Source organism: Melopsittacus undulatus, chromosome 12, assembly GCF_012275295.1.
Source record: "Melopsittacus undulatus isolate bMelUnd1 chromosome 12, bMelUnd1.mat.Z, whole genome shotgun sequence".
Lineage (NCBI taxonomy): Eukaryota > Metazoa > Chordata > Aves > Psittaciformes > Psittaculidae > Melopsittacus > Melopsittacus undulatus.
In genome coordinates, this window is record NC_047538.1 from 4543855 (window position 1) to 4667483 (window position 123629).

At 43.3% G+C, this 123629-nt stretch overlaps 5 protein-coding genes across 6 annotated transcripts; 3 read left to right on the forward strand and 2 right to left on the reverse strand.

The window, feature by feature from the left end:
• Positions 1 to 23801: 23801 nt before the first annotated feature.
• UBIAD1 (UbiA prenyltransferase domain containing 1) lies at positions 23802 to 29463 on the reverse strand. The gene is made up of 3 exons (XM_005143666.4): positions 29281 to 29463; positions 28523 to 29071; positions 23802 to 27634 (listed from the first exon to the last, which is right to left on the reverse strand). Exons 2-3 carry the CDS (start codon positions 29043 to 29045, stop codon positions 27147 to 27149), a joined length of 1011 nt encoding a protein of 336 aa, XP_005143723.1. The 5' UTR covers positions 29046 to 29071; positions 29281 to 29463; the 3' UTR covers positions 23802 to 27146.
• A 381-nt stretch (positions 29464 to 29844) lies between these two features.
• Positions 29845 to 93724, forward strand: MTOR (mechanistic target of rapamycin kinase). Its single transcript, XM_005143665.4, has 58 exons — positions 29845 to 29867; positions 31033 to 31196; positions 31570 to 31678; positions 32945 to 33177; positions 33540 to 33740; positions 34492 to 34626; positions 35070 to 35345; positions 35671 to 35779; positions 36599 to 36785; positions 37006 to 37134; positions 37926 to 38170; positions 38342 to 38557; positions 39077 to 39282; positions 39802 to 39924; positions 40284 to 40373; positions 40466 to 40558; positions 41077 to 41211; positions 41546 to 41675; positions 41876 to 42126; positions 44074 to 44160; positions 44719 to 44886; positions 45118 to 45230; positions 45618 to 45780; positions 46040 to 46132; positions 46831 to 46977; positions 47786 to 47928; positions 48154 to 48316; positions 48458 to 48603; positions 64032 to 64107; positions 66025 to 66164; positions 68529 to 68629; positions 69480 to 69595; positions 70951 to 71028; positions 71297 to 71404; positions 73475 to 73600; positions 74224 to 74355; positions 77853 to 77968; positions 79261 to 79378; positions 80121 to 80327; positions 80947 to 81047; positions 81307 to 81403; positions 81866 to 81964; positions 82282 to 82404; positions 82995 to 83177; positions 83842 to 83976; positions 84275 to 84449; positions 84659 to 84794; positions 85486 to 85633; positions 86516 to 86638; positions 87110 to 87192; positions 88683 to 88755; positions 89272 to 89346; positions 89848 to 89983; positions 90378 to 90443; positions 91145 to 91225; positions 91513 to 91593; positions 92143 to 92248; positions 92737 to 93724. The coding sequence occupies exons 2-58, from the start codon at positions 31077 to 31079 to the stop codon at positions 92750 to 92752; spliced, it is 7566 nt and encodes a 2521-aa protein (XP_005143722.1). The 5' UTR covers positions 29845 to 29867; positions 31033 to 31076; the 3' UTR covers positions 92753 to 93724.
• On the reverse strand, positions 49529 to 55566 carry ANGPTL7 (angiopoietin like 7). 2 transcript variants are annotated; one of them, XM_005143664.3, is made up of 5 exons: positions 55188 to 55566; positions 53411 to 53511; positions 52886 to 53080; positions 51834 to 52032; positions 49529 to 50846 (listed from the first exon to the last, which is right to left on the reverse strand). In XM_005143664.3, exons 1-5 carry the CDS (start codon positions 55564 to 55566, stop codon positions 50677 to 50679), a joined length of 1044 nt encoding a protein of 347 aa, XP_005143721.1. In that variant the 3' UTR covers positions 49529 to 50676. The 2 variants fall into 2 exon arrangements, with proteins under 2 accessions (XP_005143721.1, XP_030900114.1); XM_031044254.2 differs by having other exon boundaries at positions 53411 to 53514.
• A 653-nt stretch (positions 93725 to 94377) lies between the features above and the next one.
• Positions 94378 to 109132, forward strand: EXOSC10 (exosome component 10). Its single transcript, XM_031044271.2, has 25 exons — positions 94378 to 94587; positions 95269 to 95405; positions 95863 to 95986; positions 96555 to 96659; positions 96976 to 97141; positions 97874 to 97985; positions 98241 to 98316; positions 98449 to 98559; positions 98849 to 98992; positions 99327 to 99517; positions 100232 to 100388; positions 101028 to 101176; positions 101468 to 101518; positions 102166 to 102277; positions 102933 to 102974; positions 103501 to 103579; positions 103753 to 103874; positions 104179 to 104271; positions 104839 to 104913; positions 105383 to 105470; positions 105700 to 105773; positions 106310 to 106484; positions 106947 to 107008; positions 108171 to 108244; positions 108815 to 109132. The coding sequence occupies exons 1-25, from the start codon at positions 94405 to 94407 to the stop codon at positions 108843 to 108845; spliced, it is 2733 nt and encodes a 910-aa protein (XP_030900131.1). The 5' UTR covers positions 94378 to 94404; the 3' UTR covers positions 108846 to 109132.
• Positions 109133 to 111249: 2117 nt separating this feature from the next.
• On the forward strand, positions 111250 to 117628 carry SRM (spermidine synthase). The gene is made up of 8 exons (XM_034068586.1): positions 111250 to 111503; positions 111665 to 111785; positions 112092 to 112184; positions 113349 to 113502; positions 114333 to 114416; positions 114741 to 114886; positions 115790 to 115912; positions 116476 to 117628. The coding sequence occupies exons 1-8, from the start codon at positions 111328 to 111330 to the stop codon at positions 116491 to 116493; spliced, it is 915 nt and encodes a 304-aa protein (XP_033924477.1). The 5' UTR covers positions 111250 to 111327; the 3' UTR covers positions 116494 to 117628.
• The last annotated feature ends 6001 nt before the right edge of the window (positions 117629 to 123629 follow it).

Here is a 123629-nt window from a genome sequence, read left to right on the forward strand (position 1 = left end):
TTTGATCATTAACCTGCATAACACAGACTCTTACCTAGTACAAGCTAGAAACAGATGACCTCATTTCTGCGACAAGCTACCTAGGATATATACTTTATGGAATGATCCCCAGCCTGATTCAAAGCCATCTACTAACAAAACATCCACCCTAACCAAGCTGTTCCAATTCCTGGTTATTGTATTGTTTAAGTTTGATTTCCAGCCTGAGTCATACAAGACACACTTCCAGCTATTCAGCTTCCAGTCACTGGATCTCACTGTGGGAACTGTCTGCTAGATTAATGAGCCTTCTATTATCAGAAATCTTTTCCTTGTACTTGAAGACTGTGATCAAGTCACCTCTTTAGCTTCTGTTGCGTACACTACATGTAACTTCTTGGCACTGTCACATTTCAGAGTTGTATGAGGATAAATGTACACAAGCTGTGATTTTGCCATGATGGAAACCAGGATTTCCAGAAGCACGGTCATTATTCAGAGCTCTTCACTGACTTTATCTGCACTGGACATAAAATTCTGTCAAAAATCCACTGGCTTGAGCAGCTCTTCCTTTGCTGGTGGCTGCGGAAGGCAGATAGGACAGTTTCAACTGAAGAGCACAGAAGTGTGTAAATGTTCGTGTTGGTTCCTCCGAGTGCTTGTGTAGCTTCAAATGACTTCAAAAGCCTCTGAACCAGCGAAATGCACCTGCTTAAACACTTGGGAAAAGAAGTATGGAGGGCAAACTAAAAGCCAGGTTTCCCCCAACGTTCTTCTGCTTCTGACAGGAGGGGCACCATGATTTTAGCAGCACACACAAATAGATTTGGTGCCCACAATTGGCTTCATGCTCTCAGCAGAGCTCAGCACCCAGGTTAATGGATGCAGCTCTTTGGAAAATCACTGCATTAGTAAGTTAGCTGAAATCATGCAGTTTAATCATAGTGCAGCCTGCTCTTCCAGTCTCATTCCAGCTCTTCAGCTGGTGCCATAGCTTGCATTTTATTACTCTTATTATATTTAGAATCATAGAACAGTTAGGGTTGGAAAGGACCTTAAGATCAACCAGTTCCAAACCCCCTGCTATGGGCAGGGACACCTCACACTAAACTATGGCACCCAAGGCTTCATCCAACCTGGCCTTGAACACTGCCAGGGATGGAGCATTCACAACCTCCCTGGGCAACCCATTCCAGTGCCTCAGCACCCTCACAGTAAAGAATTTCTTCCTTAGATCCAATTTCCCCCCTTGACATCCTTTAGGAATGTGGTGACTTATTTCTCTTCTCCCTCCACCTCATGAAAGCCCATAAAACAGTATGACTGGGAAAAGAGCTGAAATACATTAACAAACATAGCGATGAAAGAACCAGAATTAACTCAGTTTGGCTCTTGCTTGGCCAGTCCTTGGCTTTCTTATTCTCTCCACAGACACACTTCCCTCAGCTTGAAATTAGCATTCCTTTTAAACGTTTCCACACTTGAAAACTGTTCCTAAATGTGCATATTAGGTGGTGAAACAAGTTGGTTAATCTACCCAAGCTAACATTCATCTCAGCAAAGCCTATTACACTTAATATGCCTTCACTCCTCAGGATCATAAAACTCAGAAGCACTAATGAAACCAGCTCACCGACTACCTGGAACTAGGGAGATCAGGATGCCACAGACAGGAATAAAGCACACATTTATTATTTAACTGCAGAAGCACATTAATGCAAGTTTAGCCAGACCTCTATGTCCATGCTTTTCTCAACAGTTCAAACAGCACTATAACATTTCCCGAGGGAAAGGGGGACAGATGCTGCTTCCATACCCCTTTCCACACTGAACAGTCCTTGGAGGGAGAACTGTAGAAACAGTATTTGCTTGATCTGAAAAAGCAAATTGAAAAAAATGGTATTTGGGGATAAGTTTTGGGGATAAATGCAGCCAAAATGGGCAAGTCTGTCAAGCTGGGCCCCACCTGAGGACCAGTCTGAAGACTTAAACAGACCTCGTTGTCAGTCAGGGTCTGCAGGACACTTCTGATGGTGACAGCACTCCAGCCTTTACCAAGGCACTTGGAGGGTACAATGCTTGCTCTGACCATTGGAAAGGACTCAGTGCTGCTACAGCTGAACCACCTGCAAAAGCAGCTCAGCCTGCACTGGAAGATCATGGGATCTCTGCAGAGCTCTGTCCATGCAGGCTTTTTCACACCTCTTGCTGGTATGGCTACCTGGTAAAACATTACCTTTAGATCTGGGGCAGACAGATTACAGTGACTTTCAACTGCAGATCTGTCAAAGACACAACTATAAAAAGCAGGAGTTTGAAAGCACTCAACTGCAAAATGGGAAGAGAGGTGATTTTAGGGATTAGTTTAATCCATATCTGAGCCAGAATTGGGTCAGACTCCTGGGAAGATAACAGATAGCACTGGACAGAGAAGAGGAAGCTGGTAGCCCTTGTCTTGCCCACTTACCAACAGTGAAAGGGCTTTGCTCAAGCTGTAAGTGTAACATCCCATCAGGAAATGTCTGGCAGGTTTAAATGTGTTCTTGCATTGTTCCTGTAACTGCTAAGCAAGGATTAAAGAGATTTTGGCAAATTAAATTTGGGCAGAGAAGGAAGAAGGCAGATTTCAAATGGGTTTGAACAGCAAAAATGTAGGTAGGCATGCTTGGGACACTTTTGGGATGGTAGGGATTGGGCTGGGGGTATGTTTCAAGCTGGACATACACATGCTGAGGGCTGGGAACTGCTGATGGGCTGCTGCCTCTGTGGTGGCAATGAAACAGTGTGAATAGTGGAGAAGCCCAGCTGGAAGCCTCCATCATCAAGAGGAGCACAGGATGCTCCCTGGGGGACATAACAGCACTAGAACCATGATGCGTGTATTCTACTCAGATCGCTGCTGCTATTCCACAGGAGACATGACTTTGGGGGAGAGCTGCAATCCATGCCCCTGCATCACAGGGAGCAAGCAGAGCCTCAGCCCTCCACAGAAGAGGAAGGGATGAATGTCTCATCCCAGCATGCTCCCACCCCTCTTCCCCAAAAATCACAGCTCAGAGATCCAGCCTCGCTGGCAAGTCTCCCCCTCCTCTCCTCTTTCTACCTACATGTTTGTCAGGGATAGCATAACGGGGGCACAGAATAAATCAGGTGCTATATCAGAGTATTCTATCCCTGACTGTGTAAAGAGCAGCTTTTGTGACTTCCTGATGTGATTTACCATACAATGACAACCTAAAGTAGATTATAACACCAGTGTTATAATCTACTTTATCTTAATACAATCTTCCCCTGCTGAACCCTCCAGAATCTTAACAGTTATTTTCAACTGAGGGGTTTTATTATTATTATTATTACCTGATCCTGTGATTCCTGTCGTTCTCCTCTTTGTGGAAAGGGAAATTAATAAGTTTTTTCTTAAGCACTTGGCACCATAGCTGAATACCAATCAGCCCAAAGCTGGGTTCCTGGACCTGCTAGATTCAATTATGAACCTTTGCTCTGACTTTCCAAGACACTGAAGCTTTCAGATCAACAGCATGTCAGCACACAAGGCCCTGTTCCACTTCCACAGGCTCCAAGTGGGGGAATATGCAGCTTTTCCTCTATTCTCCTTTGCCTGCCCCATTCATAGTTATCTCCACAGACATGTCCCTGGATCAGGGCATTCGGGTTCATCATTCCTTGGAGAGGAAAGTACTGCCATTGATATGAATTATCTTGCTCCTTTGCCATCCTTCCTCAGTCCCCCCCAGATCTCACCTTCCTTTCTCATCAGCAAATCACTGCACAAGGCTATACCACATCTCACTGCCCAGATAGTGCTGACACTGCACTCTCCCCCAGTGCCTGACTCATTCTATTTGATGAGGGTCAGGCCATGCAATCAAAAGATTCCACTAGTTGTAAAATACTACAGGAAGAGATCGCAGCACAATCTGGTCACTGTGCCTAGGCTCTTTGGGGATGACACTATAGCATTGTCTGTCCCTCTCCTGTTCTTTAAGGACTATTGAGCCCTCATCATGTCCCAGCTGGCTGATCACTAAGGCAGCAGAACAAGCACTGGCTGCAGGAGCATGCAGGCTCAGGGCCCAGGCTGCAGAGTGCCACTACTGATCAGGAAAACTGGAATGAAGTAACTAAACTTTCTGTAATTACCCTGATGGATGCCAGTAGGTTTGTTTGCTGCCTTTGCAGATGCCAATAGCCTAATGGAGCAAACATAGCCATCATGTAATAAAACCATACAGGTGGCTAAACCACTCCTGGCAGGACTATAAACAAGAACGTTATCTGTTAACTGTTTCAGTGGAGCAAGAGGGAACAGAGACTGAAAATTCTTCTTCATTTGAGGGGAGACAGATTTTAATGCAGCTCTCAATACCTTCTCCATCCAGGCTGTGTTTGTGCTTGGGACTGCCCTGACCCATGTGCAGGACATTGCACTTGGCCTTGTTGAATTTCATGAGGTTTGCACAGACTCACCTCTCAAGCCTGTCAAGATCCCTCTGGATGGGAATCTAAATAGAGGCTTCAGTGAGGCTTGGGTTTGGCTGGAAATATCACAGACTTCTGACAACTCATTGCTAAATATTGTAAATAACTCAGATTTTGTTCCTCCTGTGTACCTGAAAAATACCATCTTTCTAGCAAGGATCACGAGCAAGCAACTGTGACCTTCACGTGCATCAATATGAAAGGGCAACTACTCTGGCCAGCAGCTTAAGAGGAGATTTTTGATGAAAGGTTGCACACTTATGCCATGCCCAGCACAGATCAGACAAGATTAAAGTTCGAAAGCAGCATTCAATGACTAAAGGGGTATAGCTACATCTTGCTGTTTCCATCTGTCAAAATAAGTTGGGAGGCCTCGGGTGACCTTTTTCTGCCTCAGTTCCCTCTCCATCACAGAGCAATTAATTTCTTAATGCTCATGCAGCATTAAGGCCTAGCAGACAGTGCTATGAGCATGTCAGCTATTCCTTTGCCAGACACAGACCCTGATGCAAAGTTCTGACATGAGCATAGATCACAACAGAATGTGAGACTGGATAACTAACGGGATGAGGCAGAGATACACAGATTAAAGCTGTGTCAGTTGGGTGACTCCCTAGAATCCATAGTAGTCATGAAGGCTTAAGCACAATTTATAGCTGCTGTGAGCAGTTCCTGGATCTCTGGATGACAGCTGAGAGAGGAAATGTGGATTTAAGTTATTTTACCTCTGGAGAATGTTTCTTGCTCACAGGAAGAGATGATTAAATCAACTTAATTGTTGATTTAGATTTGTTGATTGTTAAATTGTTGATTTAACCACAGAGATCCCCAAAGCACAGACAATGGTGTCTTGTATCTGACCTCTTCTGCCTTGCTCACAGAGGACAGAGCTGATCTTGCGGATCTAAGAAACTTAACTGTCTGGTGATGGAAGTCATAGCCAGACAAACCTGGGGAGTGGGAAGAAATCAAGGCAGCAGCCAGGCTGTCCTGGAGAAAGGCGGCGTGTGCGGGAACTGTGCCTGCTTTGAATCAGCTCAGCTGGGGCCCATCATCTTGGGAGGCTTGGACATTACATAAAAATGCAGTGAGTTTTTCAAAGTGCACATGGACAGAAAGCATCAAACTACCTTGATGTAAGCAAATACCTTCCAGTTCTGCTCCTCCACACTTAGAAAACAGACAGCCCTGCAATAGGTAGTAGCCTAAGAGCTAGAAAACAGCACCACAGTGCACCACTGGGCCTCTCCAGCCAGCAGCCTCAAATGAAATAATACTGTCCCTATTCTTTACCACCAAGAGCTCTCTCTCATCTACAGAAAGCCTGAGACTCCTTTACCTCCACACAACAGGTAAAAAATATTTATTATTGTTTATAAAAACAACATTCAAGGAAATTGTAAGCCTGGGAAAGTAAGAATTTAAAGGCAGAATTCCTTCTAATAACATTTTTCTGTGGCAAAGCAGCTTCATCAGTGGATAGGAGAATTCCCAAGGCAGTTGTATTCTAAACCATGTGGGAAATAACATCTCTCAGTGACTTTTCTCCAACACAAAAGGGTTTGTAACAACAGTGCTGACAGGATCTGAAGCTGGAACTCCAGATATTCAGCTTTGACAATGGAATTATTCCACACTATTATTTCTAAGTAAATTAAACCCATTAATCATCACAATTAGTAAGAGTCTGTGTCAGTGATATGGTAACAGAGCTACTCACTGTTTTGAGCTGTTAAGAAACTACAGAACGACACTACAGTCACTACATGCTGCTGCTGTCACTGACTGGCTACAGAGGAGTATTTTAATGCCCAAGGCTTAAGAAGGACTCCAGCTTCCAAGAGATATGAGGCAGCAAGAGATGCTGTATTTCCCATGTTGGCTCTAAAGCCCCAGGGATGCTGAGAGATCGCAGAAAAGAACAAATCCATCCTCAGTGTGATTCTGCTTGAGCCAGCTCAAGCATGGCAGAAACCATTTTGGCCCTTGAGGTTTCCCTCTTGATTTATACATAGAAAAGCCAGTAACATTAAAGTGTGAAGACAACCCCAAGCATGTATTCCCAGGGATGTACTGGCTTGCATGCAGAGTCCATCAGGATGCTGAGCTTTGCCACAATTGCCCTAGTGCTGCTCTTTCATCACCATGTATATCACAACTGCATTAGTAATGTGGTTACTAAACATTAAAGATATCCATTAATAAATGACTAGCAGATTTTGATAAATATGCAAGTGCCTTATACTAACCCTAACATGTAATAGTCAGATGCTAGACACATCTTGAGCCTTTACAACCTATTTATGAAGTACCTTCATCTAGTTGTAGTCTACTACTTGTTTGAATTTAGTTATATGCATAGGCCACAAGTGGTAGGTAACCCATGTGCTAGGTGGAATATAACCACAGTAAAAAAGATCCCTGATGATTCCTGCCCCAAAGAACCTACCAGGTAAACCACAACATGTTCTTCTTCCTTCTTTTGCAAAATGTCTCTGGAAAGAGGGAAGTTTCTTTCACCTAACGGATTTGTCACTTGAAATGAGTTACCAAAATGTTTCCCTAATCTCATTTTCTCTACTGCTCACTACTCAAGGCTGGGTTGCTTAGTTACAATTGTCATTTGGAATTATTTTTGCTCCATGACTCAACAAACGATGAGTTTCTTGATTGATTCTGATGCTGACAGAAATGGAATTCAAGATTCCCTTCTCTCCTGCCTTGTATGATTGGATGCTATGAATGTTATAAATTGAGCACAAAGGAACCAACGTGCACATCTCCCTTTACAGAAAGTATGTTCCTCCCAGTGATGTCAACTTGCCCGGGGTGTGAGAAAGGCTGAAATGAATTGATGCAACAGATGATTATTTGTCCTTTTATCCTGTGCTGTGCATCTGCCCATAGAAACAATGTGCCCACATATACCTGTAATTGGTAAGATGCCATCATCCTGTAGTAATTGTCCTTCAGAATCATATTTCTGCAATATGCTCTTAGGGCAGGTGTCCAAACTATGCACAACTATGGGATAGAGCAGATCCTCAAAGAAAACCACTGAATTACAGCTTAACTCTTCACCCCAAAGCAACAGCTCTCAACTGCATGACTCCTCATCCCCAGTTCCCTAGTATCCCCCTTCTTCTAACACATGTTCCACTCCGTTCTCTTCATATTACATCTTTCTCCCACATTACTTTGCCACCCCTCCCACAGCAGTTTCTTCTGAAACAGCCCGCACAGTCAGTAACAGCATTTAGCTCTTCTAAGTCAAGTATTTCTTACGTTGTGAGCTCCATCTAGTGATGTAACCGAACCCTTATCCCAACGGGTCTTGACACTGCATGCAAGGTATTCGTGCTGGACACAAAGGGACGTGGGATTGAACAGAAGCAGAATAAAAGCCTTTCTGCTTGTCGGAAATTCTCTGAAATTCCAACATTACAGCAGTAACCACAGCATATCAACATCTAAATGCTCTTATGCAGCATATACAGTGCAGTCAGCTGGGGAGCTAGTAGAAAGCTAGAGGAAAATGGGATGAAACAGCCCAAAGCAGCTTCAAAGAGGATTGATTGCCTTTATATCCACCACAGACAGGCCCTGGCAGTTCTCTGCAATGAGATACATCTCCCACCCCAGGTTTCTACTACAGCCATCAGCTGCTAATCCATTCTGAGCAGTGCTTTTTCAGCAGCCAGCTCAATGAGCTGGACTCCTGGTGTTCCTGAATGGTGCTTGTGGATTTGGTCGAACCACACTGATTGCACAGCCTGAGGAAAACAAATGTTACTTCTAACCATCTTCTGTAGCTCCAGAGCATCTGGGCTTGATTTGATGATTCCAATGCTGCCAGCACAAAACCTTCCAGCACCACTTGTTAAAATTGAGCAGAGGCAAATAAAAAGATGTCCAGGAAGAATAAAGTAGATTCCCCCCTGCATATCCAGCTATCTTCATAGCAGAGTGTAACAACGATGTGCAAAACACAACTTCATGGATGAGAGGACACTTATAGAGAGACTAGGATTTGGTGGAAGGCCTCAAACTGTTCTGGGTGCCATTCCATTTCTTTGCGGGGTCAATGCAGCATCTAGCCACATGCCTGCACAGCCACAGAGAAAGCCACTCAAAGGTAGGTTTCTCACTTGAAGATTAGTTTGTTCAGCTGAGGGTTCTATCAAGAATAGTTCAAAGTATCCATTCTAACCAGATGTGCCAAAAATTTCACAGTAGAAGGATGCTGAGTGTTTTCTTAGCTTCCAGAGCTCTTACAGTGCAGTCTCATAGCACTCTGTAGAGCAATTGAAGAACCTGAGGCTCCAAACAGAGAGAAAAACATTGCCTACAGAAGAAATGGATGTAAGATCTTACTATGTGGACTTTCAAATACCCACACCAACAACTAAACTTCATTGTAGTTCAGAGATAATGAAGATGGATGGGTCTTGAGGTACTATTTATGGAGGGAGCAGACACAAAAATTGCATAGAGACTAGGGAAGGGAATGAGGATCCTTTATATGGATCCTCATATCTTTCCAATTCCAGGCACAGCATCTCTGGACACAAGGTCAAGGAAGTCCCTAGCCTATTTCCCTCTCAATCTCTGTTCCAAACCCACTGGCCGCCATATCGTCATGTCACTGACTTCTGAACTCGTGTCGTTCCCACCCTCCCACTACTAACAAGCTGGCCATGAGCCTGACACACTTTTGGAATCCCAGGCAAAGCACTGCAGATCAAGAAGGATTAGATTCCCAACAAGGGATGAATACAGCTACTTGGAATAAGACAGAACCTTCCTGTAAGCCTGCAAATCCCCAGATTGCCTCCTTTCCTCCATAGCCCTTCTCTACTAAACACTCAGCCTGCAGTTTCCATCGAGTAATCCTGTACTGCTTGGTTGCCACTCCTCTCTTTTTGAACCTTCTGGAGGGAAAAATGGGCTGGATCTCCTGCCTAATCCCCTGTTAGCACCACAGAGCAGAAACCATGCAACATGAAATAAGCCGTGCCATGTCCCAGCTTCCCTGGGCACAGTGTGGCTGCCTAAGGCTGTTACCAGGTCCCAGCCCATGAGGACTCAGTTCTGACACAGACTTCACTGATATCTAGCTCTGACCCCTTTACAATGACAATTGTAATATAAATTGCAGATATGAAGAGAAATGAACACACATTACACATCCTCCAGCTGCTCTCCCAAAGTCTCTCTCTGTTTGGCAGACTGGCATATTTGGTTTTCTGGAAACACTTTCCTGGGCCATCAGCAGGGAATAAGAGGCACAAATCAGATTATTTACTGCAAACTGGAATTGCAGAGGTTCCACGATCAATTGGGCTTCAATCTCCTTTACCAGCTTTATCCCATTCCTGCTATGGAGTCACAATTTCACAGCTGAATCTGTTGTTTCACATTTCAAATGTTCTCCCTCCCCATTCCCTCTACTGAGAAATAGAATAGGAAGAAAAATAATAGAAACTCAAATCAGATCGTTCCTTAATTTCAAAAGAGAATAATTTCAAACAATAGATCTATGTCTCACTCTATCTACAGTGTTTAGGTTTTCATCCCTCATTCTTGTAAAATTCATGAAAGATTTATGAGTTATTCAGCTCATGAGTTCCTGGGATATTGTTAATAAACCTTCTCCTTATTTCCATTGTTACATCTCATCAGCCCCTCAGCCAGTTCAGGCTTTTGAAGCATGCAGAGATTCGTTTTTTGTTTTTAATATCAACTTCCCTAAGATGAACATCAAGTTTTGCTACTCCATCAAATATATAATTCTCCAATCTCCCATCATAACTTACAAGCCAGGGAGATGCCACATTAATCCCTTGTTAAGACAGGAGTGGAGTTTGATGTGAGGAACCTTTGAAACCAGACACTGAATCCCTACAATTGCTCTAGCCCCTGAAGAATTAAGCAGAGGTAGCTTGTCTGAAAGTAAATTCAAGCCTCTTACTGCTGCAAAGGATGTCCTGATACACTGCCAGCATTCAGGTCTGCCACATGAAACATTTCCAACACCTTTGAGGACCAGTGCAAGTATAAATCTGGTGCAGCAAAAACAATGCTGAGATTTTTATTTTGTTAATTATTACCCAACAGTTCTCTTGCCAGACCTATCTCCATTGCCTCCTTTGCCCCTGCCACCAGTCCTTCCCAATTCCTAAGCAATTCCTACCATTAATTTCAAGGCGATCTCTCAATGACTGTGGATAAGCCACCAACTCTATATTTGGCAGACCAGAGGTTTCCCTCTTCTGCAGATCTCAGAGCTGAGGTAATGTTTGGTTTATGTCACACTCACTCCTCAAAGGTGAGCTGGCATGAGGAGGCTGTACCTGCCTGCATTCAGCCACAGGACAGGCTCATGACCACAGTGTTTAAGATGTTTTCAAAATAAACCAAACAGCAAATCAGAGAAAATCTTATTGTGGTTTGCTCAGGAAAGAAAACAGCATTAACCCCATCACATACTGTATTACCCAAGGCCTAGATGTTCCAGTTTAAGCTTCCAGCTCTGCCTCTCTTCAAGGTCCCCTCCAAGCTATGGTCTGAAGAAACAGATGCCCAAGTGTCTGATGATACCAAGGCACAGGAACACACTGCTCTGCCTTAATAGAGACACAGAGACATTCTCCTTGTCATAACAAATATAGAGATATACACGGCTTCTCTAAGAGGCTTCAGTTTGAGCAGATTCTCCAGAGCACATAGTGGATAAGCCCTTTAGATTTTAATCCTTTTGCTTTTTAATCATTTTTTTCTTCTTCTTCACAGTCATATCACACACTGCAGAGTTTCCAGTGGTTAAACCCACAACAGAAAGAGGTAAAATTCCCCTGTAGACAACAGGAGAAAAAAGAAAGCAAGTCCTGATTCAGCCCCTTGTCAGTAAGCCCTTCTCCAGACCCAGGCCTGGGTAGATCACCTACAAAAACATCTAAACTTCAATCTCAGTTATTGATGAAGCTTTCATCTCAACAGTATCGGTGTATCTCAGAGTCTTAATAGATGTGTCATGACAATGTTCTGGCAAGATGAGAACAATTATCCCTGTTTTAAGATGAGGAACTGAGAAGAGGAAAGGGAAGCAGCTGATCCACTATCCATTGAGCAAAGAATTGAACATAGGCCTGCAAGCTGCAGAGTAATGCCTGAACCACTAGCTGCTTCAATGATTTACCTCCTAAACACAAAACACAGTTTGAAGCAAGCCTTTTTCTCCCTCAGTAACACTTAGACCCTCTCCCCAGGACAGATCACTGCAGTGAGAGCATAGACTTGAACTGAGTTTCACTGCTTGGAGCTCTCAGTGCTGAGAATCCCCTCCCATAACATACCCAGTGTCCTTTTTACTGGTGATAACAGCATTCAGAGCATCAGCCAAGCAGACCATGCATCATTACTGATTGACCCCACAGCCTCATAATTCCCGTCTTCTCCACAGCCAAGTCTGGGGCCGCCAAACGTGTATTTATGCACTGTGAGACAGCACACCTGTATGTCAGCATACATAGACACAGCATACTCACTGATTGTCCTCTCTGGTGTTTGTGTGACACAGGTATAGCAGGAGAACTCCAAGCAGAACACACCCTGGGGATTAAGAAGCTTTCCCATATTTGTCAGATCATAAGCATTAAGAACACTTGGGATTTCACCTTCTTTTTACCCAGAGAGCATTCTGTTCTTAATTACAGCTGGCAGTCACAGTGACCACCTCATTTGGCTTTATCAGGGTTGAATTCAACTACATTCGAAAGAGGAAAAAATACATCTTCCTGAAATCCAAATCACCCTGGACACGTCCAAAGCATCTTTGGACAACTGCTTCCTTTGTGAGGAGTTCCAAGTAATGGAAACAAACCCCTTTGGGCTTAGAGGTTTCTTGCCTTTTGGCAAAGACTGATCCTTTATTGCTTTCCTTACATCTAGGACCATCTTCCCTCCTTCATGAAATGAACAGGGAACAAACACCGTAAGAGACCAGCAAATAGGTTCACTTCCTGGCTCTTATATCTGCCACACAACCTACACAGCAGACTCCAGTACTGCTCCTAAGTTTCCCCAGTGGCAGATGGAGATGTGCAGCAAAGCTGAGTGGCTGCAGGCAACCTGTTATCCTCTACTGGAGGAGATCAGAACCAGACAACCCATGTATTACAGATGCACATTTATGTTGGCATTTAAAATTCTCCTGGATGTTTTAAGAGCTGGAAGGACTGAATTTGACATCTCCTGCCAGATATAACAGAGTCACACCCTGAGAATAACACAGCCTAGACGAGTTAACCAGGATTTGCCCTGTAGGAATGCTCCTAAAAATATTTGGATTTGCAAATTGGGATCTCTGTGCTATAGAGACAACTATATAGAGGTTATCTAGGCAGCTCAAGAACCAGCAGAGTTCAGCTCTGGGGGCATCTGAGGTCTGGCCTATTCCTGGGGGTCTCATCCCTGCAGTTGTCTGTCTGTCTGTCAGAAAGGGGAACTTTCAACCATTCCCTTCCGAAGTCTTCCAACACAACTAAAACCTTGATACCTTGAGATGGAAAGAAAAGAACCTGTACTACATGTCCAGAGAGAAAACATGAAACAAATTTAGTGTCACTCTCTATGCCGTATCTCCCTTTATTCCCATTTGACAGATCCTGAAAGCTGCTGGGATTTTAAGCACTCAGCATAAGGTAGATTGGAGGATGGGAGGGCATATGAAGTACAATAGAAGGAGAGGGAGATTGACAAGAAAAGCAAGAGGGTTGCAGGTGTTCTGAGTACACAGGGTGTTTGGATGACTTATGCATTAATACACCATCACTTACACTGATGCTGTCTCAGCTGGATTAATTCATGGTGGACACGAGGCAGTTGGGGAGATGGATTTGATTTTCTGTCATAGAAACATAGAATGGTTTGGATTGGAAAGAACCGTAAGATCACCCAGTTCCAACCCCCTGCGATGGGCAGGGACACCTCAACCTAGACCATGCGGCCCAAGGCTGTCTAACCCAGCCTTGAAAACTGCCAGGGATAGAGCACTTACCACTTCTCTGGGGAGTTATGATCAAGAGCAGGGTAAGGGATCCCCACTCCTCCAGCAGATACACACGTGCTTGGTTCTGCAGAGGAGTTACTAACAGCTTCACAAACTTCTGCAATTCAATGGCCATCTCCTGCTTTTCTACCTGACTTTTTTGGCAGGTCAGTGTAGGTAAACTAACATCACTGCTTCACCTTCATATAATACTGCTGCTGGTCTGGCACAAACTCTCCATGCTCAGTAGGCATAACTGCAAACTACTCCCTACATCAGAAGGAGATGGGGGCACAAGTCTTTCCAGCGTTTTAAACTCCTACCTAGAAAGCACTGTACCGTGAGATGAGCAGCCTCCCTGCTATCTACAGAGTGCTTTCAGATCCCTGGAGGCAAGGATTCCAACAGGGCATAGTGTTTATCACAAGCACAGCACCACACGCAATATGAATCATCACACACCAATGTCTAAGCCCCTACAATAAGTTCCTAAGCATGCAGTACAAGAAGGGAGAAACTATGCCTGCCTGTTTTCTCTTCAGCCTTCCTTGTTGGTCCATGTCATCACTTGTTTGCTGTTTGTGAAGGGAGTTTTTGTTCTTGTGGATTTCTGTTCCTATCTGGATCTACAATAATCCTATAATTGTGATGCCAAGCAGTGCCTGCAGACAGTTTTATCACAGTCTGTATAATGTGTAAATAGCATTAAGTTAGACGGATTTTCTCATTAATTCTCTGTCCCAGTGACAAGCCAGGAATTAACACAATTGATTTTCCAGTCCCTGCTCATTATCAATCATCCTAGAACTTAGTCCCATCTCACCTATTCCACCTGGGTCCCAGCATTTATTTGTAGACTTCAATATATATTAAACTAAAACAACGGCCACAATAACCTCTGTGCTCAGGACTCAGGTAAGAGCAAACAGTGGATGTTCCTAACTCCTTTGGTGGGAAACCTCCCACTATCCTACAGAAAACAAGGAGTGGGCATGTTAAGGAACAAGCAATTCATAGGGGTTGCATTTGAAATAAATAAAAACTGCATAGTGTTCACAAGGCACCTCCACAATTGAACCCAAATTCTCTCCATTACCACCCTGAAATGCTTCTGAATTTACCACTTGTCTGCACTGACTGCAGTGGGAGTGCTGCAGTCCCTCAGCAAGGTGAAAGACATGCATTATCCGACTTAACAGGTTAAGAGAAGAAAGTGAAAGCCTGGGAACAAAGGTGTAAGGCCAAAATGAAGAGGAATCACAAGCACTAGTGCTGAAGGTAATAATCTCAGAGTCTCAGCTTTGTTCTGTGGTTCCTACCAAGCCTGTCCTGCTGTCAGAACAGGCAGAAGGAAGCATCCTCATGGGATGCTGGAATTTTGCACTCTGGCTTTCCTGATCTCCTTCATGGAGCAGGAGTGGAAGTATGGCTCATATAGACTTCTCTGCAGAAATCTACAGGTAAGGTAGATGCTTAAATAGCAGCCTGGCAAATGCAAGCTCCCTGCTGTGAAACAGTTATGCCTTCAGTGCACACAATCCTCATTGAGCCTCTGTATAAAACAGAGACTCTTTTGGATCACATCTTATACTCTTGTTCCTATACCTGTATCCTCAGCCTCCAAGTATTCCTTTGATTGTTCCATATCATACCTCTCCACTGGATTATGTACTGTGGAAATTTACCCATCCATCTGTGGCTCACCCAAGAAACAGGAAACCCAGAGAGCCACACAAGAGAAACAAGTAGAGCGCTATAGACAATAAGTAGTTCTGAATCCCCCTTCCTGAGGGCATCTCTTCTGGCATATGCAGTCAGAAGGAGATTCATAGACCAAAATCATTTCTCATCTGCTGCACAAAGTGTTCACTCTGGATATTACAGGCTTGTTATGAGTGATGAATGCCTTTGTTATGCTAAACTGTGGAGGCAACAATAATTTAAACTTTGCAACTGTTTATTCACATGTTCACTAATATCAATATAAGGAAGCAGCTGCCTTTTATCTGTATCTGCGACACCATCTGCAGTTTTGTTCTTGCAGATAGCTCTCAGTCCTGTCAAGCACTGGTGAGTTCCACAAGTGAAACATGAAACAGTGGGAAGTAAAGAGGAAAGTCTCCTTGGCATGTGAAGTGCACAGTTAGTACCTCAAGCTCTCCACTTCACCCTGGAGGGCTTGTGAGCAACTGTAGTCTTTTAAAGGCATCAGCTCTCTTTGGCTCATCTGGATCCCAAGTACCCAAGACAGGCTCAGAGATGGAATTATCACTAGATAATAATAATCCTTATGAAAGCTTTTTAAGGATAATTCTAATATTTTTTCATTTGGTGACTTGTGAAACTTCCAGTGCAGAGAGATGGCACAGGTTTAGAATACTAAGCAATAAGAGGTTAGAAGGGATAATTCAATCTGGTGGCTGTTTCTCCAGGTAATTGGATTCCTAATCCCTGAAAGGTTGTGATCCCAGTTTACTCTGCTGGGACAGAAGGTGCCCAATTAGTTTTTAGGCACATGATCCAGTGCAGGCTTTGGCATTGCCTGCAAGAGACAGGTAACAATTCGCAAGTCATCACAGCAGGGAAAAGGCTGTTGCAGACAGAAGTAAGTCAGGCTCTTGATAGATCAGCTTATCTTTTGTTTCTCACTAGAACAGAGAATGGGATATGCCTTTCTCCCAGCTGCTGCAAAACAACAGCTCTCAACATCCACAAACAAAAGGATGATGAAGTGCATTCTCTAAGGGATGCTGGTGTCTCTGTATGCAAGAGTCTGATCCTGTCTAAACAGAGCTGGATAAATACCTCTCCAGCCCAGATCTGGCAGCCCACGTGAAGTACTCAGAAGATAAGTTGTCTAGGTAGTATTGCTGCTATGTTGTCAGCTTTCTTCAAGGTTATGGCACTGAAAGGCAACATTATGGGGGATGGGGAAGTGTTTTATTCTTTATAGAGAACCCATATTAAATCATCATATAATCTCTCAAGGACTGGGAAGTGTTTGGCTGCAGCACAGAGTAGCTTGTAAATACAGTGAAATCAAGCTAGCTCTTGTAAAACATCTTCTCAAATGTGGAACAAAACACTACAGCAAGTCAACCACACTATCCCCATCTCATCAGAAGATCAACATTGATGGGCTTAAATCTAGTCCTAAATTAGATTAAGAGCCACAATTGACAAAGGTGTGTAAGGATCACTTCACAGAAGCTCATGTAGTTCATAGACCAGATTTTATCTGGTGTCTTCTTGGTAGTATTACTGCTATCAACCAGCACTGAACATTCCATGCAAGGACTTCACCAATAAATAAGGAGAAAGAACATGTTTCTGGAAAACATCCTCAAGGAATTGCTCATTTCTGAATGAGACACTAAACAAAGACTGGTGCCAAAAGAAGAATAAAGATCATAGACATCAGACAAAATGTCACCTTCCAGGTACCTAAAGTGGTTTGGCAGAACAGATTGGAACTAATTCTCAGTAAGTGTGCTAACAGCCTGCATGAGAAAAATATGGACACCTTTTAAGATTAAGCTGAAAATAGAACAAACAAAAATGTCTGTCAGAAACCAAGACTTTCTCCTTCATCAATGGGTGAGCTCATTTCCCCCTGCAGCCTGGTGAATACATTTATGTGTAACTAGTCTTATGACAGATTTCAGACTGGAACAGATTTTTATAGGCCAACCTTGAACTCTAGTGAGCACAAAATCCCCACTGGTGAGGCAAGAAAATAAGCTGCAGAATCAGATACAGAGCCCCACTCAGGGACAAAGCACAGGGACTAACATGAGGTGATGCACAGGGCACAGCGGATTGCTGCTAGCCAGCTCCTTGTGTCATCCCTGACACATCCCAGCATGAGCTAGACAGCTCTGCCAGATCCTCTCAGCCCTATTCTATTTCTAGTCTTGGTTCCCCATACACAGCTCCTCCGGCTCACTTTAGTCCTGCCTTGCAACCACGTATCCATGCTATTCTGTCCATCTAGGATGTGAGCAGTGAGCACTGATTGAAATTAAATTCATAGGCTAGGCAGCAAGCCAGGGGACTCTCTTTACTGTCACTCACTTGGCAGTGACTTTCGGAACAATTTATAACAAATTGAAGTGTAAGAACTTGATAATGAAACTATTTCATTTCCATCTGATTCAGCTGCCACCTCTAAAACTGCAGCCAGGAATGAACTCTGGAAACATCTTACAAAACCATCAGACATGCACCAGGCACTGCCTTCATCTTTATGCCTTTAGTTCCATGCCCACCCACATCAGCTTTGTTATTGTAAACAGCTGCTCCTCTAGCTGATCTGTGAATCAGTTCAGGGACCCCACACTGATTTATTGCCATAAGGACACAGAATACATCCAACTGCATCTTTTATAGACAGGTATCACATGGAGTACTCAAAGCTCTCAGCAGTCAAATGTCCTCTCCTTTTTAAGTGGACTGTCACGCCAGAATAGAAGCAGTGCCTCCTGGAACACCACCGGCTTTTTTGGCCACTCATTTCATATCATGGACAAAAACTGGAGTGCAGGGTGTGTTTGGCCATGACATTTCACAAATGCCTGTACTAGTATTGTGAACAGCCCTCCTGTCAAATGAGTCAGTTTCTGACATTCACACCTGGATTGGCACCATTTGATGGTGGCCCTTTCCATTAAGGGCAGCCCCATCTCCAAGGTGCTTTGTGCTGCTATTTCAGACAAACTGTTCAAAGCTGCACAAGTTCCATACTCAACATTTCTATGTGGACCACCAAAGCCTGACAATTTGTGTCAATTTCACTATTAAAACTCTTATTTGGCAGATGAGAACTGAATTTCCATTCCTCACAGAATTTCCATTTCCCCCTCCCCGACTGTTAGCGGGAGAGTGGCAAGTAGGATGGACAGGTTTTGAGTGTAAAAGAAAGTATCTACATCAAATTCAGTTTTCCCTAGAATAGTACAAAGCCTTGCTAAGTAAACACTGAAAACATTTCTTCCCTTCAACGTTTCCTTCATAAGATGCTTTTCATACAACTTGGAATGCAACACATCCTCTCCCACACAGCAGAAGCATACAGATCCTTTGAAAACAACAATTTTTTTTCCTCCTGTGGCTTAGCTTGCTAGAGAGATTGATATTATTCTTTTTATATCTGAATCCTCAGGAGACATGAATTACTTAGATGCATATTTTCACCATCTGGAGAGGAGTTAATTCTCAATGGGAACGTGCATCACCTTCATATACGTACATGCAATCAGCCCTTCCTGACCCACAGAAAGCAGTACCATATTGGTGGTGCTGCCTTCAGCCCTGTACTCTTCTGTCAATGTATACATGTGTTATCTACTCATCAGAGTCTGCAGAAAGGGACAGAGGAATTTAGGACTTGGCTGTTTCAGGCCATGAACTGGGTACTCCTCTACACACACATACACTGGGAACAGACCAATTTCCTACTTTGGGGTTTCCCAGGACACAGTTCTGCAGAAGACAAGGAGCAGGCCAGTAAACAAATGTGTACTTGTAATCTCAGAAGGCACATATCACGTTCACACGCTGGGCCAAGTCACCTTCCTTCTCCAAACCCCACACTCTTCAGTCATAAGTGAAAATGGTGAGTATCTCTAGATGAAGCAGGACTATAGAAAAATGCTAAAATTCCATACATAAGATGTTTTTTTTCCTTTAGAACACCAGAATTTCAGTGTATCCACATCTTACACAGGGATACTGGCAGAACTGCTACAAAACCTGGAGCAGTTTTGGTTTAGCTTCCTCAGTTCATCCTCTCTTTTGTATTTAAACAAATTAAAATCCTTGAAAACTAAGTAATTTGGGATATGGATTTTAGAAATCAGGCTATCACAGCTGAAAGGAGGACAGAGGCAAGGCAGCTCTGCATGCCACGCTGTCCCACTATTGCTCACAGAGCAGCATGGGATTCCTGCCCTGTATGCTAGTGGAGATAGGGGAGGAAGAAAAATATTCTGGCACAAAGAGACAGGATTTCATCTTCTGAAGGTCATTAATATATAACTGTCCTTTCCAACCAACTCCCTCTTGATCTTTCCCTTTAATCTTGCTCTCCCCATCATGTGCAACTGTTCCACCTTTTTCTGGAAACATGGATGTTGCAGGGGATTCATGCAGAAAGGAACTTTATAGAAAGCCTGCAGTGTAAGCAGCACATTGCTGGGGTGGAAGCTTTGTGTTCCTGAGTGGCTAACTAACTTCTACTTAAGGACTAATCTAAGAAAGAAGAAAGACCAGATGAAAAATGGCAAGGCACAGAACCAAGTATTCTTTTAAGGCTTTATGGAGCTCTAGAAACACACAAAAGTAAAAGTACATGAATTTCAAGCATGTTATTCCCAACCTTTCCTTTATTTATGTTGACCAGAGCTAAGGTTTCTACAGCATTAGACCTATCCCCCACAGGTTAAAATATGACTCAACTGTGGCATTATGCTACATAACAGTAATTTATAATCTATCTGAAGTCATTTAATCAACCCTTGGGACAATGGCTAACAAGACTGAGAGGATGGTTTATTGGACCCTCTTTCCGCTAGGTCAAAGTCTGAGAAACAGCCTATTTCCCACAGTGTGATGATATTTCACAGCCTTATTTGGAAACACTGCATGAGATGTAAATTGCCTGAATTTGTCCCTTATATGCAACAGGTAGTTTATTCCCTTATCACTAGTAAGGCAACTGATTCATGGAACAGGCTTGTTTTTTGTTTAATGGGACACTAAAAACATGTATCATCTTTATATTTGTGCTAAATCAGTGATAAGGCACTGTTTCCCACACAAATCAGACCACTGCCTGAAAGAACTTCCCATTCTGCCCTAGAAGAGGAGGAGGAAAGAAGAGTCTATTAAAATTGCCTTTATTAAAATTGCTGGACTATTCAGCATTTCCAGTTCCTAAAGAACAGATGCTGGGATCTCCCACCGCAATGAACACCTAAACTAGCTTAGGACAAGACATCTGAAAGCTGAAGGTGCCAAATACAGAAAGAGACAGACCCAAAACTCTTCTCCTGTTGCTAAGCTCTCCACACTTTCAAGCTCTTGGAGCAGTTTTAACAAGGTTCTCACTGCTTTTCTTGCTCCCTGATAATGTGATACATCTATCACCCAGCATGTTCATCTTGATCCATTATTGATAGACCCATCTGATTAATGACCAGATTCTTCTCCTTGTTTTCATGAGAAAGTGATACAATAGTGCCACAGATTTTTAATTCTTCAAGGTACTCTGTCCCTGGCAGCCTGATGAGAAGTCAGCAGAGGACAGGCAGTGTTATTTCTGTTTGAGTTTGTTCTGGCTTTAAGAACTATTTGGGTCTTCATGTGCAGAGGTTGTGAACTCCAGTGTGTGAACTTCTCTCTCACGACAGTGCAAGCACAAATTCTGGGACAGATGGCCCAAACATAGGTTTCCTTCCAAGGGAATAGATAAACTCAGTCAGCAACCCACTGTGCATGCAGATCAGTGAGAGCTGGATGTTGAAACAAGTTGACCTCACAGGAATGCTGAACTATGTCCTTCAAGTATTTCTTATTCAGACAAACCCATGTGGCCACTGAAACATCCGTGTTAGAACAAGGGCTTTCCTGTAATCTAGCTATACAGAGAGGCAACTATACAGAAAGAATAAGCACTAAAGATTAACATTAGAAGGTATAAAAGAAAACCTAACAAACACATTCATTTTAGATCTTACTCTGAGTTACACAGAAGAGCAAAAACCTTATTTTAGGCAGTAAAGCATAGGCATTACTCTGTCCAGTGCGGGGCCTGTTTCCTTTAGACATACAGCTGCAATAAGCTGCTGTGCTGGGTTTTATTGAAGCTTCAGAATTTTTTAGCAGCTCTGGGAGCTATAGATTTTAGATCTTTGTTAGATATTTAGCTCCACCTGCAACTGAAAAATAACTTTAAAAAACCAGAGCAGCATTTCATTTCTTAAATATGTAATTGAGCAGGCACAAAACTCCAGTATAAAGCAATCAAAGGTGATTTAAATAATATCTACCACTGACCTAAAAGACAAACAGGTATGTGAAGGGAAAAGCCTAGTTATTAAGGTACCAGACTGGAAAGGAGAACTTTTATGTACTCTTACTTGATTAAGCACCAGTGACTCAATCTACTCACCCAAGAAATGGGAAGGATGTAGTCCAAGCTCCTAAAACCACTATAAAGGTATTAAGATTTTCCACCAGTGATTCAAGATGTGTTAAAAGCAATTGACTGAACAGAAGTACATCTCAGGGTGTGCAGACACTGCATTTTTTTCCCCACGTAAGTGTACTACCCATTATGCACAGCTCTTTTGAAAGCTCAGCCCTCAGCATCTGACCAGAATAAGCCTACTAAGCCATCAGCAAAGGCTTTAAAAGGGTGGGATACAGCCAGCTGGCTTTCTTCAAATGCCTACTCCTGCCATTACCTGTCTGGACCAGAAGCATCTGTCCAGACATAATCTACACATTAGAAATTCACCTGCAGCCATTTACCTTCCAAGTTTTCTTACACCAGAGACCAAATAAGGCACAACCAGACAGGCACTAGAAAATCTTGCAAATACAGCTAACATGAATTCCTGTAAAGACAAAAAATGAGGCAGTTTTAAGTACATATTTGGAAAGTCTCCTTCTCCATTACCCTGAAATTTTTTGATCCAATGGCTGTAGAGGCAAAAATACCCTCAAAAATTCATACTCACCATGGCTGTAAAAAAACATCCTCCCATATAAGACAGATGTTCTGAACAATGCAGTGACCTGAGCCTGGGCACCCCCTAAAACCATAGTGCAAGCAAAGACACCCTTCCTCCCTCATTCAATAACAATAGTCTGCTACATAAAAGTATTCTGCCACTCAAAAAGTGAAAGGATTGTGGATCAGCCTCATAGAACAGCGGAGGTGCAGCAAGACCAGAATCTTACAGTGAATCAGGTTTTTTAGCCTGTGGGCAGCTCTGGGGCTCTGCAGTGGCCCTGGTCTGCCTGGCAGAGGATGTCTCAGTTTAGGGCACAGGTACCAGGGTGCTGCAGCAGTGAAGAGCTATGCTGCCACCTGCAGACAACCAGAATTACAGCCTTCACCTACACAGGCACTGCATGTAAAGGTGTTCAATGGTGCATGAATTGCAAATCTCTACACATTTTCTATTAGAGGTTCAGGTTCTTTAAAATGAATTTAAGGTGACTACTAATAGACTCTGCCTCTAACAAGACAAAGCATTAGAATTCATTTTAAGAGCAAGTGCAGAACAATTACAGTCATAACAAAACACCTCACCTGCTGTCTTGCTAAAAAGGATACTCTGCAGGCTGGTTTCTGCAGATTTAGAAGTTTCTTTGGGATGACCCTCAAGCACAACCCATGTGTATCTAGATGCCACAGTATTATATATTTTACCCTCTAAAATTATCTCCAAATGCTATGACCTCAGGACCTGTTCTGCGTCTCAGAAAGGCAGACAAATACTTCCCAGGCCTAGCTGTTTCATAACCACAGAAAGTCCTGCAAACCCAAATAGGAAATCACCTCAAAGCAGAAATGACAGCAAGATAGCATTGCAAATGAAAGCATTAGCTCCACAATGTATAGTCAACTAAACTTTACTGCAGGAACTTCTTTCATTCTCTTCTACTCAGATGGATTTTAAACTAGAAGCAAAACCTGAAATCAAACTCATCAAATTAATTTGTACCTTTTCAGCTACGTGCAACACAGACAATAGAGGTGGCACAGCCAAGACATCTCTCTGGACTGTTCAAACCACTTTAACCCCATATGAAAAACAACATGAGATAAAGCATGCAAGTCTCTAGACGCCTGAAGCTAACTGTACATGCTTTTGTATAGTAAGCACCACCAGTAACCAAGAGAGGAAAATTTCAAAACATGCTTTAGGCTAATTTATGACACACATGGGAAGGCATTATACTGTCACAGTCCTGTGCAATAAGATCGTTGCAAATCAGGAGCAGAGATCATTGCAAATCAGGAGCAGAGATCATGGCACTGGAAGCACAGCAGCACCCATAGGTGAGGAAGAAAGTCCATCTTTATTAAAAAAGATTTAAAGTTTAGCTGAAACCTCCTTACAAATGCTGAACACCATTTCTGTTCTCAAAATTCTCCTCATTGATGAAAACATTGAAACCACTCTGAAATCTGCCATTAGTATGAGATGATCACTGCTACTGAACATTTTACCCAATGATATGGAAGGACAGGACCATGCAATTCAAAACAGGACTTAACACAAAAAGTTTATTATCTTCCACGCACTTAAACACACAGCACACAAAGACCCTCCCCTCCTTCCAGGAAGATGCTTTAATATATGTGCAAAAACACAACTGGAGTGATATAAAATAATTAACACAGCATAATTAACAGAATAACATTTGGAGACTTTATTGAAGAAGAAAGGCCAGGAGGTGCTCTAGGATGCATTAACAGAAAGGCTACAGATCTGTTCATCTACCAGTGTAGACTCATCACAATGCAATACAGCTCATCAAGAGAGACCTGGAAGAAGAACCTTATAGTGAGGAAAACTAGCATGGGACAGGGAGAAGAGGGGCAGAGAAAGAGACCCAGCCTCCTCATCACAAAACAAACCTATAAAGGAACCTCTCTTGCCATTCAATGTCTATGAGGAGATCATTTTGGTGTACTTACACTGGTTAAGTCACCGTTAGGTTAGTTTACACCTAACAGGTTTTCTAGTACTAAACATGCTTTTTGAAAAGCACACACAGAGATAAAGCACTTTGTACTTTCAAAGCTCTCTATGATGTCAGCTCAGCATCCCTGTGAGGTAGGCAAAAATTAGCTTTTTTCTGAGACAGAAAAGTTAAATGACTTCATCAAAGCCATGGTGAAGAATGCGCTATTAATATCCTTAAAAACCTGGAATGATACTGTTTTGCAATTGGAGACAACCAGCATCTGAAAGTAAGGAATTACTGAATTTTCACCTTGTTCTTACTATTAGAATGCTTTGAATCCCCACCTTGACAAGTGTTCCACAAACACATACAGGTACTAGTGAGCTCTTCCTTTATCTCTAACAAAAAGCACTGGTCCTCTCCAGCAGTAAGAAGACATCCTAAGCAGGGGGCTACTCCCTGCTAGTAAAGGGTAGCCTGGATGCAATTAAAGTTAATACATTACTCCACCAAAGATTATATCCTAGATCTTTCCACTGTTACAATTATTGTTATCAAAGACATGAGCCAAATATTAGCTCCTTTAAGGAATTTAGCTTGAGTACTCTAGTTTATGTAAAAGGAGTAGAAAAAAAAGTAACTATTCAGTCTTTCAGCTATAAAAACAAAGCTATCATGAAATAAAGCACACAGCTGCTACGAAGGGTAGCAACAAAGCCATGCTGGGATTAACCTAGTACATCCACGTATCTGCAATTGCAAGATTAGCAGAACCACCAGTCCAGTCCATATCCCTAGAAAAGCTTTTGCTTTAGAGCAAAATGAAGTGTGTCTCCGAGCTAGGCTCTTCTTTACTCCATAGGCTCACAAAGTAGTAGCATCAGATACTGTGTCATCTATAATTGATTTGACAAGTTTCCAAACCCACTTGGAAAGATTTTCTCCATACAGCTGTGCTGAACTTCTCCTCTAAACAAATATTTTGCTGTAGAAAGCAGCACACAGTTGCTGAAATCAGATTCTCCAGTCAGACCAGAGAGAGCATTTGCCCAGTTTTAATAAAAGATGAGGCTGTGGTTCAAAATACACCTGGAAAGAATCCTTCCCCTTGACCACAGCACAGCTGCAAAACAGACCAACAGCTGGGTGACACTGGATAACACAAAGCCATGAAAAAACAGTTACTTCAATAGCTGTACTATCAACTCAGCTCTACTACTGTCAGTACAGTCCACTAATGCAACACTCAGATGAACACACAAGGGTATAACTTATGTCAGATGCAGGACAACCCTATGCTAGCTTATTGCTCACATTTAAATGCCCTTCATATAGCGGTTAGCAGAGTCCCACTTGGTTCAAAAGCAAGTTTGTAATCCAGGCACCAGCAGCTTTAGTTCAACACCCAATTACTCTAAAGCTTCCCACAACTCATGCAAACAAGCTTTTCACCAAAACCCTGTATACAGGAAACAAACACTTTTTCAACACAGCAGAGAATTCAGTTGACACTGAGCAATGTGGCATAGATCTAATTCATCTTAGCACTGCAAGTCATACTTCTTTCCCAGTGTGTTTGGCATGTTTTTCACACTACTACATAATTGCTGAAACAATCAGTTCTCCAAATAGCCACATGAACATCAAGTGGCAACATCTGCAGGAGAAAACAGAACACCATCATAAGGTATATAGGGGAAAAAACCCCAACAGGTGGGGAACTTCAGAGCTAGCTTAACACTGAAATGTGTTTCAGTCACAAAAACTCTGGACTCTATCAGGAAAAATCTTGTTAACAAACATTCTTTATTCCTGTTTCCAGTCCCAGTTTTTAGGCAAAACCAATGCAACAATCCCGATTTCTTTTTTCTAACCTTGCATCTTTCTCCTTTGCTCAAGGGGGCTTCTTACAGCAAGATTGTTTCACCAGGCCTCTAAACAAACAGGGAATAACAATTGAAAAAATATTATTTTGTTAAAACTAAGAATTTGTTCTTAGGGTTAGGGTATCCATTAACCCATATCCAGAGAAATCTACTGCTCTGTCAACTCTTCCTTAACTCCAAGACTGTCATTTCAGAGAGTAAATTCTAAGCAAATGCAAAAAGGGAAAACACTTGTTTTTCTATGCATTGAGGGCTTTTCAGGTGCCTGATTTACAGTTACAGCTTTAGCTTTTGTAGCAGAATATAAATTTACTGGGTTTGGCTTGAAGTATGTGCAGTGGGCTATTTGTGCTCCATTTTAGCACCAACATCCCACAGAGATACGCAACTTTGAAATGTCTAGACTGTAAGGACCAAGCAGAAGCAAGAGTTAATGAATCAGTGTCTACTGCATTTCAGAGGATTGGAAGCAAAAGCTCCAAATTTGGCTAGGAGAAAAAAAAAAGAAACAAAAATTAAACTATACAACAGATGAAGATAAACTGCTTAGAAGGGAGTGAAGTAATAGCACCTACATTGTTGTGATGCTAAGCATTTGGCAGTGTTTTCTGTTTACCACACAGGAGCCACTGGGCTCCTTGACCTTGGTAAGAAAAGGAGTCATATAAGCAATCACTGTGCTTGTGAAGGGAACAGAGCTTACATTGGAGGCTCAATCTTATTTTCATTGAGTCAACAATAAAAGAACTCAGTGGCAGAAGGATGAGGTTCTCTAAAAGTTTCCTTGTCTTCACATCACCTTGCTCCCCTGGAAGCTGCACAGTTCACTCTTGAAGAGCTGATAAGCTGCCCTTTTAAAATCTGTTGTACAAGCTATCCAAGACCAGCAATTATAGAATTCACAGACAATCAACAGCTCAAGACAGTCTCTCCATTCTTCCCACTGTCCATAACAGGTCAGCTACCCACATCAACCACCATTAATGAGCATTAATACTGAATTTTGAGGGCTGACTCTGCAGCTCCCGTTACAGTTTAGGCAGAGCACCAGCTGGTGCTAGTGTAATACCAAAAACATAGAAAAGCCCCAGAAGGAGATTGAGTTTGGCTGTCCGCTGAGGGATTTTGTTGAAGTTCTGACTCCGAAACTGCCTTTCCAGTGAAAATGCCATCGGGATGGTAAGGAGTGGCAATGCCATGCTGATGGTATAGCGTGTGGCCAGCACACAGAAAATCAGGTAGGGCAAGAAGAGCAGCACGGTGTAGAGAATATAGGAGAAGGCAGGACCGATGAGGATAGCCAGGGTGACAATACCCGCCTGCTGGTCAGACTCCATGTCCCGTGTGTTGTTGCTGTGCAGGATGGCCTCAGTACTGAGTGCTAGTGGGATAGCGTAGAGCAGTGGTGAGACAGACAGATAACCAACTTGCACAGCATGGGCAAACATGACAGCCAAGGGCCCAAAGGTGATCAGGATCACCACGTCTCCAAGTGCAACATATTTAAATCCAATCCCTGTGGCAAGACACAAGAATAAAATGAAGCATCATCAAACAACCGAAATGACAGAAGAGAATGGACAATACAACAGATCAGCCCTTTCCACAGGAGCATTGTAAAACAATCAACACACATGTAGCTACATTTAAGAAGTATGTTATCTCTTTTTTCCAAAGATAATCAAGGAAACACAGCTTCTCAATTTCTCCATTCAAACAATATAACATAAACTAAGAGCCAGGCTCTAACACCTGTCTTTGCATCTAGAAGTACCTATTTCTGCAGAAAACTATAGAAATAAGGTATTCTTTAATGTGACCATACTAAAACCTGACCCAGAATAAACATATAAACTGCTCAGAACAAAATGCAAGTAGATTCTTTCAAGGAAACTAACACAACTGTTTGAAAGTTTGACTCAGTTTGAAACCCGAGATTTCCTTTTCCTACCCAGCACAGTAAGTCACTAAAAACATCCTTATCTTACTGAGAACAAACACTAATTGCTTGACATTCACAATGAGGCTCAATCTAGAGAGCAACAAAACATTCGAAAACAAAGTAACAGATTCCACCAATGGAAAACGTGCGGTGGCTGTACTGCTGGAGAGAATGAGATACACAACATGAAAAGTTGCAACAGAGTTCTGATGAGCATAGAGAGTCACGTGTGTAAATAACAATGCCTTAGCATCACTTTCCAATTAAAGAACTTAGTGTGTATCTTCCCACAGCAACCAATAGCAAAGAAGTTCATGTACGAGGGCCCCAGGAAACACCACCAAATATTTCCAGGGCAGTTAACTAGATACATCACTTGTGCCTTCTAGAAACCCTTTGAGAAATCAACTCATTCTATCACATTTAAACTCAGATTTACAGCAAATGGGATATAGTGCTTACCTCCAGTGTAAAGGAAGGAGCTGGAAAGTCCTCCGAAGTAAATCAGGGCCAGGTGCTCCAGTTTAAGAGTTGAGACAGCATAGAGCCCAGCAGCACAGATACAGCCCACAGTATAAAGGAACACTCCAAACCGGACTACGTCCTGAGGCTCCAAAATCTGGTCCACCAAAGTCCTATCGTCACTCTTCTTGTGATCGATACCTTTGGAGAAGTCGTAGTAGGTATTCACCAGGTTGCCGGCTCCGTGCACAGCCAAGACGGTCACGGCGCTGCCCACCAACAACCCAGGGTCTAGCGCTCCCTCAGCCCGGTACGCCAGAGCGCTGCCGAGAGCCACAGGGGTGAGGGAGGCACTGAAGCTCCACGGTCTGAGAGCTAGCACGTAGGCCGCACACTTCTGTCTCCAGCTGCCGGGGGGTGCCCTCTCAGCGCCCGCCAGCACAGAGCCGGAATCGTTCCTCTCGTTGCCGCGGGGGCTCTCAGGGCTAACACTGATCTTCTGCGCCAGGTCTGCCGGCCCCATGCTCTCCCGGCTCTCAGCAGCAACACCTGGAAGAAGAAGGGCCGCGCGTTAGCCCGGCGGCCGCGGGGCCCAGAGGGGAGAACGCAGCGGCGCTACCACCGCCATGGCCGCACCTGAGGTAACGACGCACACCGCCCTTTCCCGCCTGCGTCTAAAGACCATTCCCACCCCCCTCACCTCAGCTCCCCCTCGCCCCCACGGCCACGCACAGGAGGTTCCGCGGAGGATCCCGTACCAGAGCAACACCCAGAATGAGCATTGACGGTTCCAAGCCGCCACCACAGCTGCGGGAGGCGGGTGTCACTCTGAAGCACACATCAGCACTGCTAACCGCGCCTTCAGGGTACCGGGGGGCCTACGGCCGAGCAGCGGCTCCGCGGAGCCCACCCCGGATCCTGATGTGTGCAGCCGGACACATTTCAGCGGCGCACACGGAGCGCGGCACCAAGCTGCATCTACGCACGCGCACAAACGGGCAGTAATTAAGAAAGGGCGGAAGCCAGGCTGTGCCTGAGAGGTGGACCTATAGCAGACTTTGCACCAATCAAACACATCCAGCCTTCTCATTGGTCAACTGTACTGCCACTCACTCCCGGCTGGCTTGATGATTGGACGGTCTCACCTTGCGGTTCCTTGGGAGAAGGGGCGGAGCTGTGAGCGCTCCTTCCCTTTATCTGTTTTTCTATTGGTCAGAGGCGGTGTCTATCAAAGCCGCTCTGGGTCGCTATTGGCCAGCAGCGGCTCGCCGGCCCGGCAGGCGCGGGTGGAGGGCAGGGCGCGGGGCCCAGAGCGGGGCAGCCGGCGGCGGTCGGGGCTGAGGTGGTGAGTGCGGCTCCGGAGCCTCCCCTTGGCAGCGCCGTCCCCTCCCTTCCGTCACGGCCTCCCCCCGGTGCTTTCCCGTCTCAGTGCCGACCTCGCTGCCACCCTGTGCGCTGTCAGCGGCACCGGCGCTCCCGTGGGCTCTCGGCCCCGTACCGCGGTCCTACCAGGAGCCGCCTGCCTGAGGCCCCGCGCCCGCCCGCCCTCACCTCACTCTTCCCTCAGCCCCGGCCTGTGGAGCGGCGGCGGCGCCGGGATCCCCCGCGGGCTCAGGCCTGGCGGCCCCCGCCCGCCGGCTCTCACGTCCTTCCGCCGGTGCGGCTGTGAGGGAGCCCCGCGCAGGGACACCTCGGCCGGCGGCGGTAGGGCAGCAGTTCACGGGCTGCTGTTAGCCTGAGGGAGCTCCTCCTGGCTCCCAGCTGTGGGGCAGCCCTGGAGCCACCTCACGCTTTCATCCTGTGTCGCCGCGCGGGGATATTTAGGGAAGGACTTGAAGTTTCCGTGCCGTGTGTCGCTGTGGGCCCTTTCTGTCAAGTGCTGGCTTTGGGTTTATGTAATCTGGAAATGGAGGGGAGGGGGTTCTGGTCTCCCACATATTTTCCACATAAAGGCTCACGATAAAGTTGGGTTATGTGGTGCAATAGTAAACATCCTGCTGCAATGATTAGTGTTGCTATAAGTAGACTTCCCATCTCTAAATATCTACTGAGAATGTAATACTTGCCAGGCCCCAAGTGCTGAGTCTTCCTTGTGCTGGCATAATGCTGGAATTTCTGTGGAGAAACTTGGTTGGAAGTTTTCAAGGAATAATCAGATATGATACCTATAATCATGGGAATGATTGTGTTGTTTGTTAGAGTGCAAATGTAAACCCTACTCTCATCCTGCTGTTTTTCAGCTTGTTTAGGATTGGATCACCATGAGTTTGGGCACCTGGAGCATATTTTGGTATATGATGAGCTAGGGAGCAATTAGACTTGGGGTTAAGGTATTCTGCTTTACCACAGCATTGTAAGGCCTGAGGAATACAGTTGCTATTTGTAATTTTATGCTTTAGTAGCACAGTATCCTTGCAATATGGCAGCAATAGGACCCATGTTTTGGAAACAGGCAGCATTAAGAAAGAAGCTGAGGTATTTCAATAGCTGAAAGAAGTGTTTTTCTGAAGCACTTACAGGATTTGATGCCCCCGAGCCCCAGGCCAGCACCATCATGTCGGGTACTGTGTCCATCCTGCAACAATTTGCCAATGGCTTGAAGAGTCGCAGTGAAGAGACGAGGGCGAAAGCTGCCAAGGACTTGCAGCATTATGTCACCATGGAGCTCCGCGAAGTGAGTGCTGCAAATGAGAGAATTTATCCTTGTTCTATCATAGGAGTGTAGGATGTGGGCTGGGTACTTTCGGGATGGAGATTTTTGGAATATGGAAGCTGGAATATGGAAGATGAGGTGGGGCATAGCACAGAGCTTGCCTTTGCCTCAGCATGTAGGAGAGTGAGTTGGTGACACAGATGGGTGGTTGAGCACCAGAATAAATAACTTGACACGTCTAGGACACAAAAAAGAGATGATGTTTCGTCTTTGCAATGTATGGTTGATTTCAATTCTTTTTAAGTGACTTAACAGGCATTGTCTTTGTGGAGGTTTTGGGAAAGGAAGGAGGGAAAGAATGCTGAAAGCCAATTTGAACATTTTGTTTTTACAGATGAGTCAGGAAGAATCTACCAGGTTTTATGATCAGTTGAACCATCACATATTTGAACTAGTCTCTAGCTCTGATGCAAATGAAAGGAAGGGTGGCATTCTGGCTATAGGTGAGTGAAAGTGCTTAATGACTCTGGTGAGTTTTCTCTTCATGCATCTGTCTTTAGGAACAGAGTTTCAAAAGGAATGAGCTTTTATGATTGGGGTGTTATGTCTGACTGCTCAGTATGCTGGGTGTGTGCTAGTTGCTGGGCTCTGAAAATCCATCTGTAAGCACCAGCATGGGAGCTGCTGAGCACTGAGAGTGGCTGAAAACCTGGTGCTTAATGGACCCTGAGCTCTTCTGGGTGTCGAGCATCAAATGTGAGTGCTGAGCACATGAAATTTCTGTTCTCGAGCTTAGCACAGGTTGTGCTGTCTGTCTACATGTATCAGGATGGGCTGACTTTCTCAACTCTTCTCCATCTGAGGAGATTGATTCTTGGTATTTAAATTTACCTTACTCAGTAACAGCAGCTTCTATCCTGGGAGGGGCTCACATAGCTTCTGCTTTGATTCTGATCAGCTGCTCTGGTTATGCTTTTGCTGTGACATGGCTTAGCTGCCTTTATCTTGACTCTTAAGGAAATCAGCCTGCAGAAATACTTTGCCTTCTAAATGAGTAGCCTCTTTTGTAGCAATTACTTTAATAACTAAATAGGAGGTGCTTACGGTTTAAGCTCACAGACATAATCATCCAGTCCCAGCATGTCTGAAGACAATGAAAGTCCCATAGCTAGAGAAATCTTTGTTGGCAACATCTGATATTAAGCTGACAGTATCACTTTAAAATTGTTTCTGTGAATTTAGTGCTGTTAAAAGGTGCCAGCCCTGGAAACTGATGGCCTCTTTATCTACAGAGCATGTACAAGTCAGGCACCAGCAGTGAAAGCTGCTGCCTGCACTGACACTTGCCAGTGTGCCTTCCTCTGGCCAGGAGAGACCACCTTTAGGGCTGAGGGGGAGAAAAGTTTCCTTGGTCCATTCAACCTTTGACTTCTCTCCTGCAGTGGATCAGCTGTAATAGTTGTGTGTGGGTGGATGCCTTTCTATTGGGAATGGATCTGTTATGCCATGAATCTTTTTTTTTTTCTCATTTAAACTAAAAAGCTACTGGATGCATATTCCTGCCCACTTAACAAGTTTAGGCTCAAGAATGGTGGCCCTTTCCTCGATTATTTGATTTATTTTTTTTCCTGTGGATTTGCAGTTTAGGAAGAGTTAATGGGAATCTTTAAGGAATGGATAGGGAATACGAACTTTTCTCCAGGGATTACTGACTGTCTGCCTCACTGACTCTTAGGAAGAACCTACAGCATTGCTTCCTTTCCCTACAGCAAGCCTTATTGGTGTTGAAGGAGGTAATGCCACCCGTATTGGCAGGTTTGCCAACTACCTGAGGAACCTCTTGCCATCCAATGACCCTGTTGTAATGGAGATGGCCTCCAAGGCCATTGGGCGGCTTGCGATGGCAGGCGACACCTTCACAGCTGAGTATGTGGAGTTTGAGGTGAAACGAGCTCTGGAATGGTTGGGAGCTGACAGAAATGAAGGTCGAAGACATGCAGCTGTGAGTAATCTCTTTTTGTTTTTTTTGGAATGGGGAGGATTAGTTAATAGTAGTAGGAGATGTGCATAGAAAGCTGAAGAAAAGCTCTTGTCAGGATCTAAATGGCTGCCAGGCTGTGTCTGATAATCTCTGTTGCTCTCATGGCAGATACAGCATTTGCTTCATTGCTTCTGTGTTAGCCCAGTGATTAAAGAAGACTGAAACACTACTGTCCTAGGAACTGTCAAAGTACAGAGCTGGAAACACCTCAGTTTCACAGACACTGATAGTTTAAATAAATGATATTACGTTCTAGAAGTTACCAGGTTTGTTTATGGGTGCTCATCCTCACAGATTGTTCCTGTTTCTCTCCCCACCTCCAGGTTCTTGTCCTGCGTGAGCTGGCAATCAGCGTGCCTACCTTCTTCTTCCAACAAGTGCAGCCATTCTTTGACAATATATTTGTGGCTGTGTGGGATCCCAAACAGGCCATCCGAGAGGGAGCTGTTTCTGCCTTAAGAGCCTGCCTTATCCTCACCACTCAACGGGAGCCAAAAGAGATGCAGAAGCCCCAGTGGTACAGAGTAAGAAAATAACTTTGTTTTTAAGTAGCTCTCATAATGCAGTGCATTCACGAAGGGAGTTCTTAGAAAAACTGTCTAAGCTAAGAACCTGTGTCACTTTTGTCTGTAGATCTGTCAGTAGAAAACTGTCTCCCCTTGAAAGGATTGAAACTATAATGGCTTACAAAATGAGTAGTTCCTTTGGCCCACTGTAAAAATAATTGAGAGACTTAACTCCATCAAGAATCCATTACTCTATCTGCAGCTCATTTTCAGCTGTTGGGCCTGACCTAGTTTTACAGCCATGCAATCATCTATCTATTGTCATCTCTTACTAGCAGATGGTTTTATTAGTGTAGATAAAACATGAGTGGAAAAGGTAAGGGTTCTTTTACCTGAAGCTTAGCTTTGCTGCCATTGTCACATGAATTCAAGCTTCATAATATCAAATAAGGTTCGCACAGTACAGTCAAAATGTTGTGAACTTCATTCATTCCTCATAGTCAAATATGCAATGCAGATATTGATGAAGTTTATACCATGGCATGGTTGACTGCCTGTTTTTATTAGTGCTGTTGAAAATGCTTTGCAGAGAGTCTACAGCTTCTGGATGAATCTGAATTTGTGGTGTTGTACTCTGTTATTACACAGTTGAGACTTGTGGCTACTCTTGGAAAATTATAGGCCATCAGTAACTCTTGACTGGCAGTACTGCTTTATTTCCACAGGCTTTGTTTTTGCATGATCACTGAGATTTTTTCTTTCCCCAAAGCACACATATGAAGAGGCTGAGAAGGGCTTTGATGAGACTTTGGCCAAAGAGAAAGGAATGAACCGTGATGACCGAATCCATGGTGCCTTACTGATCCTCAATGAGCTAGTGAGAATCAGCAGTATGGAGGGAGAGGTGAGCAGATGAACGAGATGGGGACTATAGCTTGATTGACAATGCGTAGCAACTCAGCAATCTGTGAACATACTCCATTGTGTTTGAAATGGGGTTGTTGGGCTTAAAAGTTGTCTGAATAAGGAGTTGGAGCATTACAAATTGACGTGTGTCAGAGAAATAGCAGTGACTGGTTTGGGTTGAGTAGGTATTAAACTCTGATGGAGAGTGCTATCAACTGGGTTAATTACAATGAAAAAGAATTTTATATGGAATAAGGACTCTTGTGTGTTAGATACCCAAATATTTTTGCTGGATTTTGCATACTTAAAGCTGTACAGCCAATTGGATATCAATTATGCAGGATGCTGCTCAAGAGATTTAGGTAGCACAGAGTTGGGGATCTCTTATTCAGCTCTGTTTTGGGGATTTTATTGTAAAACATGCTTTTCTACTTTATCCAGCGCCTTAGAGAGGAGATGGAAGAGATCACTCAGCAGCAGCTTGTGCATGACAAGTACTGCAAAGACCTGATGGGCTTCAGTACCAAACCTCGTCACATCACTCCCTTCACTAGCTTCCAGTCTCTTCAGCCCTCTCAGTCAAATGCTTTGGCTGGTCTTCTGGGGTACAGTGCTCACCAAGGAATTATGGGTTTTGCAACCTCACCTGTCCCAGCAAAGTCTACATTGGTAGAAAGTCGATGCTGCAGAGATCTAATGGAAGAGAAGTTTGATCAAGTGAGTGTCCTTTCTTCAACTTGTCTACCAGCATTCACAACACTGGTTGTTCCAGAGTGATTGTCCTCCGTGTCCTTACTTAGCAGGCAATACTGCCTAGTTTTGAATTGAGGTGTGAAAACGCATTAATTATGTGTATCCTGGCTTTGTCACTGTCTCTCCAGGAGCAAGTGATTTACTTTTTTGGAAGCTATCTCAATTATCCATCTTTCTGATGGACTCTGAAGCCAAATGTCAGTAGAATGCCTTAAAGCACCCAGGTAGTAAATGATTGTGAGCTATTGCCAATGACCATCCTTCCAAGCCCAAATCTATCTCCTTTCAGGTATGCCAGTGGGTTCTCAAGTGCAGAACCAGCAAAAATTCCTTGATCCAGATGACTGTTCTCAATCTGCTACCACGGTTGGCGGCTTTCCGTCCTTCAGCATTCACAGGTGACAAGACAGATGGTTGGATGTAAGAAATGCTGCTGAAATTGGGCTGGAAGTTATCCAGCTCTCTTTGGTCCAGATGAGCTTGCGCTTGCAATGCAGCAGTACAAATGTGGTGCTTGTAAGATGAGCACATTCCTCTGTGGGAGGACAGTCTTTTTTTTCTGAATAAGTGTGACAGGATATATGATGCCAAAATATTGCTCTGATGAAGAAAATGGGATTGAAAACTGTTGTCTGAATTCTGTGATAAACACCATAAGAGATAGAACCTCCTGTTTTGTTTTTTCTCAGTATGTCAGGCTTAGGATTGAACTCTGCTCTTTTGCTTCCACCTCAGTGTATCCTAAATATTATCAGCACTGTTGTCTTCCTATGTCGCTATTGCATGTGCCAGGAAATATCAAGTAAAAATCACAAATACCTGTCAGTTCAGTTGATTTATCAAGCAAGCTTAGGAGAGTATCAGAGTTAGAAGCGATTCAAGTTGCTCTAAGTGGGTTGGAATCAAGTTTGGGTTACTCCAAGTTTCCAGTCACTCACTCTGAAAACAAGATGATTGAATCTTATTTGTGTGTAAGACCTGTTGCAATGGTATTTTTTCCCCTCATAGCACTTTTATTTTGATTTATTTTTTCAAACCTTCTGGGCTTTGAAAACTTTATTATATGGTGACATGTGTTTGCAGCTGCTTATGGCAGCAGATTTTATATGGCTGTGTCTGTTCCTAGTTTGATAATTGTAAAGGTTTAGTTGCAAATGTGATGCAACTGTATAAGCCTAAATGAGTTGCAATGTCTGTATCGTTCTCTCTTGTGGCAGCTGATCAGTATCTTCCAGACACCATGAATCATGTTCTCAGCTGTGTGAAGAAGGAGAAGGAACGAACCGCAGCCTTCCAGGCCTTGGGTTTGCTTTCTGTGGCTGTGAGGTCTGAGTTTCAAGCTTACCTGCCAAAAGTCCTTGAAATCATAAAAGCAGCTCTTCCACCAAAGGACTTTGCCCACAAGTAAGTATGTGAAGGTTAGAGGAAAAAAACTGACACACTTATTCTTTGTATAATTTTTGTGATGTGGCATCAAATTATGCTATTGTGCTATGTGTTTCTGTAAGACTGATAACACAGATGTGGGAAGAGGAAAGATATTTGAAAAATAGCAGCTTCTCTTCATTAACTTACGGTCTTCATTAACTTACGGTCTTCATTAACTTATGTGGCCTCTTTCCAGGAGGCAGAAGTCTGTACAGGTTGATGCCACAGTCTTCACATGCATTAGTATGCTGGCACGAGCCATGGGACCCAGTATCCAGCAGGACATCAAAGAGCTTTTGGAGCCTATGCTGGCTGTGGGCCTGAGGTAAGTACAGGGCAGGAGAGCATATTTTTGTTATCCACTGGATGGCATTGTTGGCCATACAGAACAAGACCTTACAAGTTTTCAAATTGAGAAGGAGAATTATTGCTTTTAAATGATCTTTCAGAAGGTCAGTGTAACTTTCAGAAGAATAACGTTTTAATTGTTCAGATGTCTGTTGAGTTACTTATGAGCATTGGTCTCTATGTAAAGAAATATTTTTGTAGAACTAGTGTATTCAAAAGCAATCTTCTCTGCTTTCCACTACTCAAACACATTTAGCAGCAGACTGCAAAAATTTAGAAAGCTTCTAAAGGCCAGCAAATTTCTTCTCTATCCAGTTGGCAGGGAAGGAGAATTGGAGCACTGAATATCTGCTTCTAGCTTCTTTCATACTTGGCACTGACAGTTCCTCCTGGGAAATTTTCTAGCTGATGATGCTATTAGTATGTGAGGGAATGGAGGACGTATCCAGGTAGCACAGAGCTTTTTAGATTAGATTAATGTTGCCATCTGGAAATGAATTTAGTTGCCTTTGCATCTAAGCATAAGGAATCACTTAGATTTGTAATTACTCTAGCAATGTTGTAGCTGTAATACTGGCAGTTTGCTCACCAGGATCATACAAGAAGGTCATCTCATGTGCACAGGTTCACACAAGGACCTCTGTGCTCTGCTGGCAGGTGTTGCTGTGATCTGTGAATGCCCACAGCCATCTTCTGATGAGCAAAAAGGTGAAATATGCACCTCATGGTTTTGGTTCTAATAACTATCTGCCTGCTTTTTGCCCTCAGCCCTGCTCTAACAGCTGTGCTGTATGACCTGAGCCGTCAGATCCCTCAGCTAAAGAAGGATATTCAGGATGGGCTGCTGAAAATGCTCTCCCTCGTTCTGATGCACAAGCCTCTGCGACATCCAGGCATGCCAAAGGGCCTGGCCCACCAGCTTGCCTCCCCTAGCCTCACCAACATCCCAGAGGCCAGTGATGTGGGTAGCATCACTCTTGCCCTTCGTACACTGGGTAGCTTTGAGTTTGAAGGTAAGATGAAATAAAGAAGCAGGGGGTCAAGGGGTACGGGGTATAAACACTAGTGCATCGGAATGCAAGTAGCCGGAAGACTCGGAGCACTTTGTTTAAACATCTGTTCCATGATAAGACCAGTAATTGAGGTGTAAACCTGTGTTAAAATCCCCATCTTCTTCTTTCCAGGCCACTCTCTGACTCAGTTTGTCCGGCACTGTGCAGACCACTTTCTGAACAGTGAACACAAGGAGATCCGGATGGAAGCAGCCCGCACTTGCTCTCGTTTGCTCACACCTTCCATCCATTTGATCAGTGGTCATGCCCATGTGGTCAGCCAGACAGCAGTGCAGGTTGTGGCTGATGTTCTCAGCAAACTGCTTGTGGTTGGAATAACTGACCCAGGTTAGTACAGGGTTCAGGGAAAAGGGTTCTTTTACCACATGTTAATTTTGGCATGTGAGCGGGTGACAATATTGAGGTTGTGGTTGAATTTGAACATATTTGCCACTAACTTAAGCTATTTCTATTTATAAATAGTTCTCCCAGTTTATCTTCCCAGATCTTGATTTTTGAGGTAATAATAAAACATTAGTGCAAAATGCTCCAACTGTGCCCTTGGTAATCCTTTGAACTAGGTGGGGCCCTGCTACATTTTCTGCATGCTGCTCCAAATGTACTACTTGTAGGTAGTAGAGATTGGCATTGTACTAATCTGATTATCAGGGCAGTGCTGAGCAGCACTGAATTTGTTGGGCTGACCTATGTTGTTTCTCCTGTGTGAAACACTGAGGGTACTATCTCATGCTGGGGAAGCTCTCGGCATTTCCCTGAGGTTGTGAAGAATTTGAGGCCAGCTTGTGATTAAGAGCAATAAGAACAGGAGCTTCCTGCATTTAAAGAGAAACAAATGTGTTCTTGCAGACCCTGATATACGTTTCTGCGTGTTGGCTTCTCTGGATGAGCGCTTTGATGCTCACCTTGCCCAGGCAGAGAATTTGCAAGCTCTTTTTGTGGCCCTGAATGATCAAGTGTTTGAAATCCGTGAGCTGGCCATCTGTACTGTGGGTCGCCTGAGCAGCATGAACCCTGCTTTTGTCATGCCTTTCCTGCGCAAAATGTTAATCCAGGTAATGAAGGGGGTGCCTGCAGTGAAAATAGGGTAGTTAGTATTGACACTAAGATGGTGCTGAAGAACTGGGCTGTCTAACTGTAGTGAATGTGTGGGAGAGTGGGGGAATATCTCCTCAGTAGGTTTCAGCAAGTCTTTTTAGTGGTAGATGTTTGGGCTGAAGTTCTAACGATGTACTGGAAAAGAAAGGATAGTAGTTATTACTTCACCCCACATTTGTCATGCTGGATTGCTTTCTATCTGTATTCAGGAAGGACGTTCTGTGCTGCTTTTAGGTGAATGGATGGCATCACTTCATAAACATAGATGGTTTTGGAGCCATCTATTCAGCTTTATGCTAATTTTAGCTCATTTAGATGTACATGACTGGATGGGGTGTAAACGTAGAACCCCCTTTACAAGTGTTAAGGTAATTTTTTCTTTATGTTGTCATTGGACAGGAGAGGAGGAAATCCAAAGAATTTTTGTCTATCTCCAATTTTTCCATGTTTTCATGCTTCCATTGTCTTTCCTGCAGATTCTAACAGAGCTGGAACACAGTGGTGTTGGCAGGATTAAAGAGCAAAGTGCTAGGATGCTGGGTCACCTGGTTTCTAATGCTCCACGCCTCATTCGTCCCTATATGGAGCCTATACTTAAGGTATAGTCTCTACATTTCCTAGAGGTTTTGGAGTGAGATGATACAGCAAGTGGATACATCACCCTGAGGAGATGGAGTTCTTTTGCTTCATCATAGCAGGAAAAAGTTGGATTAATGTGGATGTTGCCACAGGAATGCATGTATATGACAGTGTAGCCTAACTTGATTCTGATTTGCCTAAGTTCGTGAAAACAAAGTTTCATTCACTGTTGGAATGCTCCCCATGGTACAAGTTGAGACCCTGTGGAATCAGTTGCAGGCATAAACAAAAGGAAAGATGGTTTTCAGTATTGTGTGTACTCATACATACTCAATAGTCTTCTAAACACATTCTAACTTGTTTTTCTGTCACCTACCAGGCACTGATTGTGAAACTGAAAGATCCTGATCCAGATCCAAATCCAGGAGTGATTAACAATGTCCTAGCGACCATAGGGGAGCTTGCACAGGTAGGGATGCAGCAGGTCTTTGCTATGCTTGTCTGTTGTTAAGCTTTTGGCAGTGCTAGAAAGAGGACTTAGATTTTTTTATCTTTCAATAGGTCAGTGGGCTGGAGATGAGGAAGTGGGTGGATGAGCTCTTTATTATAATCATGGACATGCTACAGGATTCCTCCCTGCTGGCTAAAAGACAAGTAAGTGTTTGACAAATGCACTGAACTTGCCATCTGTGGCAAGCCGTGACCAAAGCTGTGATGGAATATCCATGTGTCCCATAGTAGCTGCTAAAATGAACCTTTAAATCACTCCAGTCTCTAGTGGAGTGTATGGTCATGCTTGTGGCACACAGGACTGCAATTATGACATAGTATGGACTTGTTATACCTAAAAGAAGAAGAATAAAAACAAAAGGAATCAGGTTTTAGTGGAAGGTTGATTCACTGAGTTGACTGCCTGCTCAAATCATATCTGAGTGAGGGCAATTATGGCAGTCAGACAAATTGTTTATCACTTTCGTTACTATTACCTATTAAAAAAATGCTCTTTATAGACAGTTTCAAACCATGGACTATGGTTTGCAATGTCCTAAAATGCTCATTTGCAGATCCTAAAATGCTCAACAAAACTACAGCAGTTGAATTGACTGATGAATTCAGAAGACATAATAAATACCCTGGACAAAACTGATTTTCTCTGGGCTTGATCTTTCCAGGTGGCTCTTTGGACACTAGGACAGCTTGTGGCCAGCACTGGCTATGTTGTGGAACCATACAGAAAGTACCCAACATTGCTGGAGGTGCTTCTGAACTTCCTGAAGACTGAGCAGAACCAGGGCACCCGTCGAGAGGTATGAACATGAAGCTTTTGCACAACCATTTCTAGAAGTCAGTGGTGGGGAGAGAGATGTCAAATAAATGCATCCACCTGGATTTGGATAAGGGGAGATAACTGTGGCTGATAGAAGTACAATAAGCAAAATTGACAGTGTGAAAGTGTTGAGTCAGTGAAATGGCCTCCAGCAGCTGAATGGAGAGCACTGATGTTTTTTCCAGGCAGTCACTTTAGTTCCAGTTCCTCTCTCTCCAATCCACAGGACCTTTCCAGACATGGTGGGTTCATGTGTTGACTTTTGCTTTGGTGATGAAATTCTGATGGATTTTGTTTTGTTTCTGTCTTATCAGGCTATTCGTGTATTAGGATTGCTGGGTGCTTTGGACCCTTACAAACACAAAGTGAACATTGGCATGATTGATCAGTCACGAGATGCTTCAGCTGTCAGCCTCTCAGAGTCCAAATCCAGCCAGGATTCTTGTAAGCATCTCTATTCCTTTCAAGTGGATGGCTTGATGATCTACAGACAAATCTTGGTCATTTTGTTGTTGTTGTTCCCAGTTTGTCTCCTCCTCTTAAATTATTATGGGTACCTGTTTTCACCTAATACTCAGATGCTACTGAAGTGGTACTCAAGACAATTTAATATGCAGTTTGTGACACTCCCTTCTTCCTCCTAGCGGACTACAGTACCAGTGAGATGTTGGTGAACATGGGAAACCTCCCTCTGGATGAATTCTATCCAGCTGTCTCTATGGTGGCCCTGATGAGAATTTTCCGAGACCAATCCTTGTCCCAACACCACACCATGGTAGTTCAGGCCATCACCTTTATTTTCAAGTCTCTTGGCCTGAAGTGTGTGCAGTTCCTGCCCCAGGTCATGCCAACGTTCCTTAACGTAATACGGGTTTGTGATGGTGCCATCAGAGAGGTGAGTGTACTAGGGACCTCTCTTTCTTCCTTCCTGTTCCACTGCCCTAAATTAAGAATCCATGTTTTAAGAGAATGCGACTGGCTTTGGGCATTGCTGTGCTATGTGTTGCTGCCAAGCATGCTGCAGAAGTGAGGTTCAGCTTTGCCTTTTCTCTCCTGTGAGCATTTGGTAGAATATTCAATGGAAATACTTTTTTGCTTCTTATTGAAACAGCTGCTTCTGAGCATAATCCTAAGAAAGCCAATATTTGTTTCTGCTTTGGTTTTTTATCGAGCTGGTTTTGATCAGGAAAACAGCCTGTGCAGCTTGCAGAGCTTTCAGTAATCTCTGCATTAACGTACTGTTGCAAACAGTATTCTCAAATAATTGGGTTACATTCTTTAAATTTCTGATGCAGCCATGTACTTTGGCTCATCTGTGAGCAGGAAAATTCAATTTGCTGCAGTCTGCTAACATTCAGAACAGTGTGGGTGGTGATGCCACAGCAGTGCTTTCTCTTCCTTCCCACTTCAGTTACAGTTTTAGAAGGAAATGAGAATTGTGTGAAGATAATAATGGGCTTAAGATTCACCTGACCAGAGATGGCTGCTGTTTGCCAAACCTTTTCCTCAGGCAGCTGAAATCTCGGGTGGGAAGAACAGTTTGTACTGGTTACTGGTACTGTGTTTTATAGGTGGGATGGGTGCTTCCTTAGCAGAATCCCAACCCTGCTATAGAACCGCTGTTTTCTCCCAGACTGAACTACTGCTCAGATTGGAAGGAAAGCATCTCACACGCCTGGGTTGGCCGAACTCCTAGACCTGACTGATCTAACTTGCTTGAAAGCTATGCAGTTGTGCACACTCTGTTTAAAAATTTTCAGGTAAAAGAAGATGGTGAAAGTGTACTGGGGAGAAGAGCAGAGGTGGGTACACGTGACACTAAAGCCTAAGGGAGGCAGGTCCTTGTCCTGTATGTAAGCATCCTCTCACTACACCAAAGTGGAAGGGGCAGTACAGGAGCTCAGGGTTCATTTCTGGTAAATGAAGGTGTGCTGCCCTCACTAAAGAAGCTGATGTTGTTTCTTGCTTAGTTTTCACAAAAATCTGTTATCTCTTTTTTTCTGAGCTCTGCTTTGTATTTTGTCACTATAGCCTTCAAATACTGCATGAAGAACTGTAATTTAATATATGATAACTTACATTTTCCTATTTTCCTAGAGGAAAAAAGACTGTGTACACTTATCTTGTGGACAGAGTCATTTAACCCTCAAACAATCTCAAAAGTAAATTCATTGTCTTGAGTGTATAAGATTGTATTGGGGTAAAAGAAACTGCAAAACTTGATAGTAAATCCAAATATTTGTCTCAATCCAAAGTTGTCTCAGTCAATATCCTTCTATGGTACAATCAACCATCTTTCAGAAGTGTGATACTTCTGGCAAGGACCGAACTCTCTTCCCCAGTAACTTTTCACCAGTATATCTTGGTGGGGATGAGAAAGAGTATCTTAAACTGTATGTCAGTTTGCTTTACAGGCAGGGGGAAGACATGAGGGGCTAAATTTTTGGAAGCATCTTTCAAATCTAATTTACAAAGCTCTGTAGCTGAGGGGTTTGTGCTTGCAAGTCTGTTCTGACACTGGAAGTTTACTGACAGGTTATAATCCCCTATTTATATGCTTGACTGTCTAAAGCTTTGTGCTCACAGAGTTTTTGTTGCAAGGGGGTGGGTGGAGAACCCAACTAAAAACCCCCAAACTGCTCCCCCCTCACTTACCTCCGGAAACCCAAACCAGTGAGATGAAGCTCCCAAGAATTTAGCCCCAGATTTTGAGCATGTAGGAGCTATGTATGCTATTTGTTTGGTAAATGAGCTTGCACTTGGCCTATGAAATGCTGTTTACCCAGAGTTGCTTTGATATTTGAATAAGCTGCGTTAATCACTACACATTTCTTCCTTGCAGTTCCTGTTCCAGCAGCTAGGGATGTTGGTGTCCTTTGTGAGAAGTCATATTCGCCCCTATATGGATGAAATTGTCACCCTGATGAGAGTGAGTACAGTCTTTAAGCTAGTCACTCCCAGAAAAGGTGGATAGTGTTTCTGTTATCGAATGTATCAATCACTTCATAAACTCATAGAAGTGCAGAATTCTATGTACTTGAAGGAATAATTGCCTTTAGAAATAAGATGTATTTGTGAGAATACTATACTTCATTACATGTAAGAGCAGCTCATAGGTTCTGCTAGTGCTTGAGGTCTCTTGAATGCTTGTATTTTGTGCACTTAATACTTTCAGAAGCACAATTTTAGCATGAGGTGCTTGGAGTTCATAAATAGGTGGCATTTAACTTCATTTTCACTTACTGTTTGCAAACAGAAGGGTTAGGAAACATTGATTGCCTAGGGGTTTTTAACAGCTATAAATATGCTGAAGGCAGAAAGTGTTTTAAAAACAGACCAAAACTGCCAGTTTACATTGTTCTGTAAGAGTGGTGTAGTCCTTATGGTATAGTCTCTTGAATTCATCTAGAGAAGGTCTCTTGCAGTTTGCTTTTCTTGTAATTGGTACAGCTCAGTTGAAGAACTGTTTAATTTTTTGATTCTGCAGGACTTCTGGGTCATGAACAATTCCATCCAGAGCACAATCATCCTACTCATTGAGCAGATTGTGGTGGCTCTAGGAGGTGAATTCAAACTTTATCTGCCTCAGCTCATTCCTCACATGTTACGGGTCTTCATGCACGACAACAGTCAGAGTCGCATTGTCTCTGTCAAGGTGAGTGGCAGTCTGCAAGAAGATGCCCAATGTGCCATGCCCCAGCAAGGCTTCTTGCTTGTGTGCTGCAAGCAAAGGGAGAGGTGCAGTTCAGTAGTGGCTTGGTGTGATATGATGCAGACAGCACCTTGTTTCAAGTGCAGGGTTGTAGCAACTTTTCACTGGATACCAACTTGTTGAAGATGCATCTCTTGATGACTTTGAGTCACATTGGATCATTTTCCCCTCCAGCTACTGAATGCGATCCAGCTCTTTGGAGCTAACCTGGATGACTACCTTCATTTGTTACTACCTCCTATTGTAAAGCTGTTTGATGCCCCAGATGTTCCAGTGGTGGCTCGCAAGTAAGTGCTGGTGGCTTTGCAGTCTCTTTTTCCCTTGTGATTCTCCAGTGGCTGCTCTAGCCACATGTAGAATGAAATACCACTTAGTTCCTTCCCTTTGTTTTCTCTGTGTTAAATGATTATGGTTGAATGTCACAGCACTGTTAGCAACTTTTCTTGGGTATAGACTAATAATTTCTGGTTCTTACCTGTCAGTAGTTTAGTCACTGCAACTTGCAAGCTGTTCTGCAAATACTAGCTGCATTATCAGTTCCTGTGACCTGTTTTTCCTATTACTATTGATGCTTAGGAAGACAGAGAATGAATCACTTATGTGTTTTTACATCTCATTTCTCCTGTTTTATACCACAAGAGATAAGTCCTCTCTTCTTTTTGCTCCGACTTCAGAGCTGCTCTAGAAACAGTGGACCGCTTGACAGAGTCCCTGGATTTCACTGACTATGCCTCACGGATTATTCATCCCATCGTGCGAACGCTAGATCAGAGCCCTGAGCTACGAACAACGGCAATGGACACACTTTCCTCTCTGGTGTTCCAGCTGGGAAAGAAGGTAATACTCTTCTTAGACTTGAAAGCTCATAAGAGGAGGGACGGTCACAAAGATTAAGGCTTTAAAGATGAATATTTGTAGTTCACTCATTCTGGATTTTAAAGACCTGAGATTTTTCTTCTCTTTGTTTTTGGAATCAAGAGTTACAGAAATCAAGCTTTCAGAATTGTTTGTTTAACAAGATAAATGAAACAAAGGGGGAATATTACTGCACTTGGTGTCACTGAGTAATTAGCTTTTGATGCATTTCCCTGTACAGTACCAGATTTTTATCCCGATGGTGAACAAAGTTCTGGTGCGACACAGAATTAACCATCAACGCTATGATGTTCTTATCTGCAGAATTGTAAAGGTGAGTTAACAACTATGTAGTTGTTTGCATAAGGGTGCTTTGGGGTTGTTTTGGTGATGAGATGTAGCTGGAAACTTCACTTTGAGTTAGAAAATGAAGAATGGTTGTTGCTGTATTGGTGTGTGAAGTACAGTTTTTAAAGGAGACTGAGACTGCATTGGGAAAATTAGTACTGCTATTAATTCTGATAGAAAAGTCACTGCAAGTACAAGATAAGAACTTAAAATTGTAGCCGTTGTCATTACTTTTTTCTCAGTGGTTCTTAAACGTGGATTTACCTGAGTTTTTGCACAGCTTCAGGACTCAAGCAGATCTTGTTATCTCAGTATTTTCCATAGGCTGTCCCACATTTCAAAATCTCAGCAACTGGTTTGTGACTGGAAAGGTAGAATAAGCAGCACACTGCTGTTCTTGACTTCCTAGTGATTCAAATAGGAAGGAGTACTTGTTTTAAGGTGTGTTATTCTGGCTTTTAATACTAGGAGCTAAGATTTCCTAACAGTTAAGTTGAATAAAAAAGAAATATTATTAGAGTTCTCTGGTTTATAAGGTGTAATTACTGTAATGAAACACAGTTGGTTGCTTCACAAATTTCACTGTGAGGTTGGATAGTGCTCTGACTTTGTCATCCATTTGGCTTGTAAGAAATTGCTTTTGTGTATGTGGGTGTGATTTTCACTTTAAGCTGTTTATGGTAGGGCTATACTCTTGCTGATGAAGAAGAGGATCCCCTGATTTATCAACACCGAATGCTGAGAAGCAACCAGGGAGAAACTTTGGCTAGTGGTCCTGTGGAAACAGGACCCATGAAGAAATTGCATGTTAGCACCATCAACCTGCAGAAGGTAAAACCAGAGAACTGCGGAGTGTGTGTTTGCTACTGAAGGGAGGAGCTCATGTCACATCTGAGGAGTTTGTCCAGTGCATCTGAACTGCATTTATTTATATCCCATTTCTGTTGCCAGTTCTGTACAAAACTGAGCTCAAAGTAGTGTCTGAGATTCTTTAAAAGAAGAAGCTGCTAAGTACCTTGAAAGATAGCAACAGCTGAATTATCAGACTGTTAATGGCCATGAAGTAATCTTGACACTTCCTTGTTATGCTAAGTATGAACAAGACTTTCTAGATCACAAGGAATCATCTGTAGCTTCTAGAGGTATCTGTTTCAGAGCCTCTGCCTTTTTTCATCAGCCACTTTTATCTTAGTACTATATTCTCTTAAAGCCAATATAGAACTTAATAGCCAAGCACTGGCTAGTTTGAACAGTACATGCACATAGCACTCAGTTCAGTAGTGGGATGGATTGGTTTGAAAATGATGGACTTAAAAATTTAATGCTAAATGCGTTAAGTATTTTTAAGCTGATGTTTGAACAATGGCTTCAGCTCTTGATGTATTTTTATAGGAAAAGAATTATTCATGTTAAATGCTTGGCATGTCATGACAGGGATACAGTTAATGAAGATTTCTTAGAATTGAGACTGAAGTACTGCAAATTATCTGACGAAGGTAATGGATTTCAGGTCATTGAGAAGGGAATCTCAGCAGTGTGATTGAGAGATGTAAAGAACTAATGCTGCCTGCTTATGGATTTCTTCCATTTTTGGGTAGTGCTTCATTTGGTAATTGCACCATCTTGCTTTGTTCTGCAGGCCTGGGGAGCAGCAAGAAGAGTTTCCAAAGATGACTGGTTGGAATGGTTAAGAAGACTGAGTTTGGAGCTGCTGAAGGATTCCTCCTCACCATCCTTGCGTTCATGCTGGGCCCTGGCTCAGGCATATAACCCCATGGCTCGGTAGCGTAGTTCTGTTTTGTTTTTCAGATCACTTGAAATTGCAGTGCAAGCCAGATGTTATAAGAAAAAAGAAAGTTAAAAGCTCTTGGGTTCCATAAATAGAGATAGTTCCTGCATATTAGTCTAGGAATAATATAAGACACATATAAGTGAAGCTGGGAAAACAGCAGAGCGTAAAGTAGTTTTGAGAATCTGCTCACCTCACTCTTTTGCTTTCCTCCTCAGGGATCTCTTCAATGCTGCTTTTGTTTCATGCTGGTCTGAACTGAATGAAGACCAGCAGGATGAGCTTATCCGAAGCATTGAATTGGCTTTGACTTCTCAGGACATTGCAGAAGTCACTCAGACACTGCTGAATTTGGCAGAATTCATGGAACACAGTGACAAGGTAGAGATGCTGTTGGTCAGCTCTTCTCTAATGCTGGCAAGCTGGCTGATGTCTATCCTACTGAAAGGATGTGAAGAGTTCATGCATACTTTCTGCTTTTTTTATACTCATCATGCTTTTGATGTGTGTGCTTCTACCCAGGGTCCACTGCCTCTGAGAGATGATAATGGCATTGTCCTCCTGGGGGAAAGAGCTGCAAAATGTCGAGCATATGCCAAGGCCCTTCACTACAAGGAGCTGGAATTTCAGAAGGGTCCCACCCCAGCCATTTTAGAATCTCTTATCAGGTAGGACCACAACTGATGAGACTTGCTCTTGCATCAGTACCCAATTTAGGATACCATTGGGGTTAATCTAGACAGCTCCTAGGGTTTCACAATCTGCCACAAGATGTTGTAGGCTTCCTAACTAGCTTGCAGATGTACACTCCTAGCTTCTGAGTTCTGCCTTTCTGTTTAGTTAAAATCATGATAGAAGCTGTGGGAAGTTGTGCAGGAAGAACTGGGATCTTCCAGTTTCTACTTTTGGCCCTTCAAGTTCAATATGGGATCTCTTGGGGGGCTGTAAGGTAAATGAAACAGATTTCTACACCTACATATAAATAACGCAGAAAAGCTGAAGTCGTTAAATAAAATTTCTCATCAAGTTTTGCTCATCCAGCTTAGATAGGTCTCACACTCCATATATAAAGTAGAAGATATAAGAAGAGTGTATTGTTTCCTGAGTTTTGTCCACAAGAAAGATGTTAGCCTGAAATACCTGCACAGGATTTGGTACTAAACCACATGGTTTAAAACATGAATCTTGGTTTCATCTCACAGAAATGTTGACTACCATTTGAGATGGCCAAATTGATTTTGGCTGAGTAAAAACTTAGCTTTGTTTGTGATGTTTTTCAGCCCTCCCACTTCCTGGGAGTTGTGCTTTCCTGGGGTGTTTTCCCCTCTTTTATTCTTTCATCCTTTGTCCTCTCTTTTTTTTTCCTGAGATAAGTACAGAATTAATTGTATTCCCTTTCCTGGCCTCAGGTGCAGCTCTTTCTGTGTGTATCAAACAGCAAGTTAAGGAGCAGACTCAAAGTAAAACAGAATTAAAAATGAAAGGCAATTTATTAGAATTGGGAAAGCTTGGAAACCTTTCAAAATCCATTTTATAGACCACAGTTAAAATAATTCCAACTCTAGTTCCACACAGTTGAAGTTTCCAGTATGAATAGTCAAACACATGTAAGGCAATTCCCAAGACATCAGTAACTCCCATTTCACACACCACTGAACAGTTTAAATTAGATTGAAACTCTCTTTAAGGTGAATAAAAATAGATATATTAAGGATAAGTATCTTTTCCAACATATTCAAATAACAGCATGGTGACAGGAGTGGTCTCTTTCTTTTTTTTATCTGTTATTTTTAACACTGCATTATGTAAAGGAGAAGCATTCTCTGTGTGTTGTATAACATCATTCCTGGATTCTCTGGTGTGTACTAGTGTTTTGCTTATGGATACAGTGGTTTTAAGTGTTGGAGTTGAGGTTTTCAGCTGGATGGCCAGGTCTAGACTTCTTTTGCTAATCTGTTGTTCTCTCTTAGTCTTAGTGACGTACAGCACGCTTATGCTCTAACCTGAGCATAATTTGGTGGCAGCCCTGAAAGTTGCTTTCTAGTTTATCAGCTTTTAGGTCATCTGTGAATAGGAATAAATATCACAGAGCTTATGGGAGAAATCCTTTCTTCAGGATTATTATCTGCTGAGTGCAGCCCTCTGTGGGGCTTACTTGATGCAGCAGCAGGAGATGGCAGTAAAAAGAAGAGAACTTGGACAATACTAACTAATCCAAAATCTTTGAGCTTCATTATTTCATCTTTGTGAATGTAAATCACATATTATACTCTAAAGAAAGGTGCATCTTGAATATGTTGTTGTGATTTGAGTCTCTTTTGGAAGCAGTTAGGAATGCTTACTCTACACACTGAAGAAGTGGCAACAGGGAGGCTTTCTTTATAGAGTCCCTGCCTGGCTGGTTAACACTAAGGCAACCCACTAGCCACAATGCTAGTGAAAACACACCAGTAGGTTTTTTGAAGGTGCTGGAAGTGCATTCAGTTATAACCTATTCTAACACAGCATTTTTTTCCCTTTGGAAAGAGTCTGAAGAGGAGGAAATAAGTCTGAGCCCTGGTAACACGAATGGCAGTGACTTGTGCTTAATGTGCCTTAGTGTTTGTGTGTGCACATAGCCAGTATGTAGCTGTTGCACATACTAGATGAGATGAACTATTATTTGGCTGATTTTGAGCAGTTCATTGCCCACCTTCTGTGCAGTAGCATAAGGAAACTGTACAAACAAATACTGGTTCTCTCTATGGTTTGAAATCCTCTGGCCGGATCTTCATCTCAACTCTCTTCAGGGAATAGGTTGATCCATGCCATCCGTACCAGGTGATCCCATCCATGTTCTTGGTGTGTTCTCCTTTTCGGTAGTAAACCCCATTCAGATTGGAGTCTGTGCAGCAGTTGTACCAATATCCACCTTTAAAAAAAAACAAATGAATAGATTCTTGGTGAGTCATTTACTTAAAATAGGTATGTTTTGTAGTCACCATAAGAATTACTGCTCTTTCCAGAGGAGAGTGACCAGAATGCAGCATTTAATCCCTGGAGCCTTTATAGCTGGGATTGCAGGTAAATTCAAAATTTAACATGGATACTAAATACATAAAGGCTTTACAGTTCCATAGTCAGATTAGTCCAGTGGTTTTTCATTTATTTGCACATATCTCTTCTAATATTTCCTTGACATGTTTCTGTCTCTGTGAGATTTAGCTTAGGAAATTAGTTTGGGATCTTAGCTTGGGCATCTTAAAGCGTTTAAGCGGTCTCTGCATGCTGCAAGTAAGCTACACTATTTTATTGAGGCTGATACCAACAGTTCTATTTGCATGTCATGTGTGGGCAGAATGGGGAAATTGAAAATAAAGGGCAAGATGCAGTGAAGGCACTTACCTGTGTGACAGATCTCCTATAAAGATAATAAATTGAATGAAGATATTAACCTCATTAGAGGCTCTTTAAGGTAGAAATAAAGATTGGAATTCAGGTGAAACCTTGAAGCGCAAATAGGATAATGTAGGAGAGTAATTGCAAGTTCCTGATACGAACTTGAAACCTTATAAAAGAAAGCAAAAAGATCTTATACAGGAATAAATTCCTACGTCACTGAATTGCATCAGCATCCGATATAGGCAGAATGGGCTGGATGACAGTAGGTGTAGGTGAAAACATGCACTCAATCATTTGAAGAGTACTCATGTCTATAACATACAGTCTGGCTTTGTGTAAATCAGCTTTAAGTGCCAAACTGCCCACATAACTGGCAAGTGGGTATTCCAGAGTTGGTCACCTCTCCATTTGCCATCCAGATGCTCCTTACTAGTTACTTGCAATGAGGGAATCTTGAGCTCTCTACGAATTACCCAGGAGCTCTCTTGGGACAGGAAGGTGTTTGCTCATGTTTTACCTTTGCGGAACTGGGCGCAGTCATCCACACACTTGTCATTGTCCTTGTCCTTCGTACTGAAGGCTGTGTTGTTGTGGTACCTGAGGGAATCCCGCCCTGTGTTGCCAGTGTAGTTCCCCACAAAAAGGCGATAGCTGTTGATTTCATTGCTCAGGGTGAACTGCTTATATTGTGCATAGCGTATGTTGCCATCCCAGTCCTGCCGTAGAACAGTGAAGAAGAAATAGGTCCTATTAGAGTAGTTGTGAAAAACCCCACTGTTCACTGCTACATGCAGTGCATGTTACATCTATTTTCTCAGTCCTGGATTTTTCATGGGTATTTTTTCTGTCTCAGGCTGCAGAAACTTCCCTTTTAAGGCAAAGAAACTTTCCAGAGCAAAGCATTATATTTCCAAGTCTTGCCTACACTGGTATTAAACAATATATATAGAAACCTGGTGTGCATTCAAAGTCCTTGTCTCATAGTGTGCTGCCTCAAGTAACTTTGTTTTCCTCTCTGAAGCACTCACTTTTAAACATAAAGCCTTTTGGCTTAGTTTTGCCATTATAAATATCCCATCCTTCAAAACAATTGTACCAGCTATAAACCTTGTTTAAGTCAAACCCAAGCCTTGCCTACAGCCAAGACTGTAGACATTGTTTTGGAGTAATACAGCACAAACTCTTGTATACAGGCTGGAAGGAAGTTCTGCAAAAGAAAAAGATTCAGAGTCTTTAAAACTTTATGGAGCATCTCTGTGAATCTTTACATCTGAGGTGGTCAGCAGTTTGATCTCTGCAGTGGGTTTCACAGGATTCTCTAGAGCCCCCCAAGTTCCCTAAGGCACAATCTGGATGCAGGTGGAAGGTTGTTCTACTGAGTTTGGGATAGGGAATGTAATTCTATCCTGTCCTTGAATGTATCACTAGGTCTATAATATTTCCTTCTCATACAATTAAAGCATGCAAATTCTTTGGACCTCCTATAGAGACAGGAGATGGTATGTGCTACTGGGAAATCACTTTGTATTCAAAGCCTTTTTCCTGCTGAAATTAATGCTTATTGATTACCTCCAGCTCTACTCGCAGAACAGTGGGGCGCCTCGAAAGTCGGTAGATATTCTCATTTCCCAGCCAAAAATCTCCCCGAATATTGCCAAATCCTTCTTTGTACTGCTTCCAGTCCCTATTGAAAGACGTCAAACCAACTTTACGTCTCTGGATGATAGTCCAGCCACCTCCGTCTGTCTCCATGTCACAGAACACCTACAGCAGGAAGAATGCAGTGTTCACTTGTCAGTAGATTAGGAAGGTTCAGTTCTCTTAAGACAAGACAAGACATTGTTCCAGATTACACAACTTGAAGAAATTCCTCTTTTCTTTCTTTAATTCATGGGAAAAAAAAGTTAAATTAACCCCTTTTCTCTTTTCCCTCTTAAATGTATATTCTTTACTTCCGTTAAGTTTGCCTAAAGATACTGAGAGTGTAGGGTATCATAACTCAGTATGTACTCTTTTCATCTCTGCAGTAGATAAGTATTTCCTGATTATATGTGAAAAGGCATGCAGTATACATTGTGTACTTGACATCCTTACCTCCAGCTCTGGACTCCCCAGAAATTCATCAGGAGGTAGCTTGTAAACCCCAGAGATCCTGTAGTTCCTCTGGTAGAGTGAAGAGCAGTCATAGACAGCATCTACTTGAATAGGAAGCAGGAAGTAAGAATATGAACAGCAAGAACAACTTCCCCCAGGAAACCACAAGGGTGATTTCTGGGAAGCTTAATTTGTAGTATAAGGAGTAACTAAGTGAAGAACAATTCCACAAGTCTCATGTTTTCCAAAATGGTTTAGTTTTGATCAGTGCACACTTTGGAAAAAGAGGTTGTAGCACTGGGACTTTGATGGGGTTTTGGGGTTTGTTTTTTGCCTCTCCTATCCAAAGAGAAATCTCCATTTTCTCTTCCATTGCAACCATGTGCTGGAAGGTAAAAAGATATTTATTTGCTGGCCCCCTCCCAAAAAATAAAGGGTTATCTGATAGAATGGCAAGGCCTGCTGCCAGATTGATGAAGCTCAACTTGATGCTTGAGCAGGTTAGCTAGGTTTGTGGATGAAGCCTATTTGCTCAGCACTTTTTGCACCAGAGCCTGTGACAGAGCTGGTGGCTTTTAGTTGCAGTTGGTGTGTCAGTCTCTGCCAGCCTGCTTTCCTCCTTCTGCAGGAGCTGCCTTGATGATAGGGAAATGCACAGCTGTTCTTCTGAGGAAGATAAACCAGCTGAAGCAAGGCTTTATCCATTCTGACAGATTTCAGTTCAATACAGACTACGTGTCTCTTACCTGATGAGGTGAGACGAGACACATCTGGTTTAAATACCTTTACACAGCTCCAAAGAGACTTATTATGGTTTAATAGTTAAGACCTCCAGTAAACAGTGGTGTGTCAAAACTAGCCAAGTGGAGCTTTAGGGAAGAAGAATTTAGTAAATAGAATTAAAGTTTTTCCTTTGCATTTAAAAAAAAGTAAAGAAATAAAAAATCTAAGTGAAATCCTTTGACAAACCCAATTCTCCCAGAAAACAGCAGTCAGTGGATTTTAAAGGAAACTTTAAACATGTTGGAGTGGATTTAATTTTAGGAGAAAAGTCATTTAAAAAGATGCTTTCTTCCAGAAGTGGTTTTACAGATAGCTGACCTGCAAAATGCACCTGCATTCCATGCTCGGGACAGGCCTGTGCAATCACTCTGTGCAGTGAAATTTTCCCTCGGGGAAGAAAGGATTTGGAACAATTTAACTGCTCTGGCTAGGCTTATATCACAGTTTGTATCTCGTATCATCTGCAGCCTTGAATGTTTCAGACTTATCATTCAAATAATAGATAACTCTTTTACTCTGGTTTCAAGATAGTCCTAAAGATACAGTTACAAGCCCCAGTAAGGCTTGGACAGCATTTCTAGTTGTTTTACCAACTTCTAGTCCCCTGTCAGCACCGTGAACGCAGAGGGTATTGCTGCCAGAGCCATTCTGTGACAGCGCCAGCTCCCTTCCTTTTTGGATTGGTACTGTAGTGCTTAGAAAATGAACTGTTAGACTGAGTTCCTCACTGTACAGATACAGTCCCTGCTCAGTTTTCCCATTCCTTGATAACAAACATGCAGATATTAAAATACAGCTGGATCTTTGCACTTTTGACAGATGAATCCAAACTGGTGTTCTCATTATCACCTGCCTGCAGAAGTACTTTAAGCAGAAGCATTCAGAATGCACACTTGTTAATCAGGTTAGTGGGATATGCTAGCATTGAGACTAGTCATAAGTTCATTCTGAGCATCAAGAGGTGTATCTGGGAGCTTGGTGACTCCCTCCTTACCAGCTGAAGTTTGCGTGACCGTCTGAGCTGCCTGGAGCTGCATGATATCTATCTGGTTGTTCATTTCGGAGTATTTGCTCTCAGCATCAATGAGGCGGGATTCCATCTGCTTGGTGCTCCCTTCCAGCTCCATCACTTGCATGACCACGTTCACCCAGTCACCTTCCTGCTTCTTGCTCAGCTCCTGCAGCATTCTGCTCAGGTTGGCTACTTGCAGCTTGAGCTCTTTAATCTCGTCACAGCAGCCTGTCAACTTGGACTGTGCATTCCCATTGAGTGTCCTTCTTTTAGGAGGCTTCTGCAGCAGCGCTGGGTAGATTGCCACAGACACAGTGACAATGCAGAGCCAGGCCAGCTGAGCACTGGATCTTGCTGGCATTTTTGCTTACAGCAACAGAAAACGTCCAGCTGGCTGTGGGTATTCTGAATGCAGCTGGGGTAGGTATGAAGTTGGTTGCAAGTGCTACAGTACCTAGCTTTCTTCCAATGAAGGGAGTCTCTGAAGGTGGAGCCTGAAGAAGCAGCCTTTTTTCAGACCCGTCCTTTCAGAGCCTATGCACTTTGGAAGTCTGTCTCAAAGCATCTTTTATGCAATTTGGTGTTTACCTCCACCCCCCTGGAGCTATGAAGAGCTCTCTGGCCCCTCCCAGTTCATCTGTTCCTATCAGGTGTTTACAGGGTGAAACTGGAACAGGTTTCAGCCAAAAAAAAGTTGGGGAGAGCAGGAGAGACTTCACTCAGTTCTGTGTTGAAGGGGTGGGGTGGAGGGCTAGGAAATGCAGAGTTTCCAGCAATTATTGCCTGTTGGATTGAAGCCCTCTTGGTGACTTGTTCTGGCACTTCAGGAACATTAGAGGAGCTCTAGAGGTCCAGAATGTGAAAAGTCTGTCCCAACAGGCTGAGTTTATGAAAGTTCAAGGGATGTAACTCCCTAGCAGGTAGCCTCAGCTGCAACAAGTCCTCCCAGTACCAGAAGCTGAGGGGGTAACTCTATGCTTGCAGTCTTTCTTAATTTTACATAATGTGGCAAATTCATCTATTTAGCATCTAATCCTCCTCCCTCTGGACACTGGTGTCTCTGCACTATTTGTTTTGTAGCATTCAGTGCTGCTATTCTTAGAGATGGGATACGTGAGGGTGGGATGGAAAGAAGTCTGCAAAACATCTAAGTTAAAACCCATGCCTGTGTTCACTCATAGTGAACAAGCAAAAGGACATTAAGTAATGCTGAAAGATAACTTACTTACAATCGACAAGAGGTGGATTTTTGTACAGGCAGTGTGATCTAACTCCAGTATTAGGGAGGCCAGTTTGTTAACAGAATTTAGAGGGGAAAATCTGTGGGTAAGTAAAATGTCCACAGTTACATAAAGTGTAGATTGAAGAGTAAAGCTTAAATCTTTACACCCTTAGAGTACAGGTCAAGTATCAGTTGGCTGAGATAGCAACTTCCAGTCTCTTCTTTTATATCTTTCAGTAGTTCCAAAGTTGACTGTAACTGATCCCAGAGTGGAACTGTTCCAGCAATGGTGCAGCTTTTTGCAAAAGGTCTGCAGTTTTTGCTCTGGATCCTTATGGATAAGTTGTTTCTCCACAAGCCAGCTGCTCTGGCATTGCCCAAAGTGTGAGTTCTTGCATCTTCCTCTCTGATTGTGACAAGATGCAAAATGAAGGAGTTCATGTATCTGCTCCTGGGGCAAATGCCATGAAAGCTTCTTGGTGTCCAAGAGAACAAAAGAAAGCTCCTTTCTTTGTTCCTTTTGCAAAGGAAAAGAGGAAAAACCCAACTATCCCAGCTAGACTTCTCTTGTTGATCCAAAGTGGCTGCAGGATTTCTGCTTGCTTAGAAAAGGCCTGGTGATCTGACATCCATTTTGGAGAAGCAGGAAGCACAGTTTCTTGTTGGTGCAATTTCTCTTCCTCCTTAGCTTTGCTACACTTAGTGCTAGATGCTTTGTTCCTGCCTCTGATTTGTACCACAGCTGGCTAATAGTTTTTTCTGCAGAATAGTAATGAGAAACCCCACAGGGTACAAAGGTTTAGGAAGATGAGAGCATCAAAGCACTGAAGGGGTGGAACATGAATACAGACATTTCATAAACCTGAATTTTCTTAGAGAAAGAAGAGCGGATCTTTCGGAGGTCGGAATAAGAGATCTCTAAACAGGCAGCGTGAGTGCCTTGAGTTTCATTGTAGCTGAATGTCTGCGTGCTGTATTTCAGATAGAAACCACTGTCATATCAACTGCTGAGGCCACGGTGTGGTATTGGACCTTAGGTATGCAAGTACAACTTGATTCAAGCACTGAGGATACCTCCACAGCAGACCTCAGGCTTCAGTCATGTTTTTGTCATGGACATTCCAGAAACCTTCCATAGCAAAATTGCTTTTTATACTTCAGACCAGAAAGTGCCACTGCACACGGATAAAAGCCTGACCTTTTTGTTCTGCCTCTAATCCTGTCTGAGCCCTCTTCCAGCTGAAGCTTCTGTCATTCCCGGGGGCAAATTCTTCTCAGGCTTCCCGTGATGAGAAACATGTTTTTTGTCAAAGTTGGAACAAAGAATAGGGCAGGGCAGACTCTGGCTTCTCCACCCCAAAAAGCCACCCTGCTAACACCCCCATCGTGTCAACAAGAGCTATTCTGCTGCTCTTATTCACCATAACTCTTGTGTCATACACAGTCTGGATTTTACTCACATTTACATCATGAGGGGCAGATATGGAAGAGGAAAGCCACTTGTAGATCCATGCATTCATTCCTTGTACATGTTTTGGAAGGATCCAAGATTTAGCCAAAGTTGCACACAGGTGTTAGAAAGGCTTCCAAATCCCCTGTCTAAACTGCACTATTTAATTGGAAATGAGGCAGCCAGGGACTTGCATATTTTGATTCACCTGTTTTAGAACAGAAATAATGCTTCCTTGTGCTGTGTAAGGGGGTGAAAACAGACATACTATGCAGGAATGGAAAAGAGCACAAAGCTTCCCATCTGTCATTACTTTTGAGGAAGCATTAAGAGGGATTTCGGCAGACAGATCTCTCTTGGCAGAGACCTTCACCTTAATGGAATTTGACTTCTTTATGAGTATCTGAAAGATGGATCTTTCTGTGCTGCATGGAGAACTGAATGTAGTCACTTAGGCAGCAATAGTTGCTGATGCTAGTCATTGCCAGATCAGCTGTAGAAGTTGACAGTCTATAGGAAACTGTTCCACTGTTACGTACCAGTGTATTTAACAACTTGAATGCAGATCCTATTACATTTTGTAAAGAAGCATCATTTTGGGCATAGAAAGGCATAAATTAGTGCCATGATTATTGAGTAGGTCCTAGTCCTATTTTTCTCATTTCCCCCAATACTTTTAGAGAAATACAGTATCATTTAGTCTGAAATGTATCGTCCTAGTTTTACTCTGTTATATTTTGTATGTGGAAACATTCTGCTACATGGTAACTTAAAAGATGAGATCCTAAAGTCAATAACATGAGGCAGATCCTTTTTGACTTTGTTGACAATGTAGGTTTGACCTGACTGGGAGAGTAGAGTCTAAACATGGTTGCAGTTTGTATGTACCTATGCTTATAATGTTGGTTGATGTTACCAAATGCAAGTATATTAGTATTACTCGATTAGAACCAGGTATCTCTTATCCCTGTCGGGCTGGATTAAATCAGGTGGGTTTAAATAACTGCTTTCTCTGGGAAGCTGTTCTGGCAGGTGTATGTGAAGCTGAGACAAGAAGAAAAGAGCTCAGTGCCCTGTGGCTATTTATTTGGTAGCCAGTCATCGCAAACCCCTTAATATGCATCCGGCAAATGCTTCGAATGAGGCATTCCTGGTGCTTGCTGAGGTGGCAAAGGCTCTCATCAGCACTCAGAGTCCACACTATATCAAGGCTCTGTGAAGCACAGCTTTCCCCTCCCAGGAGGTGGGAAACTGTTCACCTCTGGTTTTGGAGCTGCTTGTGAACGTGCTAACATTCACTCTGTGGTAGCTTTGCAGTAATGACTAAATCCCTAGTAAAGTCAAATACAATCATTGCCTATTGCAAGTAATTAGTGTAAATCCATGAAGTTAGGTAGGAACTGGTGGTACAAGTGTGAGAGTCTGAAGAAAAGCAAAACACTGATACTTCCTGCAATCATCTGTGGTATCTTCTTTATTTAACGTATCTGTTCTTTGCATAAGCACTACGTGAAGACTTTGGCTTTGTGTTTCACCTCTGTCTGCTAAATATCTTCCTTGCCGCTTGTTTTTCCTCTCTGCCTTCACTGAATAGATAAATAAAGACTAGGTGATACAGCACCCTTTGCAGGGTGAGCAGCAAGGCTGGCTGAGAGTTTCCTTGTGACAGTAATAAAATTCTCCTATTTTCCTTCCAAAGCTCAGGAATGGTTTTATTGGTTTACAAGTATTTCCAACAAGATTGGGAATTTGGCCAATTTTAATGGCTGTGAACAGTGCAGTGCACCCTTGCTGAAAGATGAAGGGCTGTTGGTCTGGCCTGTAGAGCAGTCCGTCATCAAAGCTGTATCAAAAACAGCTCTTTGCTGGTATTGGTTTCTCAAACGTGTTTGTTCCCAGCATAGGAATAATTTTCAGTGGTGTGATGGAATTTTATTGGGGTTTGGAGTTGCTTGGGGGCACTTGGTTGTTTCCTGAGGTTTGTTGAATCAAAATCATCAGGGATGCCTGAACACAAACTGTAGAGGTGGGGAAACTGGCCAACAAAGCCAGTTCCTTTTGCCAGAGGATTATCTGTTCCCCAAAGTATCCACAAAGTAGCAGGGCATCCACTTCTAATCCCAGAATCAAGCTCTCAGTGCTGCTTCAGAAGGAAAAGTAAGCTTGACTTAGGTTGGTAAAATGTGTCACAGAGAGGAGCTGATTGAACAGACTTGGGGAGTTTAACATAAAGAAGAGTTTGGCTTCTTCTCCAGACTTTGGACACAAGCTGCTTTATTGCAAAATGAAGGTTTCTCTCCCTTGTTTTGAGATGCTTTCTGGCAATAGGAAATGTGTGTGTTCCCTCTCAGATAGGCTTGGGACTTCCTGAAAATGATCTGTTGAAAGATGTAATACTTTCGTTATTGTGATTGATGTCAGGTTTAGTTTTACCGTGCTCAGTTACGCAGTAATGTATTGAGCCCAGGTGGGACAAACTCCTGCAAAACTTGATAGGTAGGAATCAGGTTTGCAACTGATTTATCCTGATTTTGTACGGAAGTATAAGGATCTAATCTTGTTTTGTTGTATCTTCTAATAACTTTTGGTATTGCATAAAGTGTGAAATCAAGTGGTGTATATTAAAGAGTGAAATTAATTCAAAGTATATAAAAATCTTTTGGTATGACTTAGGCAATCTTGTTTCTATGGACTCCCATTCTAATAGTATATAATGGTGCTGACATGAGGATAGCTCTGTCTTGAAGTAGTTTCAGGAGAGTTTACGTATGAACATGTGGTCACTTGAGCATTAATGCTGGAAGACTCTGCCGGTCCATAACCAGCATAGCAGGATACTTTGGCCTTTTCCTGGTAGATGACATATGTAACCTATGACCTACCAAACCTATAGCTACAAACTTCCAAGAAAGAAGAGATACAGTAGTCATCTTCTATGGCCTGCACCTGAGCCTTCAAGTAAAGTAAGTGATATGGTGGCTTTTTTCTATCTTCTAAACAAAAATGAGCAAAGGAGTATGTTCTACCCTCAGTGGATAGGGAGAATTAATTGATTTTCACCTTAATCATAGAATAGTTAGGGTTCGAAAGGACCTTAAGGTCATCCATTTCCAACCCCCTGCCATGGGCAGGGACACCTCACACTAGACCATGTCACCCAAGGCTCTGTCCAACCTGGCCTTGAACACTGCCAGGGATGGAGCATTAAACTTTATATTATCCTGAATTAGGAATGACTGCAAGGAAATCTCCCGATAAACAGAAACTTAAGTTACTGTCTGCTGAGTTAGCCAGCAGCATTGTTTCTATCTTGAGAGATGTTTTCTCACCTCAGCCTTTAATTCAGAAAGATTTTCTAGTTATCTTCTATCCAAATAGAGGGGGAAAATCTATCCCTTTGGTTCTAATCCGGTAAACTGCCCTGATTGCCAGCAGCAGCACTACCTAAACCCCCCTGGCAGCTCTGCCTGGCTGGAATATTAATCCTTCGGGTCCTCTTCTATGGGCTGGGATGGTTTTCTGTATTGTGTTTCATTCTGTCCAGTCTCCAGCATGATAAGTAGAAAACAGCTCTGTGGATCTCTGAGTGCTACAAAACTGAAGACGATTCTGGCTGAGCACAGACTTGGTCAGATCTGTAGGGAGAGGGGCAATGCCTTAATGGTGAGCAGGTGAAAGGGTAGGGAAGCACAGAATTCCATGATTTCTAAACGTGCATTCTGAATGTGTCAACAGGACTCCACGTGGAAATGCTTTTCCAAGAGCAGTACAGTCTGCAAGCCCACTCTCAGAGAACCTGTGTGCCAGGAGTTGTGGGTCTGTTGGACACACATTGCAGTCAGCTGTGGTAGCAGTGATGGTATTGGAGTTGTCAATATTCTCCCAACAATCAGAGCACACTGAATCCAGCAGATTAGAAAAAGCAGTCAGAGGTCCCACCAGATCAGAACTTCATCCACACACAACTGTGTTTCCTTTAGCCTGTAAAACTGAATAGCAAAATGGTGCTGTGATTATCCAGGTTTTATGATTGTGAAGAAGTAAGTCAGTGAATGTTCAGCCAGATTAATAAAACCCACTTTGATGTGTGAGTCTTGCTTTGGGGAGGGATTGTTGTATTCTTCTTGGCCGTTGTGCTTCTCTGGTTGGGTCCATTCCTGCTAAAGCAGTGAATGTCCCCATTTTGTGTATATTTTAATGTGGTGTATCAAAATATGTACTGATAGATTTCCCAGTCAGTTGTTTCTCCTAGTCCACAAAATTACCTATCTTTACTCACTGTGTGTGCTAGACATGTTGTTAAAAGACTAATTTATTATTAATAATGCAACCTAATATTGTATCTACTGTTGTGTGTTCTTTTAAATCAAAGTCTTTCTCCTTTCCCTTCCCTTCTTTCCCCTCCCTTTGATTAAAGCTAGACGTAGATGGATTTGAAACATTTAATTCTACTTTGGACAGTCAAGAAAGTAAGAAACAAAAAAAAGAGTAATTGAGTGCAGCAGGGTGCATCAGCAAAAGAGCAGTGCTAATTGCTGAAGAATAAAAGATAATGGCCAATTTTGTCAGGAAGCATTGACAAGAAAGATAACTTGGGAGTAATGAACTGTCTGACATGCTGGAAGTGATGTGTCTGCCAATGACTCTTTAAATCATCGGGATATGAAATGTGACAGCCATTTATCACTTTTACGAGGCACTGCTGCCTAGCTTTCCCTTGGGAAGCATGGAGGTAGTACATTCTTTGACTGTCTTGCTGAAGAAAGGCATGGCTGTATTTCAAGTGCTTCCCATTTCTGGGTGCCTGTCTTGAACTATGACTATGGTGCATTTGTAGCCTGCCTAAATCTGATGGAGCTCAACCGTTCTGAGGTCCTGTTCCCAAAAGCATTTTACTTCACCTTCCCAGATAACCAGAGTATGTCCAGGAGCTTGGTTCCTTGGTTGTCGGGAGAGGAAACCTCCACAGACAGAAAAGTTCCTCAGTGTCAGCTCATTTGAAAACTTTCCCTGTTTTGTCTGTTCAGAGTCCTCTTTTTATTACTATAGATTTCCTTGGCTCACTGATCAAGAGGCCTCTGGTGTTGGGGGCAATATGCCATTGTTGTGATGATAGCAGGCAAGAAGGGACATTTCTGAAAGCTGCCTGTATCTACAGGAGCATATTCAAAGGCCTTTGAAAGTCTCTTTGTGTTGTTTTCCATTGACATGTTTTGTTTCTTAGGTTATGCTGTTTCCACTCCACTCCAAATGTTAACTAGCATTAAACTGGACTGTAAGGGGGTGTTGTAGCATGCTCAGTGTCATTGACATGGCTTTCAATGATTTGTGCTTCTTGTTCTCCAGTACCTCTAGGGAAAGAGGAGAGCAATGGGACAGAGCGTGTCTGTAAATAAGCTTTATAAAATAGCAGAAGCTTTATAAAAAGTTAACTTCCTCATTAGATGGGGATTTAGCAAGCACCTGTGTGCAGACAGAGCCATTTCTGGTAGGAAGATCAGAAACCCAATGTGAAATAGAAGTGATTTAAGAAAATAGCTGTATATCGTGGTGCTGAACTGGAGAACCAGGTTTGTGAGTAGCCTGTCTGCATGTACTTCAACAAATTCACCTTGCAAAGGCCAGTAAAAGAGCAGCACCAGTACTGGTTAGCACCAGTGGAGGGGCACTATATGAAACTGAATGTAGGGTCGCAGACTTTTTATGTGTGTTCCCGGTGATATTTGTCAACTATTCTAATGATTTACATTGTTTTCTGGATTGTACAAACTTCTACTCTGATGTTTAAAGGAGTTAGTGGTCTGTTTAACAGAAAGGAGGAGAAAAATCAGTACTGTAGAGTTCTTAATAAGTGCAGTCTGAGAAATTGTGCCTTTCAAACTGTTGGTAACTATTCTCCCCCCTACGCATGTTGCTATTTAGAATTGATAATCATGCAATCACTGTTTTGTGTTAACAAGCTTGAGAATATGTGCAGAGAATATGGGTGCACCTATTGTTCTGCAGATCTCATTCACGTGGAAGTTTTAAACAAAAAGAAGGGTGTTCCGTTGGTGTTTCTAAATGATGGAGCCTGGCATTATCAAGCAGAAGCTCATACCAAACCCTAATAATTGCCAACTGTGTGAAATGGTCTTTCTTTCTACCTTTTCAGCATTAACAATAAACTGCAACAGCCAGAAGCTGCTGCTGGGGTACTGGAATATGCCATGAAGCACTTTGGGGAGCTGGTGAGTCCTGCTGGATAACTCTCCATGTCTTATGTCTTCATGAGGTTTGTAGTGGGTACTTTTTGTGTGTGTGTGTGTGTGTGTTTGTGTGTGTGTGGTGGTATGGTTTTTCAATCCATCACATACCTACTTATAATAGTGCATCTTTTGTACTGAAGGTGCCTTGCTGCCACTGGAGGTGTATGCATATGGGTAAGATAGCTGGGGAAGGCTGCAATAACCTGATTCAGAGGAGAATTTAGCAGCTCTTGTTGACACTAAATGCAGCTGTGGGCAATTAGCAACTTGAGAAAATAAGTATTTTTATTTAGAAGAAGCTGGGAAGGGAAGGAGCAAGTTCTTGTTCTAAGTGTTAAATGCTTGAGGGCTTTTGAGAAACTACATCAACACATTCCAGGTAAGGATTTGATGGAAGTTGTGCCTCTGACCTCTCATCCAGGAGGCACGTGAACCTGTCAGAGAGTTCACAGATACTATGTGGAATAGCAGATTAGTCAGTCCCTTACAACTTTGACTGTTCAGAGAAATAAAATCACCCCATCCTGTGTGTGTTCTGTGCCCTTCTCTGCACGACTTACCCTTTCCCTTTCTTGTTTCTTTTTTGTAAGCATTTAAGTTGTGTTCAGGGACTAAAGCATCTTGTGCTCTTCTGCCACGTCTACTTTGTTAAAAAGATGATGTTGCAGTGATAATTCCTGCAGTGCCTTAGGGTGATTGGGAAAAAGAAGGCAGCCCTGCAAGCACAGTAAATTCGCCTCTTTCATTAGGAACCACTAGAAAGTGGGAACACGTAGCACAAAATGGTAGAAGTCCCCTGGTGTAGCATTATAGTGTGGTTTTGACCTAGGCTGGAAAAGAATTCCTTTCTGGGAGAAATACAGACTTCAGAACATCTTTGAAGCTTATGATTCCTTGGGTGGATTGAGCAAAGCTCTCTGTTACCTAATTCTGACCTCACTCTTTAGCAGAAATGTTCAAAACACAGAGTTTGCCAGAACAGGCAGTGAAAAGAAATTAAGAGGAGCTGTGAGCTCTGCTTTCAGGAACTTGCTTAAAATACTATGAGTGAGCTGAGAAGATAAAGGCTGGTATATAAATGTCCTAAGTGGAAGACCTGGCATGCAGAGCATGCTTTATACTGACCCTGCCTGCAGAGCTGGGGAAAGAATCTATTCTGCAGCCGATGTCAAGACATGAGCAGCCAAGGACTGAGTAGAGAAACACATTGGCAGGGATAAATATGGAAAATATATTAAGGCATTTTATTTCTTGAAAATTAGAAACAATCTAGAAACAAAGACTGAAGAGAAGCTTGTGCAGCTGATAAGGATCAGTGCTTGGCTTTCTTTTGCAGTCTTTGGTACAAACCACAGCCTTTCCTTGTGAGGGCTGTGATTAGACCCCAGCATCATGCTACCTGTTGTATTAAGTTCTGTAGCACTGCCTAAACGCACAGTGTGCTTTTTGGGTTTGGGTTTTTTTCCAACCCATTCCTGAGCACAGGGCTGTTGTTCTTGTTTAAATGCAAACATGTGCAACAACAGGAAGTGGAATATTTCATACATTTATCCTTTTTCCTACACCACTCACTCTCCCCCCCTCAAAAAGAAAAGCACCAGCTACTGAGCTAGTATTTCACTGGCACTGAATAAGGGATGGTGTTGGATTGATCCCTCTGGTAAACCTGAATTCATCTCTCTGCAGGTTGAGAAATACTCAGGATTCCTGGTTTTGCTCTAGCTCAAGGCTTTTCTCTGCATGACAGAAGTCCGTGAGGATATTTAGAATGAAAACAAGGCTCAAGTGACAACCACAGACAGAGAATTTTTCAGGAAAAGCTACAGTAGTTAATATAGACTCATCACTATTAATCCCACGATTTATTTGGAATGTTTTGGGGTTTTTTTTCCCCCTTAGGAAATTCAAGCTACCTGGTATGAAAAGCTTCATGAGTGGGAAGATGCTCTGGTGGCCTATGACAAGAAGATGGACACAAACAAAGATGATCCTGAGCTGATGCTAGGACGGATGCGCTGCTTGGAAGCACTTGGTGAATGGTAAGAGGGGAATGCCCATCTGATAAGTTAAGGTCTGTCTGAAAGAATCTTCAGTCTTATGATCAGATCAACTCCATTTGTAACAGAGAAAGAAACTGTAAATAGAGGAGACCTCTCAGGAAATGTTAACTGGGCAACACTTGTCAAAAGCAATCATAAAAGGATCTTGTTGTGGCCCTTCTTTTTAACCTCTGAAAACATGAGAGATTTCTGTGTTTATTTATGGTCAGACCTGTGGCTATTTAGAATGCATGGTCTTTTGACAACTGTTAGTGAAATTGTCTGTAACTAAGTGTAAGATTATGCCAGATGAATTACTTCCACTTTAAAACTCTTTTGCCCATCTTATAGCTGGCTGAGTTGTTCATTATTACTCTATTTTAGCGTTCATTATGTTCATTATATTTTAGCATTCATAATGTCTTTGTGGGCATTTGGTACTTCAAGCCCTATGTTAAATGTGTGCTGTCAACATGTAACTGGTTAGAGTCAGTATTTGTGAGATGGTGAACTGGTAGTGACTTAGTGCTTGCTACTTCACTGTTTTTCTCCCTGTTTAAGTCCAAGAAGATAATAGGAGAAGGCATCTTGTGCACTGTAGCGTGCAGTTCTACCCAGGGGCATATGTGTTTTGGTCCAGGTTCCGCCTTCCTACTGAACTTTTCATGTCACGAGCTCTCTCCTGATGGGTCCTGATGTGAACCCGTGGAGTGGCACACAGTGAGGAGATTCCTCTCCACTAAAGTCATTTTACTGTTAGAGAAACAGAGCTGTTTGAGAAACCAAGTTCTGACAGCGTTTTCTGCCCTTTTTGTTGCTAGATGAGGGTGAGGCAGATTGGGTGTAGCTTTTCCAGTAGGAAAAATAGATCCTCTTACTGAGCACAGTCATCTTTTCTTACTCTTACTCAGTCATCTTTTCTAGGAATAGACAGTTCCCACCTAGGATTTATGGAATTTCTCCTTCCTACAGGACATGTATTCATGGAAAGTGTCCTCTCAACCTCCTGCTTTTTCAGATATCAGTGATAAATATACTACAAAAGGATGCTTTTCTTCTGTTGGAGCTAGATAACTTGCATCTGTAGTGAATAAGAGCAGTCTAATCTCACAAAGAACTGTCTACTTGCTCTTGTGGAATTGCAAATGTCCTACAATTCAGAGGTGCCTTTGCTGTTTGCTACCTTGCAACTGGCTGTAGAGACATCATCCTGAGGCTGAGGGTTCTGTGGTTTGCCTACTGATATTCTTCTGTAGTGTTTAATTTGACTCTTTGAGCTGCTGGAGTCTGCTTGCAGAGTATGACAGTTAATCCAGAACTGATACTATGCAGCATCGTTATTTCACTATTCTGTGCAGTGATGTTTTGGAAGGACAGCCAGAATATTCTCAGCCATTTGTCTCCTGATGCAGTTACATCTGCAAGAGCTGTGCTACTGTATTAGCACCCATGAGGTCCTGATTTACTGCTGTTGCTAGGTTGGGCTTGTTTTTTCATTTCTTTCGTGGGTTTGGGGTTTGTTTTTTTTTTCCCTCCTGGGCCATTAATCTGTCAGAATGACTGTCTTGCCTGGGGCAGCCCATTGGTTCTGTTTGACTAACTCATCTTCCTTCTGGGGAGGGGAGAAGACGACAGTGGAGATGGCAAGGTGGCCTCCCACACAGTTGGCAGCTATTCCGCTGCTACAGAGTATCCAGCCTGAGAAATTCAGGAACTGCAACACCCACAGAAATTAGTTTGATTAATGGAGCATTCCCAGTTGATTTCACAGTAATAATATAGAAAATCCTGATGCTTCCTTTCTGTTGGAGATGAAAGATTCAGTTCCCCACTGAGATCTCGCCATGACAAGTCTTCCTACAAGGTTACAGCAGCACTGATTCTCTAGTCTCTGTCTTCAAACTTGACGATGTGTTTATCCAAAATGATTGATAGCAGGAGCCATGCACAAGCTATTCACATGCTTTGTTTCTGGTACTGACACTTGCAAAAAAAGTAAGTGTTCCTCATTTGGTGTGGTTTGGTCTCTTCCTGGGGATGGTTTGGGTTGTTTTGTGTGTTTGTAGATTGGAGTTGACAGTTCAGTTTGTAAAGTAGTCTTTGCTAACTGCTGAGGAACAAATGCAAACCTTTGTCTGGAGTTTTGCATTCAAAGCATAATGTGCCTTGAAATTCTTCTCTGATGATAGGATCTTTGTCATCAGCCTAGCATGTCTGAGCTGGCCAAAGGAGAAGAATCTTGTTCTCCACTCTATAAGGAATGATGGGGCTGGTGGATATCTTATCTGTGGAAAGCAGTTGTTTAACAAGGTGAAGCTCTTAGAAGAGGCTTTTTGCTGATCCAAAATTGTGGATTCTTCTCAGGGGGCAGCTCCACCAACAGTGCTGTGAAAAGTGGACACAGGTCAATGATGAAACTCAAGCTAAGATGGCTAGGATGGCTGCTGCTGCTGCCTGGGGTCTAGGTAATGTATCCTTCTGTGGTGGGATATGACAGCTCACAATGTGGGAGCACAGATAGTTTTAACTGCAGAACTCCAAGATGTAAGAAACAGCAAAATCAAAGAACAGAATTATTTACATTGGGCAGTGAAGCGTCATTCAACACTACATTTACATAACGTCTCCCAGCATGGTCTCAAGCAACAAAGAGACCATCTTACTGGTCTGAGCATATGATCAGTTGCTTAACTGGTCCCTTTTACTTAGTCTTACATTGAACATTGCTCAATTGTGGAATGACATTAATAGAATTTCTCAGATTTGTGTCAGACTCTTATTTACAAAGTAGAACAATCTGTTGGGCATTTTGCTAAGTTGTGTCTGCTGAGTAGACAATCTTCAGTGGAATAAATCTATAAATGGTCCAACTATCTGTTATGTTGATAGGCAGCAGTTTACTGGAGAAGCTTCTAAATCACTTGCTGCCTGCCAGCCTGTGCTGAGAAAAATTCATCTTTTGCTTCGGGACACTAATTCACTCAAATGTTCTGGAAATGTCAGCATTTCAACTTTTTCATTACAAGGAGTGCAAGAACCTTTTCCATGAGGTTAACAATTTGCCTAAAAGAAAAATGCCAGTGGTTTTGCTTGCCTATAACGTTATCTATGTATATATACAGTTTATGTGTATGTATATATACAGTTTCTGTATATAACACAGACTGTCCCTGCTAAAGACAAGCTTCTGGAGACCTGACTTAAATGTAGAAGTCCATACAGCATTCAGGCCTAGTTGCTGATACCTAAGCGCACTATAGCACAGTCCTGTTGCAGAGAAAGCTGTTGTATAACTGAGGATATCTGTCTCTGCAGGTCAGTGGGATAGCATGGAAGAATATACCTGCATGATCCCAAGGGACACCCATGATGGTGCTTTCTACAGGGCTGTATTGGCTCTTCATCAGGACCTCTTCTCGCTGGCTCAGCAGGTAATTATCTTCCTTGTTGGCTTCCCAAAACCTAGCCTAAGTTGAACTAGGCTATACGGCTGCATGTAAAGACAATAGCTTTAAACAGCCTGTCTTAAATAACCTGTGAGTTGCTCAAAACCTTTTTATTCCACTGATGTATTAGACCTTAATGATTGAGCTTATCCTGTATTTTCAGCACTGAAACAGCACTGAATATATGTAAACCACATGAATATATGTACAAACACAGGACTGAATATATGTACAGATAGTAGTGGTTCAGTGCAGTAGAGTGTAAGAATGTTGCACTTCTTCTTAGGCTTCTTCACTTCTATGTCTGTTCTCTAGAGAAAGGATTATTTCAGCAGAGGTGAAACTTGGTAAAAGGCATTCATGCCTTAAGACACACATAAGATTCTTTGTAGGTGTTCTGTGCACTTCTGTCTGTTGCAGCTTTTTCAGTGAATTGTTCATATCCACCGCGTACCAGAATTTTTCCTTTAATTTTTCTGGTAACAATTACAAATCCTAGATCAATAGGAGAAATCAAGGTAAGGAATCATCTGTTAAATACATCCATATTGGCATGCTTTCTCGCAGAGGAGTTTTGCAGAGTGACTTTTTCCCCTCTGTAAACGTGGAGCGTGTTATTTACTTTCCAAAGAAGCTCAAGTATCATTTCTCAGAATTGTTATGTGCTGGCTTGCCAGCTTAGATAAAGGAGCAATTCAATCTGCTCTGTCAAAACCCATACGTGGATTTTCAGGTGATGTGCCCAGTAGAATTAGCCAGGCATTCAGAGGTGTAGAGTTTGTGATTAACCTTTAACATTTTGAACAGGAAAAACTATAGATGAGAGATTATATAATGACTGGAACCAGAGCTGGGTTTATTTCATGCTTGAAGAGCGTATCTTGGAGGAGGAAGAATGGAATTTGCTGCCCTATGAAATTCATGAAAACCTGTTGGGTTACATAAAACATAGAAAGCTATTTTCTATCCCCATATATTATCAAATGATGTGTCTTGAGGCTTTTTTGTAGATGACTCTCCTGCACTAAAATGTGAACCTCTTTTTCTCTCTTTAAATGTTACTAATGATGATCCCTACATGACAGTAGGATTAGAAATACTGCAGTTTAGTATTTTTTAGTACAAATTTCAAACTGTGCAGGTAATAAATGAAACCCCATTGACTTCTCCTATATTGGACACCCGTTTTCCTGCCAAATCCTTCTATTAGTCGCATCCTTTCGTGGTTCTTGTGGAAGAATGGGAACAGAGCCGTGAGATGAAACAGATGAATAGCAGTTCCATCAGTCGGCTCTAGATAAAGCATACCACATTTGCACCACTTCATTGTTTTATTTCAGTGCATTGACAAAGCCAGAGATCTGCTAGATGCTGAGCTGACTGCCATGGCAGGAGAGAGCTACAGTCGAGCCTATGGGGTAAGTGTGTCTCAGCCTTCATTCTCCTCGTTGCTGCTTCAGACTGTTTCTAGAGGTTGCATAAAACTTCTGAGTAGTGCTTGCATTTAAGGTCCATTCCAACCCAAACCACTCTGTGATTCTATGAGTGTCTAAATACCAGTATATAGCAGTGGATTCTTTACCTGTTGGGCAGCATATGTACTTAAGATTTTGATGCCAAAATACTGTTCCTTAATTATAGATGTGCTCTGTAGTGATTGGAATGGAATGTGATTGTTTCCTTCAGGCTATGGTATCCTGCCAGATGCTGTCAGAGCTGGAAGAGGTTATCCAGTATAAACTTGTACCAGAGCGCCGTGAGATCATCCGCCAGATCTGGTGGGAAAGACTGCAGGTACATCTATGTAAAGATCAAGGATGGAGATGCTGATGTGCTGTGTGATGTGATGATGTGAACAGCTTCCTTTCAAGTCAGTGTGATGGCTCAGCAAGTCTTTCCATTCCTTTTTTCCTCCTAATAGCATACATGTTTATATGCTGTGTGCTTTCTCCTTTGCATTTGTTCTGGTGGTTTTTGGTTTGGTTAATGCTCCTGAGGTGTCTACTGATGTGACACTTAGTAAGGTGATTTAAGCATTGGAATAGATGTGTACAGAATGGAGACACTAGTAACAGCTCCAAAGCTGTTTATCTGTGTTGGATCCCACCCAGCAATACTGGTTTGGATAAGGCTAGTTTGAACTTTTTACCTGGTTGGCTGCATTCAAAGAAACACATTCCCTCACAGTGCTGGAAAACTGGACAGAGAATTCACATTTGTGAAGGATTGTCCTGTTCCTCTTGTTTTGCCCTCTTACAAGGACATTTCCAATTGACTGGTGGCACTCAAGGACATGATCTAGTGATAGACTTGGCAGTGTTATAGGTTTATGGTTGGACTTGATGATGTTAAAGGTCTTTTCCAACCTAAATGAGTCTGATTCAGTGATTAGCCTTGTCCTCTTAAAAGGCCTTTAGCAATGCTGCATTTCCTGTATTTAAAGAGAAGATTGTCCTTTCTTACTCTAAACAGCAAAAATTCAAAGCACCTCTGAAGATTTAAATCAGCCAAGTATTTGGAGACTATTTGCTTACAAGAGGCATCCCTACAGTGAAAGTGAACATCATCCGCTGAAGTTATTCCTACAGGAATACTGTTTAAAGAGGTGATTCCTGCAAGGGAAGGAGAGGGCGAAAAAAAGCATAATTAGGGCAAAATGCTTTCATTACACCAACTTCCGATATGCTGCCTGAAGGAAGAATTCCTCCCTGTGCAGAGTTCCTCACTCTTAATTTCTTTATCTGCCTCCTTATGAAAAGCTGTTACTGTTGCCTATTTTGTAGCTGTTTGGGAAACTGTGACAAAGCTGTTAGTCTCCCATCTGCATTCCTGTCTGGAAAAGCTCGGGACCATTCCTGAAATTGAGAGTGACAGGAAGTGTAATGTCTGACTACAGCTGTTTATAGTCCTAAAAACAGTACATACAGTTCTTGGACATTTTATAGCTGCTTTTTAATAAACTTATAATGCCTATTGGACTAGGTTTAACTGGGTGTTAAGGAACAAGCCTTGCCTAGCTTCCCAGCCCTCAATTTAGGGGGAAAAGGGAAAGAAATAGCTGTTTTGGTGCCAAAATGCTTGATGCCATTGGAAATTCTTTTGTTTACCTCAAAACTAAGTCTTAGTGGACTCTGGATTGATACAAACTTCAAAGCATCACTGTTACTATGAAGCACTTGGCCATTACAGCAAGTACCATGCATTTGGTTGTTACTGTCCCTTCCACAGTTCTACTTCTCTTATAGCATCCTTGAACATCTGAAATACAGACTTGTCCTGCTCTGACAATGTTGTGCTTCTCCCTTCAGACAGACAAGAACCAGACAGTGCTTGCACAAGCAGCATAGCAGTTGGAACTGCAGTTTCTGGCAGAGTTAGCAGTTCAGTCATGCCAGCCTCTAAGAGCAACACATGCAAGGAGAAGAAAAAGGGTGATAACAAAAATATCTTTGCAACCGTTTGGTTTTGTACCATCTTGAGATTTGTCACTGTTTAAACCAAAATAGGCTTTAAAACTAGGTTGAAAAAGTTATAAAACTCTCTACTTGTTTTGGAATTGCACAAAGAGCTTTTCTGATTCTTGCATGCATTTCTGCTTCAGAAGCTTTCCTCCTTTTCCCATTAGAGGCTATTGTTAGACTTCAAACACTGAGCTGGCTATAGAGAACAAGAGTCAAGGACTTAACCTTCTCCACACATTAATGTTAAAGAAATAGCCACTTAGTTTGTAATGTTGGCCTGTTGTGAATTATGGGGGCTGAAGTCTCCCACCTTGGGAAAAGTCCCTTTGGATTCTGAATTAAGGCTCTGTGGAGTAGAATGGAGATGAAACGCTAACAGGTTCTCTCTTCTTTTTTCTCTCAGGGCTGCCAACGAATTGTGGAAGACTGGCAAAGAATATTGATGGTCCGATCTCTTGTTGTAAATCCCCATGAGGACATGAGAACTTGGCTCAAGTATGCCAGCTTGTGTGGCAAGAGTGGGAGACTGGTGAGCATGATCAGGCTCTACCCTCTAGAGATAGTTGGCTTTGTTGTGCTGCTTCAACCTTGAGCATTTCCGAACACTTTAATTGTCAAAATGGGATGGGCTCTCCTCTGAGGAAGAGACTGGTCACTTGTTTAAATGCTGAAACTGTAACCAGTGTAGGGTTCATCCTGGTAGCCAAGGTTGTTTTTGTGGAGCCTGGGAGCCTTGGAGCCCATTTTTTATTGGGTATTCTACCAGAAAGTTCTTATGCAGCATTGGTAGGCATAATAGTGCTCTCTACATTGTAGATTTGACAGAGGGCTTTAGCAGTGTTGTTATCATTGAACATTAAAATCCTATTTCAGCATTTACCACAAGATTTATTACCAAAGCTACTTGCAACAGAGATTTCACACTCTTTACTGGCTTCTGAAATGAGAATCTAATGCTCTGATCCCATTGAAGATGTATGGTTTATTATATGATATTCTTATGAGTCCAGGGAGTGGTAACAAAGCTGCTGTTTGTTTTATCTGGAGGGTTGGAGATATATTTTTAGTGGCAGGTAGGTCTGTGATCAATATGAAATGGAGGTACGAGTGAGCTTGTTTTAACCTGCCTTTTCTCTTTGCGACTTTCTCCAGGCTTTGGCCCATAAGACACTTGTCCTGCTCTTGGGGGTAGATCCATCTCGACAGCTGGATCACCCACTGCCAACAGTTCATCCCCAAGTGACTTATGCATACATGAAGCACATGTGGAAGAGCGCCCGCAAGGTACTGAAGAGCATCATACTCTTTATGTTTTATTGCTCAGGTTTCGTGCTGTGGCACACACATGAGCTCTTAATAATCCCCTGAACAGCATTAAGGCTGAAGGTTTTATTTTTGCTCACCTAAAAATGCATAATGAATCCCTTTCCTTATTGTTATTCTGAAGGTAAGCTTTTGAAATCTTCCTTTACAACACTGTAGTGACAGGGAAGGCCTGGCCTTAATTTTATTTCCTACATGGAAAGATTATTTTAACTAAACCAGTATCAGGTACCCGAGGGATGCAGTCAAGATTAATGGTCTGGAGTAGCAGATCTTCTGTCTTCACTAGGGTTTTGCTGTGTGGGCTTGGTACTTAACTTTTCATCCACTATTCTGATTGCCAGGTTTCCACACTGTACCTGTGGCCAGGGTTACGTGTTGAAAGAGGGGGGGTTTTATTACGAGTCTTAGACAAGTATCCTGAACAGTTTGTACTTAGCTGCTGAGCAGAACTGACTTCTATTAAGGGCATTATTGAAAATTTCTAACTGAAAGACAGCTGAAAAGTACATAGGGTTTTGTCATGGGAGCAATTTGGCTCCAAAGAGCCTGGGGTGAATGTTTTTGACATTGCAACACAGGGAGAATTTACATAATCAAATCCAATAAGCTCCAGACTGGATAACATATCTATTTTTTTTAATATACATTAAAGCCTCCATTTATCCTCATATTCTGCCACATCTTTTTCATTTTTCCTGTCTTTGGGATTGCCAGCACTGGAGCAGAGCCATTGCTTATGGGAACATTGCATGACCTAACTATTCTCATTTGAATGTAAAAACCAGAAGGGGCTGCTGATGAGGCCCTGTTCTATTGGCTTTGTAAAACTGTGCAGTGGTCTCCCACTTGTTTCAGTAAGTGGCCCAAGAAGCATATGGGTCTTCTCTGCTTGTGCCTTCAAGTGAAAGTGGACTTCTTTGTGTTTAGCCTGTGATAAAGAAATAGACAAGATGCAGAAACTGATGCAGTTGCAGAAAGCAGAATGAAAGAAGGCATAAAGATAAAGGGGGTGGAAAAGAGAATGTATCTGAACTAAACTGATGCAAGAATATGTGGAGCCCATGAAGACAGGAAAGAAAAAGATTGGAAAAGCAGCAAAGATGGGAAGGAGGAACAGATGTGGTTAGAATAGCCTCCTCTTGCTCATTGAATGATTTCCTATTTAAATACAGTACATAAGCTCTGTGTCTAAGGGTTTGGGTTTTTTCCTTCTAACACATTAAAACTGGGTGGTGTTTACAGTGCTGAGGGAGGAATGTTTTACCCAAGCTAGCTCTAATCCTAGACCTGCATGCAAGGCTCAGCCCTTTCTCTCTTCTGCAGGAAGGGCTGAGTCAATGATTCATTCCTTTGAGGCACTTGGAAATTAGATACTTAAAATGCATGGTTAAAGGTGCACTCTGAGACAGAAGAAGCTATCTTAGGGTACAATAAAGTTTGCAGCCTGGAGTGACTCTTAGTGTTTGGTATAAACACTTGAAAGTGTTTAGAGAATTCTGGTACCAGAAGCGTTATGTGATTGGGTGTATCCTGATGTCCTAGTTGAGTGACTGTCATTGACTAAATAATACGTAGTTGTACCCAGTGGGGAATGTAGACCAGAATTCATACAGCTCTGTGTATTCACTTGATTTGGTATCCTAAGTAATAAGCTGCTGAAGTAGGTAGGAAATGACCATTTTCTGTAGCTGAAGAGTTCAAGTTAGGTTGGTTGACCTAAAGCCTTTTCTTTCCTTGCCAGTTTTCTTCCTGCTGGATCTGGCATCTAGACAGAAACCAGCCTCATAGCACTTGCAGAGCTGCACAACAATCTTTTCTTACACGTATAAAAAGATTGATAAGTAAAGCCTGTTGCATTTCTTCTAACAAGGACCTTTGCCAGCAGCTGCATTCTGCAGCCTGTACCAGAACAAGGCTGTGTACAGACTAAGGAATTCAGTTGTTAAGTTGTCTCAGCCTTAAGTGCTCTGCCTGGTTTATGGTGATCAGTTTTCAGTATTAATGGAAACTAAGGAATGGATTGCTTGGGTGTGTGCAGATATGAGAGGGGCACATAACTGTTTGGCAGTATCCTTTTGTCTGTTTTTGAGAAAGAACAGAATAATTATTTATAAGATTGCTTTTTCCCTCTTGCCCCCTTTTAAACAAGTACCTAGGTTACAAGCTGTGGCATGGCCCCTGTTAATTCAGGATACTTTCTTTTCTTTACTTTCTTTTATTGCACCCTGGGCTAATACCCCTTTTCCTGACAATTGACTTGTGCAGGCTGACATTTAACCGGCATAGAGGAGGCATTTCAGCTCAGGTGATTCTTGCCTCATTCCTGTACATGGAACAGAAGTAAATTTGAGGCTTTAAAGCATATTATACAGTTTCTTACCTGAAATAATAGAATCATAGAATAGTTAGGGTTGGAACAGACCTTAAGATCATCTAATTCCAACGCCCCAGCCATGGACAGGGACACCTCACGCTAAAATGACTTTGCAGATTGCAAGAGCTTTACTTTGTTTCCGGTGAAGCATACATACTGTATTTTCATTAAATCTTTAATTTTGGGGTTTCTTACCCCATAATTCTTTCCAAGGAATTTCAAAAAGAGAATTCCCTCAAAATTTGGTAGTGCAAGTTGCTTTAGTGTTACTGCTTTATGTGAGCTGCTGGCAAAGGAGCAATGTACATTTGTATTTCTTAAACAGTTTTTAGGCTTTAATTAATTGAAACAACTCAAAGTTTACATCGATGGTGTGTACTGGAAGCCTCACCAAAGCTGAGGGGTTAGGAGGGAAGATCAGAAAGCTGCAAGTTTTCCTTCAGGCATTATCTTCTCAAATCATTTATTCTCTTTCAGGCCATAGCATGTTATAGGGAGGCTTCTCTGGATTCGTGATCCTGTCTGTTATTATAGTGACCTGCTCAGATACAGGTTGTAAGCTATGAACATCTGTTTGTTGGAATTGCTAGACTGTTTTCAGTGTCCATACTCAATTGCAAATGAGATGTCTCTATATCATACTAGAGCCTCACTCTGCCTGAGCAGTAACAGGACATTCTCTGCTGCTTCTTGTACAGGTGACATTGTCATTTTGCCAGAGTTGAGTTCTTGCACATCAGTGCACAATGGTGGCTTATCTTATGATCGGGCCTGCTTTTGGCTGTGTGTATGACATGAACGTGAGCCTAGCATTGGAATGAAGCGGTTGTTTGCTCCTCAGTGTAGCAATTCAGTGGCCGTATTTCTGAGACGTAGAGGATCTCTCACCTCTTCATTTACTTGGTGCTACATACATAGAGTATAAACTGGTTTTAGAAGGACGTAAATGGCTAAAGAGCTTTGAAAGGAAACAAAATGTATTTTTTACTTTCAATGAAAGTTTATTTCCACATTGTTTTTCTGTCCTATGAAGTTGTATTTAACCCCTGTGGTCCTTATTGCAAGCATCATCCCATTTCAGATTGATGCGTTCCAGCACATGCAGCACTTCGTGCAGACAATGCAGCAGCAGGCACAACATGCTATTGCAACTGAGGACCAGCAGCACAAGCAGGAGCTCCACAAGCTCATGGCACGGTCAGCATCTGGTGCTTGGATCCCCTTTAGCTGTTTGGTGAAGCTGATGTCTTTCCTGATGAGACTGCAGGGTCCATGCAGATGGCACATTTAGATGAAGCTCATGCTTTGATTAAAAGGATTGCTTTTCATTTCTCTGGTAGAGACCCCTTTGGTATTGCATTCTTACCTATTAGATAATTTTCAGTGAATGTTATTGTGACACATCAGTGTAAACAAGCTTGTCTTTGTCTCTGGCAGCTGGTTGGATTTTTCCAGCACTGTGGCTTGCTGGCAGAAGGCAGAGCTCTCAGCATGGCTATTTGGTTTTCAGGACATCCAGTCAGTAGGAAAGAAACACTTCCCACATGCCTGGCACATCTGTGCTTGGCAGCGTGTGCCCTTAATAAAGCAGCAGCGCTTTGGGCAAGAGGTGCCCAGCATGTGATGGTCTCTTAAAATATTTTTGCATTAAAACCACATTTTATAATCTCCATTTCCTCTATGCATCTGGAGGTGCCAGATCTGTTGTTCCCAATTTAAAGAAGCAGTTGCATAGGGCTTGCAATTGAAGGTTGGCCTTTTTTAAAGGAGGTATGCACTTAATTTGATTTTATGAGAATGGGAATTTGATAACACTGTCATCTAGTTTTTTTCAGAGTGACCATCACAGAAGATATGAGTAATGAGCTGCACACACTGTTCTTCTTGCACAATGCTTTCTGGAAAACTCAAAATATAGAAAGGGCAGCTGTGTAACTGTGATATTTAATGCCTGCTGAGGGAACAAAGTATTAGGCTTTGCACAAACCTTCACAGCCCCACCCTGCAGCAGTAAAAATAAGTTGTTTTCCCTTTTCTCTGGGAGGGAATGACTTAATGGGGTTCTGGCTTGGGGGAAGAGCAGTTGCTCTGTGTTTCCACTGTTGGTCTGTCACAGTGTTCTCTCCTGAAGGCTACTTCGTGTGGTGATAAGTATGGCTAGCCAGCACAAATGCTGTGTGCGTTTTATCAATAGCAATGAAGTCTTCTGATGCTCCTGTTAACTACTTCTTATTTTATAACTGATGGGAGGAGCAAAGTTTGACCCCCTTCTCCCTGAAAATTAAACTGTTTACTGGTTAGTCCCACACTTAGAAGTAAGATGTAGGTGTTTTGAACCTTACATGTTAACATGTGTGCTCCCAGTTTGCAGGAGAGTGGGTTTACTACATGAAATATCTTTCAGGCTTTAGATAAGAAGTCTGCCTCTTAATCCAACAAGCTTCATTTCAATCCTAGGTTCTGAGTCAATAATTCCTTTGCTTAACCAGGTGTTTCCTGAAGCTGGGTGAGTGGCAGCTGAACCTGCAAGGCATCAATGAGAGTACCATCCCCAAAGTCTTGCAATACTACAGTGCTGCAACAGAGCATGATCGCAACTGGTACAAGGTCAGTAAGGAAAAGCTGCCAGCATCATTGCAGAGATGAGTGAATTTGATCACATCCCATACTACAGCAAAGGAAGGTGTTCAGAGGAAGATCTGTAACTATCTGCCTTGTTACTGCGAGTACAAGTAAAACAACAGAGAAAACAGTCCAAGCAACAGTGAGATTCCTGTTTAGAATTTTATCTGGCTTGCAGAACTAGGCCGCAATTCAGTTTCTATTCTTGCTTTTGGGACTCTCTCTCCTGTCAATTAACAGGGAAGGAGAAAGGATAATCTAAATGGAAAAAACTAACTTACTCTGTATACTTGAACTAGAAAGTAGCCCTGTTGCTAACTCACCAAAGAGCCTTTGATTTCAGGGTTATGAAGTTTCAATTAAAATTTGGTGCCATCTCTTCCCTGGGGCAGCCATATCCTGCATTCCTTCCCATTACACTTCCCCTAGTCCTAATATATTAATCTTCATTTTAAGCTTTGAAAAATTAAGTTGTATGTGAATGGCATGTGATGTAATTTTTGCTACAGAGTTCCTGGCCAACGACTCACCTGATGTTATTTAAGATAATAAGACAGTTAAAACTACAAGCAATTAGAGAAACCAAAGCATTGAGTTGTCTGCAGGGTATTACTTACTATTGTTGTCTGTGAACTCAAAGGTTAGATGATTATCTCTAATAATTAGAAAGTACAGGTTGCAAAAAGGGTTCATCTTCTTTCTGACTTCTGTTCTCTGTTGTTGGCAGGCCTGGCATGCCTGGGCAGTGATGAACTTTGAAGCAGTGCTTCACTACAAACACCAAAACCAGGCCAGAGATGAGAAGAAGAAGCTGCGTCATGCCAGTGGAGCCAGCATCACCAGTGCTAACACTGAGGGCAGCAATAGTGAAAGTGATGCTGAGAGCACAGAGAACAGTCCCATCCCATCTCCAGTGCAGAAAAAAGTCACTGAGGTGCCCTTCTTCCCTCTTTATGTTGAGAGATTGGTATTTACTGCTTAGAAGTAAAATGTTACGGTGGGGAACAGGCTGCCTTGCATACCTGGCTTGTGGAAGCTGTCTGTGTGTGTACTCATAATTTACAGTAAAAGCGAGGAGGCTCAGGTTAACTCAGTCTTAAGGGTTTAGAAGGATTAAAAGTAATCCAAATGATCGTAAGTTAACTGTGAAGTAAAGCAAAGGCATGGATGGCTGTTGTAGGTGATGCTGTGTATATAAACAGGTTCTGCTGCTTAAGACCTTCATGAAAGACTCTTGAGGAATCTCTTACCTACCAGTTATAGTAGGGTTGTATTTTTTAGGCTGCTTTGCTGTCTGTAGTTTTGCCAACAGACTGAAGTATAAAAGCACTTCACAGTATATTCCCTCCCAGACTGAAAGACCTATAAACAGTCAAGCAAAACATAAATTCCAGAAGCAACATTTCCTTTGAAAAATATGAGCAGAAGTCAACTATACTGTGTATTAGGCCTATGTGTCCACATATTTCCTACTCTTTACCTTTGCTGTGTTGAGGATGCATGTGGACCAGTGTGTTTGTGTACAACTAATGCAGTATTTTTCATTCCAAAAGGATTTGTCCAAGACCCTCTTGATGTACACAGTCCCTGCTGTCCAGGGTTTCTTCCGTTCCATATCTCTGTCTCGAGGAAACAATCTACAAGACACTCTAAGGTACATAAAGCACATAGTAAATGAAATCCACCTGATAAGGGCACATGGTTCAACATCAGGTAGATGCTGTTCCTGCTTCTTGGTGTTATGGTTAAACAAAGAGAATGCTTCAGTCCAAGCTAATTTGTTAGATGGGTTGGCTTTTATACTGCTATCAGTAGGTTCCGGAAAGAAGAATCACTTGCAAATGGGTCTAAATGTATTTGACTGGAGTGGGATTTCTTGCTTCATTCCTAACTAACGTATTTCTCTTTTTCAGAGTCCTTACTCTGTGGTTTGACTATGGCCATTGGCCTGATGTGAATGAGGCTTTGGTAGAAGGAGTCAAGGCAATCCAAATAGACACTTGGCTGCAGGTAAGGAACACAAAGGGCTAAGAAAAATCTCAGTTCTGAGGGAGCCTGGGGGTTTGTCGCATGATATCCACAATGAAGCTTTGCTGAACAAGTCTTCTGTAGATGAGTGGTGAGAGCAGTGTGCAGTGCAATTTGTAACTGATTTAACAAGCATCTTTAACAGATTATTGCCTTATAGAATGGCTCTTGTAAATATGTAAAAAAGGCTTTATTTCTTACTTGAGCATTACACTTCAAGACACATCTTACTCTTTCCATAACAAAGTCATGTAAGTTTTGCACAGAACACTTGTGATCTTACTGAGCTGTTCTGTGCTCTGACACTGGAACTTTGTGTTATCCTCTGACCGTTTCAAAGATGAGTGTCTGCTTCAGGGACTGTGAGGTCTCTAATTGATGGCAGAACAAATGGTGAATCAAACACATTACAGGAATGTTTATTTTACTTGTCCTTACTATTAGGTTATCCCTCAGCTCATTGCAAGAATTGACACCCCTCGACCATTAGTAGGACGTCTCATTCATCAGCTCCTCACAGACATTGGACGGTACCATCCCCAGGTAAGCTTTGGATTAGAGGAGGAATTTCCAAGGACTGATAGCCAGTTAAGGCTAAGTAAAACCTGCTAAAAACAGTTTTGTTCTTCCAATTTGATTCAGGCTCTCAAAGTCATTCTGCTGCTCAGTGAATTAAAGTCTTGTCAGTTTTTCAGATTGGAAGACTTTTAATAGCAAATTCCTATCACCTCTTTCCAGAAGCAAGCTTGCTTTCTCTTATCTAGCCTTAAAGCTGTTATTTATTACTGTTTTGCTAATCTTTCAATGCATGTAGCTCTTCAGCATGGTTCTAAAGTATTATTGGTTCATGTCCCTTGTAGGCTTTGATCTATCCCTTGACTGTGGCCTCTAAATCTACAACCACTGCTCGCCACAATGCTGCAAATAAGATCTTGAAAAACATGTGTGAGCACAGTAACACTCTGGTGCAGCAGGCAATGATGGTGAGTACTTAGTGTATTGTGTTTCAAGAATGGGTGTTCCACAGGTATAGCAACACAAACTGACTCATTCATTGTTAATTTTGTTCTAGTACAATTAATTTGGGGTGGTTTTGCAATTGGTAGAAATTACAGTATTAGTATAATTTGAACAGAATGCTTTAAGAAGAGCCATAATGTTCAAACACTGAGTTCTTGTGTCTCCTTATGAATAAATTTCGAGGAGAAATAAATGAAGAATCAGTGTTCCATAAAGAGATAATGAAAAGTGAAAGCAAAACTCCCAGAGCATAGCGTGGAAAGAGTAATTTAATTCATGTGCTGTGAATTTTTTTAGTGAATAAATGAAAAGTAATACTTTCAGGTCAAACTACATAAATAAATGTCAAAGCCATAAAATAAGGTGAAAAAAGCCTCTTCAGCTCCTTGCATAAAAACAAGTGTAGCAGCATTGTAGGAGTTCTTGTGGCTCCCTCTAGCTGCCAGCAACAAATAAAATTATAAGAAGAAAGTAGCCTTGTGTTTGTAAGTCAATATAGAGTCATAGTGTTTTTTCCTTCAGGCATTGAATCACTTTTCCTGTCCTAAAACAGGTGAGTGAAGAGCTAATCCGTGTAGCCATCCTTTGGCATGAGATGTGGCATGAAGGGTTGGAAGAAGCATCTCGTCTGTACTTTGGAGAAAGGAATGTAAAGGGAATGTTTGAGGTGCTGGAACCACTTCATGCAATGATGGAGCGTGGGCCTCAGACTTTAAAAGAGACATCCTTCAATCAGGTATCACCAAATGGCCAGCTACATTCTGCATGCCCTCAAAGCTAGGCAGGACAGCTGCCTGCCCCAGATGTCTTACCTTACCTTACAAAGGACCTTTGCAGTCTTAATGCAAAGAGTAAATCTCTTGTGACTTGTTACATTAGTTGCAGACTTCATTACTGACATTTGTCTTAGATCTGTATCACTTTGAGGGATTACAGTGCTAAAGGGGCCACAGTAGTACAGATTGCCTTGGAGTCTTATATCAGCTGGACATCTGATAGGGTCTAGAAAACATATAGCTGTTCTGCAGTTAGTTCTTTTAACTCCAGTCTGCTTTACTTCAGCAACCACTAACACAGATAGTAGAGATGACCTCTCTCAACTTAGCAAAAGGGATTAATTTGAGTTTGTGAGCCTACTGTTAAAGGGTGATTCCATTTCTGCTGTTGCCTCCTAAATAAAATCTATTTGTGAGCAACGTTGTCTGATAAACTCAGTGAATGTCTTGGATTCAGGAATTTCTGGATCTTTAATTCTGATAAGCTATAAAAATGTGAGATCAGGTATTTGTAATGTGGTTTGAAAGTAGGCTGTTATGCTCTTTGTCAGTTAAGAGATCTCCCCCTGTTCCACTATAGTCTGTAGAAATGTTTTTCCTCTGTTGTTTTCACTTCCTCCCTAGGCCTATGGCAGAGACCTGATGGAAGCTCAGGAGTGGTGCAGGAAGTACATGAAATCAGGGAATGTCAAAGACCTAACTCAGGCTTGGGATCTCTATTACCATGTGTTCCGGCGGATCTCCAAGCAGCTACCACAGGTATGTGGAGAGGTACAGTTCTGTTGTGGACCTTACATTGCAAGTTGTCAATACCAATCCTTGATGCATGTCTTTTGGTTATTAAAAACATTCAAACTCAGTATTCTGGAAATACCTCCATATGATTTGCTGCAAGTTTGCTGCTTATGCAGCACTTCCTGCAAGCATCTGCAGTATTGACAGTTGCCTGAACTGTTCTAGGTCCCTCAACAACATGAATTCTTCATTGAGAAGAATGAATCTCGTCAGTGAGATTTAACTGAAATTCTTGTGGTTGTATCTCTTCTGGTTTTGGCAGCTCACTTCTTTGGAACTACAGTATGTGTCACCAAAACTCTTAATGTGCCGGGACCTGGAATTGGCGGTGCCAGGAACGTATGATCCCAACCAGCCCATCATACGCATTCAGTCCATTGCACCCTCACTGCAGGTCATCACCTCCAAGCAGCGGCCCAGGAAGTTAACGTTAATGGGTAAGAGAGAGCAGTTTTCTCTTAGCTCTTTTAGTATGTAAACAGTCAAACTTCACATTTACCAGGTAAAACATCATCTACATTTCCTTTCAGATGAGACATTTCTTAGTGGTCTGACTACCACATTTAGCAGTTCTTGCATGCACGTGTATTTACTCCTGTCTATTTGTTCAGCAAAAGTAAACTTTTGTGTATTAACTCCTTTGCAGGAAGCAATGGGCATGAGTTTGTCTTCCTTCTGAAGGGTCATGAAGACCTTCGCCAAGATGAAAGAGTGATGCAGCTTTTTGGGTTGGTCAACACTCTGCTAGCAAATGACCCCACATCTCTTCGTAAGAACCTCAGGTGTGTGCTGTGGGTAATCAGTGTGCTTGTGTACAGTGACACCCTGTGTTGGTGCAGTGTCCAAGTGACCCTTGGCACAACCAGCTGGTTTGTGAGGGCAAATCTTGGAACAAAGTAAATTAAAAAAGAAGGAACAAAACTTTCCTAGAATTCAGAATAGGAGGAGGAATTGTGTTCTGAGAGGATTGCTTGTTTTATTAAATTGAAATCCCATCCTCTAAATAGTTATGGTCTTTGAGATAACCTCTATTTCAAGGCAGTGAGAGCGCTGCCTTAGGAGCCTGAGAACAGGAGGGTTTGGCAAGGATTTTTTCATTATAGTCACCAAATAGCTGAGTAAATGGTCCCTTACTGCAGTTCTGTGCAGTTCTGTACAGTCTGTGTCAAGCATGAACATATCAAATGTCATGAGCAAACAGTAGATCACTGTGAGTGATATAATGTGTACGTTCTGAAAGCAGTCTTTCAGTGGAAACCACGTAAGCTTTGAGAATGTCTGCAGCCTGTCTGGTAGCAGTCTATCCAAGTGGATGTTTCAGGCCTCTTGGAAAAGAAGAAAAGCAGAGCAACTACTGAAGAGACAATTTAGATCAGAATCAGATTTAGTAGCAGTTGGTTAAAGCATCTTGAAATGTAACAATTCACAATATACAATGATTTGATCTCTGATTCTCCCTTTCTTTTCCTGTAGCATTCAGAGATATGCTGTTATTCCATTGTCTACAAATTCAGGCTTGATTGGTTGGGTCCCCCACTGTGACACACTGCATGCACTCATACGAGACTACAGAGAGAAGAAAAAGATCCTGCTCAACATTGAACATCGCATCATGCTGAGGGTAAAGGCCAAAGCTGGCAGAGTTCTTGATACATTCTTTTAGGACTCCGATGTCTTAATGAAGAATAATGATGCACAGCTTGTTCTTCCTTTGCCTGCTCTTTGATTGCTATTGGTACCTGCAATAAACGCAGAAATATCAGATAAGAGTTACAAAATGCTACCAAGAGGTAAAATTGGCCATGTTTTTATTTGTTTCTCCTTTCCTGTTTTAGCAGTAACCACAAGTTGGTACCATCTGGTGACTAAAATGTGTTTGGAATTATGTGGGACTGTAATGTTCCTTATACAAGATACCATGCCGGTGGCATTTACAAACATTGTGTCTAAGCAACAGGGCCAAAATTAGACAGACTGGAGACACTGAACATTACTAGAAAAATTGGAATTGCCAGCCAAAGAGGAAGGCATGTGCCAACATAGAAAACTTATTTGGATTGTGGGTTTTGAAAAAATCTTGCCAATTAAATATGGCTGTGGATGACTTTGTGGATGCTAAATCATTTGCTTTCCAATTGAAAGTTAGCTCTTCACTGTTGGGTGGTCATTTCACTGGCATAGGTTGCCTAAAGAAGTGATAAATGCTCCATCCCTGGCATGGTTCAAGACCAGGTTGGAAAGAGCCTTGAGTGACATGGTCTAGTGTGAGCTATCCCTGCCCATGGCAGCAGGGTTGGAACTGGATGATCTTAAGCTCCTTTCCAACCCAGACCATTTTATGATTCTATGATCTCACTGTGTTTGGGAACATCCTGGTCATTCTGCAAATAACTTCAATAAAAACTTGATATGAAATGATTTGTGATTACTGTTTCTCATAGTACAGCCAGGGATTGCTGAAGGTGGCACTTTAAAATTGCTGAGTGTCACTTCTCAATTCTAGATGGCTCCAGATTATGACCACCTGACTCTGATGCAGAAAGTAGAAGTATTTGAACATGCTGTCAATAACACAGCTGGTGATGACCTTGCCAAATTGCTGTGGTTGAAAAGTCCAAGCTCAGAGGTGAGTTCAGCACATGTAATGGCTTGTATTTGGCAATCAGCGTAATGTGGGATTACTTTCTCTGCAGAATGGGTGAGAGGTAGTGTTTATTCATCATAAGCTCTGGATGAATCACTGCAGAACATGTATCTTTGAATGTGTATCCCTTCACAAGAGGCCTTCTTACAAGGCTCAGAGCACAATGGTTCTGCCAGAGTGCAGTCCTAAGTACAAGACTGAAAGCTGAAGCTCCACATGCTGTGCATGGAGAGAGAAAAGCAGGAGCCTTAGAATATATTCTCTTAATGGCTTAAATGTCTAATTCAAGGCCAGAGGATGTTTGAAACCCCTTCAGGCTTATGGAGTCTGTTGAATCTAAGCATATCACAGTTTCCCTTTATGTATAATGCAAGTAGTTAATGTAGAAATCAAAATATAAGCTGAAACATGTGACATGCTCTCCTGGCTTTTCTATTTTATCTCCACTTGTAGGTGTGGTTTGACAGAAGAACAAACTACACTCGTTCACTAGCTGTGATGTCAATGGTTGGGTACATTCTGGGCCTTGGGGACAGGTAAGTGAAGCTCTAAAGGTTTCTTTTAAATAAAAGCACAGACTGTGAAGGCCTGTCAGTTCATTCCTTGGATCTGTTCTTATGATAACATCTTTCATTGTGGTTATTGCTGTGTTGTAATGATACCCTCTTTCAGGACCTAATTGTGCTGCCATTGTTTTCAGCACTGCAGGCAGGAGATGTATCTTGAGTACAAATAGGAGCCTCTTTCATTTTGAGAGGAATACATGCAGGATTACATCAAGGACCACAGGTTCTAATTTGGCCCTTTTTTTTCACTCACAGAATGGGGAATCTTTCTCCATCCATTCTATAAAACAGAAACATTGACTTTTGCTACCAGTCTGCATGCTTGTGTATGCTTCATGCATATGAGATAGTGATTGTTTTGCAGGTCTGTTAGGATAGTACTCTACACCTAGCTTCTTGTGGTGGAAAGACTCACCATGACCAAGCATTACTTTTTGTTCCCTGAGGCAGCAAAAAGAAATCCAGAAACTATTTAGTGGCATAGGTCTTCTGAGTCTCCCTCCAAATGGGTTCAGTACCACTGCTCATTTTGCATTCCTTTTTGCCTGTGAGTACTTATTCTTTAAGGCAGGAGCCTTTAGTGCTATGTGTGTTGTCAGAGACACACATGAAGTCCCCATTAATACTCACTAAAGATTGCTCTGGTCTTAAAACAAATTAAAGTTAATGTTGGTTTATTACTTAACATGGTGCTTTTTCTGCCCTGCACTGCAGACATGTGGTGGAGGGAAGTATGTGCAATCCAAATGGATTGGGTAAATAATAATAAACAAGGTAAAATGAATGGATCTTTGATTTAGTATAAGGTTTACTGTCAGAAGGGGACATCATCACTTCCAAAATATTTTTGAAGACAGTGTTTTAGGTTTAAGGTCTATAATGCAAAAGCAGCTAAATCCTCAAGTGTTTACAAGACATAAAGCTTTTATTCTGGTTCTTAAAGGTCTTTATAATGAAATTATAAACCTTTGAAAATTGAATTAAAACAGAATTGAAACAAGTCAGCATGAATAGCGGCACTGTGGTTTTCCTGTTCCAGATTGATTTTTCTCTTCTGGTGGTAATCCAATTTACATTACTTCAGCTGTAGCATAACCCATTATATTTTTCTATCCTGAGAAAATGAAAAAGCATCAAACAAGTAGAAAAGTGTATCCTGACTGAAAAATAAATGTTCATATCCAGGAAATGAACTGATGCTTCTGGTCCAATAGGTTGTTTATCTTCCAAGGTGAGAAGATCTCTAACTCCTGAGAGGTAATTACAAAAATAATGTGATAGATGCACTGTCAGGAAGCTATTCTGTTCATCCTAAGATTGAAGATCTCAGCCAAGCAAGCTGTCACTGGCTGTTCTTGTTCATGAAGATAAATATCATTTCAGACTGGAGCGGCTGTGATTTACTGTGGGTTTTTATAATGGTCTGTCACCTTGTTTTTTCTCCTACTCCTTCATCAAAGACACCCCTCCAATCTGATGTTAGATAGACTGAGTGGAAAGATCCTGCATATCGACTTCGGGGACTGTTTTGAGGTAAATCTTTGTATTTGGACATTAAGGTTTCTGTAGTGATTCACATTTTCTGATGGGAACAGACATGAATCTATATCAAGGATAAACTGACTTTGGAGTCTCATCTCTTTGGCTCTCTTCTGGGTTTCACTTTACCTAGAGGCAAGGTGAAAATAATGGACACTTTACCTCAGAGGCGTGAAATGTCCCCACATCATGTCTTGGGGATTAGCTAACCACTAGAACAAGCAAAGAGATGCTAACACCACTTTTCCATACAATTTCTGGAAGCATTTTAAGCCGCAGGTAGTCTGTGTTACTGGACACTAGCAGCTGGGCACACATTTGGGTTTTCCCTGTTACTAAGGGGAACTTGTCCCCAAAATCTGTGGGAACTGAGGAACGTAAAGCGGGGGCTTAATTTTGTATTTGCAATACAACCTTCAAGATTGTAGCAGAACCCCCCACAATACTTATTAGCTTCATAAATAATAAGCTAGCTGTTAATTTACTGATTCTCCATCATTATGTGTTTAGGTTGCAATGACAAGAGAAAAGTTCCCTGAGAAGATTCCATTTAGGTTAACAAGGATGCTGACAAATGCTATGGAGGTAAGCATCCCCTCTTTAACATGACAGGCATTGTTCCTAGGGAAAACGACACCGATTTCTCAGTTTTTCCTGTATTTTCTGTGGTGGCTGAATCTCTCCACTCTTTAGAAGCCAGAGGTGTTAATATTTCAGCTGCCTTTTCTGTAAGTTAAAATATCTCCTGTGATCTTTAGAGTGTATTACAGTGGACAACAACTTTTTAATTGATACAAAAAAACCCACTGAAATTCCTCCAATCTTAGGCTTTCCTTAGTTTCCTCATTTCAATAGCTGTTTGCCTCAAGTAGACAAAGCCAATGACATAGTACTTCACAAAGACTATGTTAATGCCGAAGAGAGCTGCTTGGTTCGTAATGAACATTATAAACTTGTTGTCTTAATGAACAGAGTGCAGTGAATTCCAGTTCAAAGCACAAGCCATATCCTGCTCCCTGAATTTCAGGGTTAGAATTGCATAGTGAATGAAGCAGCATGGTTGATTCACTTCTTTCTCTTCTGAAGGTGACAGGTCTTGATGGCAATTACAGGATCACTTGTCACACAGTGATGGAAGTCCTGCGTGAACATAAGGACAGTGTCATGGCTGTGCTTGAAGCTTTTGTGTATGATCCGTTATTGAACTGGAGGCTGATGGACAGTAAGTGATTCTGATAAAGCAGTGACAGCAAGAGAGTAATCAGCCTGGTTTCATCTGAGAAATCCAGAAGCCTGAAATCCAGTGTCTGTTTGAAGACAAGCTGATGAAATGATTGGTTTGCACATGCTGTTTCTGTAGGCACACAGTTTTAGGATTGTAATGTGAAATCACCACTGAGGTTAAAACCTTAAGCACAGATACAGAACTAAGCCTACGAGCAAAATTTTTTGGGTTGCTTTTGTATTGGTTGTCATGGGGAGTTTGAAAGCTATTTTCAGGTAACATAAAATCTGGTGCTGGAGAAAGGCAGTCAAATCTGTATTGTTTGTGGACAAATTTGCTATGAAACACTGAAACTCCAGTTCATACTTTTCAACTCCTTATCTTCTTGCAGCAAATACAAAGGGTAATAAGCGCTCCCGAACAAGAACAGATTCCTACTCAGCCAGTCAGTCAGTAGGTGAGTAGAAAAGATGGTGTGTGTCATGAATGTTTGGAACAGGTTACTTCAGCAGTGCACAAGTCTGGGTAAATATTTTCAGTCCCCAAAAGTGAACAGACAAACAGCTTATTGTCATTAGCTGTAGGGTGGGAAGTGGTGAGTTCAGTACTGTGGCTCAAAAAGCAGATGCTCCTTTACAGTTAAAATAACACCCTTCTGGAGCACCTATGAAGCGTTGTACTCCAATCTGTAATTGATATGTGATTAGTTATTTACTCAGCTACCAAATATTAATGTGAAAACCTGGCAAGTAAGTATCTGACTGAATGTTGAGAGCTTTGTGTTGAATCTTAGCAGTTGTTTCCTATTGGACTGCAGGATAGGGACAATGTTCATATGAGGAGCTCTACAAATAAGCATACTTATTTGATTGTAATTTTAGGTTAATTGTATGTCATTTCAATGTATGTTTCACTTATGCTTTCATACAAAATGTTTCTAGAAGTTGGATCAGGCATTTTAGTATGTTAGCAGGGGAAACATAATGTGTGTTCCTGTGGTATGCTTCCATTAGGGGTGTGTGGTACACTTGATGACAGTCAACTAATGCTTTTCAAACTAGGTGATTAAGTTTTCTTAATGTTGCCAGAAGAACATTCTTTTATTTGCTTTTCAGCCTCACATTTATGCTTCAATGTTTTAATGACTTTTTTCAATAGAAATGTTGGACAGTGTGGAACTGGGTGAGACAGCTCATAAGAAAACTGGGACCACAGTGCCTGAATCCATCCATTCCTTCAGTAAGTTTGATTGGTGTTTCTATGCTGATGCAGAAATTGTTCTTAGATCAGAAAATTTCATCATGATCCAAGCACAGTTACATGAGATGGAACAGATACAGTTCCTTATCAGCATAAATGAGGAATTTAATTATCTGTGCTCTCAGTGCCAAAATGGACTGGTATCTGAGTTTGTTTGCTTTCAAAATGGTATTTGTGGTAATAGGGACGGGAAGATGTGACAGCAGTACAAATGCTTCTATCGTTCGGATGAAGTACTAATTCCTTTTCCTACTTCTGTCTTTTAGTAGGAGATGGTCTAGTGAAACCAGAAGCTCTAAATAAGAAGGCAATTCAGATTATCAACAGGGTTCGAGATAAGCTCACTGGTGAGCATGTTTTATCTTTATATAGGATAAACACAAAATCTGATGAGATGGATCAGCACTAGTTTGACTGTTTTGTATTTTGTGTTAATCCTTCAATTTAGCATATTTTGATGAAGTGGATGAGGCCATTTTCCTGGTTTTGTCTAACACCTAAGTACTGCTGCTGGATTAGGGACAAAAGAGCCTGTACAGATTTCATATTTTGCATGTCTTAGCTTGTTAATAGAAGTTGAATTTCTGCTGTCCTGTCCTTATAGTTTGTAGCATTTAGTTTTGAAATGGTATGCTCCTGAAGTTTAGAAGAAACTACTCCCACCTGCCAAATAATGTACTTGAAGGGTTAGGATGAGAATCCCAGATACTGGAAAGTTATCTATTGTTGGTTTATCCATTATTTGGAGAAGATAAAGGAAGAAACTATAATAATAGGGAAAATGGAGTTCTGGGCTCTGCATACCTTAGAGCACTTAATACACTGTAAAGGAAGGATAGTTAAAAGTCCTATTATGACTTCCATTCATGGCTTTTTTCCATCTTTTAATTTCCAAGGTCGAGACTTCTCTCACGATGAAACTCTTGATGTACCCACACAAGTAGAATTGCTCATTAAGCAAGCTACATCCCATGAGAATCTGTGCCAGTGCTACATTGGATGGTGAGTTCGTCATGCAGCTAAGGAAAATGTCACTCGTGTAGTTAGTTATACATAGGAGCCTTACCACGTATTGCATCTGCTCTAGGATATGTTGCAAGCCCATGACAATGATGCCATGGACAATCCTCTAAGAAAGTTGTTGTTATCAGTAGTGACAGGGATTTTAGAACATTTAAAACTGCCATCAGCCTCAATATTCTAAGTGTTTTAAATAAGGTATGTGGTGGTCTCTTCGGTTACAGTGCAGAACTACATGTTCTAAAGTAAAGATATTCTGAGAGTTAGCTAACTGTAGATTATGCTTAAGGAAATAGATCTTTATAGCATTTTTAAACATTAGTTAGCTGGAAAGAAGCATGGAGATCACTTATCAGCTTTTCCTGTACTAAAATAGTGCCTGGTTAGTATGGAATCTCAGTCCTTCTCAGTGTTGCCTTTGTGAAACTATATGCAAGTCAGCATTACTACAGTACCTTTCTTTTCTTTAGGTGTCCTTTCTGGTAACAGAAGATTCCAAAGTATCCACAGCCTTTTATTCTGGAGGCTTTTGCACTCCAAACTTGCTCTTCTACAAACACAAACTGAAAGTTGGACTGAAATACAGCCTTTGTCAAATACTTTTAAGTGTAAATGAAAAGAGTTATTGTATATTAAAAGTTGGTTTAAGCCAATGTATAGCTGCTGTTGGAAAAACACAAAGCTGTCTGAAACACAACACTTGATTTGGGTTTCCAGGACAGTGAAGACTGATTGTAACACAGATGTCTATTGTTCCACTTGGTCTTTGGGGAACTGGTGATCCATTGAAAATAACTATATACGGGTTTTGACTTACTTTGTAATGTAATGAAGTCATTTGCAGATTAATTATTGCCCTGGTCAGTCCTGTTGGTGTGGCTGCAGTGAGCTCAGTGCACTTGTGCAGCAGGCTTCCTTTAGGTTTGGGGGTGAGCTGGATAACTGGAAAGAGAAGCAAAGCAGAGTTTTACCATTGTGTCATCCTGTTGCCTTGTCTTCAAACTCGATTCTTGCCCCCAGATTGGGAACTGTATATCCAGTCATGACACTAGGGCAGGAGTTGTGGTACAGACTAGATCAGGGTATCAGAGCACATCCAAGAACCGAAGCCCTTGAGCTGAGCAGAGGTAGGTGCCTCTGCGGGTTGATCAGTGGCAAACTGGATGCAGGGTACAAATGAAATACCACTTGGGAGCTTCCCGCAGTGTCTGGGTTAAAAAGCAGTACTGGGAAATAACTAAGGAAAGTCAGTACTTGCAATGGGAGGCGGGGGTGGGGAGAACTGGTCATAACTTGAAACAGAAAATAATGCTTATTAAACATGAGGGTGAGGATAGAGTTATGATATATGAATTAAACATATTAAAAACAATGCACAAAATACAACAGAGTAGCCATGTTTAGATGCCATGTTGTATTGGAATATTTTTGTGCCAATAAATTACACCAAAATGTAAATGTTTTGACCGTGTTCTTGTTTGTTCCCAAGTACTTTTTAGGCAGAGACAGAGAGAAACAGACTAAGATCTATTTTTTTGGTAAGGTTTCCTGTTGCCATGGATATGACTTGTGTTTTCTGCATCAGTTCAGGTGATGGGCTATGTTTCCCTTCTGCTAGCAGCTGGAGGCAAAACTCCCAAGACTGAATGATGTCTGTCGCTTGTGTAAGAGAAACTTGACCATAGAACCCTTACATTTTAGTTTCCAGCAGATGTGATGTCATCTGTCGGGTAAGCACATCAGCTTCTTGGTCTCAGGGTCACAGCCACAGCTCGAGGCTGTGCCACTGTCCTGGCTGGGGTTCTTTGGGCTTCACCAGCCACTCGTGCTGGTGTTGTACCCCAGAAGTAACGTCCTCAGCCCCTTTCCAGGCACATTGTGGGGACTGCCCTGTGGGTACTTGTGGGGAAACAGAGCCGGGGGTCTCTCCTTTGATAAGCCCTGAGGGGTGTCCTTTGGGGACCCCGCTTTCTTCCCACGCAGGGGCCTGGTCCTCTGCGCCGCCTGGGGGCGCCAGAGGGCAGCCCTGGCGCCCCTCACTGCCACCTCCCCGCGCTTGCGTTTCCGCTCCGGTCCCCTCCCCTCAGCGTCCTCTTTCTCGCGAGAGTTCCTGAGCGTCGCTTGGCTGCGAGAGCAACATGGCGACGGCCAGCGGCGAGGGCTGCAGCGGCGATGCGGAAGCGGGCCCGTCGTGGTGGGATGGACGCAGCAGCCTGTCGGAGCGGGCCCCGGAGCGGACCGCGGCCACGGAGAAGAGCAGCGCTCAGCAGCCAGCAGCGCCAGTGCCGCTTGATATCGGCAACACCGAACCCTTCGTTAAGGTGCGTGGCCCAGAGGAGGCTGCGGGGCGGGTGCTGTGCACTACCGCTCCCGGCGGGCCGTGCGCGGCCCGGGGCATGCCGGGAGCTGTGGTTCTCCCCTCAGGGGGCTGCCCGGTTGAGGAGGTGGCAGCCCCGGAGAGACGTGTGGCAGGGCGGGTGCGGGCCGGGCCTCGGGGACCTTGGGGTGGTCCTGCCCCGAGCTCGGGCCTCTTGCGCTGGGTCCGGCTTTGTGAGTGCCCCGGGTGGGGGTTTGCTGCCTCCATGAGATGCAGAGGAGTCGGGGCCTTTCCTGGGCATGGGCTTTGCTCCTAGGATAACAGATCTCGGTATCAGCTGCCTTATATAAGGGAAGGAGCGCCAAGCCGTTCTCAAGCAGGAAGCGTGTTGGTTTCCTTGTTTGGTAGGGTTTTTTTTGTGTTAATAAAGTAATTTTCTGTGTCCCTGCTTTCTAGACTGAGTTTTAAGTTTTGTTATTAGATTTTCATCAATTTATAGGCCCTTAAACTGACAATGTGAACTAAATTACTGTAAACTTAATCCCATTAAAAAGCCCCATGATGTTATATAGGAGAACTGCTCACTTCGGAGAAGCTAGGGAAAATATTCTTGCTAAATAGTATCCCGGTTAAATGGAGAAACAAAGTACCTAAAAGATGCTAATAATGTGGTGTTCTTGCACAGTATGCTCTTGGCATAATGGTAGAGTCAACAAAGGCATCTAGCAGCCTTCCTCAGCCTGGTGATGAGTACGACTTCTACCGATGCTTCTCTGGCTTCCGGGCATACTGTGAAATGCAGAGCGACCGTCTCCTCGACTGGTAAGGATGCTTCTGTGCCTCTGGGCCATTGGTAATAGCTTCCAATCCAAAGCAGAAGGTAGCACCTTTCTTTAGAGACTCCAAACTTGCTCTAGATGAAAGGATGGCTTATTGCACACTCCTGATTTTAGCTACTTTTCTAGAGCTTGAAAGTTTAAGAAACAAGTTTAAAGAGGGCCTTTTGTAATGATTTTGAGAAGGAGCTGTGCAGGGAGCAGAGGCAGATATAAAACACATTGGGTTATCTGTTTGAAAAGTCACATGGTTTCTAAGAAATGAATTCTAACACTTAATGCTGTACAGGAGTGTCTTCACTGCTCACGCAATATTATCTATAAGTACTGCATTTGGTTTATTTTCACACCTTGAAGATTTACAAAGTTGAACGGGATTGAATGGTTTGGTGTTCAACATGCCTGCTTTCAGACTGCTAATAGCTGTGCCATTCTCTTGCAAGCATGACCAGGGTGATGCAGTACTATGGCTGCAGGAGCCACATGAAAGATCGCAGCAAAATCACAGACCTGGAAGATAAATTTGACATTTTGGTGGACGCCAACGATGTCATTCTAGAAAGAGTGGTAAGCAAATTATTTCTGCTCGTTGGTGTTGCAAACTGTTCAGTTACCACAAGTTCTTTGTTCCTTGCAAGAATGTCAGTGGTAGTGCATTCACAGTTACATTTAGTGTTTCCTCAGTCTGGTGGGTTTCTTTTTAATCCATGCACTAGGCCAGTGGTCACAACAGCTGAGGCAGGTGGGTTATGGCCTAAAAGGAAGAAAATAATATTGCTTCATTGAGAATAGGTCAATGATTGGACTCAGTGATCTTAAAGGTATTTTCCAACCCAAGTGATTCTATGAGTCTATGATTCTCTATGAAGTGTTAGGAAATTAATGCAGTTTGGCATAAAACCCCACAACCTGAGAACAGGTCTGTAATTTCATACTGCTGCTTCTGTGAGGACACTTTTTCTACCCCTCATGTTCAACATATTCTTCCTACATTTGTCTGTCTCATGTTGCACAGAATTCAGGGGAAGTGGCTGTGGAAATACCTATCTGTGTGACTTTATTCAGTCTTGATGGAGTGGCTGAGCTTGGTAATTTAACAGGGATTTGGTTTTCACTTTGCTTTCCTGGAATTTAGAGTATTTTACTGGATGAAGCATCAGGAGTGAACAGAAACCAGCAGCCAGTCCTCCCTCCTGGGTTGCAGCCCCCACAGACAATTGTTTCCAGCTGGAACCGCAAGGTGAGGCCTCTGCATTCCATGTCATGTGTTACTATAGCTTTTTTGCCAACATTGTCACTATTGGTTTTCCAGTGGCATTGAGTTAAATGTTTTGTCACAGTTTTTTATACATCCTAACTCCCTCTTTTTTGCTTTTCCTATTTATTCAAACTTGATTCTGGATTCTGTGTGCTTTCAATTGCCATTTCAGTTGGGTGACTCAGTTTTGAGTTTGGGGTATAACTTTATTCCTCTGAATATTGGATCAGACTGAGTAGGAGAAACTCTGAATGTCTGTTAAATCGTGTTTTACCTGTGGTTACCTTCTCTTAAACAGGCAGGAGAATCCCACAAGAGAAATCAAACTGAAACTTTCCGACTGCTTCATGCCAAGAATATCTCTCGACCGCAGCTTAAATTTCGGGAAAAGATTGACAATTCCAACACTCCTTTTGTCCCTAAACTTTTTGTCAAGCCAAACGCTTTGAAACCTTTGCCTGAAGGTAAGGGGGTGATTTTCTGTTGGGTGACTTACTGAGAGTATTTGACACAAATCAGTCCTCACAGTCTAAAGGAGAAAGCATTGACAACAGGTAACAGCAGATATTGACCATTTAGGTGTAGTAAGCTCTGTGACTCTGTTGTTCACATACAAGTAATGTAAGGATAGCTCAGCATACAGCATTTTCTTGTTGGTATACAGTAAACTGTTCCAAGCAGATATAGTGAGTTCTCTTTGCCACCATTGGTAAATGATGAGAGTCACTCGGGCACCAGAAGTGGTCTTAACTAATTTAGTTGGCTCGACAGATACTTATTCCTAATTAGTTAGGAGCACCAAATCTGTCATTAGACCTACCTTTGGTTTGGGTGCTTTATCAAAGTCATCAGCATGTCATTCTGCTGCTGGTGATTCATCCTTTGTCTGCACTGATGCAGTTATACCCTTAGAAACTGGGAATGATTGAAAGATTTTTCAGTCTCTTTCCAAGCTCTTGAGCAGAACTACCCTGTGTCTTCCTTGACAGCAGCCTGGTAAAACCTAGTAATTGAGTTGTCGTTAGAGGTGCAGACAGAAATCTTACAGAGAGCAAAAGCTGCAGGTCTAAACTGTTAACAATTTTGATACTTTAGGATTTTAATAGGATCTTGTGGTGGGTGGAGGGGAGAGAGTAGTAGGTTGGGAGCATGTTATGTGTGGGATCCAGTCCAGTTGTTCCATATTGGTTGTTCAGCCCTCACAAAAAGTGGACGGGAACGAAAGGAGCGCCCTGAGGACTTGGATGTGCCACCTGCTTTGGCAGACTTCATACATCAGCAGAGGACCCAGCAAACTGAGCAAGACATGTAAGACATTAAACTGGCAGCAAGATGCTTGGAGTACCACTGGTGAACATGCATTTGTATGGTCCCATTGTGCCGATGCTCTGCATGTGTTTTGTGTCCTCACATTGCGTTGCGTGTGATTTTAGACATCTGCAGTTACTTTAAACCTGTGCTTGATCAGAGACACAATTTCTACTTACTAAGGAAACTGCAATAGCTCTCAGTCTCTGTGTTCTGAGATGACTGAAATTTAGTCTGTTTTCCTAATTTCCACAGGTTTGCTCACCCTTACCAATATGAACTGGAGCAGTTTTCTCCACCAGATGGAGTTCTTCAGAAACCAGAACCCCAGGTTGGTGCCCACGTTAATTTAAGCTTACAGGCGACATAGTCACCATATTTGATGAAATACAGAATTGAGGGTGGGGGGTCAGGGGTGGGAATTGACAGATGACACACTGTGCCTAATAATTTGCTCTGACAGATGTACAGGCCCATCAAGGAAACACCCTGTCATTTTATCACCACACTGGATGAACTGGTAGAACTGAATGAAAAGCTTACAAACTGTAAAGAGTTTGCCCTGGATTTGGAGGTAATCAGACTGCCTTTTCTGTTTAAAAGTTACACATGTACTCTTAGTACCTAGGAGACCATTATATTCTTCTGATCTGTTTTGTAGTCTTCTCTTTCCTCTGCTTTTTGGTACTTTCTGACATGGAGAGACAGTTCATGATGTGTCAGATGTTATCTATAAGGTAGAATTAAACCATGTCAATATTATGTGTTTTCCAGTGGTTGTACTGGCTGCACACATCATACTGAATTCGGTGGTATTACTTCTGTAACTGATCTTAGCATACGTCTCTCTCCCATGTTTCCAGCACCATTCCTACAGGAGCTTCCTGGGCCTGACATGTCTGATGCAGATTTCCACCCGAACAGAGGACTTCATTATTGATGTACTGGAATTGCGCAGTGACATGTACATTCTCAACGAGACCTTTACAGACCCTGCAATTGTGAAGGTCAGCTGCCAAATACATCAATTTGCCACCAGAATTCTTCTTTTTGTTTGGGTTTTCTTTTCCTCTTAGTTTAAGTTTTGCTATAGTTAAAAACACTTTGTGCTCTGTCATGGTCACTTGGCTCTGCTTTCATTTTATTTGTTTACGTGCCCGTTTCCTTGATGTAAGTGTGGAGTTACTTGCCAAGTGCACTTACTTAGCAGTTTTACACTTAACAGTGAAGGACAGAGGGAAAAGAAATCTGGTGCTAGACACATCACTATGAAACCACAGCACAGCCAGCTTGGAGCACAAATGTTCTTCATATCATTCTCAATTTGGTTTGCATTTCAAGGTCCTTCATGGTGCTGATTCAGATGTGGAATGGCTGCAAAAAGACTTTGGTCTGTACTTGGTGAACGTGTTTGATACTCACCAAGCTGCTCGGCTCCTCAATCTTGGCAAGAATTCTTTGGACCACTTGCTAAAGGTGTATTGCAATGTAGATGCTAACAAGCAGTACCAGCTGGCTGACTGGAGGATACGGTAAAAACTGACCCCTTAAATGGGATGGAGCTGCAAGGTAGCACTTATCCTTTTTTGTACTGTTATAGCAGGAGCATGTTTCTAGTTGCAAGCCCCATAGTTGTAGGTTGGTCTCAAAATGAATGAGCACAGTATTTAGCTGGCTGTGCTGTAAGTTCTTCTATGAGTGTTAAATTTTCCCATGGTTCTTTAGAAAACGAGTTCTCTTGGGAAAATGAAGGAAGATTAAATAATCAAAAGCTCCTGGATTCTTAGAACAGCACTTAACCACTGCAGCATTATAGAGAAAATCAGTATTTGCTCCTCTAGAGCCCCCATTAAAATGTTCAGTCACCCTCACCAGGTGGAGCATTATGCTGTTGGAGCAATGAATTTGGCTGTACACATGGACCCTGCACACTACAGAGGTCCCAGGTCTGCTTTATGTAGGCTCTGCAGAGTGAGAAGAGTTAGACAAATACTATAGCAAGCAGTTCTGCCATCTCAGCTGCATGACAGTCTTGCTCTCTGGCCTATGAAGCCATCTTAATTGGGAACTGCACAGCTTGTAACTGCTATTGCCCAACAAATCCTTCAGTAAGGGAATGGGAAAATTTACGTATTAGTCCTTGATGTGTTTTATGTGCAGTTTGCCCTAATATGTTTAGTAAGAGGAAAGTCACAGCTCAGTGGGGCAGTCACACTGTATTAGTGTAATTTTGGCTCTTTTTCTAGCCCTCTGCCGGAAGAGATGTTGCAGTATGCCCGTGATGACACTCACTACTTGCTCTACATCTATGATAAAGTGAGGGAGGCGCTGTGGGAGAAAGGGAATGAGCTGCCCACTCAGCTGGAGATTGTGTGGCAACACAGCAAGGACATCTGCCTGAAGGTAAAGCTTCTCCTGGTTGGATTGCCTGGGTCAGAGTATGGGCTTAGTAGGACAGGAAGTCCTTTGCCTGTTCTACATCTGTTGTGTAGACATAGGGAGTTTTTTCCTCTTTGTGTGTCTGAAAACAGCTGTATAAACTCTAACTTGGTTGTGTGCTCCTGTTAAAATCCTTGGATTCAGCTGGCTTCTTGCTGGTTTTTGAATGCTGGCACTCCTTGGCCTCCTGATGCTTTCAGGTGTGCTTTTCCAAGAGAGATGTTCCATTTCCAGTTCTGCTGGATGTTCCTAGAAGTTCAAAGCCTAGCTAGAGTTGCACTAGGCGATAATTACATTGTGCCTGTATAAAATACTATCTATGAAAGCAGGCGTTGTCTAATGTAGTAAAGCTTGAAGGTACTGTATGTCTAAAGTTGCTCCTGCAGTTTGTGAGGGTGATTTTCCTGTAAAAATGGATGAGATGTATGTTTTTCATGGATAGGCTCCCACCAAAGCTTAGGGCAAAAGGTCCAAGACACATTGTACTTGAGTTGATTCAGTCCCCATATGTCCATATGAGATTCTGTCTGTCTCAGTGAAGCAATGCAAAATAGAAAGTAGAAATCTGGTTCTGATCATGAGTGTTTTGTTTTTCCTGTCCAGAAATACATCAAGCCCCTTTTTACAGATGAATCCTACCTTGAGCTCTACAGGAGGCAGAAAAAACATCTCAACACACAGCAGCTATCGGCATTTAGGTTGCTGTTTGCATGGAGAGACAAGACAGCACGTCAAGAGGATGAGAGTACGGGGTAGGAAGGCTTTTCTTAGTCACTGGCTTAATACTTCAGTGAGTTTCTTGTATTGTGCCCCTCCTGCACCCAAGGTGGAGCTACTTTGTTACCTGTAGAAATTGGTGCTCTACCTCAGGCTGCTTTTTACACACAAGTCCTGTTATGTTAGCAGTACCTAGATCAGTTAATTTATTTTTAAGTAATTCCATCTTTTCAGACCTTGCAACTGGGGCAGACTTGTGCACTTTGAAGGTATTTTTAAGAGTTTTTAACATTCTGTTCCATTCACACCTCCTCTTTGTGTTGTAGATATGTGCTACCTAATCACATGCTATTGAAGATAGCAGAGGAGCTGCCCAAGTAAGTTTTGTTCATCCTTGAGGAGTCTCATTTGATTTTTAATATCCAACAAGTCATTTTCCTGCTGTGTGGTTACTTCTGCAGCTGATCCCTTCCTTCCAGCTGTCAGTACTGCTTTTTCTGTAGTTACTCAGTTTGGGAGAGAAATAAATAGCAATACTTATCCTTGGAAGGATACAGACTTCTGGGATACATCTCTTTTTGATTTTATTCCACTAATACAACACATTCCTTTGTCACATGTTCTCTCTGAGGTTCCTACAGTATTACAGAGCAAGAGAAGGATGAGTTCCCCCGTAACATGTATTTGGGTCTTTTTCAGTTCCTAAATGGTTTAGGGGGAGTGCAAGGGCAGATCCCTTAAAACACCCAATTTATACGTTTTCCTCAAACATTTGCCACTCACCATCTAATATCCATACTTGTGAGTAATAAAAATGCATTAATTGGTGATTTCTCTTTATCATCACAAACCTGGTACAAAAGATCTTTTTTATCACAGAGAATAAACCCTGACAGATTAATCTGACTTGTGTTACTCTGTCCCAGTCAGAACCGTGGTTATATCTTCTTGCATGTCCTTTGAATACAAATGCCTAACGTATTGGCCATAAATACAGCACACTGAACTTTCCTCATCTCTTTAGAGAACCCCAGGGCATCATTGCTTGCTGTAATCCAGTCCCACCACTAGTTCGCCAGCAGATTAATGAATTGCATCTCCTCATTCAGCAGGCCCGGGAGATGCCTCTTCTCAAGGTAAAAGTAGCTTGTACCACACAAGAGACTCATTTTTTGCCTTCCCTAAGCCAGGGAATGGAGCTAAATGGTGACCTGTGATGCTATGTATGCTGAAGTTTGCTTTTTGAACACTGTGAATGTGGTGTTCTGTAGTCCAGCAGAAAGATATATTGCAGCTTCTTGCCTATCTCTTGTTGCTGTGTACTGGCTTACACAGAGCATAGTTTCCTGGAGAATTAGAGCAGTAAAAGAACAGACACCACTTGAACACAGTGCAGTTATTGCACATCATGTTTGCCTGCGTGAGGAAGAAGTGGACCTTGTGGAATTTGTTGATCATGTAAATGGATTCATAAATCTTTTACAGCCATGGTGAAGCAAAAACAAAACCCCTAGGTGTGAGAGGTTCATTAGTTAAAATACAGCATCAGCATGTTGATATTAATACTGTCTTCCTCCTTCAGTGAAAGAAAACCATTTGTGAGCATGTATTTGGCCTTTCTGTGGGAGGCGTTTAAACGTATCCACATGCAAACCCTGCAGAAGAAGAAGAAAAAAATGTCATTTTATTAACCTGCTAGCTTGTAATGAATGTGTTGAAAGTGCTGATAAGATGGCCAGAAGAAATAGGGCAGGTGCATTTAAGTGTCTTTATCTTTCTTTCCCATTCTAGTCGGAGGTGACCAAGAGGAGAGCACCTCCGCCCGTCCCTGAGGTACTGTTTGCATAATATTTGTTATCTAATGTCTTAAAGCCTTAAACTCAGAGACAATGCAGCAGAATTCTAGCTTCTAGTAAGTGGTTTATTCTCATCCATTTTACATGTCTCTCCACTTTAGCTTATTGTTACTTCTCTGTGCTAGGCCCATAACATTACCAGCTGTAAATTGGTATTTTACAAACCACCATAACAGCAGCACTTAAGGCTTCATCAGCAAATGCTGCAGCTGCTGGACAGTTTCATGTGTTTTAGTCTATATTGACTGATCTGTAAGAAGAGATGGGTTTTGAAGGCTGACTCATTTACTGTCCTTGTGTGTATGAAGTGAAGCATTGCTCAGCGTGTGTTTGCACAGATAGCATTTTGATGCCAGATGCAGTGTGCTCTGCTATAGTAAGAACATGCAGTCTCTGAATTTCACCCCTTTAATTGAATTTTCATTAAAGTATCTGCAATATGTGGAAACATTCACAGATTTACAGAGTGATGTATTAATGGTGTCTGTGATTTGAATCTGCAGAAGCCAGAGAATCCCTTCTTTGGACCACATGACAGGTCCCGGAATCCTGGGAATGATCTTCGGAACAGCTCTACCTTGGGTAATTTGGACTTAACCTGAAAACTGTGCCAATAATGACATGATGTGGCTTTGGCATGGGGAAATAAGCAGCCCTGATGAAACTTGCAGTGAAATCTCATTACACAAAAGAGCAGTAAAGTACATATATATGTATAATATATCTAATAAAATCTTTGTCTCCTTGTCATGTAGAGCCTGCACCGGTTTTGGAACGTAGCTGCCTTTTCTCAGATGATGAGAGCACAACAGATCTTGAGGGTGTTCAGCCAGAGTCAACTTGTCTTTTTGCTACTGCCACTCTCAGCATATTCAGTGTAAGCAACGTGTTTGATAGTGTCAGGTTTTAAGTAGTAGAAAACATACTTAATAATCTGATAAAACTGTGTGAAAGTATGGCAAGAAATACTAAGGTGGGACACACATGGAAATGATACTGGCTTTCTGTCAAGCATATGGTATAATGAAGACAACTTGGTTAGGAGGCCAGCAAGGTAATTAGATCTCTCTTAGAGGGTCATTGCCATCAGTGGAGCTTCAGACAGAGGGAGAGATGCCGTGCATGAATCAGCAGTAGCAAAACCAACAAAACAGTAATATTTCTTTCCTTTTCTTTTTTAGGAATGTGATGAAGATGAAGGAAATAAGACTTTAACCACTGCACAGCAGAAAGCTCAGCGTATAATGGAGTCCTTTGAAAACCCATTTAGAATGGTAAAAGCTCCCAGCACATATTTGTTCTGGGCATATCTGAAAGAGCTGCTGCTCTTGGTGGAATCGAGAGATTGTCCTTCTTGCAAAGTTCACACGTGTGGACTTGTTTTCAAAACACACTGAAATGCCTCTTAGATATATGTCTTTGTACATAGTAAACAGACCTTCTACTGGGGGTTTTTAAACGAGTTTGAGGGTTTTTTAATTTGCATCCCATTTTGATCTCTCCTTTTTGGCTAGAGGTAGTGAGCTGGTGTTACTCTTGTAATGAATCAGCAGAACAATAGAAAACTTTGTTACAGATTTGAAGTAGCAAATGAGTAGGAAATAATATCAAAATGACTTCTTTGTGTGTGTGGTTTGGGTTTGGGGTTTTTGTGTTTGTTTTTACATGAACATTTCTCTTGGCTATAGCTGTGCTAACCCTTCTTTTTCCACAATCTGTTCTAGCTGTACAGTGCTTCTTAAATAGCAGCTTTCTGATTTGGATCATTTTAAGTAGCATTTTAGAGGTGAGCTAAGTGCCATGTGCTGTGTTTAAAGCAAAATGATTTTGCTTCCCTACAGTTCCTACCTCCAGAAGAGAATAATGCCTTTGTGTCACAGTCTGCAAAGTTTGACCCGTCATCAAAGATTTATGAAGTAAGACTTGGGCTAAAATTTCCTGCCAAGTAATACAAAAGAAGGAAATAAGTAGATGATTTTCCTCTGGGAACCTCAGCAATAGAGATTTTTATCCTTTAATTCTCCCCAAAAGAAGATTTGAGAAACTTGACGTGTTTCTATATCTGTTGTTCATTCTTTCTGTAGCATTTGTATCCTTTGAAGAATCAGGGAGTGGGGGCATCCCACTGTGTATTCTCTGTCTGTCAAACCTACAAATGACTACTGAAGTCTGTATCTACCTTTGTGCTTATGGCATGTTTGTAGCTCAGAACTTTTAAAGCACATGGGTTTTCTTTACGTGGTGCAGCAGATCTTAATCTCTTTTCAGTCCAGTTTGATCTTTTATACTCTTAATGAAGACCAGCATGTGGTAGCAAGTTTACAAACTCTGTTTTGCCATAGAACTTCAAAGAGAGTGATCCCAGGTAATGTTTTCTCATTGCAGATCAGCAATCAATGGAAGCTGATGACTCAGTCACGGGTACAGAAGGAGTCCAAGGATGAAGCAAAAAAGAAAGCAGCCCAGCAGTCAGGTGCAGCCATTCTTCCTTTGCTCAGTGTGTTGGCTGTGCTTTTCCCAATGCACATAGGTTGTTTCCCAGTGACAGGAAAACCTTAGCTAATGGATAGCCTGATGGATGAGATTATTTGACAAAGATTATACTTGTTTAGTTGGAGATTTGCTACAAGCTGGTTTGCTTTTTCTAAGCTCCTAGCAAACTTATTCCTGCTTTTTATAGTAATGCTTGTTTGTTTCCACAGCTGCTCGCGAGCAGGCACAGAGGGCATATAAAGAGGAAACAGAAACCATCACATCTGTTCGTCAGCAAGCTATGGTATGTCATTAAATTCCCTTCTTCCAGCCTTTTCCCCTCTTGACCTTTATTGCCTAGCTCAGAATGCAACCCCAAGCCGTAAAACTCTGAAATACTGAATGACAGTCTTCTGGTAGTGGGCTTGCTGTGGTTCTGCCATGTGTGTAGCAGCAGGCCCCTGACAACTGTGCTGGGGAAATCTTCACATCCTTCCATATCTTCTGTAGGGGATGTTTGCCACTGCTGCACCTCTCTGCCCCTCACTTGCCTGGGTTCCCCCAAATCTGCCTATGGGCCCATGGTAGATTTCATCCTGTCAGTATCCTGTGAAATGGCAACGTGGCTTTTTATCTGAAAAGTCCCTGCTGTGAGGGAAAAGAAAAAAAAAAGGCAGTTTAGGCCCAAGGAAGAACACAGTGCTTTCTAGTTGCGCTGTTATTGCCACATGGGCTAGGTCCATTGGGCAGTTCATCTGCATGCTGGTGTTCATGCCTACAGAGATGTCTCATTCTGTTCTGAACTTGTCCTTCTTTCTGTTCCATGGGTTGCTCTCACAGGAGGAACAAGCTAGTAAGAAGAGAGAGAGAGAGACAGTTGCAGGTGAAGCAGGAACAGAGTTGCCAAAACAGGAGAGGAAACGGCCAAAAGCCTCCCAGCAACCAGAGGAGCTGGAAGCACCCAAGCAGTTTACCCCCTTTGATTACAGCAAGTCCAACTTCAAAGTGTTTGCGGGTAAGATCTGAATCTCTTGCTAGTGTGCTGCAGGCTGTGGGAAATGTTGCCAGCTGAGCCCTGAGAAGGCTCTGTGTGTGTGGATATAGGTGCCAAGGCAGTACAAACTGTCATAATGAACCTACCTTACAGTGGGGAAATACTGAAAGAAATTAACTTGAGGAATGTAGAGTTTAGCATTCCTTTTCCAGTTTGGAAACAAAATCCTGAAACCATTGGCCATGGGGATTATGGATTCAGATTTTGCTTCTTTTCTCTGTTTAATTGGACCTCAGGAACTAGGACGCAAAGATGTGACTCCTATGTAACAAGTATCTTGCAAAAGCATCTCCTGCCTCTGAGAGACTGTTCTGGCTTTTAGCATGTGGGAGACTGCAATGAAACCTCCTTATCATTAGAGGAACACCGTGGAATGTACTGTTCTTTATGGAACACTTTAGTGACAGCTCCTCTCTCCCTTAGGAAGCAGCAAGTCGAAGCAGTCACCACAGTTTGATCCTGCCAAGCAAACTTACGTGGGCAAGGTACGGGCATGTCATGAAAGAAGAAACAGAAATGGTGGTGATAGCTTGTACCCAGCCAGGGAAGGCAGATCACTTTCTGGATCTGCAGGATGTTCCCTAACAGCACTTAGTACTGAGGTGCAGCTTCCAGTCAGAGGCGCCTACTTTGTATTATAGCCTCTTTCCATCCAGGAAGAGCTTTCTTGGGGCCCCTCAGACTCTTGTTGTTTCCCACCTCCTCATATATTCACACCTACACCTCTGTACATCACAGGTGTGACACTTAGACCGCAGATTCCCAATAGCAAATTCAAGGCACTCTCAAGAAAAGTCAGTCCCATTATCCCAGGCCATGCCAGCTCTTTGATCGCATACATTCTCCACCGAGTGCTGTCATTAGGAAAACAGTCTCAGCTCAGAGAATTTTTACTTTATTTATTGCTAATTGAGATTGAGAGATTGAAGGGAAGAAGGAAAACCTGACCAGTCCAACACAGGTAGGGAAACTTGTGATCAGCACGGGGTGGTTTCTGTGTCATCACCCTCACACCCCACCCCAGGTCCCCCCTGCAGACCTGAGTTATCTAAAACCCCCCACATATACTCTGTGTAGTGCTCATGGCCTGACATCAGTGGGCACTCAGGTGTGAAGTAGTAGCGTGCTTGTGCATGAACTCATTGAGTGCTCAGGTGTTAAAGTTCTGACACTCATTTTCATGCATTTCAGCCTCTTTCCTGTGTATTTAACTGGAGGACAAATGGTACCAGGGAGCATCTTAGATATTCAATAAAAACCCTATTTCAGAAGCTGAACAAGTTTATGCCTGATACTGTAGGAAGCAGTTTCCTGTGCAATCCCTTTGCTGTGTCAGTTGAAACTTGTTTCTGGGGGTGGGGGGAAAACAACCATCTGGTGAATTTGGGACAACCTGTACAGGTCTTTCTGACTAGCTGGGTAAGATTTGTCATCGGGGGGGTGTTGTGTCTTGCATGTCAAGGTTAGACCAGTAGAACAGCACTTGCTCAGATGCTTTTAGTACATGCACATATAAAGAAGTCCTAGAGTATAAAGCTCACAGTGTGAACTTGAAGGGACGTGATAGCACATGAATCTCATGGAATGTCCTGTATTTGGCAGGAAACTCACTGTGGTGCTGGTGTTTTCTGTTTGTTTTCTATGCAGAGATTTGCTGGAGCTAGCAAACATCCACATTCTGGAAACCGAAGCATGTCCTACCTGGCTGGGAAAGCTGATAGGTGTGTGTCAGCCTGCTCTGCTCTCATCAGTGCTGGAGTGTTTTCATGCCTGTGCCCTGGAGCTATGGGCAAAGCAGAGCTATTGTCCTCTATTGCTGTGGGAGCTTAGGCACATGTGTAATGGGAAGAGGTTGCATCACAGCTTGACGTCAGTTTAAAGAGAGGAAAAAAAAGAGGGGGGGAAAGTAGCTTTGTCAGGATTAATGCAATCAAACAACAACTCTGGGTGGAAGGTTTGAAATGCTGAGGTTGAAGTTTGTGTTAATAGATGTGGGAGTTGCCTTTTTTGGCCACAAATACAGGTAAAGGTGGGAAGAACACATGGCAAGCTTGGGAGAGAGATAAATAACAGCACTGACAGATATGAACGTTCTTGTTCTGTATAGATACTCGGTGTGTAGCTTCCAAGGCTTGATCCTTGTGCTTTATTTAGTCATTGAAAAGCAGCATTGGAGGAAGAAAGGTTGTGCCTGCATCATGACCCCTTCAATAGAATCATTGTAGCCTGTCACAGCTTTTCAATCTTGAGTGAATTTAGAACATAAGTCTTTCTGCAATTATCTTTTGCAGGGGTTCCAGACACCACTGGCCGAAGAGATAGATGGTCTGATTCAGGATCTCTGGGAGTTGCTGCTGGACAGAACAATATTCACCAGTGTTGTCACCACAAGAAGCAAACACCAGTCATTGTGCAGTTTTTGTACAGAAACATTTTAAACCCATTAAATCCCCATTCTCCCCACCCCAAAAAAAAAAGAAGCATCTTAATTGATGTAATTTTTATTGTATTCCTGTGCGGTTTTGTGTAATTATAGTCACAGTGTTGCTTTGTTTGTAATTCTGAAAGTTTACCCTGTGTTGTCAAATACAGTTTGGCTAAACCAGTCACTTCTTGGAGTTGCTTCAAATCTAAACCCAGCGTGTCCATGGAGTATGAGAGGAACCTCTTAGCATCTCTAAAGCCAGCTCAAAAGTAGTAGAGAGATTCAGTAGATATGACTCGAACTCCACCAGCCTGGAGGAGGAAATGAGGCCAGAGTGTCTTTTATGTTAGACCTTGCTTACAAATTGGACTGCACAGCTCACCTCTTACAAGACAAGGTAATACGAAACATGAGTGTGTTTACCTGGTAGTGCTTGTGTCTTATTTTAAGCAAAGGGTTTATTTTAAGGAGAAAAATAAGAGTTAGGGATCAGAGACCAGTGGTTTCACCATTGAGTTGCAGGGTGAAAGCAATAGCATTAGGTAGAAGGCAGAAACACAGAGTGAAATACTAGTTTGGGGAAAGCCGGTAAGGTTCTGTGCTGCAACTGAGCACGAGCTGTACTATACTGGATATTGGGAACAATTCCTTCCCCAAAGGGTGCTCAGGCATTGGAACAGGCTGCCCAGGGCAGTGGTGGAATCACCATCCCTGGAAGTGTTCAAAAACACATGTAGATGAGGCCCTCAGTGACACAGGTTAGTGGTGGCCTTGGTAGTGCTGGGGAACGGTTGGACTGGATGAGGTTAAAGGGCTTTTCCAACCTACTTGATTCTGTGATTCTAATACTTGGAAGTTTTAAATACCTGCAGTGAGTTATCCTGAAGACTTTGTAAAAGGAATATCAGCCCACAATGAGATCGATGGATGGATGACAGAGCTTAATGTAAATGCCTGCAGCTGAAGGCTGGTAGTACTGCTGTGCAAGAGGTAAGCAACATTACAGTTTAACAGGTGGGAGTCGGAGAGTAGGACTGATGTGACTTTGCTTGAAGCCACATGAAATCAGTGGCAGAGCTGCTCCTGGGATTATTGGTCATGGCACTGACCAACAGACCTTGCTCCCTTTCCCAAAGGCTTTGCCTTTACTCTGATTTCCTTTTCTGCGGATTTTCTGTTTCACATTCCCCTGTTTTGGCAATGACAAAATTTACTTCTCTGACTGTTTGGTAGAGGTAAAATCTTCCCTCTCTGTTCCTAACCTGCGGGCTTTATTTAACAAAGCCTGGGAGGAGGTTTGGGATTTCGTTTGTTTTCAGTCTTTTCCCATATGTCTGGAGCAGGGAGCAGAAGGAACAGAGGAGGGGGGTATGTCAGTGTGAACAGAGCCGACTGAGCCATGCTGTAATGGTAGAACAGAGTCTCTTTCTGCCCATAAAATCTGCTTGCCTGGCTGAATATTGGAGAATGGTTTTGAAGAGGCAGTTAAATAGCAATTGTGTGTAAATGCGTTCGCAGGGGCTGCCAGTTCTCTTTCTTGTCAGCTTTACCACTTCCCATAGCTCTGTAACTTGAACAGTTTAAGCCTTACTAAATTGGCCCATTATCTGCAGAGAGATTTAAAATTCTATAGTTTCTCTAAGTCTTCCAATTCCTTGCAAGGTGACATTTCAAGGGTTTTCTTCATTGTAGTCTTCTGCTAATTTCTCTTATGTGGTTTACTGCCATAGGTTTATGGCCACCTTTAATGGAGGTGACCAGCAGATCACATGCTTTATTCACCTGGTTACACGTATGAATGTGATGAAGTTGTAGCGTTGGAACCCCCTGCGCTGCAGTTGCTGAGGGCGATCCTTCTGTAACCTGGGAAGAGCACCACTCCTGGTGTAACCTCGGTGTACCACCCCACAGCCTGCCCTTTGCAACACGCACCACGTTTTGTAACGCTTCCGAGCGCTGGGCAGGAACCCGCTTGTACAACATCGGCCGAAGCGGACCCTTTACTGACGGGAGTCACTCGCGATGGGGCAGCGCCTTCTCTTCCGCCCTCCCGGGCACTGCCCCCAGGGGCGGGGCCGGTGCCGGGACGCGGGGGCCGGTGCCGGGACGCGGGGGGCCGGTGCCGGTTGCGGGAAGGGGAGGGAGAACCGGACGCGCCCTTTCACCGCCGGAGCGGAGGCGGCTCCGTTCCGGACGCGCCGCCCCACGTGTCCCCGGGCGCGCCGGCGCGTCACCTCCTCCTTGAGCCAATGGTGGCGCGGCGGCGCGCGCGCGGCGGGGCGTGGCGTGGCGGGGCGGCGCGTGGGCCCCCGCGCTCGGCTCCCGCGCCGGCGGGGTCAGGCGGGTGGCGGCGGAGACGCGCAGGTGCCCGGTGCGGGGATGACGGAGCGCGGCGGCCGGTGCGGGATGACGGAGCTCGGAGCGGCCGCGCTGATCCGCGAGGGCTGGTTCCGTGAGACGTGCCGGCTGTGGCCGGGGCAGGCCATGTCGCTGCAGGTGGAGGAGCTCCTGCACCACCAGCGCTCCCGCTACCAGGAGATCCTCGTCTTCCGCAGGTGCGGTGCGGCCGGGAGCGCGGCCCGGGTTGGCGGTGGTGTGCGGGGAGCGGTGGGAGAGCGGCGCTCAGCGCCATGCGGTGGGGCCTGGCGGCGTTGGGAGGGGGCGGGGGAGCGCGGCCCGCGGGCCGGCTCCAACGCCGCTTCCCCGCTCTGCCCAGCACCACCTACGGCAACGTCCTGGTCCTGGACGGGGTGATCCAGTGCACGGAGCGGGACGAGTTCTCCTACCAGGAAATGATCGCCAACCTGCCCCTCTGCAGCCACCCCGACCCCCGCAAGGTGAGTCGTCCCCGGCCCTCTCCGCGGGCTCTCCTCGGCCGGGGCTCGACCCGCAGAGCGGCTCCCGTCCTCCGGACCGGCCCTTTCAGAGCTGCCGCGGCCGGAGGCTGGCTGGGGCCGTGGCTTCTGGCGCTCCCACGCTGCAGCAGCCCGCGTGGGCCCCGCGGCACATCCATCTCCGAGCGCCGGGGCGGGACAAGCCCACAGGGCTGCTGGGTTTAGGCCGTGCTTTTTAGGCCACGCTATTAAAGTTCCCCCCTGAGCCCACCCCGCTGATGGCCGGTTATCTGCCCTCTTCTCTCCCAGGTGCTGATCATCGGTGGCGGCGATGGGGGAGTGCTGCGAGAGGTGGTGAAACACCCGACCGTGGAGTCCGTGGTGCAGTGCGAGATCGATGAGGTGCGTTGGGCAGCGAGGAGGTGCCCGGGGGCTTCGCTGGGACGGGTGGGCAGCCCAGCAGAGAGCAGCCGCGCTTCACAGCATCCCCGGAGCTGCTGCTTCACCTGCTGTCCCTTGTCAGCAGCGTGCGTTTGCTGCCTGTGCTGCTGGCGTGACACTGACAGCGCCACCTCTTTGCCTCACGAGTCATCTACGTGGCAGCTGGCTGCCTCTTTCATGGGATTTCTTTCACACACAAGGGCTTTCCAGGCCAGCGTGGGCCAGGCACGAGATCTGGGGAAGGAGAACTCTGGCTCTGTGAAGCTGCTGCTTTTCCCTCTCTGCCAGTGCAGAACAGAGCACTGTTCCTGTCAGAGGAGGATGGTCGCTTTGTTAAGCAGTCTCCTGTGACTGAAAGCAGAAAAGAAGGGGGGGGGCTGTTTCTGTGATAGATGGGCTCATCCCCCTCTAGGTCAGTTTTGATGCTTTACTTTCAAAGAAAGTTTTGCTCTTTCCTCAAAGCAGGGCTGTATTAAGAATGGGAAGCACTGCTCTATGAGACTGTGCACGCGCTCTGCCATGCTAATAGGCATATGTGCTGGGTTTGAACCAGCACTGCCTGACACCAGCATATTTTTATGTCTTTGCCAGCTGCAGGAAACTGGTCATGTTCAGTGCAATTGCTGGGCCTAGGGCAGTGGCTGTTAACAGTGTTAGAATGAAGGGAGTGATGCAGTGACCATAGAGCAGAGGTGGGGATAGCTCTCACCTTGCATCTAGAAACCTGCTGGAATGGTTTAACTTAGGAAGAATAAAAGAAAAGTCTTGAGCTGAGATCACCTCTGCAAGTGATGTCTGCAGGGAAAAGGAGCTGTAATGTCAGGTCTGTAATCGTATTCTTGTAGTTCCTCAGGGAGCTTTTGAAGCTCCAAGTTCTTCTTGTTGAGTTTGGCAAGGACAGACCGACAGTGTCACTGAACCCTGAGGCCATAGGAAAGGGCAGAGCGCAGCTTGTTGGCTGAAGATGCTGACAGCTCTTGAGGATCTCGCTAGCGAGTCGGGTTTGTGCTGAAGGCATAGAAGGAAATGACTCATTGTGCTGTTCTTGCAGCTGCAGCTGCACAGTAGCCTGTGAAGTAGCTCCTTGTACCCCCTGCTGACCCCCTTGTGCTCTGTGTATTGCAGGATGTGATCCAGGTATCCAAGAAGTACCTCCCAGGGATGGCAGTGGGGTATTCCAGCGCAAAGCTGACCTTGCACGTAGGAGATGGTTTTGAGTTCATGAAACAAAATCAAGAAGCCTTTGATGTGATTATCACGGACTCATCTGACCCCATGGGTAAGAATTGTAGCCATAAAAGGGCACTGCTTTCCACACTCCTCCTTTTCTTCTCTGCCTACCTTTTGGAAGCAATGCCAGCCTACCCAGGCTCCTTTTGAGTGAAAAGATTCTCACTGGGTCAGCTCTTTTGGTAGAGAAAGGGAAGGTTGAAGACCAGAAAACTGTATTAGCAAGGCTTCAAGCTGGCTGTCCTGTTTCTCTGCTCAAAATTTAACTCCAGCAGCTATTGCTTCTGGCAAAGAGCTGCTCCAGGAATCTCACGGAGGGGGACAGCTTTGCACATGTGCCCACTAATGAAGCAGTGGCTTGTGTACTGTTGATGTATCTACCTAACCCTAAAGATGGCTGCAGTGAGGTTGCTGTATTTCTGAAGGGGGGAAACTAAGGTAGAGAAGGACTAAGTGTAGTTACAGCACCTCATTTTAGGGGCCTAACAATGAGCACCCGAGTCGCCTTTACTGTTGCTGTCGTCAGCAGAGGGAAAGGCATCTCTAAGAGGCAGTTTGGAGCAGGATCTCAGTTTAAAGAGCGCTCACTGAAGCAAGAGGCAGGAGATAGGACTGTCTTTGATAAAGGTCCTGGGCTTACTACCCAGCAAAGCTAAAATGCTGATGGATTTGCCATTTTAGGTGCAGGCTGGGGTTCACAGGGGCAAAACATTTTGCGTCCAGATTATCTCCAATGCTTATGATCACTGAAAAGCCATTTGAAATTCCTCTTTTCCAGTGCAGTCCCTGTAGGCATTCAGTGAACTCTCAGGAGCCCACTGTGTTAGTGTCTCTCTCAGCATACCTCTTCACTTACCTCTTCACTCGCTTTTCTCCCAGGTCCTGCAGAAAGCTTATTTAAAGAATCGTACTACCAGCTGATGAAGACAGCCCTGCGAGAAGATGGGATTCTTTGCTGCCAAGGTGAGTATGTCTCTGGCAGAGGCTGATGCCAGATCATTGCATAGAGACACAAAGGGGACTCTCTTCTTGGGGAGACATTACATAGGTAGTGAGGTCCATTTTAGTTCCCAGGTACAGGAGCGTTTTGATCTGGATGCATCAGCTCATTAACTGCTGGACTGCACTTAGTAAATCTGGTGTAAGGGTGTTATCTTGCTTTGAAACCACATGAGCTGTGCACAGTGGAGCAGGTTTGGACTTGGAACCGCTGCTAACCTGGCCCAGACCTGTGCAGAGAAGAGGGGCAGCTCTCACCTCACATCCCATCTTCCCTTCTCCCTGTAGGTGAGTGCCAGTGGCTGCACCTGGATCTCATTAAGGAGATGCGTCAGTTCTGCAAGTCTCTGTTCCCTGTGGTGGAATACGCCTATTGCACCATCCCCACATATCCCAGCGGGCAGATTGGCTTCATGCTCTGCAGCAAAAACCCGGTGAGTTCCAGGCACCTCAAGTGCCCTTTTCCACTCCCTGAAAGCACACAGAGAGCCTGCCTCAGGTTGTCCCATGCAGAGCTTGAGCTGCAGCTCTGAGCTCTCCTGGCTGAGGCCTCTAAAGTCATGCTGGGTCCTGGTTCTGCCAGCCCAGGGCCCCAGAGCTGCAATGCAGCTTGCTCAGTGCTGAATGAAGTGCAGAACCGAGCAGTACTTACTTACCAGTACTGTGGTTGCCTTAGGAAAGGACATTATTTTCTCTCTAGTACAACAAATTTGGAAGGGAGGAAGCCATTGCCAGTTTCCAGAGCCTGTTAAGGCTTTGGGTTACTGATGCTGGCTGTTAAAAAGCAGCACCTGCTTGATAAGAATTGGCTTGCAACTGGTAATCTCATGCAGAGGTCCAAGTGGGTCGTTGTTAGGATGTGGGGTGGTATCTCTGTGTCACACCACTGAGGTCTGCTCTCTTCCCAGTCTGCTGCATTACAGCAAGTCTCTAATGCAACTGTCACAGGAGCAGTGCTCCTGGCTGCCTATACCAATATGTGTGATTTATCAGGGGCACTGGCAGCATGCACTGTGCCTGACTTAACACAGACATGGATTTGCTCTGAAGAGCAAAATGCTTAAATCCTGAGGCACGATCTGACAGCTTCATCTGGCTCATGCAGACTGACCTCATGTGTTGACATCTGTAAATAAGGGCTAGTCACAAGGGGTACAAGAGTGTAAACCCAGCCCTGGGGACTGGAGCTGTGCAGAACCTTTGACCTCATACTAGAAGAGAAAGTCATCTGTTCTGCTGCACATCCTCTTGGTTCTCTGCCATGAATCCGGTGCCTGTCACACAGCCTTTTGCTCACTGCCCAAACACTCCAGAGCTGCCTGACTTCTCTTCTGCAGAACACGAATTTCCGGGAGCCTGTGCAGCAGCTCTCACAGCAGCAAGTAGAGGAGATGAGTCTGAAATACTACAACTCTGACATCCACCGGGCAGCTTTCATTCTGCCGGAGTTTGCACGGAAGGTAAGCAAGGCTGTGCTGCTGTGCCTCCCTCAAGGATGAGGTACAGCTTGTGTTCAGCAGGATTAGGAGCACACAGGACTGAGGATTTCCTGCAGCCCTAAAGGCTTCAGTGGGCAAGTCAGAGCAGGGCAGCATTTAGCATTTTGTATGACGTAGGTGAGTATGAGTCAGTCTGGGAAGACTGGAGTTCAGTTTGGAATTGTTTTTTGGGTTCATGTCCCATGCCTTGATGGCAGATTACTCCTACTTCACCTACCAAATCTATGTTGCAGAACTACTGTTTCCCATTGGAAAGCTCAAAAAGGCATATAAAATGTGGTTGTGGTTTCTGGCACAAACCTGAGGGTAAGGAAAGGATGCTTTAGTGTAGTTCAGCCTACTGCCTTGAAGGACAGTCATTCTTCATCTAGTTGGGTTGCAACTGCAGGTTCCAGAAATAAAACCTCCTTAAAGGGTGCTAGGGATGAAGGCAAATGTTGTGTTTCAGAGCCATGTGTCTGTTAAGGACCAGCAGAGCTGTAGTGGGTCCATCCTGACGCTTTATTGTCTTTGGCTGTCTCCAGGCCCTGAGCGACGTGTGAGACTGAGAAGCTGCTTCCTTCCTTCAAGTTGGACCCTGAGATCATCGGTGACGTGGTTGGGACCTTCCCAGCAGACTGCAGATTTGCTCTCCACTGTGTGGGATTGTTTAACCCTTTGCCAGCCAACACTCCCTTTGATGATGTGTTAAAGATGATGGTGCATAAGCCAGATAAGACTATTGAGCAGGTCCGCTGACTTAATGCGTGAGGTCAAAACTGTTCTTTCCAGTGCTGGAAACGTAAGATGTCTTTTTCCTTTCCATTCTAAATTCTCCCCTCCCTGTGGCCCCCATCCCACCTCCACCCCGTGCAACTGACATGATGTATTTATAACTGACACCTATTTCTGTCCGGTGATCTTCTGAAACCTGGGAAGAGTGCAGAAGGGTCACTGCCTCAGCCTTAAGCACAGAGAGAGAGCTTTGTGCCCAGAGTTGTTGCTCTCTCCTGATAGGAGCTCCCTGCTGCTGAGACATTTTGACTGGTAACGGGTCTGAGCCTTCATGTCCCACTGCCCTTCTGCAACACCTGCACTGTTCTGCAGCACAGTTGGAGAAGTCACAGTGCAAACTGTTGCCATTCACAATAGGTCTCCCTCCAACCCTGATGGAGTAGCAGTATTAAACACCAGCCAGGCAGGCTGGCAGCAAAGTCTTGTGGCTTCTTTTTTGGAAACAGAAGTGCTGAGGTAGGACCAGGCTGACTCCTGTTCTTACCTCTGCCTCCGAGTGGTTCCAAAGAATGTTTATCAATATGGTGATAGGCGCTTTATATATATAAATATAAATATATCTATATAAAAACCGAACCTTAGATCCATTGCCTGCTGTTAAGTACTGATGCTGGGGAGTCAGTTGTGCTGACAAATCTCTCATCTTGATCATGCTGGGATGCCTCAAGCCTGGGTATTTGCTAGTCCTTAGGAGGCTTCATAATTTCTAATGCTGCCCCCAGAATCCCCAGATGCACAAGTTGTTTTTCGTTGTACTCTGTTGTGAGATGGATCTGCCTCCACTTCTTTACTTCTGTTTTTAAGACTCCATACCACCACTGTGCAGTGGGTATCTCCCCAGCACAACCACTGCGGTGGTCACTCCCTTGCACTCAATTAAACACTTGGCTCTGGTTAAGGTGACATCAGTGTTGGTCACTGTGCTTCTTTGGGGAAGTGTGGGGTGGAAACAGAGGTCCTGAAAGTCTGTTTTGCTTGTCAGGGGTGCTCTGAAGTTGTTCTGACTTCCTCTCTCCTTTGGCCCTAGGGATGGCGAGTTGCAAACAAAACTAAGCTCTGAAGAGTCATCCTGTTGCATGTTTTATATTGTAACCTGACTGCGTAATAGCTCCAGCTTCTGTCATCCTCTGTGCTGCAGAAATCAGTACCTTCTGTCCAAGCTATTCTCCAGCCCGAATGCTGCGTCTGGTATAACAGCTTTCCAAGCTGTTTTCTAGCTGCCCATCTCCCTCATAGCATCACATAATCCCTGACTGTTACTGGCCCCACTCAGCTGCATCATCCTTTCCTCTGCTAAAGTGGTGTAGGCTCTAAGGGTGAGCTTAAGCTGAACAGGCTGGGGACAGTCGCTAGGTGGCATCAGGAGAAGACAAAAAGGCTCTTTCTGAGAGAGGCTTTTTCACTTGGTAAGAGAAAGCTACAGAAGGAGCAGGCTTTTGCAGAGGTTGGGGTTGAGCTTTACCCTATCTGTGGCCATGCAAACAGCATAGGTGGTGCAGCCACTGTGTGCCTACAGCAAGGGACTTCTGTGGTGTCACTACCAACCCTGCTGCTTTCTCCCTTTTCTGAAATTTGACGCTTCTTTTCCAATGCCCCCTTCTAGTACCAGCATCAGTACAGCTTCTTTGTGGTCACAGGGGTTTGCAAAGCATTGGTAAGATACAGAGCTGAGTCTGGGTCTCCTTTCTGTTGAGATTACTGTTTTGTCTCTCAATGCTCTGGGTAACTGTCTCCTTTCTCCCACAGCTACTGGTCAGTTAGTGCTATTGAGGCATTTTCATTGCTCAACTCTTGTCTTTTTATTATAAAGAGCAGAGGCTGGTTCTAGCCACTCCTGTTTAAATTGCTGGGGAACCTGAACCCCATTCAGCCCTTCATCCTTGATAGGAAACTACCTTTGGCACTTTATCTCTCCTGGAATGGGAATTAAGACCAGGACTGTTAGTCCAGGAAGGCCTTAGAGCAGCTGCCAACTAGTAACAAGTTCAAACCTTCCACCCACTCTTGGTGAGTACAACAATGCCCAGGAGGGAAAGAGCTTCCTCAAACCTGTTACTAATCTCCACACAGCTATTTACTCCCTCTTTCACTGAGCTGTGTCCAGCTTTCTAAGTTCAGCCAATGGCCAGTGATGAGAGCAGGAAGAAAAGCTGTTTGTCATCCAGGTCACACAACCTCTGTCCATAGGGTCCTATGTGTAGTTCCCAAGCCATTCCAAATTGCTGTTCTTTACAGGCATTTTCAAAGACATCAGTGTCTTGCAGTAGGTGAAGACAGACATCAGTGCCAGAATCAAGCACTTGTAACAGTGCAGCAGGAGGAGGCAGCAAGAGTTTGTCCATCTATAGGTAGTTCCATCTCAGCAGCTCACAGCACAGGGGTGACTTAAGGTCTACATGCTGTTTAGAATGGATTTTGGTGTGTCAGTCATCTGTCAGGCAATTGTGTCCACAGATTGATAATCTCTCCCACAGTCATACAGCCGAGCTGTTACACTGGAGGATGCTGCAGCCAAGGATGCTGGGGATTGAAAAGAGACTGGCTGGCAATTTGGGTGATGTCAAACAAGAGAGAACTAATGGGGCTTCGTGTAGACCTGAGCACTGAACATTCAAAAACAAACTGCAGTGTCTCCAGGTGGACAAGTGAAAGACTTTGAGTTGTAGCTGGCTTTTGCCCAAGGCTAGTCAAGCAGCACTGTTCATAAGCAAAGATCCACAACGATGTTGTTTGTCTAGACATGCTGCAGTCATGTTCCAGCATCTTATTAAGCTAGGAGCATATGAGCAGGGATAGGCTGTGTCCCAAGTAACGTTTAATGTCATACCAATCAGAGCAGGTGGAGACAAGTGAGGGAACAGAGCCTGATGGGCTTTAGCACAACTATTGCTTAAGCCTCTTGGCGCCTTTTGAGCTCTGTCAGACTCTGCTCTGGGCTTTGCTCATTGAACTAACTCAATTTGTAGAAGTTCAGAAAAGAGCTTAAAAAAATGAAGAGAAATCTCTTGCCTGTATCTCTTGAGCCCTTTCAGGCAGTTAATTGGCCTGAGTGTCGTATTCATCCAGAGCTAATGTTATTGAGGCTTGGTTGAATTATTGATGAAGCTTGGCTGGAGCAAGAGACTGCTGAAATAAGAATGACAATTCATCTTTCATAGGGGAACAGCAGCCTCAGGAAGCAAACAGCCAAAAAATTAGGAACAAGTGGCACCAGGTTCAGGGAGAGAAAAATTCCTTTGATGAAATGGTGGGGAAAGAAGAGGTAAAAGTGTGGACAAATGTGAAACAGCAGCTCAGGTCTGGCAAGAGAGTCAGACAGAATGGTTAAATACCTTCTCAACAAGTTAAACACAGAAGTTTAGGTGATGCTCTTGGTTATCTATAGGATGGAGTTATGTGCTTTCCAAATATGCAAAAGGTGGGGAATTGGAGCAAGGGACTCTCAATCCCAGCACAGTGGTGTGTGAAGCAGATGAAGGAGGGGAGTTTGTTACAGATGTTGGGATCCCAGCTGCAGTCCTGTGGCTGATGGGGTTTGAAGTGCTGGTGGTGAGGGCTGAGGACCCCGCGGGAGGGAGCTGCCCTCTCCTTGGTACTGAATAGCTGCTGCAGCAGCGTGGGGCCAGCATCTCTCTGGATGCTGATGCTGTGTGCTGGGGTGAGGGGCAAGATGCTGTGTGTGGTGACCCTGCATGTGTTTCGTCCCCCTTCAGCTGTAATGAGGAGTAACCAGAACCCCACGCTGTCTGGAGCACATGAATTCCTGTTTAAAGCTCTCCCAGCTGAGCGGTCCCACATCTTAACGTCCCTGGTGAGCTTTGCTGACTGAATTGCAAGGCACAGTGCGTAGTAATCCCTCAGGAAATCCAAAGGGTAAAGAACCATTTCTATCTAAGTCTTGTCCAGCCGATCTTACCACCAACAGGATGAGTCTGGTGTAACAGGTCAGGTCATATGTCAGTAGGCAGTAACTCAGGTGTCCTGATCCTGCTTTACAGCCAGCAATGCCTCCTATGTGGAGCTAGGCATAACGTTTTCCATGGAAAACAGAGGCATTTTGCAGTAGAGGTGTTTCATAGCAAGTAGGCACTTTTGAAGGAGACTTTTGGTGACATAACTGAAATGCTTAACTTTGCATTCTGAAATGACAGCAGGTTTTGAGCACACCACTGAAGCGTTACACTCACCCTCCCTTCATCCTCCTGGGCTCGACATGCAGAGAAGGCAGCACAGCTCCCCCAGCTCCACATCCCCAGGGAGCTGTAACAGTCGTGCGTGCTCTGGCAGCAGCATCCCTGCGGTACTCCCCTCCTCCTCCTCCCCGCACCTGCTCTGCAGCTCTCAGCAGAGATGAGCATCATCCCACGCTCACGCTGCCTCTTCCTTGGGGCTGTCAGATGAGAGCCGATGCGAAGCCGTGGCTGGAGCAGCCACCTGCATGCTCCTTGGAGGCCCCCGGGGAGCACGGTGCAAGGGAATGCTGCGAGCCTGGCCTCATAAATGAGCTGTGATTTCAGGCCCATGAACAAATTGGTTTTCCCTTCCAGGAAGGCTCACAATGGACTATTGCTGTATTTATTGCATTGGCCTTTGCAACCAGGAACTCTTGAGGGCAAAGAGAAAGGGTTCCAGTGAGAGGAAAGTAGAAGCATTTGAACCCTTCCTTCAGCTGCAGCTGAGTGCCTCACCTTTGGGAACCAGACTTTGCTCTGGAAGCCTGATGCAATTCTGCTACGTGCTTCATGGTGATCTGAACCCAAACCAGGCAACAAATGGGCAAAAGACAGTGAATAACCAGACCATAGAGGAAAGCAGTTAAGAAATTGCCTCATTCCTTAATGTGGCATTGGTGCCAGACATAGTCTTAGCCTTTGTATTCCAGCAATGCCCAGTCTTCACTGCTATACAGGTGCACTGAGGAACGGTAAGGGATCTCTTTCTTGAAAGATAAAACCTCTCCTATTGCATGATGCTTGTGCACCTTTACTCATAGAAAAGATGGAGGTTGTTTTATGTGATTGTGGAAGCATATTCTGCTGTACTTCTGAACCTACTCTGCACCTCTGCTGAACCCACGCTAACTGGGGGACAAAAGTCCTTGGATAGCCAGGCCTTTTCCAGTTACTGTGCACTGAACTTCATTCTGGAGCATCCCCAACCTTACCAGGCTCCCATGGATGTGCTCATAGTTATGCTGACTTTGGATAGATCTGCCCTCACTCTAAAGTGGTAGAAACCCACTCAGACTCTGGACAGGAGGGAGACTTCTAAAGGGTGAGTCAGAAAACAGAGGAAGATGAAGTGGTAAGAGGAAATCAAGGGAAGAATTGACAGGAATGTTTATTTCTCTGAGGAAGAACTTCAGCTTTTCCTGTACGGAGTGATAAGTGTTTAAGTGTTGTCAAAAATAATAATTGGGGCCCTTTTTAAAGGTCAGCCAATGCAACAGGGAGCAGGGAACAGCAGGAAGGAAGAACAGTCCTGGTCCTAGATGTTGAACTCTTCTAAGTTACTAAAAGGAGCAAATTTTATTACTACAGAATTATTTTACTTCCTCTGGAGGAGGAGATGATGCTACAGCCTGTGGTGGAGAGATCATCAGCAGTGGTGATAGCAGAACCAGCAAGGTCTCTGCAAAGAGGATGGAAGGGCAGAGCTTAAGGAGGACAGACTAGTGTAGGGGAAGTAGCAGAGGGAATGTGAGGAAGGGAAGGGCACAAGGGAAGATGAAGGAATGTGGAAAAGAGGCATCTAATATTGAAGGATGCTGTAGCAGAGCCTGGAGGGAACCTGACTGGATTTAGAGATCTGGTCCTGTGGTGGGCACTGGAGTGTAAGTGCTTTGATGTATTACTTCCCTCCCTCCCAGCTAGGAAGGGACCCCCAGCCTTGCCCAGGCTACAAGCACAGGTTTTGCCTGTGCTATGCTTGTCAGTAGGGCCACAGGTCTGGTGCTGACATATCTGGGCAGAAGCTCTCCAAAGCCAACCCCCTGAAGAGGTAACAATGGTTTTATTACTGCCCTTTAATCCCAGGACAGAGTCACTGTTTCCATCCCTGTGGGTCTCCCCAGGAGCTGATGTGGCTCAGCACATCATCCCTTTTTAAGTGGAAGAGCACTGTCATACTTGTGACCCCATTCACTCAATGAAGCTTTGTAGAAAACAGCTCATTCAGAAGGCAAAGCTGCAAACAAACCCATGTTTATTAGAACAAGCAGTTTGGTTAGAGCAGATGGCCCCCAGCATGGAGACCTGGCTGAGCTGCTGGTGCTCTCTGTCTAGCTTTTGGGCTAGCAGACTCACAAGGTTTAGTCCTGCCTCATCACCACCAGGATGGGGTTGACTCCTGCCTGCCTGTCAGCCCAGGCACATCTCACACTCACAGGTACCTGCCCTTCGTTCCTCTTGAGCAGCCAAGTGTGCTTTCTCCATTTGCTATCCTCACACTTGTACCTCTCCTGGAGCAGATCAGCTGCGGGTCATTGGGCAAGTGCCTGTGATTTGTCTGCTTGCTGGAGCCTGGGACTCCACCACTCTCTGTCTCGAGCCCCAGACTGGCTGGGAAGTGTTTGACAGAATCCATTCTGAGGGCTAACACAGCAATCCTGATCAGCGAGGGAGATCTGTTTGGAAGGAAACAGCTCGTGTTTCATCTGGAAGTGGAGGGCAGCTCTCACAAGGGGTGAGAAACAAGGAGGTTACAAAGTATTTTGAGGAAGGTTGGTTTCCAGAAATGGTTAGATTGTCACCTTCCCCACAGGTCTGTGTGACCCTGAAAAGGTTTTCTTTGTATCTTTCAGTGAGGGAATCCACTGTTTCTTTTCAAATGTGCATGGAAGTGATGGCATCTTTTCCCTCAGGAGCGTCCAGGGTGCTGTCATTGGCATTAGGAGCTGCATTAT

Excerpts from the sequence above, each read along its gene's own strand:
- UBIAD1 (XM_005143666.4), bottom strand. The coding sequence starts at position 29,045 with ATGGGGCCGGCAGACCTGGCGCAGAAGATCAGTGTTAGCCCTGAGAGC. Across the intron at positions 27,635-28,522 it reads CTCCTTCCTTTACACTGGAG|GGATTGGATTTAAATATGTT; the intron begins GTAAGCACTATA and ends GTCTTGCCACAG.
- MTOR (XM_005143665.4), top strand. The coding sequence starts at position 31,077 with ATGTCGGGTACTGTGTCCATCCTGCAACAATTTGCCAATGGCTTGAAG. Across the intron at positions 34,627-35,069 it reads TCAGCAGTATGGAGGGAGAG|CGCCTTAGAGAGGAGATGGA; the intron begins GTGAGCAGATGA and ends TACTTTATCCAG. Across the intron at positions 81,404-81,865 it reads AAATAGACACTTGGCTGCAG|GTTATCCCTCAGCTCATTGC; the intron begins GTAAGGAACACA and ends CCTTACTATTAG.
- ANGPTL7 (XM_031044254.2), bottom strand. The coding sequence starts at position 55,566 with ATGCCAGCAAGATCCAGTGCTCAGCTGGCCTGGCTCTGCATTGTCACT. Across the intron at positions 52,033-52,885 it reads TTCTGCGAGTAGAGCTGGAG|GACTGGGATGGCAACATACG; the intron begins GTAATCAATAAG and ends GTTCTACGGCAG. Across the intron at positions 50,847-51,833 it reads CTGCGCCCAGTTCCGCAAAG|GTGGATATTGGTACAACTGC; the intron begins GTAAAACATGAG and ends TTTTTTTTAAAG.
- EXOSC10 (XM_031044271.2), top strand. The coding sequence starts at position 94,405 with ATGGCGACGGCCAGCGGCGAGGGCTGCAGCGGCGATGCGGAAGCGGGC. Across the intron at positions 102,975-103,500 it reads CACCTCCGCCCGTCCCTGAG|AAGCCAGAGAATCCCTTCTT; the intron begins GTACTGTTTGCA and ends TTGAATCTGCAG. Across the intron at positions 104,914-105,382 it reads CGTCATCAAAGATTTATGAA|ATCAGCAATCAATGGAAGCT; the intron begins GTAAGACTTGGG and ends TTCTCATTGCAG.
- SRM (XM_034068586.1), top strand. The coding sequence starts at position 111,328 with ATGACGGAGCGCGGCGGCCGGTGCGGGATGACGGAGCTCGGAGCGGCC. Across the intron at positions 111,786-112,091 it reads GCCACCCCGACCCCCGCAAG|GTGCTGATCATCGGTGGCGG; the intron begins GTGAGTCGTCCC and ends CTTCTCTCCCAG. Across the intron at positions 113,503-114,332 it reads GGACTCATCTGACCCCATGG|GTCCTGCAGAAAGCTTATTT; the intron begins GTAAGAATTGTA and ends CTTTTCTCCCAG.